This window comes from Musa acuminata, chromosome BXJ3-6 (genome assembly GCF_036884655.1).
Source record: "Musa acuminata AAA Group cultivar baxijiao chromosome BXJ3-6, Cavendish_Baxijiao_AAA, whole genome shotgun sequence".
Classification (NCBI taxonomy): domain Eukaryota; kingdom Viridiplantae; phylum Streptophyta; class Magnoliopsida; order Zingiberales; family Musaceae; genus Musa; species Musa acuminata.
Genome location: NC_088354.1, coordinates 9,060,976 through 9,169,952, shown reverse-complemented (window position 1 = coordinate 9,169,952; position 108,977 = coordinate 9,060,976). Strand labels below are relative to the sequence as shown.

Here is a 108,977-nt window from a genome sequence, read left to right as displayed (position 1 = left end):
AACCTTATGCCGACAGGGAAGGGGCCATGCTGGTTCGCACCCGAAGAAGATGCCTCCTCCATTTTTCTCCGCAAGCTCTGCGTGATGGTTTTTCCCCAGAACTTTAGAAGGGGAATACTTCTTCCCCAGAACTTTAGGGAGAGGGGGACGAAGAGATTTGAGAGGGAGAAGGGGACGAAGAGATTTAGGAGTCTTTCCCAGAATTTTAGGAGAAGCGGCCGAAGAGATTTAAGAGTACCTATCCAAAATCACCTATTTATATTGATTGAAAGATAGAATATATAATTTTTTTTAAATAATAAAAAAATCTATCATAATCTCAATAAATCTTTTTATCCTCATCTTTTTATTTAAATTTAAATTTAAACTTTTATCTTTTATTTTATTTAATCCTAATGCTGTCAATAAATTAGTGTTTTATTCATCTTTAGCAAGGAGTGAGTGAGTGATACATGAAATCAATTACTTATGCTTGTTTGAATCTCATATTTTGATGATGAAATCAATTGATGAGTGTTTATGATTTAATCCGTGCTTTAAGTGACGTAGAATGCTTCGATCAGAATGAGACAATTAAAGCAGGAAGAATCATGTTGGGCTAGGGGAAAACATATCAAAAGATTGGACGTCGAGCCGGAGGATTAATCGACGTATCGACAGAAGGCTTCGGGCCATGGATTTGGGCATTGGGCCAAAAAGAGCGAATATTGCGCCAAGGATATCAGAGTTGCGGAGTCAACTGACCGATTGGACAATAGGCCACAAGAGAGGATGATGCGCCGAATAATCGGACGAAGCGTCGAGGGACCAATGACATACCGGACAACATGATTAATGCTTAGTATTAATTGTCTAGATCAAAGTATGTTTCTATATGTGCAGGATTAACTACAATAGTAAGGCATAAAGCAAAATGAAGTCCCGGAGTCAAGAACGTGATTTCGTTGGGAGTTCGAGAGTTCGTCGGAAGTCCGGACGTTCGTTGGAAGCTCTGCAGGAACCAACCGAGAAGTCTCGGAGCTTGCCAGAGAAGCTCGTTGGAACTCGCCAAGAAGATTGTCGTGAAGTCTAGGAGCTTGCTGGGAGTCCGCTGGAACATTGTCGAGAGATCGCCGGAAGTTCGCTGAAAGATCACTGGAAGCTCGCTGGAAGAAACTAGACTCATGGACTTGTTTAGCTTAGAATATATCTTAGGAATCGTAGTTAGTACGTAATTGAGTTTGGATTTGGGCCAACCCAATTAGGAGCTAGTTAGGCCTATATAAGGACTATGTTGGGCCCAATGAAAGGCCCAAATAGTGACCCGAGAGGTGATATGATCGTGACATATTCTCCAAGACTATGTCAGGCGATGGTACCATCGGTCTGGGTGGTGGTACCGCCCAAACAACCTCCAAGAGGCTGTAGGCAGTGGTACTGCCCAATACAGGCGGTGGTACTACCCGAACCCAGGAAACCCGGGATGAGATATTTTTAGGCTTCAAGTTTGAATCAACTTGATGCCTATAAATACCCCTCCCATCCCTGGTTAAGGTACACAAGTATTGAGAGGAAAAAAGAAAAGAAACTCTATTATAATATTATGTGAAACTCCTCTCAAAAATGTAAGTAATAGAATAGTTTGAGAGAGGAGTGAATAGGGGTGTAAGGGTTATCTCCTAAACCCGGTAAAAGGAAAAGAAACTTTAAGAAGGAGGTTGATATTTGCCTATAAAGGAAGATCGATAGTGGATGCCGGTGGCTTCGACGGAAGAGGAATCGGTGGAGTGGATGTAGGTCACGACGACCGAAGCATTATAAAATCGATGTGTTCTTCTCTGGTTTGCATTTCTATACTTGAGCAATTTATTTTACTGCAAACCTCTTGCTTTAAATCCACTATGCATCTTCCGTACGCTTTCAAGCTATCTTTATGAAAATGCTTTCAAATTAACCTATCTCCGAAACGGTTTTCATCAAAATCAATTTTTATCGTACTAATTCACCCTCCCTCTTAGTGTCGACTCTTTTTCTAACAATATTAACTTGTTTTGAATTCTATCTTTTTGAAGGTTGTACATCGATTAGTTGTTTATGGTGTATAACAAGTAGCTTGAGCAAAGTCTCAGCCTCAAACTAACATTGTTCATTTTCTGTCTCCTCTTCTCTAGTTTTCATAACCAGAAATAGGCACACCACATCTTTACTTGGTCACATTTAACATCAGAATAAGATTGTAGTGGGTCAACTCCCTGTAGATGTTAGATCAACTATTTTAGGTGCTATGATTGTGAAGATTTTTATCGTCTAAAGTTTGAGAATCTAAGTTTCTATAAATTGATATGTCTATAGTGCTTTATTCATTTCAGATATCCATCGAGCCATTGCGTTTGAGTGCAACTTTGAACCATTTAGTATGTTAGGTGTGGGTGCACTTACTTACATGTTGCACATGATTCCAGCTATTGTTGCTAAATGTCTCAAATAACAAATCGAAGTCCCTTCCAGAATCAATTGGAGGCTGTGTTTCCGTCGAAGAATTGCAGGCAAATGGTAATTTTCATTACTTACTGTTCTTGATTTACTCATTTTAATCGAATTTGTATTTTTTTTTCTTTTTTCATTGGATAGATTAATCATGCAGGTTTTTGCTCATGAAACTGAAGATGTAATTTGTCATTTTTGTTATAATTTAGTCTACATATTTTGCTGCTTATTGATTTCTTTGGATTCCGATGCACTTGCCCCAATGTGATGGTTGGGTCTTTTGAAAACTGAAGGAGATTAGTCTGCAATAGAAGTTTAATATTCACCAACTACATCATATTTATTCTAGCATTGTTTATAAAACATTCTAAAATGTGGTTGTATAAACTGTCTTTTTAATGATAAATTTACATTAACTGCTATTTGGCCTTTTTGAAGGAAGAACTTTTGTTGCTGCAAACAACAAAATTCGCAGCCACAAAAGATGTTACATTTATTTATTTGTCAAATGAATATATTGTCTTGATTATTTATCATTTAAAAAAATAGGGTCAATATTCTTGGTTGGATGTATCAAGTACTCATAGTTCTGGACTACAATATACTTTTATCTGATGCACATACTAAAGCTGAGGCATCCCATTGTAATAATTGAGGAATGCTTGCTTGGCAAAATCTTTGAAACATGATCCAAATCATATTTGCTCCATCTTCAACTATCCATACTACGTGGATTTGAGTAGCATGTCTATAATATTCATCTATATCATATTGCCACACAAAGTTTCTTATAATGATACAACTGATCTAATCAACATTAAGAGTTTATGCCGGCAGGCTAGCTTAGCCAGCCTAATTTGGGCGTGTGATACACATGATCAATACATGGGTCAAGGGTTGGCTCAGTCTAATGCAATGCATGCACACTCATGTGCAGTGTATATGACTAGTACATGTGCTGGTCCAACTTAACCTAATATCATATAGTTATTGAATTTAAGTCTAAATATTGATTGAATCAAACTAGATTTAATCAGTTAGGGTGATTCCAGACCAGTTAAATAAGGATTAAAGATCAGTTCAGTTGGGTTCTAGTTAAATTGAGTTTAATTGGACCGATTGAATTAGGATTTAAGTCAATTGAGAACTAATTGATATTATTTGACATTAATAATATTTAAAAGAAATATTTTAAATATATTATTTCATCATGATATAGATATGACCAATATGAGATGATATTATTTCCCTATCGAGGGTAGATAGGGTGATTTCCTTCGAGGATTAGCGGGCCATCATTTGTGGCAATTAGATGGTTCCTTCATCCGTTGTTGGGAGGAATACGTTTCTACTTTGGTGGGTGAGAGATACCACTCCATCTGTTGTTAGGAGTGTGATATGACTTTATTTCTATTCGTTGTTCGTGGAGTGCTCCTTCGAGTATTTGATATATGCCAATAGGATAATTGATTTTTAATCATCTATTCATTTTTAGTTGATTTATAGGAATTCCTACTGAGCGTTACTAAAATTTTTTTTTTTTTTTTTAGAACAACCTCTCACTAGCACTATACTGGATTTTAGTAGAGAGTAGACTTTCCTCTATTGCTAGGTAGAGCCATTGGATATTTCTTTTAACATTACTATGTTCTTTAATAAATACTTTTGACTTATAATTTGATGAATAAATAAATTATAATAAATGCTTACAAGTAATGAATAAAGTGATATTTATTTATTTATCTCTGAATGTAAAGATGTGATCCTGAAAATAAAAATTTAGGATGTGATATCTTTTTATAGCATCGGAGCATGATCTAAGGCCTATAGGTATTTAAGATCTTTGATTGACTTTGACCTATTATAGGAATAATAGAGTCAATTCAAGATAATAGAGATTTTGTCGCTTTAGGTGTTTGTGGTTGTAATGCTATTGGCCTATGCATTCGAAGAGGTATTCAAGCAAACGATAACTTGAAAATTCTATATATCATAAAGTAAACCCAGTCCTCACATATACCTATCACTGATTATGTGCCAACTTCTTTGAAATTACAGAATGTACCTCATGCCCCAACACTTGTCAATACTCCAAATGATATATATGGAGTCCTCAATGTTATTAGAGGATACTATAAACATCAAGAGGAGCAAGATGGAGTTCCACGGATTAGAAATAATATCTTGGATCACTTTAAAAGATTGTGATCCTATGTTTTTTAGGACAAACCAGGTCAAATCTTTGTTGAACATTGGATCAATCAAGTGGAAAATAATTTAAAGCTATCAAATATAGGGAAAATTAAAATTTGCCTTTCGCTTCTTTCATTTTGGAAGGGAATATAAACACTTGGTAGACTTAAAAAAAGAAGGATGTTGGAGGTAATGTGGTGACTTGGGAGCAATTTAATGATGTATTTTATGAATAGTTCTTTCCTAATTCAGTTCATTTTGAGAAGCAACAAGAGTTTTTTAATATTCACTAAGGAAGTAGGTCCGTGATGGAATATGATCATTATTTTACTGAGCTAGCTCGATTTTCTCTATATTATTTTTAATGAAAATCAAAGGACTTGTCACTTTGAGAGGGGACTTCGTCCATTAGTTAGAAAGTCCATTGTGGTATTAATTTTATCAACATTTGCTGAAGTGCTAAATCAAGCTCTGGTGGTAGAGAAATTGGATAATGAACTGTAACAAGTAAAGGATCGAAAGTGACCTTTTAGTGCTGTGCCATCTGTATATAAAGGGTCACATTCTGGACTCTTAAAGAAAGGCAAAGGCATACAATTTAGGCATTAATAGGCAAGAGCTCCCTATATCCAAGTCGTTATAAGATATATTTTTGTGGGAAGCTCGATTATGTTTTCACCTTATGCCCCATGGGATAGCAAATATATTTTTATTATCAACAATCGGGGCATATGTTGAAGGACTACCCAAGGAAGTAATATCAATGTCGAGCTCCATCCCAAACAGATGGACAACAACAACCAAGACCTAAAGAGGGAGGTTAAGCGAGGGTCTATGTATTGACTCATCAAGATACTGAAGCCTCAAAATATATTATTAAAGGTCTTATTATGCTTGCTTTTGTGCTTATAGATTCAGGTTATATATATATTTTTATATTATCTTATTTTGCTATGAAATTATATAAAAGTCCCGAGACAACGAATAACACATTAATGGTAGCAACACTAGTTGGGAAACTCTTTGATAACTAATCAGATATTTAGAAACATTATTAATACTATTAAAATTCATGATTTGCTAGTAGTTCTTATTATATTAGAGTTTTAATATCTCAATGCTATTTTGGATATCGATTGTTTTCAGCGTATCATGCAAGTATCGATTGTTTTCAAAAGACTACTATTTTCTCACCCCTAGATCAATTACCCTTTCAATTCATTGGGATTCAAGAAAAACTCTCTTATATTAGTTAAGCCTTGAGTATTGTCTAACTATTACCGAAAGAATATCAGAAGTACTTAGCCTTCATTTCTGGAGAAGAATCTAAGAAGTCACTATTAAAGAATATCCCCATTTAACAAGATTTTTTAGATGCTTTTCTTAAAGATCTGCTTAGACTGCCACGAGATAGACAAATTAAATTTACAATTGATATCTAACCTAACACTATACCTATTTTAAAACCCCATATAGTATGGCACCAATTAAGTTGGAGGAGCCAAAGTAATAGATCTAGGAGGTTTTATTCGAGCTAGTGTATCATCTTGGGGTGCTCCTATCTTATTTATGAAAAAAAAAGATTGATCCATATGACTATATATTGATTAACTCAAAGATTAATTTGAGATATGATTACTATCAATTGAAGATAAAGGAAGGAAACATATAGAAAACTACTTTCAGAATAAGATATGGTCATTACGAATTCTTAATAATGCTTTTCGGACTCACAAATGCATTGGTTGCTTTCATAGATCTCATGAATAGGGTGTTCCACTCTTATTTTGATAAATTTATAATTGTGTTCATTGATAACTCAACCATAACAAATGGTGCCCTCAAAGTCATCCTTCTTTGATGCTACCCTTAGAGAAATGTGCTCACTAGTTGTCAACATAAATGAGCCCCTGGACAATGCAAGGGGCTATTGAACGAGCAGCCAATCACACTCCATCGGTCGCTCATATATAAAAGCTAGCCCTCAAAGTCTAAGGGGGCAAGCATATATACTATTTTTTACCTACAACTAACTTTATCATTGAAGGGGTCAGGTCGGGAACATCCTTCTAACGTTGATCACATGCAAGGACCTCAATAAGACTTAGGTGCATCTCGGGATGGCTCCAGAACCCGTTTTTGACAAATAAGCAAGGATCATACAAATCGGATCCGCTTCCTGCCCAAATCTCCTCATATGACCCTTCTCCCCTCATGGGCCCCTTGGATGAGCTTGGGTCTTTAGAATCGAACCAAGCTGTGTCGACTCCTTAGTCAACGACATCAATAGTAACAACAAACAAAATAACAACAAATGGTGAATACAACTGAGCATGACCTATCTACCAAAGACTTAATATGAGCATGAGCATGATATAAGTGTGACCTATCTACTAAAGGCTTAATATAAGCGTTACCTATATGCATGTAATTTTGACATATGGCTTGGTTGCTCCTTTGATTTAGATCTTAATTTAGCATTTTTAAATTTCAAATTGTTATCTATTGGATAAGTATTATTCAAACTGTGCTGAGAGCTAACTCTGATGTTTTGAAATATTTTAGTAGCTTTCAAGAGGAGTAATGGATCAATATGTTTCATTGTGATATAAGTGTGTTCTTCCTCGAGGGTGATGTTCATGTGTCAACCCATCCAGTTCGCACTAATACTCTCTTGTTGTAGTGAAGCTGACACCTTTGAGAATCTCCCAGAGTTATGACTTCGTAATGTGGATTTGCTCATGTTCATCAGCATCTCAGATCACATGCTGCTTTCGTGAATTGGCATATGTCTTCTAACATCGAGCCACTAGAAAATCCTGCTATCACTGCAGCCATGATACTAAACTTTTTTATCCGATTAGATCTGTGATCTGCCCGTGAACTCCTAATGCTACCAATCCTCACCCATGGGCCCAAACTCTCGCACCCCAACTTCGATCCTTATCCCCTCTTTCCCCCTATTTAAACACGAGTATATGTTTATCGTCACCATTAAGCACATCAATGCGAAGTATCTCTCTACCGCCACTCTCATTGTCGTTGTCGTACTCAGCCCGCTCTCCGCCGTTGAGTTCGCCATGGAGAAGGACAACCTATGGAAGATGACCAAGAAAGGCATGGTCATGTGCTTGCCATCCGTGACTAGAGTGTCGCCAACTCCACCATCGGACAAGTGCTGCGTGATGCATTCCAGAGTTGATTTGTCATGTCTGTACAAGTACAAGGACTCACTAGTGTTGTCTCAAGTATGTGTCAAACCTAAGCTCACCAAGCAACTCCCCGCCAGATGCAAACTCGACTTGCTTGGCGAATGTAACTGAGCGTGACCTGTCTAACAAAGGCTTAAACGAATTTATAGTGTTGAATGCTAGTAGTATTTTTCTAGTGGTTACTTAATATATGATCGAGTTAATGATATATCTACTTTCATTTTGATGAGTACGAAATATAATCTCTCCAGCTATGATCGCTATAATATTTATGTGCTTCATTTATTTGATGGGATGTATGTAGGATTTGTTTTGTTTAATTATAAATTCAGACTAGTAACTATAAGATATCTCCCTAAGAGGATTTGATCAAATCTTAACTCATCTAATAATTATATTATTACTAGGGTGAAAAACATTAAAAAAATAATAAATAAAAAGTCAATCTGAAGGTCGATGAAAGATTTAGATTTATATAAGAACTCTCCCAAAATTTTCTTACAATCACCAAGTATCCTACTCTATACCTCTTCATCATTTATAATAATAAATATTAATTTATTAAAGATTTTTCTATTTTAATTTCTAATATTAATCCTAATCCTTATACCATCTACTTAGAACTCCCATAACATTTAAATAACTTAAGATTAGTTTATGCACATGAAATGAAATGACAAGAAATTGTGCGACATAAAAGACTTCATAAAAAATATATTTTTATTTTTTAGCATGAATAATAATCATATATTAAGAAAAATTTTGTTACAAGAAGTTATATAAAAAATATTTTCTAATATATGATTACCATTCATGCTAAAGAAATCACAACGTGATCATTTTCTTATATTGTTATGCATGTGATTCCATTAATCAACCTTCATTAATTGTTTTAGTTTATTTACTGTTATGCAACACTTAAGTTTATTATCCTAACTCTTTCCGATCATTAAATATTTTTTTGAATCTCAAATTTATGTTATCACTAAAAATACCTTCAAATTCTTAGGAATAATTTATATTTTAACTTCTTCTAATAATATATGGGACATAATTTAGTAACTAAAAATAGAATACATAAAAATATATCTCATTGTAGGCTCAAATTTAAGTTCAATTAAAGATGGTACTTTGTAGGGAAAGTAATAATGTAAGTATTACAATACTCACTCACTTAGTCAGAGACTACCACCTGGGCGATGATGTGGGTGGAAGAACCCGTGCCTCTATCCTATGACCATTAACAAGAGCACGATCCTTTGACGTTTATTCACCTCGATCTCCGGGAGGACCGCACGAGCCAATCGCATGATGTATTAATCCCTTGTGGTTGTCTCGTGTGATTTTCCCAAAGATTAAGGTGGGTAGGGGCCGAAGGATCGTGCTCTTGTTGATGGTCGTAGAGTAGGAGTGTGAGTTATTTTGTCTATGTCATCGCCAAGGTAGTAATCCTTGGCTAGGTGAGCCATTGTAACGCTTATATCATTAATTTCTCTATTATGTGCTATCATCAAATTGAGCTTGAATTTGAGCCGAGATATATTCTTATGTATTCTATTTTTAGTTGCTAAACTATGTCCCATATACTATAAAAAGAAGATAAAAACATAAATTATTCCCAAGAATTTGAAGGTATTTTTAGTGATAGCATAAAAGTTGGTATTCAAATAAATATTTAATGATTGCATGGAGTGTGGATAATAAACTTAAGTGTTGCATAATACTAAATTAACAAAAATAGTTAATCAAGGTATATTAATGTAATCACATGCAATCATTTTCTTATCTGATTAGATTGGGTATATTATGCATATAGAGAATAATATCCTTTTCTCATCAGTTTTCTTATACTAATGAGATTTTGTTTTAAACCATGAATAAACATCACATCATCAATAAATATTTTATCAGATTTAGTATTCATAGTAAGTATTTTTTTCCCTTCCACTTGCACCTGATTGTCATTTTACACATGTATTGTACATCTAATTAAATTATCAAGTCTTTGAAGCAAACTTTTATCTCATGTCATTTGATTACTGTATCCACTATCTAAAAACCAAATAGATATAAAATATTATTCATCACATGCTATAAAAAGAATATTTTCTTTATCTTTCTCTTCACTATTATTTTTCTCATGATAATTTGTTTGATTTTTATTCCAATAGTCTTTTTTAAGATGGCCAAATTTTTTATAGTAAAAGCAGATAGAAATATTTGAATTTTTATTTTTGTACCAACAATCTTTTTCAATATATCTATTTTTTATAATAAAAATATTTATGGTTTCTTTGTTACCTTTATTAGAGTTCTTTTGATTATCATTTGATCAAATATATCTTTTGCCATTTTGATTTTTTCCTTGAGATCAAATTTCTAAATTTTTCTTTTGGTCATTCTTCTAATTTATCTTCATTTGAACAACATGTTCTAAAGTTTCATTTGAAAATCTATTCACTTTTTGTTTATTAACTAAGAGGAAGTATATTAATTCATCAATAGATAATATACTTGTATCTTTAGCATCTTCTATAGCAGTTGAAATCATATCAAATTTTAAAAATAAACTTTGTAAAACCTTTTCAACTACAGTTTGATCTTTTAGATTTTCACCATAAGATCTCATATGATTCATAATAAAAAGACTTTTGAGAAAACATCAGTGATATATTTAAAATCTTTCATCATAAGAGTTTCAAATTCATGTCAAAAAATTTGAAGCTTTGAAATTTTTACCTTATTTGTACCTCTAAATACACTTTTAAATATTTTTTAGGCATTTATTGATATTAATGCCATCATGATTCAAGGAAATAGAGACTCATCTATCGGTTGTTGTAGTATGTAAAAAGCTCTTGCATCTTTCTGTATATTTTCATTCATATAATCTTTTTGATCTTCGATAATATTAGGCTCCCGTAGATCATACTCAACAAAGTTATCTTCTATAAAATTTTGTAATCCTTGTGAAATAAATATAGTTTCCTCTTAACGGTCCAAAATTAATAATTATACCCTTTGAAAATAAAAAAAAAAATAAATTAATAATTACTCTAATGCATGTCATCTTTTTTTTTTTCTTTTTTGGATAAACAAGTCATTCCTTCTTTTTTAATCATGTACTCATATTGATCTTCTTCAAACTAGGCTTTAACACCACACTATTAGCTTTTCTATAATTCTTTTTTTTTTAAGGAAAGAAAATAACAGAAGAGACTATGAGTACTTTTAATTTTTTAAAACAATGAAAAAAATCTACCATGAGTGCTTCAAGAGTACCTATTTATATTAACTAAAACATAGAGTGCAAGTTTTTTAAAACAATGAAAAAAATCTACCATATTCCAATAAATTTTTTCATCCTAAACTATTTATTTAATCTAAAGTTTTATCTTTTATTTTATCTAATTCTAACTATTTGAAGTAATCTTATCACTACTGACGATGATTCCTAAGCAAGGAAGGAGGATATAACCATTTGAATTCGGATATAGGCATTACTATCCCAACCAAGAGGATATCTACTCCACTATCAAAGCCAAGGAAGAATGATAATATAAGCATCACTGATATGAATTTAATTAGATCATGAATCTAATAGATAATATTTAGATGATAATATTTAAGATGATCTTAAATATAATAGGAAACCATAGTTTGAGTCAAGTTTGATAATCTAAAAATGTGTATACATTTGATTATATTAGATGAATTTAAGGAGTTGACAACTAAGATATTTAATATTTAGGTGATAAGGTTCCAGATACCCATAATCTAATAAGAAATCTAAGTTTGAGTTAATTTAATCCAAGTAAGACTGATTTGATAATCTAACGAGATGTCTACATTTGATTAGATCATATGAATTTAACAAGTTATCAACTAGATACAAATTATATCTACTATACCTAATATTTACGTGATAAGGTTTGAGATACTATAAAATCTAATAAGAAATCCGAGTTTGAGTAACTCAATCTTGATTATTTTTCTCTCAAAGATTAGATAATAGCATATGTAGTATTAAGATCCAATCCATTAGTTTCAAGCGATAACTGAATGTGTCTATCTCATAAGAAATACTATTCAAGATACTTTTAAATCCAATAAGAAATCCATGTTTGAGGCAATTCAATCCAAGTTAGTCTAGTTCTATTACATTAGATGAATCTAATGAGTTATTAATTAGATTCTACTGTGTCAAATATTTAGGTGATAAGATTCAAGATACTCCAAAATCTAATAAGAAATTCGAGTTTGAGTCAATTCAATCCTAATAATTTCTCTTTCAAAGATTAGATAATAGCATATGCATTATTAAAATCCAATCTATTAATGTGTCAACTCAAACAAAAAAACTATTTGAGATACTTTTAAATAGAATAAGACATCCAAGTTTGAGTTAATTCAATCCAAACTAATTGATTTGATTATCTAATAAGATATCTACGAGTTATCAATTAGATGTGAATTATATCCACTATATCTAATATTTAGGTGTTAAGATTTGAGATACTCTAAAATCTAACAAGAAATTCGAGTTTGAGCCAATTTAATCCTAATAATTTTTCTCCCAAAGATTAGATAATAGCATATTTATTATTAAGATCCAATCCACTAATTTCAAGTGACAACTAAATGTGTCATCTCACAAGAAATACTAATTAAGATATTCTCAAATCCAGCAAGAAATTTGAGTCTGAGTCAAATCAAACCAAGTTAAACTGGTTTGATAATCTAACGAGATATCTAAGTTTAATTAGATTAGATGAGTCTAACGAGTTATTAAGTGATTTAGTTTGAGATACTCTAAAACCTAATAAAAAAGTTGAGTTTGAGTCAATTCAATCATGGTAATTCTTTTCCCAAAGATTAGATGATAGAATATACATTATTAAGATCCGATCTATACATTATTAAAATAAATACTATTTAATATACTCTTAAATCTAATAAGAAATCCGAGTTTGAGTCAATCCAATCTAAGTTAGATAAGTTTGATAATCTAGTAAAATAATTATGTTTGATTAGATCAGATAAACCTAACAAGTTATAAACTAGATGCGAATTATACTCACAATATCAAATATTTAGGTAATAAGATTCGAGATACTCTAAAATCTAATAAGAAATCTGAGTTTGAGTCAATTCAATTTTAATAATTTATCTTCCAAAGATTAGATGATAGTATATACGTTACTAAGATCCAATTCATTAGTTTCAAGTGATAACCGTATGTGTCATCTCACAAGAAATATTATTCGATGTACTTTTAAATCAAATAAGAAATTCAAATCTAAGTTAATTCAATCCAAGTTAAATTGATTTAATAATCTAACAAGATGTTTACATTTGATTAGATTAGATGAATCCAATGAGTTATCAACTAGAATTGAATTATATCCAATATATCTAATATTTAGGTGATAAGGTCTGAGATACCTTAAAATCTAATAGGAAATTCGAGTTTGAGTCAATTCAATCGTAGTAATTTATCTCCTAAAAATTAGATGATAGCATATGCATTATTAAGATCAAATCCATTAGTTTCAAGTGAAAACCAAATATATCATCTCACAAGAAATACTATTTGAGATACTCTTAAATTTAACAAGAAATTCGAGTTTAAATCAACTCAATTCAAGTTAGGCTAGTTTGATAATCGAACGATATGTCTACGATTGATTTGATCATATGAATCTAATGAGTTATTAACTAGATGCAAATTATATCTACTATATCAAATATTTATGTGAAGAGGTTCAAGATACTCTAAATTCTAATAAGAAATCTGAATTTGAGTCAATTCAATCTTGATCATTTCTCTTTCAAAGATTAGATGATAGCATATATTAAGATTTAATCCATTAGTTTCAAGTGACAATTGACTATGTAATATGATAAGAAATACTATTTGAGATACTCTTAAATTTAACAAAAAATCTAAGTTTAAGTCAATTCAATCCAAGTTAGACTAGTTTGATAATCTAACAAGATTGCTACGTTTGATTTGATTAGATAAATTTAATAAGTTATCAAGATGCGAATTATACCCACTATATCTAATATTTAGATGATAATGTTAGAGATATTCTAAAATCTAATAAGAAACTCAAGCTTAAGTCAATTCAATCATGATAATTTTTCTTCGAAAGGTTAGATGATGGCATACACATTATTAAGATCCAATCTATTAGTTTCAAGTGATAACCGAATATGTCATCTCTCAAGAAATACTATTCGAGATACTCTTAAATCTAATAAAAAATTCAAGTTTGGATTAATTCAATCCAAGTTAGACTAGTTTGATAATGTAATGAAATATCTATATTTGATTAGATTAGATGAATCTAACGAGTTATTAACTAAATACGAATTATATCCATTATATTTAATATTTAAATGATAAGGTTTGAGATACTCTAATATCTAACAAGAAATATGAGTCTGAGTCGATTCATAATTTCTCTCCCAAAGATTAGATGATAGCATATGTATTATTAAGATTCAATCAATTAGTTTCAAGTGAGTCGAATGAGTCATCTCACAAGAAATATTATTTGACATACTCTTAAATCTAGCAAGAAATTTAAATTTGAGTCAATTCAATCCAGTTTAATAATCCAAGGAGATATCTATATTTAATTAGATTAGATGAATCTAACAAACAATAAATTAGATATGAATTATATCCACAATATCTAATATTTATGTGATAAAGTTTGAAATACTCTAAAACCTAATAAAAAAATTTGAGTTTGAGTTAATTCAATCATGATAATTTCAAGATTAGATGATAGAATATGCATTATTAAGATCCAATCCATTAGTTTCAAGTGAGAATCGAATATCTCATCTCAAATAGTATTTCTTGTGAGACCTCAAATTATTTTTTAGCATGTGATTGATTGATCTACATTGTTTTTAGATATAAAACAAAAACAGTTCTTCACCTACAATACAACGATTCCTCTACAGATATTTTAAAAGAATGCTAACAACTTTGAATATTGCTGAATGAAAAAAGAATTGACAGTATTATCAACAGTATAGTTCCTATTGATTTAGTAGATGAAAAGCACATAATAATATTATAACAGGGAAAAAAAGCATGTGTCTAAGCTGAACCATATTGCTTTGAATTCTTCATCTTTCACATACCATTATGTCTTATTTCACACCTTAAACACGAGATGCAAAGATCATTCTTCGTCACTCCTCCTAAAGACAAACAAAGATGTGAAAGCCCTCAGATGGGCAACAACAAGCAGACAAAAGACCAAACAATCAAATCAATATAACAAAGCTGAAAAGAAATTGGCTGGATTGCCAACAAAAGGGATCCCTCCTGACCGAGTACCAAATGGCAGGAAGGAACCACTGATTCATGCCATCCCCCCTATTTATCTGACTGGCCCAGCTTTGTTGGACCCCAATTATGAGGGCATTGGTGCAGTGTACATCCACGACAAACTTCACCAGGAGAAGCCTGGACATCATAAAAAGCCTCACCTCACAGCCTCCAGCATGAAGAGATAAGGAACGACGATGCATTAAGTATTATATTGTCTGCTAGACTCTTCTGCAGCAATGACTGCACCAACCAAGATGGTGTCCATGCAACAAGAGATAGGAGGACAGCATCAGAACAATGCTTACATTCGCCTCTGACCACCCAAAATAACCCTATCTATGCAGGCCAGTGTTTGGGAGCCCCTCGGAAGTTCCACTGCTGGGGTCCTCGTTGCTGCGGCTGTGTGCATTGGAGGAGTAACGAGTGTGCTTCCTCGAAGAGCCCTTGCATAGCTGGACAGGGTACTTGTGGGCATTGAGCTCCAGCTTCCTGAGTGCGGCCTTCCCCAAGTCCACCCCACAGATGTCCGAGAGCCTCACAAGGTAGAGCAGCACATCAGAGAGCTCCTCCCCCAGGTGTTGCTTCTCCTCCTCTTCCCAGTCAGGCAGACCCCTCGGCACCTCACCTTTCCATTGAAAGATCTCTGACAGCTCCCCGACCTCCCCCACCTGAAGAGAAAGGAAAAGAACAGCAGACAGATCTTATGTAAGCACACAAAAACAGGAGCGAAATTAACCGGATCCGCCACTACCTCTTTTTGGTTAGACAAGAACAGAGAACGACTACCGATGTCTGAGATCTTTTGAGAAGGAACACAGACCACCTTTTACGGGAAACAACCACACCCATCTCTTTCCTTGTTCCTCCCATCGAAAGCACAGGAAGAAGGAAACCATAACAGGTGGTCTTTTCGTGCACCAAAGACGAGGGAGAAATGACATGAAAGGTAAGAGGAGAGTACCAGAGCTAACAGGAGGTTCCTGGGGCTATGGAACTGTTCCCAGTCTCTCTCCCTCGCAAACTCTGCCATCTTCCTCCTCAGACTCTCGAGGGTCACACCCTCCTCCTCCTCCTGCCCTTCCGTGCCCGAGACAGCCCCTTCGGTAGTAGTCGACATGTGTGGCTCTCCTCCGTAGGTATTCTTGGCTGTGGAATGGACCAGGAAACCAGAGGCAGCTTCTGGGCATGCTTATATGATTTGTGTTGCTTCTTTCATTTGCTAGTTCCTCTTAATACATTCAAAAACAAAAAAGAGAGAGACCACAAGAAAATAACTCAGTTACCCTTATAAATTCTTGTCTATCATAAATGAGTGCTTTTAAGGATATTAATGCTGATTAGAGTTCAGATCTAAATGAATAACTATTGAAGGCAATTGACCTCGGAGGGATATATATGTACTTTTATCAACAGCATTTAAATTGATTACTTGTAAGCCAAGAAAGTTCAGCACCCTACCGGAGATGGAATCCTGTGCATTTCACATTGAGAATAATTGGATTCGATAAGAGTAGTCGGCTCGGTAATTCTCGTCCTCTTCCCAACCAGATGGAGCTCTTAGGAGAATATTGATATGCTTTTGTTTTTGAGATTGATATATGTATGTATACATCTTTCGGTGAATGATTTATTCTCTCTTGTTTTATATGTACGCATTAAATAACAAAGTTGTTCCATCCTTACCTATTCGAATAACAAATCTATTGAAACCCACTTTAAGAAAGGAAAAGGTCACTTTAGATTATATTGTTCCTCGTGCTTTGACTGGATGGAGTTGGAAGAGTCAATAATCCAAAAGCAAGAAGACAGAGAGATGGTCAAACTCATGTAGCAACTGTCATGATTCGTGATTTTTTTTGTCTTCCAGGAGAAGAAGAATCCTTCTTTGTTCTCTCTACATGTGCGCAATTTATCAGAGGCTTTTAACTCCTAACAGATCACTGTTGATTTTTGAAAATTTATATGTTGTTTGAAATCGCGTCATTAGTCATTTGATAACAATACAAGACAAAGATCAACCCAGTTGACCAGAAATTGCGGAAAGACGAAATCGAAGCTTAGATTGACGAACTCAATCACATAAATATATGTGAATGAAAGACTGCTATAATATTGGTTTGTGTTACCCATGCCAACGATGATCAAAGGATGCAAGTAGCCAAAGCCAAAATCTTGGCACCAAAACTAGTTTCATATCAACTCATGGTATCTTAATAAATGTTGATTAAATAATCCGATAAACCCAAATGCATAAATTAAAGTGAACTAAACTTCCATCTGGATAGTGATATGAACCCTCACAGAACAACATTTAACCACTGGCTGGCTCACTCGTCCTCCTGGCTGCGCAATCTTGCTAACTTGTTGGTAACAACAATGTCAAGCTGTGCAGCCCGCTCGACGATCAACTTGCGCTTCTTTGTGGAAATGTTGTGTGCAATTTCGGCACAGTAGGTCCTGACAAAGTTAAAAAATAGAATAACACATTGCATCGTGTGCATTTCGGGTGCGATATCAATATGTAAACCAAGGAATAAGAAGGGGTTGTTTAGAAATGCACCTGTTGTGCATCATAAGCAACTCCAAATCGGCAACATTATGGACCACAAATTTCTTGAACCCATTTGGCAGGTAGTGGCGTGTCTTCTTGTCTGAACCGTACCCTATATTTGGCATCAAGGTACATCCTTTGAACTTTCTGCGCACACGGGAGTCGATACCCTTTGGTCTCCGCCAATTTGTCTGTCACCAGATCATTCAATTACGAGAAATCTAATCAGTGAAAATAACAAAAGCTCAAAGGCAAAATTAAAAACTCAAATTTAGACTCAGCTGCCTATCTATAGAAGAACAAGGAAGAGGAAAAACGGTCGTAGCATAAGTAATATCAACAAAGCACAGGCTCTCAAAACATGATCACTGTTAAAAAAATCAGTGAAAAGAAACAGAGAGGAAAACTGGTAAGTCCCATGGCAGGCTGATAACTGGTTGTCATGGTTTGCCTTAAGCGAGAGCATTCAGACTGAAATTTTGAAAGCCAGTCACAACTTAGGGAATGTTACATGTTTCTACAAGCCTGCAAGTGTGGTCTGAGTATTACAGCTATGGTTAGTACACTCGAATCCTATGCCGGCCAAAGTAATGTGGTCATCTACCTTATTGATGGCAAAGCATTTACAAACAAGTGATTGACTTGTGACTTTGCTGAACCTTCAAATTACCCGAGAACTATCATTAGGAATCAGTAGCTCCTTTGAGATTTGGGTTTGAAAAACAGCTCTTATATGTGCAGAATAAGACTATATTAACAGAACCTCCACAAACCCTGAACCTCATGCACTTGTTTATCCTTCCATATTAGGACAACTTTTAAATGAATTCATTTTCTCCATGATTCAATATCACCATGCTATGAATACCAAGCATTTTAAAGAGAAAAAGAAATATACTCTGGTGATTCTAAAGGATTTCATCAAGTATAAGAATCTGGTCAAGTCACACAGGAAGGTCTTTGGAAAGAGAAACCAGAATAGATACTGCTTTTTCAAATTGCAGGATAACAGTATATGATGAGCAACCGAGTGTAAAAGGTAACTCCGATATTAATGGAGAATTTTCATACATATCCCTAAGAAAGTAGAGAACAACAAATATAGGCTGGAAAAGTTTACTATATACCCCTCAAAACCTTGTATTAAAAAATGCATCTCCAAGGTTAACTACTGTCCCTGGTCTATTAGAAACCAGCTGTTAGTGGTTAAAATATATACATGTTTTTATAAAATATAAACACAAATAGTGCCTCTTCTTAATAACACAGCCAGAACGTGGGAATCTTATTGCTGTATTATCCATTAAAAGAACATGATGACCACAATGTTCAAATCAGGTTGAGATGCTAAAGATTCGTATTTTGAAGGTATCTATCGACAGATACTCTCATGCTACCTTTAGTTAGTAAAACCAATTAACCTAAATAAGAGATCAAAAATAAAACAAACAGACATGAGTTTCTAGTGCCTGACCGAACAAAGCATAAGAAAGCAACAAATGAAAAATCCAATAGATAGAAAATGAATCCATTTGATAGAAAAATATGATTTTCACCACAAGCAATTAAATTCCTTGATCAGCAGGGAAAAAAAAATTCAACGTTCAAAATCCTAGATAGTGAAGACTTCATATCCACATCAAGAGCAATTACCCTCGACCTAAAAAAAGAGTAGTCACATTTTACATTTGTGGAACATTTCTGCATTTTATATGAAAAAGACAGGCTGATTAAACTTATCCATGTAGAAGAATGAAGACAACTATCATTTCCCACGAAATAATATTGAAATTTTACATGTTCTTTAACATACCATGATTCCACTAGCATTGTCATGTAGATGTGGTTATGCCTATTCTGTGAAAAAGACACGCTGATTTAACTTACCATCATACAAGAATGAAGACAACTAACATATCCCACAAAATAATATTGAAATTTTACATGTTCTTTAACATACCATGATTCAACTACCATTGTAGATACGTTTACAAGTTCTTCCCCATGCCTAATATCACATAACATCTCTCGTACACAACATAAGGGAAGACACAAAGAAGATTATAAACTAGAATAAAAATTGTAGGGCAAAAGCATCAACCTAATCCAGCAATGAAACTTCAGCTGTCAACTCATTTTAGCAACCAAACAGTCATCAGCATACTAGACATGTACATATATTTAAGGAAGGGTAATAAACATATAAATCGATCTTACCTTCACGCAGATCTTGCGGTCGCTCTGGGGCCTCTTGAACTGCTTGACACGCTTCTTGACGATCCTCTTCGTGAGCAACGGAACCGCCATTTTCTTGTTCGCAAAATTTGAAAAAACTGACGCTTTAGCACTCTTCGACGAAATTGCTACTACATCTAGAGTCAATTTCTCCCCAAAAATTCGATTTTTCTCCCACCCGAAGCACCAAAAGAAGCAGAAAAATTAATACTACATTTAGAGTCAACGATCAGACGGAATTACCTCTAACCGGCTCGAAGACGACCAGATAATTCGATGAGCTAGACGCAGAAAGATCAATCAGATGAAATATGGTATTAATACGACGAAAACGCGCATCATTCTGAGGGCCCAAACCCCATACATGACAGGAATAGAACGATCGAGCCTTACCGCTGCGTTCTGCGCGTCGACCCCGCCGTCCCAGAATTCCGAACCCTAGCCGGGAAGTGGCATTTATAGATGATTAAATGTTAGTACTGTTCATCAGAGCCGTCCATTTACCCCCACGTTCACTGCGCGATCCATCAAACGCCTGCGAGAGGCCGCTGCACCCCTGAAACTTGTCAAGCCGATTCATCCAGATTGCTCTTAACATTGTGTTACACGTAAGTGGACACGTGGTGGGACTCCCTTCGTCCTCTTCATGCTGATGACTAATTAGTCATCAGCTTCGCAGTCATCGACGCATTAATCGAATCATTATTTATTTATTTTATATGTAGCAATACTTCTTAAAATTATATTTTAAATAATTGGACTAATTATACGTAGAATTTATTATATTTTTTTTGGATAATTTACCCAGAGAATCTAACATAATGAGTTTTTGCTGAGGAGCACCAAAGCAATACATTTCATTTACGATAATTGTAAAAAGCCACCTGTGAGTTTTTGCTTCATTAGTTTTTTTAATTTTATTAATATTACTATAAAGCTTATTAAAAACGTTTTAAACATTCACGATAAAATGAAAATATGGTATGAATAATTATTCTATTAATTTTTTATTTTGGATTTTTAGAAATTTCTTAATTCAATTTGGTGAATAAACTACCCAAAAAGCCTATTATGTGAACTTTTCTTGGTAAAATGCCCATTATTATTCTCGATAATTGTAAAAAGCCACCTGTGGGTCCCTTTCACTATTTCTTGGGTACAAAGTGAGTAAGCCCAGAATTCTGTTCTGTAATTATTATTATTTCTATTAATATGATCATCATTTATCCCGCCAAACAGATTCAAGAAGCCCCATCTTTGCCAATATGGCCGCGGAGGAGAATGTTCGCTGCCTGGCCTTCTTGGCGAAGCCCTTCGTTGCTCCCTCGTCCAGCGCCGCGCCGGCGACGCCCTTTACCCCTTCCTCCTCCGCGGACAAGAAATCGGTGCGTTTCTTTTTCTTCCCCTCAATCTTGATCCTTTTAAGATGCAAAAACTTTAGGGTTTCGAGCCTGGATTAACGTCTCATGGCTTCTTGGTGCCCCGAACACGAAGAATGCAGGTTTTTCTGTTCGATTGATGGTTGATTGAAGTGGAAAGTGGGGTCGAGGCGAAAAGGTTGGCCGTCGGAGGGTGGTTTACGACGAGGTGAGTCTTTCCGTGGTTCCTGTTTTGAGCTAGTTTAGTATATTCGTGTCCTGCTGTGGCTTATTGGTAAAGAACGCCCTTATTTTGCTCTCTCTTAGATACTCGCGAACAGCAAGAACCTACTTAAGGTGATCATATCTCCTCAAGCAAGATTCTTCTTGTGACGAATCATTTAGTTCCTTTTTTTGGCATATCATGTTTTTTCTCTTCAAACTAAGTGTATTCTTTGATCGTTATTGATCGCTTAGTATATCACCTAGAAGGCAAGAAATGCTTATTGGAAGCACCGTATCTTGTATGGTATCTCATGTGGTAATTCATAGGATGTGAAATACTTTTCTCAGTAGACATCATCTTATGATCCTTGCTCTGATTCGTCATGTTTGTTTTCTCAGTAGACATCATGTGCTTATTATAAATATACTGCGTCCATATCTTTGCTTCAATATATTATAAATGTATTTCAATTGCAAAAAAAAAAAATTACATTAATTATGAACAATTTTTATTAATTTTGACCATAAAAACCTCTCTACCTAGAATGGTAAAGCCATGCACTAGCAGCAATCTCATGCAATTTTGTGTAAAGTATTTGCCAAATATATAACAAATACTACATTAAGACAATCTATCAAGGAATTGGAGTTTGTTTCTTGTGGAAACTTGGAGCATCTATCATGACAAAACTCAAGTAGCATTTGCACAAGATCTCTAAAGGTTCTCAAGCAATTTCTTGGAACTAACACTTTATTCTAGGTTGTTACACTTTGTTCTGGATTTCTAAAGAATCTCAAAGGATGAATGAGAAATAATGGGTACATATGGGCTCAATGAGCTTAAGGTGGTTGATTTACTACTTGTAGCTGACATGTCCATTTCTGTGACTGATTATATATCAATAATCTGTTTACCTTGTCTTAGTAGAAATGAGTGGAATATTTTTCTTTCTTGATGACATGATCAAAGTGCTAGGCCTCAAATTTATTACATAGTTAAAGGCCCAATAATATGGATAGTTGAAGTCTTCATTTCCGTTCCCTCATGGTTGGTTGAAAATATCTGTTCTGGATCTGTTAAGTTCCTTTTTGTTATACCTTTTGCATCGTTGTTCCATGTTCTTAGTTTTTTTTTTTTTTTTTTTCCTTTGAAGTAGTAGACTATTAGTTAAGTTTTCTAATCATGGTTTTATTTTCTAATCTTGTCATTTTTATCACCTGGTATGAGAAAGTAAATATACTTGCATAGCTGTGTGATTAAGTTCATGCATTTGGTTTCACCATCTACTGCTGCATGTTGCTTTCTTTATTACCTTTTGAAGAATGGACTTCCCTATTTGTTGCTTGTCAGTTTAATGTGTGTACCATTAACTTTGCACTGAGATGATTGGTTGGTCCCGTGGCATGAAAATGGAAATGAAAATTTTATTGCAACTTGATGTTTTTTCAAGGATATACTGCTCTGTTAAATTTTTTATTATTAAAATTGTCATGGTTTTATTACTATATGAAACTTTACTGCAGGCAACATGTAACTAGATTTTTCAGTTTTGCACCTGTTATTAAACGAAATGATGCTTATACTCTTGAGACCGCAGCCAGTATTACTGTTTTAGTTCAGGGCATGATAAACAAAGAACATACACAAGATAATGGTTTTCCTGTTGAGGCGTGAGATCTTTTTTTCTTTTATACTAATAATTCAGTGAGCTCAAGAAAATCCTGCCAGACACTCATATTTAGTCCTGACAGTCCATTGTTTGATTAGTGAATTTCCTATGTTCTTTGGGAAGTGTTGTATTTATGTAATTATAAGTTATGAAAGAAAGCCTTCATCTTGAAGGACTTTGAACTGATTCATAAGACATAATTAATCTACAACTGCATAGAATTTGTAAACTGTTGTCATTGCATAGTTTAGCATTAACAAATTTGTCAACTATATGCCTTCTAGCTCATCGTATTTACAGGTCTGCAATCATTTCTTGATTGGATTTCCATATAACTGGGATCAGTATGCTGATGAATATTTAGTTAACAACGATAGTACTAATCATTTCCAAGATTCTGTTGATGGGAAGTTAGATGCCGAAGGCTGTAATAGTCCATAGTTTTAAGATGTTTCAGGTCTTAATTATGGTGAGAAACTGGGAGATGATGTAGCAGGAAGGCTATACGGTTCGATAAATCAATAATAAATGACAGATGGTTTGCCTATTCCCACAAATTTGGACACCAAAGATGCATTGAAATTTTCTGATGTCATAGGAAAAATGAAGGCTAGAACTTGGTAGGTAGGAAGTGTTGGAATAAGACATGTAGAAAGTGAATTAAAAGGCTTTGATCACTCCAAAATATCTGAACATTGTTCTACAAGTAATGTAGAAGAATCTTCATTAGAGAAGATTAAGAAGTGTAATATTCCTTCTGTTGAGAATCCCACAGCTCAGATGTGTTCTACAGTTGATATTGAACTAACAGGAGAATCAGAAATGGACATGGGCTGTCAAAAGCAACCTTCTGTGAAGGTTATTGAAGAACAAGAAAGAAAGAAGGATAGCATTCAGAAACAAAACCAGGGCTGTACTGAATGCATTGCCCAAAAAGATTTTATGCACTTCTCCACTTGTGCAGAAATGAGGCCATTAGCTGAAGGATAAAGTAACAGTCAAAACTACATCCACTGGAACTGAAGAGCAGTTATCAACTGTTAAGGGTCATAACTATCCATCTGTAAGTGGTATTTGTACACGTAGTGGGCTTACACTTGGCTTTCCTGCTTCTGTTTCTAGGTCAGTGGTCTCATCTAAAATGAAACTCAAAGAGTTTAAAAAAACTATGAAGTTGCAAGCACTTGGCTGGAGACAGCAGAGAACAAACCAAATTGCCTCAACTGCCTGGTGAAAGGTTTCACACATACTTCTGAAGACCGTGCCTCTGTGAAAGGTGGCATTAAGAATGCATCAACTGGCAGTCCGGCTCAGGATCCCACTCTTGTATCTATCTCATTAGGTTCTGACAATTTAAAATGCAGCTTGCAGCCACCACTTTAATCGAGCCGTGCTGCCACCAAGGAACTGGAAAAACAAAATGATGAGCTTGCTGTTGATCACATTGCTACGGAGAATGATAGTTGTTTAAAAGGATCTCCTAGATATATAACAAAAAATGCAGTTCAATCAGATATATAACAAAAAATGCCGCTCATCCAAAAGGGAATTAGGTGCTGACAATTTAAAATGCAGCTTGCAGCCACCAAGGAACTGGAAAAACAAAATGATGGGCTTGCTGTTGATCACATTGCTATGGAGAATGATAGTTGTTTAAAAGGATCTCCTAGATATATAACAAAAAATGCAGTTCAATCAGATATTCCTGTCATGAATCACTCTAGTGAAGATAAATCATTGGAAATGATTGGCAAGACGATAACAGATAAAATGAATGACCAAGATCTTTTCATTTATGCAACTCTTTTCATTGAGTTCATTTTTCTCCTTATTTACCAATTATGATGAGAACATTAGCAACATAAAGAATTTTATCTTTATAATATTAAAGAATTTGTACTTTAGTCATGTCTGTGCTCGTGCATGGTTGCTTAATCTGTCGGCCCTTGCTCAGGTAGAAAAGGACACGAGTGACTTCTTCCTCTTCGGACTCTTTTCCCTTCTTTTTTTTTTAATCGGTGCGAGAGGTGACCCTGTTTTCCTTGCATTAGGTTTATGGTTAGTTATGGTGAAAGTTGACAGATGAGGCAAAGGCATGACAAGGATATACATATATATTTTATGAAAAAATTAAACATAACTTAAGAATTATGTTATATTTAATTATATATATATATAATTAAAGTTGCAACATCCTGTCATTAAAGTTGCACCTTCAAAAGCAGAGTCTATCGAATTATATAATAATAAAACCAAGTTTAAACAGAGCACCCAAAGCATATAATAACAAAAAATAAGTTTAAACATTGAGAATAAGTTTATCAATACTCAGAACCCTACCCAAGGCATCAAAAAAACATAGTTCAAGACAACCTATGTATTGTAGGCGTCGTTTTGACTATACGATCCAATTCTCCCTCTTCAATACGTGGGCTGAGTTCAAAGTTCATACAAGTTCCCGAGCAACAATTTGTGGTATTCGATGTTTGGTGCTTATAACACTTCCCGGGTGGCAGAATTCTTCCACTGCCTGACTGTAGCTGCCCATCAACCATTCCTGAGCAACAATTTCGTAGCCATGAGACATTGTCGAACCAAGTGAAACAAAACATTATTTTTTTGGATTTAGCTAAAGATTAAAAATATAAACAAGGTACAAAGGAAAGTTAAATATTATCATTTCATTGTCGATATACAATCCTTTCTTTACCATCTTGCACAAGCAATCTTTTTATTTTTTTTTAATTCTCTTTTCTCTTCGTCTTTCTCTTTAGTGGGATTGAAGAGATGATAGTGTGCATTTTCTTGCTTTGATCTTGGTAAAGTCTAGCATGTCTAGGATTAGTTTGGCTCCAATTTGATTAGTCTAACTATGATGCAACTTGGTTTGATTGATTTGACCAGCTAGTCCAGTTTTCATGATCTAGACAGTCCATGGTTGAAACAGTCAGATGGTTGGTCTAGGAATCAGGTTTTTCTAGAATAAAATATTATTGTTGGGAATACTATATTAGGAAACAAATGAATACATATACAAAAACAAAGAATGCCAAATTGAATCAACTTCCTGAGAACAGAAAAAGACAGCAGTGATTAAAAGAGATTGAGAAGATCGACCGCTCAACTCTTCAAAGACAATCTCCAACACTCTTTAATTAAAAAAAAATCTCCAATAGAATTGAATTATCTATTTAAATTCTTTCTGCAGTTACATAAGGAAATACCATAAAGCTGAAGTGGCACTTCAAAAAGAGTCCTACCGGTAGTCTTAATCTTTGCTTCTTTTTTCAGCCAAGAAAAAACTAAGAACACAAACATTCTGTGGTTATACGAAAAACTACGGGAGAAAAAAAAAAAAAAAAAACAATGCAGAAGTCTATATATGATCTGGCCTACCTACTTCTCTATAGTCCTGATGACCTCAAGGAAATAGATTAAACTAACACAAAACAGAACAGAATGCTCATGACCATAAACAGGAATCTCATGCACTGTCCACAGAGATTGGAAAGCTCGAATAATACAAACAGAAACCAAAGAGCTGCCAGTATAACTATGAGAAAGCAATTTTTAGACGCCCATACATACCATGGAAGAAAAATACAATTGATCACAATTGCATAAGTGCAGATATAAATTAATGGCATAAACTAAGGCAAATTAGAAACAACTCGAATGCATATTTACTTGCTTCATATTCTTTTGTAGGATAGATAACATGATCAACAGGTGTGGTAAATATTATTCAAATGCTTCATGTTAACGAATTACTCACTGCTTGTAATACGCTGTTCCCAGAAGACCATTAACATAAATCTCAAATTTCTATGATTTAACATTTTCAGCAAGCTGCAGTGGCAATAAAAAAATGATGATTAGTGACATTGTTTCAAAGGGCAATATAGCAAGCATGTTTATGGCATAAAAAAAGTAAAAAAGAAAAAGAGACAAGTTTCACACATACAATTGAGCAAGCTACTTTTTCTGAGTGTAACTTAAACATTTGAAATTTGTTGTCCAACAAAAGATGGTTTTCAAGAAAACTCCCTCTAACCAAGAACTGATTTCCGACACTAGCATGTGAAGTAATATATTTTGCAACCAATATTAAAAGCACAAAAGAACTTCACAGACTAGAATAGATTCTATGCATCTCATTTCCAATAATCAATTCTTGACTAAGCATTCAAGAGGTTAGACCACTGAACCAATTTATCTCCCATGCTAAACAAGTCCTACTATTAACCTACAGAATCTATAAGCTTAGAAAAATCCAGACCAGTTTCCATCTAGACTTCTGCTAGATGTCCAGTTATCAGTGAATTGAGTGGAATATCTAAACCTAATCGAAATTAAGACATCAATCTTTCAAACTAAATCAACTAACCAATATCTCAAATATAATGTACAGAAAGAAGAAGATCCTATGATAATCAAGCCCCCATGCAATCGATAAAGAGAATGATAAAAGAATGTTCTAATTTAACCAACCTAGAGGAGATAAGCTATCGTGCTCACATCATTCTACCTAATAAGCCCTTTCTAGAATTATGACCATTACATTGTTCTAAATTTAGACCAGACACTCTACAGAACAACATGAATTCTTCAAAAGTCTTTTCCCTTGCTTCCACTTCCAGTATTACCTTTTTACTAATGGGCAAAGTAGATATGCGATGCCAACGTTGGGAAAGAACATATGAGTAAATTGGACAAGGGGATAACTCTATGGCTTCGTGTTCTTAGTTCTTGCTCAAACCCTAGCCGTATTCTTTTTGACTGAACGCTTCATCAAAGGAAAGATTAAAGAAACAATTGGCCTTTCGCAAGGTAATAATCGCTTCGCATGTCAACTGTCTTCTATTTCATCAGATTAACAGCACGACTCATAAACGAATGAATGAGCGAAAGAAAGAAAGGAAGAAGGAAAGAACGAACTAACGAATTAAAAGAACGATGCTCAGCTTAAAAGGGGTCATCATCGGACTTACCATTGAATCTTTAGGTCAATGAGATGGGAAAGAAGTGCAAAGGTAACCTGTCTCGAGATAGATGGAGCCGGATTAGGCGAGCTCCTCGCAGACGAGGTCACCACCGGCCATGTAGTGGACGCCGAGGAGTTGGGAGATGTGGATGTCGTAGGCGCCTTCCCAACGCCGGGGAACCCTAGCTACACCACACGGATCCGACGCTGGGGTCCAGGCCAGGCCGGCCGGGAACAGGGCGATCTGCTAGGGCGGAAAGCCCCCTTCTCACCGCTGCAGCGTCCAGATCTGCGGAGGCGATGGAGGATCGCCACGGGAGAGCGACCGCGAAAGGGCGGGCGAAACTCCAAATCATGAACCAAGAAGAGGCGGTTACCGTTTCGCCGAGGCGTAGCGAGATCAAAAACAGAAACGTCTCCTCAAGCACGGGAGTTGAAGAGAAGCGATATGTGTGGCCGACACGTGATTACTTTATGGGCCGAACGTCTCCAAAGAAGCCCAAAAGCTCGGCCCATAAGACCCAATTTAGGGATTCCACGAGGGTTGAAATGCCAAACATGTTAGGGGGAATAAATAAATAAACAAATTGGATATTACACAGAAGGAAAAAAAAACTAATAATGCAATTCTTCTGTTGTCAAACAAAATTGGATGAACATTGACCCTTCAGATGACCCGTGGACAAGTGACAACCATGATTTCTTTTGGTGTCACCTCAAAAAGAAGCTGTAAAGTCTAGTTATAATCATTCTTGGCTGCTCCTATATACATATATAATAAAGAGCAAGATAAGATTTCTTAGTCAAGACCATCAAATGTGATCCATGGTGGCTCTTTACAGATCTTGCGGCGATAAACAAATCCAGACATTGTCATGTGGGACCATATTACTTGCAGGCCACAAAAAGGGTCTCCCATCTCAGACATGATCCTACTCCTCAATGACACAGCAACCAGCAGGTGTTTGTGGCGCAGAAAGATGCGAAGTTTCTGCATCAAATTAACAACAGGATATTGTATTCATGTGATATTAATATTCCAAAGGGTTTGGGTGTCGACAGGGAGGAGTTTATGTGGGAAGGATGTGGAGTTCTTATCCAGTTCCTCTCCCTTACCCGAGAGAGGGGGACAGCCTGAGAGCACATGAGGATAAAACCGAATCTATGTGGGAGCAACAGCGAAACCTGAAAGCTTATCCCAACCCCACACCGTCCATTATATCCTCCTCATGCCCCACTGCAGAAGCCCTGTGTCTTGCCTTTCTTTCCCATCTCTTCCGTTCAAGCTGAGTCGAGGCTTCAGTGGATGCATGGAGGCGTCTCTCTTGTCAGACAATAAGCGTGGGATCATGGATGAGGAGGAAGAGCTCGAATCCATGTCTTCCTTCTACAGCGAAGAGGATGACTCGGATCGGGAATCGATGGAGGATGCAACGTCCTCGAGTTCATCTTTGTCCTCGTGTCCACCGTCGTCATCGTCGTCGTCGTCGTTGGATGATCAGCTCGAAGAGGGGTCTCTCTTTGAGATGTCTTCCCTCATCTCGGTGCTTCCCATCAAGTAAGTTCCACCACCACCCCTCCGATCCTGTAAAGTTGTTAGCATGGAGCCATCAATACATGCATCAGATCGGATTGGCCTCATGAAACCCTTTAGTCATTGCTTCTTCATCCATAGTTTATGGCACATGGCCGGTTAAGGATGAACACTTGCGGTATCATCGTCTCAAAGTGTCATTGTTTCTCTTGGAAAACAGGAGAGGGTTATCGAAGCATTTCAATGGGAAGTCACAGTCCTTCACTTCTCTGGATAACGTGCGGTGCTTAGAAGATATCGTGAAGCCTGAGAGGCCATGCAATAGAAGACTCAGTTCCTGCAAGAGCTACGGAGGAGGGTTGGATAGCCACAAAGCATTGTCTCCAAAGGCTTCCTCCAGGATCATCACAAAGAAGGCTTCTTATTCTTCTTCTTCTTCCCTGCTAAGCGCAAGGAGGCACAGTTTGTCGAGCAACAGGCCTCCTGTTTGCCCACCACACAGACCAAGCAGCCTATCAGGCCAAATTAAATTTTTGTGCACTTGACAGCCTATCAGCTTCTTTTTCTCAGTTATTCTCATGTTGTTGACTGATTGGTTGTACACATGTTCAATGTAATGTTGTTTGTTGATTTCATGGGATCTTGTTGGTGGCATTTCTTGAGTTTTGCAGCATAAATCATCTCTCTCCATTTCTCATATTAAAGTTATTGATCATGAAGCATCCAGAAATTCATCTTAAATGCATAAAGATAAAGAAAAAATTGGAAGATCATTTGATGAATTCATCCTCATAACGCTACTTACCTTTTGAATCGAGAGATCGATAAAATATATTTTGTGCTGCACATGTAGACAAATAAATCTAATGATATATAGGAGGAAAATTCGAGCATGACAATAGCAAATCAATCGTCGAGAATACTTGAGTTAGACGGAGCAAGTAAATATATTAATAACGATTTATGGTAATGAGTCTTAAGTTGGTACCAAAAGTATAAATTCATTAAAAATGTAGGAGCGAAGGGAGAGGTTTTGGTATACCGTAGGATTGGACACAATTGAAAGCCAACCGAATTCATTAGGCGACCTGTTTAATGATGTATCATATCCCTTTCAATATCGATGGACGGACTCTACGCGAATCTTTCTCCGATACAAAGACGAGCATAGTGTGGAGGTATCAATTTCTGGCATATCCTTTCACATTTTACCCGCCTGCTGTGCGTTTGCCAACAAACACATATTGCATGGTATAGAATGTATCGTCTTCGATGTGCAATTCATCCGTTGGATCACGTGATTCGCAACAAGATTAGCATTGAACAGCAATATCATCAATCGATTGCCTTTGATCATTACAAAGAGAATTCAGTCACCTGTTCAGATCCACACAGATGGCAAAGCGGAAAGAAAACAGAAATCCTACCACATCAGAAAGTACAAGGAAAACTCCAAAATTAAAATGGAACCCTACTATCACAGGGTTGGCATACGGTTGCTCATCTCTAGCAAAAAAATTAGTGTGCGGTAAACAAAACAAAGCAAAACCACTACTAACTCAAACATCTTGTAACAGTTGCTGAAACAACAGAGAAGAAGATACTCATATATGTATATATTTCAACCAATCTAAAGACCAGATAACTGATCAGCTAGAAACTAGAAGCCCAATGAAAGTGCCCCTGTTCAATTTCTGGCAGGTGCACGGCCGGCGGCTGATCAACCAGTACGGCTTCCTCGACTACTGCTTGATCTGATATGATCAACCCTCTGGTATCCAACATCGCCTCCGCGACTTGAAAATCCTCCCCTACCACCACCTCTGCTTCCAAAGTCCCCTCTACCGTATCCCATCCCACCACCATAGTTGCTGCGTCCTCTACCGTCATTGCGGAACCCACCCCCTCTACCGGGCGCAAACCTTCCTCTGTTACCAACTGGCAGAAATCAAAGTTTGAAATAATTAGAATATAACACAGGCAGAGATGTTTATCCAATTTGAGAAGTTAGGTATGCCCATGCGCCATCAATGATTTGTCTTGCAATTCTATAAAATGCAATATGAAAGCAACATACCCTGGTGCAAATGTTTCTTGATTTGAGCTTACACTGCAATAATGGGCTTTCTATACTAAGGTAGTTCAGTTCATTTGTGCAGGAAAAATTGCTTATAGTGCCAATGGTGATAACAAATTCAAACTGATGAAACCAACTTGTGTTGAAATTACTGGCAAAAGAAGTATATATAACTAAATTTAAAATGTAGAAGAAAATGAAAAATTAACCATCCATGCAAACGTCTAGAATTAAAAATCTATCAGGCACTTGCCTCGTGAGCCTGGAGCACGCTTTTCCTCAACATAAGCTGAGCGACCACCTATCATTATGGGCGAGGCCTGCAATTTGAAATGAAATCAACATAAAATTGTTTCACCAATCACGGATCAGACAAAAAATATATGGTTCGAAACTAAATGCATATAGATAGGGATGAAAATTAAAACTGTTTCAATTTAAGTTGTCAAAAAGAATATATATATATACACACACACACACACACACACACTGTATTATCTTCATTCCATATTATTTGCTATTTAACCATATATTGAGGCTTTGAAAAGATTTTTGCATAACAAATTACAAATCTTAAAAAATGTTAACTACGTCCTGCAATAACCAAATATAGCTAAGCACTTCCCAAAATTAGAAGGTCATATAACCAAATGATAAATGTTGGATGAAAGCACCAACAAGCACCACAATATTCAACAAGTGGAGCCACCGGTGAGATAAAGCAAGTCATGTGATGTGATTGCAAAAAACTCAAAAGCAAGGTTCGCAATATCATACCATACCGGTATTTCGACCTGGGCTCGGTACCGGTACGGTACGGTATATCGAGCGGTATACCCAGGTGTACCGAGCGGTACACCCAGGTGTGCCGAGTACAATGCACTCGGACCCGTAACAGACGGTCCGCGTACCGACAACCTATCGGACCGGTACATACCGCCCGTACCGGGCGATACAGTTCGGTACGACAGACCCTGCTCAAAAGACAAGTATGAGAAAGTTGCAAGCAAATGCCTAAAAACACCACAAAAATCAGATAGTGTAGTGAATGAAAACCAAAGCAAGAAAGATAAGAGTAAAAATTGGAAACTGCCCAAAACTAAATTACCAGAGGGCCAGAAACTAAGTGCAACTCTGAGCCTCTAATGAAATGTACCATGAAGATTTACATGCGGATTCATTATAAATCATATGAATAACCAAATGCCAGCAAGGAAGTTTAAGAACCATGAGTAATAATCAATTACACAAGCAAACCAAATTTAACAAATACAGACCACACCTTCAAATTTAATAAAAATAACAAGATTGGAAAAGAAGTTGTCCAGGTGCCAATGGCACTAGCTTCTCTTACTCAACTAACTCAACCACTCATATCTAGAGCTGCAACAGGACCTCAATAACCTGATTACCTGCTTGAATCCAATCTGATTCTTCAGGTGAGAACATGATGCATGAAGCCATGAAATGAGCATATGTTCTAAAGTCACAACTAGTAATGCATCATATTAAGTTAAGGGTGAAAATCCATATACGGAACCCAAAACACCATAAGTAAATATTGATGTATACTAATATTTTGTATAAAATTAAACTAATATGATTCTTAATGCTTGATTGGCGTGTGATATAAGCTACACATGAACCTAACATGACTTGAATGGTGCGTATTGTTTGACTGTTGTGATGTACAACCTAAATGAATATTGAGCACAATCCAAACACCACATTTACTTCAATATTCAACCCAATATTTGATTGTTATTGTACATGCATTCAGTCATCGATCTAGCACCCTTTTAACATATTCAGTGTGGATCAATTCAGTTTTTAATGGACTTGAATTTGGATCTTACATGGATCCAACTGAATCAACATCTTACTAATAGTATAAGCAGCATACAGTGAATAAATCAAATCGAAGTTAATGATGCCATATATAGATTTACCTCTATGGCACTTTGAACAGCACTAGTCACCTCAAACTCCACAAACCCAAAGCAGAAACCTTGTAGCTGCAGATAATTAAAACATAATCTTCTTATAATACCGAAAATATTAAAAAAAATTGATGGGAGAATTGAAATTTAAATTTCAAGGAGAGGAAGTATATACAAACCTTATGGCTTCTAACTTGTATGCCACCAGGCTTAATGGGACCAAACTTTTTAAACACCTCCTCAAGTTGAGCAGGTGTTGCATCCATTGGCAAACTTTTCACATATACGGAATAACCATCAGCTGAAAGAAGAATATAGAGGATGAAATTCACAAAACAGAGTTATGCTGTAGTTAATATACAGAAAGATTAGCTTGAAACAAGACTATCATTACTTTCAGCCTCTTGGACATTGCTACTTTCAGCAGCAGCAGAACTGGATGCAGACATATCAGATGCTGGAGCTGCTGGAGGAGCAGGGATTGCCTGTGGTTCTGCTTTAATTGATGTTGGCATAGAAGAAGCACGTGTTGGAACTGACACAGAAGCACTATCTTTCATGACTTTCACCTGCATCCATGATCCAACAAGCTATTCTTACAACTAGTTTTCGTAATAGTGTTCCGCAAATTAAACATAAATCATTATCTTTTTGAAAATTCATTGATCTGGAACAAAAGAAAACTAGATATATTCACAATAAATTCTGAAAAGTCAGAACGGTGGACTAAAAGCATACATGTCTTGGAATTCCCACCCATTATTTAATATTCTGAGATGATAACAAAATTCACCTTGCAGATGTTTCAGAAGAACAAGCTTTATAAAAAGAACTATATTAGAAGCTTCCAGCATCCAGGTCCCATAATGGAGAGCTACAACATATGGTTTAAATAATCAAACTTCAGCTTATAGTGCTAATGATACTTGGTATTGCATCGTGTGCTCTATGGGAGCAGAAGGAGAAATGAACGTCACACCACTGATATTGTTGTAGAATCACCTATATAATTATGTCCATAGATAATATTAAGTTTCACATCTTTATAAAGTGATCATTTAACCTAAAAGGCATCTAGTTTGTTCTATTGTCTTGGATATGTGGGACTAAAACTTTAGAAAAGATAGATTGCTAATTAGCCTTTCGATGAAATTGACCAATATGTTGCTCACAATAATAGAAGTTGCAATGTAGAATAATCAAATAGATAGATCCTATTACTAACCAGTGGGAATATACTAGAACTTTAAGTAGTATTATTAAAAGAATACTGGCAAACAAAGAACCACTATGCCTTATTCCTCACGGACCAGCGTCTTAACATTTGGTCGGTGGTCATCCAAACATTAGATGCATAACTTTAGACTAACTTGAACATACATTATGATGAGAACAAGAGTTCATAGGAGGAAAAAATAGCAAAATGTTCAACTTAGGCACTTACAATTGAGGCATATGATTTCTTTGGCATCTCTTCTTGGGCGGTGACAGCATTTGATTCAGAATTGCTTGGGACTTCATTAATCACCTCACCTGTAGGTTCTTCCTCTTCCACAACCTCCCCATTGTCTGAAGGATTATAGACTTCCTCCTCGTTCACCTCCTCTTCTTCTACTGGCAAGACGTCTGTTTGGTCCGGAGCATGCTGCTCTTCCTCTGGAGGTAAATCTGCAGGTCAAAAGAAGTAAGCCTAGAAATTTCCATAGACGCCAATAAAACTTGAAGACAATCAAGCCTTGGGATCTTTAGAAGACAAACCACTTTCAGGCGCATGAGGTGCACCAGAGTCATTTGCCAAGCCCTGGTGTCCCTGTTGGTGATCGACCTCCTCCACAAACCTAAATATGTCATTCAATACATAGAAACCCTTGTCCTGGCGAGCAAGAAAGAAGGACTGGGTGAAGTCCCTCTTAACATTATCCTCTCCCGTAAGGTGCCCCGTCACAAGCACGATCACCCCACCGCCGAGAGATTCTTGGGCATCTACCGATGTCATCTCCGCTCTAACAGAGCCCATGGACAATATCTTCGCATTGATCGCCTACATCCCATGTAAGAAGTTCCTCATAAAAAGATGAAATCTTTCGGCTTCAAGATTCCATCTTTCTTGAAGACATGTAAAACCCAAACAAAGATGTAAGGTTTTGCGTACTCACGTCGGTGGAGGTGACCGAACTCATGGCGCCATGGGCATCCGGCCGGCCGAGCTTGCTGCTATCCTGGTAAAACCGGTAAACATGCTCCGGCGATTGCTGGAGGACATGGTAGTACTGCTGAACAAACGCGTTCCCCACCTGAACCACCAACCTCCGAGCTAAAGACAACAACAAGACGGAACAACGTAGCGAAAAAGAGGCGAATCCATTACCACTTGAGCGGAAAACGAAGATCTTTCGGCGCTCGACGGCTGGGCGGCCATTTCCGCGACGGGTAGCTCAAGCAAGGAAAGGTTAAAACCCTAGCAACGGATCCGAAGGCTGCCGGGGCCGAACAGGCTCGCGTTTCGAGATTGATATGCGGCGGTTGAAGAGGAGGGTAAGAAGGAAATGCCGGTGGGTTCTCTCCTGCGGGTTCCTTTTCTAGGGTCCGGAGCTTCCGATCTGGAATGGAAGAAAACACATAAGAAAGAGGGCAATTCTATTGTTTTATTTATTTGATCCAATTTTCTCCAATTGGGTTCGATTCTTACACTTACTCTTTTAAGGCGAACATTGGCACGTGAGAACTGATGTTGGCCCTTTCTGGCACGTGTTAGCCGTGGGTCACCGGCGTCGGCCCCGCGTGCGAATGGACCATTCACGTGCGTTCGGTGGGACTAAATCAAATCAAGACCGTACAATTAATTCATGTGCGGGAAACATCCCGATTTGATTGCTTGTGGAATGGTCATAAGATGAACGAAGTCAGCATGCGGTTCTCAAGTCAAAAGTATGAACTGCTATTAGTGCCATGAAAGATTGCAGATATTCTACGGTCAAAGACAACTATTCTGAACCCTTAGCTACAGAATTAATGCAAGTTTTTTTCTATGAACTCCTCGTTCTATAGTTACAATCTCAAAACAGAACCAATTTCCATCCTCGTACAAGCCACAATCTCCGTCAACAGAACAGAGATTGTGTTATTAACTGCATTTGCAATGTGTTACTTGTCAACACAATGAAGCATCATCAAAAGAAAAGCACAAGAGTATCAAGTTGAAGCCCATAGTGTCCCAATTTTAACACCATGTTCACTAAAGAACATCTAAATACATAAACACAACCAGCACAAGATATACATGAAAAGTATCGTGGATGAGGTATGAAAAATTTCCTGCTAAATAGAAAGATATGGCATTCTTTCCCGTGATACATAACAAAGTTCACGTAGAGATGCATTATAAATCCAAGGTTTCAATTAGCAATTCATACCCATACACAGACCTGAACATACTGACTGATATTTTCCCATACTAATCAAAGACCAATACTGGATCATATAGGTTGATGGTGACAGTGTTTATAATTATATTTTGTTACCGATACTGGAACGTATAAGTTGATATATTTTCCAGTATTAATGGTGTGCCATATTTGTTCTGCAATCCATCAAGAGTGACATGGGACCAAGATTTGAGATCCTGTGTGAGCCAAATGCTCTAGAAAATTAGACTAAAAGATCAAAAATAGAGCATTATAGGCATGAGGAGAAAGAATAATTTAAGGAGGCAACTTAATCATGACAAACATAGAGGAATTTCATATGCTAGCATAATATTTGAACTTTCTCATTCATTTGCAGATTGAAACCTTACGAACAATAAAGATTAACAATCGTGTGGCCATACTTGTTTGGTTTTCCAACAGAAGCCCTGGGCCTCTGGCTGTATAAATTCTCATTATGCTGCAAAATTGCACTGGCGAACAAACTCCATATCGTAGTCCACGTACTTTGTCCACAGATGTCGGAACTGGTTCATGGCAATATCAAGCCAAGGTTTCATATTTCCATTAAAATGCACAACAGCAGCATTATTGATTTCCTCCATGCTTATACTTGGATTATATCCAAGTCCAAGCACATGCCAGGACTTGTCCAAGGGTTTTGTTGTGGAGTAAAATGTGATCAAGCCTGGCGGAAGAGTCCCTAATTTCCACAATGTTCGGTTCTCATTCTGCAACAACAGCGGGTGCTTCCATATCAGACATTAGAAGAAAAAGAATAGCATGAAAAGTGATGAAACAAGCTGCTGAAAAGGAATTCCCCAACATCACCCTTCCTAGTACATCTAAACTATATATTAAAAAAAAATGCTTATCCAAAATATAATTTTTCATTCAGTAGGCAGAACATGTTTCAGGATATTACAACTTCTATACACAATAGACTATCTAAGAAATTGCTTCTTTATTCCCCACCGAAATTTGCTTGTTATTGTGGTGCTAATAAAAAATTTATAGACTGAATTTAGTAAAGATAAGCCATGGTTGAAAAGTTGTTGTAACTGTTGTAGTATACAGTGTATGTTTAGCTTTGGTTTTTGCGGCATGCAACTTATCAAGAACAAAGTTCCCCTAAAAAACATCAGGTTTACAAATGTTAATCTGCCAACGAGATTTGATGAAAAACCTAGTGAATAATTAATCAAGCATATTTCCTCTCACGCTGATCTCAAATACAGATTCAACCCTGTAAAGATGAGTTTCTTTCTAGCTGACTGAAAAAAGTTTATATGCAATTTATCTTCTACTTACTTTGTACTCCATTGTTTGGACAAGAAATACATGCTAGATTTTACTTTCAATTCCCAAAAGAATTTTGTTTTTTGTAAAGGAGACAATTAAAAAAGATAGTAACTTACCAGATTCTGCCAGTAATGGTACTGTTCAGTGCACTTCTCTTTCCTCCATGCATCAAGATCAAAGAAATTCATCCCATAAGCCCACCCACATGCCTTAGGGTTGAACTTCTCCTTGATCAGTGGGTGTGAAAAGTTCATATACTGTGCATAACGGTGAAATGACCCGAAGCATGTCTCAACTGCTCCATTCACTTTCCCATCCATATCAATCTTCCACAGTCCTGTGAGATCCCTTTGCACCACAACATCATCATCCAAGAAGAGAATTCTGTGGAGCTTCGGGTGCATCTCAGGTAAGTAAAATCTTAAATGGTTTAGCATGGACAGGTACTTGGGGTTCCTAAACTTCATGTTAGTGGTGTCCTTGGTGGCATTCTCCAGCTTGTTCTCGAAGTAGAACCTCTGAAGGTTTGCAGACTCAAGCTGCCGTAGCACTGGCACATAAGAAGAGTTGAGGAATTTATAGTCCTCCACGGCCTTGACCTCAATGTGGGCACCGGAGTAATCTTTCATGCGAAACATAACCTGCATTGCCCCAAGGTTCATTCGATCTGTAACAACGTGGAAGACATGCTTCCAGGGCTCACGGGCGTTGCGGACGGCAGAGTTCACCACGACGGACGCTGCAAGGACATTGTCTGAGAAAATAGCATAATGGTATAGCTTAGGATCTTCGAGCTCTGGTGGAGGGGTCGGTGGATCCACGTAGCGATCCGATTGGGCGATCCTCTCCTCCATGAGGCGCATGGCGAGGCAATGGAGGCTCCTAGGGATGGACTTGGCGGCGATAAGGGACGAGAAGGCGCCTGCCTTCTTGGCCTTGGAGAGCTGCTCGTTGACGGCGAAGATTGTATCCTTGAGCTTCTGGATCTTGAGCTGGTTGTCGAAGGAGTCCTTGGCATCGGAAATGAGGAGACGAGCAGCGCGGATGCGGTCCTTGACGCCGCGCTCGAAGCCACGGACGGCGGTCTCGTCGATGGGGCCGGCACGGTGGAGTAGCGTGCGGTGAGCGCCGACGAGGAGGGAGAGGTTGCGGGCGAGCTCAGCGAAGAGGCGAGTCTGCTTCGAGCTCTCGAGCTTGAGCCGACGCGCGAACGAGGCGTAGGCGGCGGCGACGGCGGCGTGGTCGCCGACCTGCTTCCGAATCAGGTCCGCGCGCGCCCGGAGGGGGTCGGATCGGACGGCGAGGACCGACCGCCGCGCGTAATGGAGGCCCGAAGAGTACAAATCGGAGGGCAAGGACGAGGACGAACCAACCTCCTCCTTCCTGGTCATCACCGGCGCGGAGGTAGTGGAGGGGACGAGGATAAAGAGGGCGGCGACGGAAACGGCGAGGCAGAGGAGGAAGAAGCGGCGGATCATGGCATTGCGGCCAGGATTTCGAAGGCGGATCGCCATCTTGGTTAGGATTTCGAGATAGAATCGATAAGAAGACGAAGATAAGTATGCGACGGAGGAGACCGCGGAACGAACCCTATTTATTGTTATGCTTCATTGATCACTACAAACTCTGTAGAGTAGTGCGCGGTGTTAGTGCCAAAGGAACTGACGAATATACTGTTCCCCCAGAATGGTTTAGGTTAACATGACCCGGCTATAGTAGAACCAGGAAAGGAACAGGCGGGGGAGCGGCCACTTTGGCTGACAGCGGAAGAGAGGAATTCATGTGTCCCGCGGAGGAGTGCAACGGCAGCTGGGTGCGATGACGGTGGGTTGTGCTTCGCGGCCTAACACCTGTCGGTGGGTCGGGTCGAACCAGACCGGACCGGCCGAGTTTTCTTTTTTAATATTATTTCATGTTACTTAATCATACACTAAGGTTTATGTTTATCATACTGATTGATGTTATTATTTTTATTATATTATAATGACTTAAATTTCATTTCCATTTGTCTAATATTATTTTAGTTGTCTATTATTTTTTGACATATTAAATTTTTATTACATATAATTTTGAATTATTTTTAAATATTTTAAACATACGATCATAATTCCTGAATCAACAATTTGAGTTTCAATTCAAACCGGTCATTTTTAATCAGATCAAAATGTTATCACAGCCATCGACACGAGATTCGGAGGAACAAGTATAACTGATGTTGTCTATTAAGCTTGAGATCAACTTGAGAAACAAAGAAGAGATGAGACATGATAGTCACATGGTTTGGTTTTGAGTTGCACTTGTGAGAATCAATATAGATGAAACCAAACCAAACAAATCAGGAAGGCAATGGAACTAATGAGACAAACTCGGATGTAATCTTTCCCTTCAACTGGATATTAATAACAAAGTGGTCTGGGTACTTCCGGAGCAGCTTCAGGAGGCCAAACCATGGTCTGCCTTTTGCTTCAGTTTGTGGCCAGTCTTCGGCTGTGAGGTATTTTCTTACCCTGCTGTGATGCCATACATTGGCATACTCTTCAACTAGCTGGATCAAAGGCAAAAAAATGATTATTAGAAATCGCCCACAGGTTTCAGATCTTAGTAAGAGGTTTGAAGATGGTAAAGGACAAGCATTTCATCAACAACAAGTTACTGATACCACGTGCAATGTTACTTGATCTTTCAGAGAAACAAGATGCATGATGACAGGGAAAAAAAGAAAAGTCAACAAACACTCCTTGCATTTTTTTATGAACTCGAGAATGCAGGAAAATATCGGCACCGAAAGCAAACAGAAGAGAGAAAAATAAAGGTAAACATAAGGGGAAATTTATGCTCTTCGATCTAACTTATTTTAACAGTGGTCGATTGTCAATGCAACTAGGATGGATGTGCTCTCTCAATTTGTTCTTATCATAAAATACTACTTAATTCTCATAACCTTAATCTGCAACCTGTGTTGTATGAAATAAGGGTGTACCCAATGCACGAGGCTCCATCAATACTATCTTTAAATATTTAAGGAGGCTCACACCCTTCGCAAAGGGACAATATTACTATGTTGTATGAAATGGGTCACCATTTATCACATATCCATATACAAGCCAAGTACTAGTGCTATTCAATCACAAATGTATAGATGGAGGGGTGCAAAATCCCATTTGGTCTAAATCAAAGTCATAATAGAACAATAACAACTACTAAGTTGATGGAGATGACGATTAAATCTTAATTTATTAGAAAGATGATTTTAGTGGAAATCCTCACAACTCTTTTTTAAAGCCATTGACCCCAACCTTATGTTTCTCATACTTCTGTTCCATAGCTCTAACTTTTCTTCTTTCCCAGGTGACTTGTATTAGCCCTTGCACTGGATATGGGATGAGTTCCTAATTGTATGTACCACAACACTATGAGGATCACTTAAGTGACACCTACACCAAAATGAAGCAAGTTGATGGCTCTTCTGGAATTAAAGCATCTTTCGTATGCCAGCTCTATCAATCCAAACCACGTGGAGTATTCCATGTCAGCATGGCATGGAGCAATCGCCTCACACATATTAACAATATGTCAAATGCTGACATACCGTTGCTAGGCATGGGCCTCATGCCCATTCTACTTTTTACGCTGTGCCGCACTGAACCACTTTACCAGCAAGACCATGCTACCAAAACTGAATTCTTGATCTTTACTGTAGAAATGAATATGGTCACAAAAGGATGCACATCCATAATGCAATGCCCCAAAACAAAAAGAATCAATGATCTAAAGACATTTTCAAAAAATGTGAAAGAACAGCAGAAAATAACCTTAACAGAAGTATATATGGCCACCAAAGGTGTCGTTCAAGAATACAAGATAAGGGGAAAAATGTAACCCTTACTTCATCAGCTAATGCGGCAGTCAATTATTCGACAACAGAAAGGAATTCGCATGTTGCTGAAACAAAATATATCCATTTTAATGCTTTATTTTTTTATTTGAAATAAGCTTGCTCATTGCCTACGTCCATGTAATGTTTTCGAGCAACATGGTCTAATGCATTAATTTAGGCAAATAAAACTATAAGATATGAGCCTATCCTTGTCTGTACTTCTAACAAATTATACTCTCATACAAATTATATTATCATACTGTCCTGATAACTCATACTGAGTAACATGAAAAGAGCAAAACATTAGACAGAAAATTATAGTAACCAACCTCCGCATGAAGTTTCTCCATAGGCATCCATTCTCCTGGCGCACAAAGATCAGCGAGCAATGTAGCTACAGATGAGATGACATCCTTTTCTTCCAATGCCAAGAGTTGTTGATTATCTGCTTCCCTGTCAACCCTTGACCTTCTCTCAGCCTTTGTCCCTGAAGAGTGGAATATAATGGAGCTTTTATTTTCTGGTAATCTACACATAACATCAGTATAGATAACAGTCAAAGTATATAACTCGACACACGGTTTTTGATGATTTACAGATACACTGTACCATGTGACAAGTATAATCAAGGGAGTTTCTGCCATGCTGAGGGTTGCCAACTCATCATTTTGTATATTGCTAGCATGAGCAAATCCTGCCATGATTACCGACATGGAATGTGCCAAGGAACATTAAATCCTTGTCCTGAGATCGAACATTATTTAGGAAAACAGGCGTACATGTATACAATTTTGTATGTTTTAATTTTCAGACTCTCACTACACGTGCAGACTAATCCTAGTATATGAGTTAAAAGAGAAGGACAACAATGTCCTGTGATTTCTGCAACTTGATTGGGACTTTGATTCACTTGATGAAGACTCATATATCCTATGCAGTGAAGTAAAGAGTAAAATTATGCCATCCAAAGAAATCTTGTATAGAAGCAGTCAGACAAATCCCTTAAATATGTAAAAGGCAGTGTCAACTTTGGCATCCTAAAACAGAATTTAGTAATCACCAATAGTGGTATTGCAAAGTTTGGTACACTAGTCAAAATGATCATACGAGGCATGTTCAGTCTTAGGTTGGTAACCAACTCCCAAGTGCAGCAAAATGAATCCTACAAATGTCAGTATCGACTATTGACCACTATGTCAAAGTACACTTCAGCAGCCATCACAACAAAGGAGAATGTTTAGCACAAGCAACTACTGCAAGATCTACATCAAAGTACAATATCATTCAGTTCCACTCTTGTAAGAGGACAGGTCGGTTGAATGTTCGATAAGTAATCCACTATTCCATCAAATAATATGTGGAAGTAATATATTGTTTTATATACAATTGAAGTCGATCAAAATTAAAAAAACAAATGTTTCACACACTCAAAAAAGAACTTACCTCAGGATTCTGATCTAACTAATCCTGCGTTTCATCACAAGTTGGAAATGGTTCAACTATTGAAACAGAGCGTATTAAAGGGAAGTGAGAACGAGTCATATGATTCAAATCTGTCAATTGCATATCAGGTAGAAAGAACTGAGTGCTATTGGTAAAAGTAAAGGATGTGGCATTTTTATAGCGAACCAAACAACATCCGAAAGAGATGGTCTGTCAGGTTGATGTAAAAATTTGGTGCAAGAATGAACCTCTTCCTTTTATCATTTTCTTCCTTGCACTAACAAGATATTCTGAACTCTTTGTGCTGTGTATCGATTTAACATTTGGCATAAGAATTGTGTCTCTCAAATTTAAGGATAAAGCTGCACACATCAATTATCCGAAAACCTCACATTAGTGGGAGCCTTGGGCACCAGGCTAACTATTTCTTTTCTTACTTATGCCTGTACGTATGAATTGTGTCACAGCATCTGCAACACTATTTATCTTCTTCATAAAAAGAAAAGATCTGTAAAGATTAATATTTAAATACATATACCTAACAAATCCTGAATTGACAATGCAAAATTGCAAGACATGTAGCAAATGTTAAATTTCTAGCCAAAGCAATAACCCTAACACCTCCCACGTAGAGAATTACAATGAAAAATCAATTTTTTTCACAATTTTTTTCCTTGGGATTAAATTCGAACCAAATTCTTATTCAACTGATCGCTACAAATGTAAGAGAAGTGAACAACATAAACTAGACGATCGATGCAAAAGAGGAGATTTTGTTGGTCAAAGAAAAGGAAGAGGAATTCTGATACCAACCTGGACGCTGTGATGGTCCGGCCTTCCCTGCCCTACCAAGCTTTTCCTCCCATTCATTTCCCAAATCCCTCCTTATCCTCTTGCCACCGTTACGAGCTACTACGGCTCCTCTAACCTCATCCTCATCCTCCTCCTCCTCCCCATCATCATCATCATCGTCGTCCTCCTCCTCCTCATCATGAACGAGGATGCCACGATTAAAAGGGCCAACACGCCCGGGGTACGCTGCGAGAGAGACCCCAGACGGCTGCCGGGGAACAGGGGCGCCGCCGCCGAAGAAGGATCGGGAGGGCAGGAGGAAGTAGAACTGCTTGTCCCCGATCTGGAGGAGGTCCTGGGAATCGAGCTTGATGGGCGGCGTGCCGGGGACGTGGAGGACGCCCTCGACGAGGCAGCCGTTCTTACCGAGGACCTCGAGGGCGAAGCGTCTCCGAGGGAAGTCGTAGAAGATGCGGGCGTGGTGGCGGGAGATGTTCATCCCGCCGCCCAGAGTGGCGAGGTCCACGTCCACCGCCGACGTCTTGCTGTTGCGGCCCAGGATGATGGAGTAGGTCTGCATGTAGTACTCGAAGTCCTCGCCTTGGAGCTTCGCGAAGCCCACCTCCGCGTCGACCCCCGGGATAGCGGATCCTCCTCCTCCTCCTCCTCCATCCTCCGCGCCGCGGGCGCTCCGGCCTTTTGCCATGGCTTTTGGTCAGCCTTCCGTTCGCAACCGCGAGAGAGAGAGAGCGCGCGCGAGAGAGAAAAAAGAGCGCTCCTCAATTCACGAGAGAAAGAAAAGAGCAGAGAGAGAGAGAGAGAAAAGACGTGTCTCAAGGAGCTCTCTTTTTAGGCCACCATTTAATTGGGCTTCCCGACCTGTGTCCACAACGCAAAGGCCCAATCCATTGAATCCCGTGTGCAGCCTACACACCGTCTTCTTTCCTATCCACCTCTTTAATTCGTTTTTTTATGAAAATACTTTTAATTCGTAATTAAAATTTTATTTTTAAAAATTTAATATATATATATATATATTATATCAAATGATGTTCATAATGTACTCTAATTTGAGGCCTATCACTCACACAATAATATCTCATCCCTTTAGCTTAATTTTATTTTTTTGTTTCACTTTATTTATCTAAAATCAGTTATTTTACAAATAAATAAGTGCATTTTATTCCACAATATAGTTATCATCAAAACCTAGAGATTGTAATTGTATAAATAAATTCTAAATCATAAGATTCCTTTTCTGCTCCCATCTCCTAAAATACTTGTAAAACCCAACATTGTCATATCGTGTCTTCTTTATTCGATTCAATTTAGTAGTTTAATATGGACTCAAATATCAAATCTATTAAGCATAGTGACTTTTCAACGGATACCTCTTGCACTTCAACTTGACTTCGGCTCTCCACTTCTTCTTCTTCTTCTTCTTCTGGATGCTCTTATTTCTTATCCTTCTTTTCTTCCCTTCTGAGTGTGGAAACTTTGAATCAGATCACCAGCTTGAGAACCAAGGGAAAGAACCGTGACAAGAAAGAAAGAGAGGGAATTGTCATGGCCTGCACTCCAAAGATGCTTTACTAACAGTCCTCTTCACAAAAGACGGTCAGCTTTCCACTTTAATGCATGCGCTCCCGAGCTGCTCTGAGCACGCAGCCACCCACCCAGTGGTAACTCACAGGTTTTGAGGCCTACACACTGCGTTTAGTGGAAGCTTTCCCCTTCTCAGTGAATCTAAGCTCATCAAAGTGTTTATCTTTTCTAAAGTTCCACTTGCAGATCTCAACTCTAGCTGTATCCAACTACACTCACAGACAATGACCATCCTCAACCTTCTGCTTCCAACGCCTCCTCCATCAATCCAAAACTTGGCAAGATGTACCAGAGTTTACTCTCCTGCCTCCTCTTCTACTTGCTAATGATCTCCAGTTTCCTTCGTTTAGAATGCCTGCAACATTGTGATACTGGCCCTCATCAGGTTAGAGCTGGCTACTGGTTCTCCCAAGACGACCATTACTCCCCTGTTTCAAGCATTAATGCATCCCTCTACACTCACCTCTACTACTACTCTCTCTCCCTTGATGATGCCTCCGCAGTTGCAGTCCCGCGGCCTGACCAACTCCCGATCCTTAACACTTTCTCGAGCACCATCAAAGTGAGCAATCCATCTCTCAAGACCCTCCTATCCATTGCCACTGATGATCGCAAGAATAGTGCTTCGAATGCAGCTTTTTCTGCCATGGCAGCTGATCCAGATCTTCGAGCATCGTTCATCAGTTCTGCCTTAGCATTAGCCAGGGAGAACGAGTTTGATGGGTTAGACCTGGCATGGCAGTTCCCGAGCTTACCATCAGATATGACCAACCTCGGAATCCTGCTTGCAGAATGGCGAGCTCGTATCAGCAAGGAGGCTCAGAATTCATCATCGGTTCTTCTGACAGTCACAGTGTACTTCTCAAACCACTTGTTTGAACAATCAACTGACGACCTTGACTATCCAGTAGATGTAATCTCGGAAAACGTTGATTGGGTTAATGCACTCTGCTTTGGTTACCACAAGAACAGCAATGCCACTACCAACAATGCTGCACTCTTTGACAAGGCCTCCCACTTCTCTACAAGTTATGGCATCACCTCATGGCTGGATGCAGGAATCCCTCCGTGCAAACTGGTAATGGGAATTCCTGCATATGGAAGATCTTGGTTTCTCAAGAACAAAGTGAAAAATGAACCAGGTGCTCCGGTAGTGGCCACAGGACCTCGGCAAAAGATGAGCAACCAGACTGGCATGATGGCCTACTCAGAGATTGAAGAGCTCCTGAAAGATCCTAGTTCTGAATTCATATATGACAACCAGACTGTGATTTCCTATTTCCACTCTGGAGGTCTGTGGGTGAGCTTCGACAGTCCAGAAGTTGTAGAGTGCAAGATAAAATTTGCTCGGCACAACAGGTTGCTGGGCTACTTCCTCTGGCCTATCAGTTTCGATGACCTGCATCACACAATATCCAGACAAGGTGAGTGTTTGGGTTAGACTGAGTGCTATAGAACTTCCTTTCTAGTCTCTAGTTCAGTTCTGTCAAAACTTACCCGATACCGGATGCAGCTTCTGATGTGTGGCTCAGAAACTATAAATCCTCCTACAAAGATGATGATGGCTTGGAACAGGCAGAATCTCCTTTGGAGGCACCACAAGAAGATGCACCAACTCCATCAGCAGCTCCTTCTGGATCACAACACAGGCTTCCAATGATCAACAATTATCATCTTGGTCTGTATCTTTCACTGTGTTTTCTTTTCACTTAGCAACATTTTAAGGTGGCATGAAACTGTAAAGAGAAGGCTTTCAACATTCTTTACAATAGAATCCTTCAACTATATGATGAAAATGCCTGGAAATTTGTCCCTACAGTTTTATCACATGAAAAATGGATTTGGCTTCAGCATCACATCTGTGCTGATCTTAAATAAATACTATACAAAATACTGCAAGCTGGCATCACCAATGAAGTCGAAAACTGAATGCCTGCATAAGTGGATGTGCCAAATATGTACCCAGAGTCAAAATTGTGATCGTTAAGTAAGGTAGCCGGATAAATTCCTTGTAATAATCCTTGGGCAACTTTTGACGCCCATCCAAGATTGCTGCAAAAGGAATTACACTTGTTCTGCTCTTTAAAACTTCGAAAGCTTCACCATATCGTACTGCCAGCCGCCTATCACCATTCCAAACACCGTATATGTGATGAGCTATCAGGCCAACGGAGGTCGCCACTGCTACAGTGTTTCCAATCCACAGTGTATGGGCCAAGCACCATATTACCTGTCCAACCATCTTGAAGAATAGAACAGGACCAAGATTAACATCATAAAGTAGGAGAAGCGCACAAGTTTAACATCCTAATGTCAGCAGTGATGTCTGATAAGCCTCCTGCACTTGAGATTTTATACAGGAATAGATAGAGGAAATTATACCTGTGGGTGTCTGGTGATTCTCATAATTCCTGTTTCCCAGAGGTGCATTTTTGGCTTATCAACAGCTGCAACTTCTAAAAGATTAAAGGTGGAGGGGTAGAGAAAAAAGAAGGATACGAAGGATGAGAACCACACGAGCTCATGGAGTCCAAAGACATTCTGAAGTTGCCACAATTGAGTGCCATCATATCGATGATTAATGAAATAAACCTAAAAGAAAATAGCACTAAGGTCATTAAAAAAGACCAGAAGAATATAAATAAAATCATGAACAGATCCAGAGTATGGAATGTGACATGCAGCACTTATGAGCAATGGAATTCTTATGACTGCCAAAACCAAATGAGAATGTTAAAGGACTCACAACAGCACTGACTGCCAAAGGAAGTGAAACCCCAGCAAACAGAACTCGGTAAACCCTCTCTCCTATGAGCTTTTCACCATCATCACGCAGACTTGCCAAACCACTATGGACAATGGCGAAAATGAAGATAAGCATCAATAGTACAACCTGTTTAAGTGAAGAAAATTTGGATCAGCATAAGAAACTTCTACATTAAGCTGACCTAGACAAAGAAAAGGTGATAAGAACTCTCTACCACTAAGGATGATAACACTATAGCCTTTGTTAGAGAGTGTGACGAGTCATAAATAATCAGGTAATTGATGAAGGATTCACAATTTGCGGAATAAGAATCTTTCATTGACAACTTGTTATCTTTCTATCGAGTCCCAAAAGTACAAATGACATTCAAAAAGATAAGTGACTTCCATCTTTCACCTAATTGAGAGATTTCAGTAGTTCAATTCATTTCAAACACAAGAAATTTATCATACCAGGTTGACTCAAATAGAAAAGATCTTAGTATCCAAGCAAACTCATAGTGACAATCGGTCCTGTTTAATAACTGGATGTCTATTAGCTTCACATATGCTAAAACGACCTGCTTTTGAAGCTTAATTTTGCATCAAGCCCTCAAGCAACGCTGCCTAGAAACATGGACGATGTAGTTCAATTCATTTCAAACACAAGAAATTTATCATACCAGGTTGACTCAAATAGAAAAGATCTTAGTATCCAAGCAAACTCATAGTGACAATCGGTCCTGTTTAATAACTGGATGTCTATTAGCTTCACATATGCTAAAATGACCTGCTTTTGAAGCTTAATTTTGCATCAAGCCCTCAAGCAACGCTGCCTAGAAACATGGACGATGTAGTTTATGCATCTTTTGCTTTCATGAATGTATGCTTTAACCTTTATCGATAAGCACTTGGTCATCCTGGTTAAACTCGACAAGGAAAAATGCAACTCTCGGATTTCAAAGTCACACTAGCTGTGAATATTTTGATAAATAAACTTCAGCTATCTAGTTGAGACTTCGGTGCCAAGTGCCAAGCCTGATCTTCCATGGAGCACCATCTTACGTGTTCCAAGACATCTAATGTTAGATATCCTACATAATTATATTGGTATGTATCATTCATTTTCCACGACACATGCAAATGAGGGCAAAAGAGAAACAGAGAATGAATCCAAAAGAAAAGGTGCTAACTGCTCGACTAAACATGCAATTCAACCAGCAAATAAGCTTCACTCCGGCATAGAAATCGAATTAGAAGAAGCATAACCGAAGAAAACCACCGATCCTTCGTGTCCAAACTCACCTCCGGGCGCTCAGAAAGTCGAGAAACCGCATCGATATACACCGTGCCGAACCCCGTGGACGGACTAATCCACAGTACATCGAGCGCGACGAGAACGGCACCGAGTATGGCCGTGAAATAGGCCCAAGATGAGAGCTTTTGCTGCCCAGGATCGAACGCCGCCGAGTCCTCGCCGAAGGGAGCTTCCTGAGGGATCGGACCCTCGGGTTCTGCACCTCCGATCGACGTCCCTCTGTCGTGAGTTCTACCGAAGAACCGAAGGCAATTCGACGAACTGGGGCGCCAAAGGGTGGGGCTTCGAAAGGGTTTTGGGAAGGCGAGGGACGGCGGGTAGCGAAGCGAGGGGGTTGCGACGCTGCGGCGGGGAGAGGGGAGGAGGAGATGCGTTGAGGTGGAGAGGAGGAGTCGAGACGCCATTTCCAAGAAGCAAAGATGAGAAGGGAGAGATGCTGAGGAGCGGAGCGGAGTGGGGCGAGTGAGGGAAGGAGACGAGCGAGAGGCCTTATAAAAACGAGAGTTTTGGTTGATGGCATCTTTGAAACGGAACGCCTCAGTGGGGAGGTCTTTGGACGGTGGTGGCGAACAATAATGGACGCACTTCCAACCTCTCACTTCATGACATTCGTCTAAAATATTTCTCTCTTACAAATAATAAATGGTAATCGGCTGAGTAATTCTGAATCTTCAAACTGTAAATAAGAGAAATTGTACAATGAGATTTCAACACGACCTATATAATTAAGTAAATAATTTATAGGATGAGATTTGGAATCTTTATTTTATTTTCTTATAAGATTATGAATCAATATAATATAAGATATACAGAGGATTAATATATACAATATTATTCTTATAAATGTTGATTCATCATTATGCATTAGTTAATTATTTAATTTTTTTTATATTTTGTGAAGGTGAAACTATCCATGCAATGTACAACCCTATAGTGTAGTCATAATCATTGTATATATATAGGATTTGGGAAGAATCAATGGCTTTGTTTAAAAACGTATTTATATTTTTAACGTATAGATCTTGAATGAATATGTAGTTATCAAATACTTTGAGTGTTTTATAAATAATGGATAAAAAAGTATATTTTAATTATGCACTGACGTAAGTGTTGTTGTGTAAAATTATATTTCAAAGGTCTTGAATATTTTATAACAAATTTACCCTTTAATTATTTTAAATATTTATTCAAAAATAAATACATATTTTTATTTAAATTAATAAAAAATGAATATATGAATGTAATCTTATAAAAAATATATTTTAAAAATAAATAAAATAAAATATTATCTTTATAGAAAATATAAATCATATTGATTTCTCACTAACTCATATTAACAATCTTGTAATCTTAGATAAAATCATATGATACTTTTAAAATTAAAAAAAATATATATTAACATCCTGCAAATGTTGAAATATAAATATTATCTTAAAATAGATCGAGTATTTCCAATGCAACATTCAGACCAAAAATGATTTGAAAAATTATTAAATATCGATTCATATTTAAAATGTGTATAACTAGTTTTACTTCCAAGAATGCATCCAACATCCTCAATTGACAAAATTTTCGATGTGTTACTAAGAAATCATAATTTCTCTTCACCTAAAATCTTATGAATCTATTGGTAGTAGAAATAAATTCGTAAATCAAACAGCTAACCTTCCTGTTCTGTCTCTTTATGTGTGGTAGAATTTGACATCAAGAGACATTTATTACCTTAACAAGTTCTTAATATGTTGTAAATAAATAAATCTCTGGTAGAGACATTTATAATTATTGAAACCTTGATTAATCAATTTTGATCAAGTCTAGAATGCAATTAACATGCTAATTTATACTTGTAGACAACAGTAGTCCAGAGAATAATAGAAGAGATAGAGGTAGCGCCAGTCGCAGGCATGGATCAAAATGAGCCACATATTAGAAAAAGAAATGGACTCTTTTCAAACCCATTAAGAACCCAAGACAGTGGACAATGACTTGCAACCTCCACCATCAGAGAAGCAAAAAGGCAGCATCAGAAGCATTTTGCTTTGGAAATTCCAGAGGAAAAAAAAAATTTTGGTTTCTTAGAAATCTGAATACAACAGATATTGATTTTGGAAAGGGAATAGAGTCAACAAATCAACAAATGTAGCTGGTTTTAAGTCATCCTCTGATTTTGGGATAATCCTAGTGATGTTTCAGAGTCAAGACTATGTCAGATTAAACCATGCATGGGTACTGCAGATATGGAAGTCACTGCTGATGGAAAGAGGGGTTGAGACATGAATAATATTGGTCACAAGCTTAGATCATAGTGTGGGTTATCAGTTGCCTCAAACAGTACTAGCAGACATGGCTGTAAAGAAGAAACATGCCAGGCACATGGAGGGAGGGAATACCCTCCATGAATTGGTCAACCAGATTCCCCCTCCTCAAAAAAGCCTTCCATGACATGAACAGTTGCAGATTGCAAATAAAGATTGTGGGGTCATCAACCCTACCCTCCTCATGAGATCCCACATGCAGAGGGCAGTACACATTCACCTGTTTGATCTAGAAAACACCTAAGTTACAACAGTGGTCTTGGGGAGGGGGAAACAAATTGATGACCACAACCCTTTGTCTCCTCCAGGATGGAAAGATGGAAGACCAAACACCTTGTGAAGCCTCCACTGGTGGAGACATGAAAACAGTGCACTCTCTTCAATGATCCCAGATCAACATAACCATGAGGTGTGTTTATTCTGTTCCAAACTATTCACCTATAAAATACAAGACTTCAGACAGCATAAAGAAACTTATTCTCCAAGAAAAAATCATAAAGAAGCTCAAGCACAAGACACACCCTTAACATTCTTCTTAACCTCATCATACTCTGCACTCAGATTCGTGACAAGCATTATATAGTCAAACAACTTAAATCACCCTGCAGGTGGCCCTCAATGATACATAAAGGGCAAATTTGCACATACATACCTCAAAAGTCAGTAAAACATGTAATTATTTCTCCAAATTTAAGCTTAGCATAGAGCGTAGATGTTCAAATTCTAATTGACATTAATAACCTTCGAAACTCTATTATGATGGTTTTATTTTAATCAAACTAGCAAATAACCCTGATCAGCAGTGTTTAAAATGACCCTTTTTTTTAAGGATTTGATGTCCTACTAAAATTAATAGGGGTAAGTATATTATTTCCAAACTTTTCAACGATATATAAGTTAAAAACATACATAAGTGAAAGAAAAAAAAAACCCTAAATAAAAGGACCACATTACCAACCCTACTACATAATTATAGGCTTAAATGCACTGACCAACTCCCACCCACCTCTAAGATTTTTGGATGACAAGCAGTGAACAGCCAGCATCATTAACTCAGAGCTGCTCATCTTGAGACACCCACCAACAGCAACCTCACCACTCAATTCTAGCAGTCTCCGAGACCATGAGAACGCACTTGTTGCATTCCTCAGTCTCAGAGACTAAACTAGTACAATTTAGCAAACAAGAACTAGAAATTAGAAGTACCACTCAGTATAAACACTTTTAATCATCCCCTATGCAGATCCAACACATGTAAACCAATACCAAGGCAAGCGAAAGGAACATTCTTCCTTTCCAATTGGCACTCCCAACACACACAGTGATATGATCAAGCAAGTAGAGATCATAACCTAGGAGGGGGAGAAGAGTGTCTCAGAGGTGGCACCCAAAGCAGTTGCATGTCTTGGGGGTGAAGGAGCAGAAACCGAAGGGCCTGTTGGGGATGTTGCAGTTGATGGCGTAGCAGCATGGAGAAGGAAGGCAGATGCCCCGCGGGCCTCCGCAGCAGGTGCAGAGAGCGCATATCTGGAAGCTGCTGAGTCGGCGCCGCTTGGCCTCGTCGATCAGCACCGATTTGAGCCCCGGCGCCACCGCCGACGCCGGCTTCATCGACGCCGTCGGCCCGCCCGCAGCCTGGCTCAGAACGCAAGCAAAGCAAAGCCTACACGGTTAGCGCATGACTCCACAACATAACGACGAATGCACGCGACAGTGCAGAAAGGAACTCACATCTGCGGAGAATGTGAGGTGGGATGTGGAGGCAACAAAGAAGAGGAGAAAGAGGAAGAGGAGGAGAGATTGAGGTGCAGAGGCACAAGCCATGTCTCTTCGTGAGAAGAGGCCGGTCTTCTTCTTTTGGTCTTGGAAGGGTATGGGAGGAGGGAATTTGGTGGGGTTGGGGAGTATTTATTACCCACTGTGGGGGGTTGGCATGGTAGAGGAGGAGGAAGAAGAGATTAGGGAGTGAAGAGAAGGGAAGGGGGGGGGGGGGAGGGAGAGAGAGACCGAGAAGGGCGCAGAAGAGAGGATGGGGTTTGAGGATTTAGCCCTTCGGTCTCCCTTGCAACTGTTGTTGGTAGGGAATTGGATGGGGTTAAATCCCATGCCTTCCCCACAAGGCAGCAGTGGCAGGGGCACTCTCCACGGATGATGGTATAATGCCGATTGACTGATGAGAATCCTGGTCCATTGGACAACTAGAGCAAGGATGTACACAACATGCAGTAAAATTTGGTAGGATATTAATTAAGGCCCAAACGGTTAGGAACATGCAATGCAATCTTGTAATTTATTATCAAGATAAAAGGGGACTTAACGAGAATTTTAACTTCAACAAGAAACTATCTGTTCTTGCCACACTGAAATTTATTAGGATCTGCCTACGGTGGCAATTGAGAAATCATTTTCAACTTTAATCCATGGATGGTTCTCTCATATTAATTCGTAGGAGAAGGTTGTTCCATCAACCCTTGTATTGTTTTGGAGCATAAGAGAGGGCACCATTCAATTCCTTCAAAAGGGCAGGTCTCTATCCTATTCAATCTACAGCTAAAAATCTATTCTAATCAATTGACAGCTAAAATTATTACCATTATATACAACACTTATCAAAGCCTCCTCGTACAAATCCCAACATTACGATTGCTGTGTGCAAATGTAAACATCCCCACAGATTTAATTCAAATGTTGCAGAGAGACACTGTCCTCAAGTTAACCTTTCTATAATCCACCTCACTGAGTAATAAACTTAGACCCTAGTCACCACATTGCGTTAAAGTTCATGTCCATCATAGATTGCATGTTAATAATCTAAATTTTTACTTATCTCAGTCACCACCAGAAAAAAAAAACACTTGCAATACATTACGCAAGCTCGCGCTCATCCGCCATATCATCCACCTAGTATCCCTGCCTAAGCTTTTCATCGTACCTGTTCTTCTCGTCCTGCAAATAAGTAGTTGAAAGTGAGCATCTAAGTATCACTGAACTTTATTCCAATAAAGCACATTATTCTTGGACAATGATACATCAGCAACCAGAATCAAATTCTTTCAGAATTTACATCCTAGAGAAAATTTACTAATCAATTTAACAAACTAAGAAGGTATTTGTCGAGGCATTCCTAGAATACACTATTGTTGGTGATATATCGTTTCATGAAACATAAGAGGCTAAATGGCAATCAAGTGTCAAGCAGTGGAAAACCAAATGGCATGGGAGCAAATATTGACATGCAAACTAAAAGGTGACAGACTTCACATAGGACATTGTTGAACAAAATCGGTCAATTCTCCAACGACCAGATGGAACATGATCTGAGTTTTATCATAGGTCTTGAGGAACCATTTTTCCTAGAAGAAGACCTTAATATGACAGCTCATGAAATACAATAGCATCAGGCACACTTATACAGACTTTTTGAGCCAAGTCTAACCCAAATGGAAGTCTAATCCAGCATTATATTAATTCCATGACCTGATTTTGTCAGTAAGATTTTTCCTTCTCATTCACAATCAAGTTGGATTAAATTCAGATGAAATTAAGTAAAACCTGGGTTTTCAGCCAACAGTTTGCACCAATTGCTAGCTACCATAAGAACAATACAGGCAAGCCAATACATTGATCACAGTAGATCTGCATCACTGTTTAGCACTATCATGGACAAATATATTCGATATGTTCAAGATCACGCTCCATAATGTATGTCAGTCATATTGTTGCAAGTGTCGCATAGATAAGAGAAAGGATCTAAATCTGTAATTAAAGGCTCTGGAAAAAGTAGATCATGTATAAATGCATTAAGGCAACTTCAGTTACACTAAAGAAAAAGACAAAGAAACAATTTCAACAGGGTAATTTTGATAAAGAATATTATTGCTCATAGAAAAAAAATTGTTAAAACTGCCTACTAAATATCACTTAGAATCAAAGGAGCTTATATACATTGATAATGAATTCCTAGAGATGCAGTTCAGGAAAGAGAATACTTCAAAAAACACATGGTATTGTGCTTATCATGACAACAGATTGAGAATGTGAACCAGCTCAAGCCAACCTACTTGCATTGTGCAGCCTAACTCTGAACAAACCATGCCAAAGATCCACTTGTCTAATCAAATATCTCAAGCATGAGCAACAATGAATATATTGGCTGTAAGAATGTGTTGCTGCATCTATAGTCATTTGGTGCTGGTGGTTAGAAATCCACTGGCAGTGAGAAAGCTAGCCGACTGATAGCCTTATCACTAGCAACCAAATGAGAGTGTTCCTAGTCTAAAAGCCACCTAGAATTTTTCTTTACCACCAACATGCCAGTGTTGTTAAAACAGCCTCCTAGAGTCTGCATAGATATTGTTAACAGCACATACAATGCCAACTGACTAACACAGTGTGCCAGATAAATCATGGTTACAACAAGATGTCATTCAGTTAGTAAATAGGATAGTCGAAAGAAGAAAGAAATAGAGAAACAGTATACTGAGAAAAACTGAAAAACAACTATAAAAGATTACATGGCTGGTCATATAATTCATCCCAAAAATTCAAAAAAATAGCAAAAAGGAAATCACTGGAAAAGAGTGAAAATAGAAAATTAGAATAGGACTTGATTCTAATCATAATCCAAACTCAAATACAAATTTAACTTGACCTAAAATTAAGATTTAACAACATCAAATTGCTTCTTTCGGGACCCATTGTGTCCACTAATTCACCATATTATTTAGCATTTAGCTGCCTATCTTCAATATTTGTAAGAGTGAACCCAAAAGTTTTTGTCACCAATATTTCAATTAATAACTCTAATTGAGCTTTAAATTTCAGTGATACAAGTTTGACATGCAGTAGGATACAAGAATTTCTATAACGAATGACCCTTTACTGGAAATTTCCTCAATGTAAAGGACTTCGATACTGGATTCCTTGAATCTTTTGTTTTTCGTGACATAAAAACTTGCCTTGTTACCTTCAAAATTATTTTCATCCAAATGTCCAGTTCAGAGCCAAAAAAATGCATTCAGCAAAGTTACTCTGGCTGAAAAGAAAATAACATAACATTGGCTCATATAATTGCTTGCTTTTTATTCTGCCAACCCACCTGTCCATCTGCTTTGGGCACAATGACTTATGGATGTTCTTTCCCACCACCAAATCAAGCTTTCACGACACATTATCTGTTGTATTGTTTCTTATAACAGCAGATGACAAGGTATCTTGAACCAAACATGAAGAGTACTAGATAGGGATCACTTATACCAAATAATGCATCACCAAATGGTGCCCCATTTGGAAGATCAGATCTGACCAACCAAGAGGCTGTTCAGACAGATGTCTGACTAAAACGACAGTAGATTGGCTGTAGCAGTAGGTAGTGTAATCAAAAGAAGAATAATGAAAGGGTTTTTCAAACCTATAAGACATAATTCAGCAGAATAACATACTGTTCTCTGTAAAAGTAACTAGGAAAAAAAAGCAAAAAGTGGATGTATGGAGAGGAACTCAAATGAGCACAAACTAGAGGAACTACCACAAAATTAAGAAAAAATTCATGAATTTTTTTTCAAACCAGACTAATTACACAGCTGTGGTTTGGAACTCTCATACAAGGAATTCCTTGTTAGTTGGACTCTCATCCAAACCATACACATGGCATCTAACCATTAATGCTAATGAAGAGTTACACATGCCATCCATGTCAACCGATGCCATGCAGCATATACAGTGTCAGAACGTCACTAGAAATTCAAGATGGGGCATCCAACAAGTGTTATGCTGGCATAGTACCCATGGCAATTGACATGCCCCTGATGCCGACCAACAAGTATTATGCTAGCATGTAATTAACAATAATGTGTGTTAGGAACCTAAAAACCTCGATACTAATAAATATGATTTAATAAGAATATTCAGTGCAAATAACAAAAAGAATTGAATCATGGACAACGATTTAATGGTAATCAATGAAACATGACTGACTTGACTTAATCTTCAACAGGGTCCAGCTGCAAAACTGGATCTTTTCCTATAGATTGTGCTAGAAATATATTGTGAAAAGCACATTAAACTATATGCATTGGATATGACATTACAAAAATGAACCCAAAAACAAAAACAAATACAAAGAAAGGGTTACAGATTATAAGCCTTGAAATAGAATTTCTCAAAATGTCACGTATCCTTGGGTTCCTCTGCAGAAAATTAAACCACTGAACACCAGCATGCTTTTAGATGTTAAACAACGAGTAGTGAGCAGCAAACCTCGAAACCCTTCTTCAGATAGTCAAGCTCCTTGTCGAGGTCATCGATCGCCTGGTTATATGCCTGAGTCGGTGAAGACTGGCTTGTCGTTTGGATCTGGTGAGGTGCACACAGACATGTCAAACGCAATGCTCCAATCTGTTCTATTGGTTGATAAAAGATGAAGCATACCCTAACTATGATCTTGTACTGCAAGGGGTGTGGAAGCTTGTAGCCCGCAAAGAGCACACTGGGGTCTCTGTGCAGCTGCCTGCGGCCACAACAAAAACAAAACTAAATCCGCTATAAATTACATATGTTTTAGAGAAAGAAAGGAACGCGACAGAGGTAGATGGTGTGCACATTCGGAGGATGTTTCCGATCGTGTGGTCTTCGCGCTCGACGGTGAAGGAGGCCGCATTGACGATCTTGGTGTCCCTCTCATATGAAACCCTAATTTTTCATCCGCATAAGAGAAAGATCACGTTATCAAGAAACCCAAAAAACTTGAGGGAAATTCTTGAACAAAACAAGTTCGTCGAGGGTTTAATCTGCCGTCGAAAATATTCTTTCAACAAGAAAACGAAGATCGCCGACGCGAAAGGATTCGGGTAAAAGTAAAGGAAAAACAGATGGGGTTGGTTGCTCACTTCTTGGTGCCCTCAGGCACAACAAAGCGCTCGTAACGATCCGGAGCGTTCATTTCTCCGGCTCTCGTCCTCCTTGTCCTTGTACTAATCCCTCGCCCGACCGGTAGAACCGCCTTTTATAGCCATTTCTTGAACCGGGTTCGGTTCGTGTGTCTCCGCCGACCAAACCAAGACCGGGCATTCTTAAACCAGTGTAATTACAAAAATGATCCCAAGCTAATTTGTACCGACACCGACGCATTTCGACTTAAAAATTGAAGGAGAACTTCATCAAATATTTTCTCAATTTTGATGATCCTTCTTCTATGAAAGTTTATATGCATATTCCGTACAATGTTTTGACAATTCGCAAGAACCTTTGGTGTGTTTCTATAGCTCCTAATGTCGAAGGATTGAACCTTCGGTGGGAGATTTAGGTTCGGCAATAACATGTGGTAGACGTAAGTGACGTGGTTGAATCAGATTCGAACCTAATTGATGTGATTGGGAGTGAGATACTCGTGGAGTGGATCGGAGCGAGGTAGAGCCGGGCCCAGCTCACGTCATCAGGGCCCGTTCGCGAGACTTCGGAGTATCTGTTCTGTCGAAGGCAGGGCTGGATCAGCCGTTAAAATTGGCATGGGTGATGTAGTATACTATCAAATATCTGATATGCTGGGTCCAGATGCATGGAACAAAAGGTATTCACGTCACCCGTGATAGTTCGCACGGGTGTATCAGCCCAAGCCCGTAGCAACGCTGCCAAGAAACGTGGAAGCAAGGAGCGGTCATGCCCTCGTCCTTGCGATCATTTTTTGCACAACCGGAGGCCATTAGAAATCCCCGAGAGAGAGAGAGAGAAAGAGAGAGAGGGGGGCGGGGCTGGACATGGAGTTTGCGACCGCACTCGTCACCTCTTCCAGCTTCTTTACTAAGCCAGACGCTTGCCTCCTTTCGATCGCCGCGCGAACGCTCCGCTGCTACTCCTCGGCAAAACCTTCCGGTTTCCAGGCATCCCCGAGACCAATCCGCCACCGATTACAGAGCCGGACGAGTCATCGGCCTTCCGGTTTCCTCGGTGAGATAAACCGCCTCTCTTTGCGTTTAGATGGGGGAAGAACTGTTACAACAGAGCGTCCACTCTAAAGGTAGATCTTGATGAAATTTATTGACAGTCTTCGGTTTCGTTCCCTCGAATTGGAGCTTTCGATGCCAGTTTCACTTTTTGAGTTCGCCAGCGATTGTTCTTCCGTTGTCTACTCTTCCGACCTCATCGAGCGCTTGTCAGCCCACCTACCTTTCCATCCTTTTCAGGTGCTCGATGTAGGATCCACTCCAGTTTTCACTCACCAAATCCTCCATCTCGGTCGTCGCTTCATTTGCGATTTTTATCTTCTCTACTTCAATCTTTGGTTGCTCGAATTGTAGGAAAGGAAATTGAGAGGCGTATCGTTCATTCCTTTCTCTACTTCTCCAAATCATCGTATTTCGTATAAAGACAGCTGAGAAGAATAGGAAAAATGATTCATTCGCCCTCTGTTCGAACATGTGGCGGCAGATTGTTGGACCAACTAGCATGCCCCCCCGCATGCGAGGCCCATTCATTCCCAAGAATGTGTGAGCCCCACCCTTTTAACCACTGCCGTGTCAGGGAGAGAGAGAACCCAGGGTGAACTCGGTTCATTGAAAGTTGGGGCAAGGAAGCCACCGAGGCTCCACACATTTGTGCCGTCCACCTCGTTTATTTTGTCTACCACATTTCCATTTGGTAACCGTACCTCCCGCACCCGCATGATTCACCTTCCAAAAGTTCGGCTCTTCCGGCCTGGTCACTGTCACGTGAAGCGCGTGCATGCGACACACCAATGGCTGATTTCAACCTGCCCAAGCCATTAATTTGCACCCACAGAAGTCGTAGGCGAGCATAGATGGATCTCATTCAATTTAGTGAACCAACTCGGTTCGAGTCACCCTTTAAATGGGCGTCATCGGGTTCGATTTGGATTCGATCGACTCACGGATTGGATCCAAATTTTCAGTCTTCATGTCTGATATTTGAGTTGGATATCATATTCATATGTAATCGTGTATCATGTGCTTAGGGGGCACGACGAGCCACGGGGAGACAGATTCCTGCACGCTGCCTCGTGCGGCGGTGTGCTCGGACAGAGAGAAAGCAAGCGCACGAACCCCGACGCACGTGTCGGCCCATCTTACGCGACTACATGCCGCCCTCTCGGTGGCGTCGCCAGCCATTCGGATCGCATCCGCCTCCTCTGCTTCTCGCTTTCTCCTCTCCCCTCGTCCGAGATCTGCTCCCGCCTCCATGACGATGGCCGCTGTCGCCGACGAAACCACCATGGATGCCGTCCAAAGGCGCCTTATGTTCGAGGACGAGTGAGCTTCTCTCCCCATATCCCACTTTTTGCTTCGTTTCCTCTTCGATCCATGCGCTGATACCGATTTGTGGCTTGCTTTTGTTCCTTTTGTGCCATCTATTCGTGCATGTATGGCTATGGGTTACACTCTGTTTTTCGTTGCACGTTCGGAATCGATACATGGATTCCGTCTTTATTGGAAATATGAACTACATATCTGTGATGGAAGTATGTTACCATTCTCCAAATGGCAGGTAATTGTGGTTCTGCGGAAACGAGAGAGAGAGAGAGAGAGAGAATATATTGATCCACTTTATGTGTTCATATTGGTTGCTTAGATAAAATGTTAGCATTAAAGATGCACTAGTCCAGCTAGTCCAGCCAGATGTGTTTTATGAGCGAATCTAAATCTATTGATTATTGAACATTTATTTCCTTCCTTTGCCTATTGACTTTTTGTTGCATTTACTCACCGAAACTACTCATGTATTTATAGACACTGTTAAATTCCTTTTCGGATATTTTCCACATTAATCTGGTGTAGTGACGCCTGGAGCTTTACTTTATATTTTTCTGTAATATGCATAAAATAAATTAGAAGTGCTGGTAGAACGTTGTTCTCAGTTTGTAATGGAGTTCTAGATCGCTTTTGTCTTTTTCCCCTTCATGATTACAGCTATTGAGCTAATTGACAATATCAACGTTTGTGGTATCTTCAGATAGTTGTTGTCCTTGTCCAATCAATTAGAGACGTTGTTTGGACAGCTTTTCTTTTGTCGTAAGTGTTATAGTATGTATATTGATTTCTTTGTCAATTATAAAGTTGGTTGTTCCATGTGATGCAGATGTATCTTGGTGGATGAGCATGACAATGTCATTGGACATGAATCTAAATACAACTGTGAGTGGTGCATCTAATTTCACCAAGTAGATCAATTTGTGCTACTTTTGACTGTCTACCAATTGTCAAATGAAACACATTCTTTGTTTGTTTGATGATGCCTCAACCAATGTTTGGGTCAAGGAGCTGCCTTCTTTGGGTTCTTTTTCTATGCTATGCTTCTGTCAAGATATTGTTTGTTTGTATCCAAGAAACTTTAAGTTTAACGTAACCAATTGGCTGTACTACTTTGGGCTTTTTTTTCTTTTTGCATTTGAATTTCCTGATTTTATACATGTAGAACAACTTTGACCAACCACAACAATCATTGCACACAAAATTTGGACTGGCTAGTAGGCATGGTATGTACTTTGTGTGCTTAACATGGGTCGATTCTGCAAGGTCTTAACCATGTATCATGTTCATTAGAGAGATGCATATTAGATATTCATGTGACGTGCATGCCCACACATGCAAGAATGGCTGTGCAATGCATATGTATCCTTGTTCTGCATTCTCATTCACTTATTTAAGGGTTTAATAATAATTTATGTGATTTCACTTATGTATTTAAGAGTTATCTTCTTCTCAATGCATATAAACCCAATAGATTTTCAATTTGAGTCCACCAAGACTAGCATAATATTAAGAGAAATACAAACAAGTCTATAGGCTAAAGCAAAAAATGAATGCAAGAGTTTAACTAAAGATGGTTAAAATTTTCATTATGTAAAGCCTAAAGTTAGAGCTACTTAAGGTGATCTATAGCCCAGTGATCTAAATAAAGAAGTAGCCAATACAGTAGGTTTTTAGTTGTCACAAGTAACAAAAGTATTTCAAAACATAAAATGCGAATCAGGTACGTTTGTCCTGATGTATTCTGATGTTCATGGCTTTCATGAATGTTTTTTGCAGCTTAATTGTTCATTGTTATAGTTTAAAAAATTATGTAATTAGATCAGCAATATATTGCTTTTCATTTGCAATGTTCATGTTATGTTTCCTTTTTGCATACCCTAAAATTTTCTGTTTGTCACTTTGCAGTGGTTTCCTTAACAATCAGTCATTTATGTGGATGTTCTGAAGAATTGTTTTTGTACTGTGATTTTTCTTTTATCTTCAGGCCATCTGATGGAAAAGATTGAATCAGAGAACCTGCTTCATAGAGCTTTTAGTGTTTTTCTTTTCAACTCAAAGTATGAGTTGCTACTTCAGGTACTTGTGATGAGTTAATTGTGTTTCTTATGAAAATGATTTAATTGTTTGATGAATTCATGCATCTATCAGAACTGGAAATCAGTTTAATTACCTGTAACATTTCCCTGGGATACTGATGCATTGATTACCTGATGTGCTGATTATAGAGACTAATCTAGTGAATTGGAAGAAAGATACATGTGTGCTCTTAAAGGCATAGTTGAAGGTACCAAGTTATCAGGAACTTATTTTAAAAGTTAAAAAGAATTGCATGAAATCAACAATCCCACGTGTACATGGTCACAGTGAACAATATGCACACATAGGATAGCCACACATGTAAAGTTAGCATTTTTGGTTTCAGAGCCTACAACTTTTCATTTTGAGGTAAAACATATACAAACTTAAAAGAGTCAAACTTTACCATTTTTCATATCTTTAGAATTAGAGGGGATCAAGTATGGTTTCTTGGCCGATGGATAGAATTTATAAAATTAGCTCAATAGTAATTGGTTTTGAATGAGTGCATTTCATAAACCAAAATTTAATAGGAAGGGCAGCCTGGTGCACGACTCCTGCCTATGCAAGGCCTGAGAGGGTGAGAGGATATTGGTGTGAATACCTATATTTATTCTTAGAAAAACAGTTAACACTGTACATCACAAAATGTACTCCTTTTGTAGGACCACATGCATCAGAGCTTCTCAATAATTTCACAAATTATTCTGTTCTTTAGTGGCATCATTGATCATTAAGACAAATCAACAATCATTCGACTGTTCTTTAAGACCACTGATCAGAGTCATCTTAGTTCCTGTTAAAACTAGGTTCTAGAATGAAGGTTTGTAGTTAATTTTTGATAGCATTACCTTTCTTAACTTGGAGTCTAAATTGTTTTGTTGTTGAGACTTCTTTTTCATATTTTGTTCTTGGAGTCTAGAAGTAGTACTTTTGTTGGTACTTTTTCCTTTTTCCAATTTGGTTTTTGGAGTGCAAAACAGTGGTGGAAGTAAACAAATGATCTGGAGGATTGCCAAATCTTCAGAAAACAAGGATTTGATTTATCAGTATCTGACATCATGGCCTTTACACTATAACATCGTTACTTTGCCCCTAGCATATATCAAAAATGTAATGGGTATTAACATACCATCAACAGATCATGCTTTTCATGATATGACATTACTGAAACTCAATAAAATTTCTGAACTCAAATTTACAATTGGCCTGAAGCTTTTACAAGATTGGTTCTGAACCTGAATAACATTCTTGTGCAATAAAAGCCTTTTTCTATTTTACATACAGAGTTAATTTTCATTGCATTTGAGAGCTACATGCCTTGCTATATCTACATGATTTTCTTGAATATCGAACATAATTCTAATTCAATAAGTTTGATGTCCTATGCAGATCAGCTTAGTTCCGTGGCTTTTGAACATGTCATATAGTTTCTGATATATTTTTATCTTTTGCAGCAAAGGTCTGCAACAAAGGTGACATTTCCGCTAGTGTGGACAAATACCTGCTGCAGTCATCCTCTTTATCGTGAATCTGAACTTATTTCAGAGAACTACTTAGGTAGTTTTTCATGGTTTTTTACTCTAGTTTTCACTTGTTAAAAAACTGGTATCTTAACCTTGTTATTTGTCAGGGGCTAGAAATGCTGCACAAAGGAAGTTATCGGATGAACTAGGAATTCCTGCAGAAGACTTACCTGTCGATCAGTTTATTCCTCTTGGGCGCATGCTCTACAAGGCACCATCTGATGGAAAATGGGGGGAACACGAGCGTATGCCCGTACTCTAGTCCTTCCTTTGACAACTTAGAGTTGGATTTGTTCTCCATCTTAACATGCTGAATGTTTTTTCTGCACTTAGTTGATTATCTGCTGTTTATCATCCGTGACGTGAAACTTCTTCCAAACCCTGATGAGGTTGCTGGCGTCAAGTATGTGAATCGAGACCAGCTGAAAGACCTAGTGAAGAAAGCAGATGCAGGTGAGGATGATGTCAAGCTCTCTCCTTGGTTCAGATTGGTTGTCAACAACTTTCTGATGAAGTGGTGGGATCATGTTGAGAAAGGCACTCTTCTGGAGGCAGCTGACATGAAAACCATTCATAAACTGGTTTAGGAGTTTAGCAGGTGCTTTCTAATACCTAAACTTTATCATCAAGTTTCTGCACTTTTGTTTGGACGATGCCAAAATCCCACGAAACCGAGTAAATTGTAATAAAGGAGTTTGTTAGCCGTGCTGAATTTGCCTCCTAAGGGTTGATCTAATTAAGAGGTTCGTTTATAACATTTAGCCAATAGCATTATCAGATTGTGTGTCTGTGTTATATAGTGCTTGCACCAAGATTCTACTGCATGTGTCTCTTTGGATGGTATTTGCCTTATGATGATCTTAATTATTTATTTATGTCTTAACGGTAATGAAGTTGTTGGCAGTTCAACATGTTTCTTAATCCTTGGAATTTGTTCTGCATTCATATCATAGTCATTGTGTGATTACTAACATGTTAAGCAGTATTATCACCATTTGCGCCTGGTCTCAACTCTTATAATTGATTCTTCTTCTTTACGGGCTCATAGAAATCCTAGTGAAATTTTACTTATAATTTTTGATACACAGATGCATATATATGTTTTACGAACCCAAATACCGAAAAATGAACTTTTCTCTAATTTCTCTTCTATGTTGCATTCAAATTAGGCACTGAAAACTCAGAAAATAATAGGAAAATGATTTTTGTTTACCAAAAATCACTCGTTGAGTTTTTTTTTTTCTGGTTGAATGGAAAAATTGCATTAAAGCTTAAGAAGGAATTCTGTTGCCTTAGTACGTGACAGAACTTGGTCACCTTCAGTCCTCTACACAAGTTAGCAACACTATTGACAATGGCTTTGAGGAACCAAAGGGGCGTTTGTGGTGCCGTTTACATAGTTAACGATGTTTGTTGAGTCGGTGCAGATTTGCAGTATCCCTCTCGCGCTCGGCAAGAATTAAGGGCTTCCAGGATTGCTGCCCCTTCTGCTACGATGGCATTGTGAGCTTTAACAGTCGCACAGCATGCTGCAGCCACCTTTCCATTGACGTCCTTCATGATAATGCCGATTCCTGCAGAGTTAAGAGAAGAGCTGTGAGAGCCATCGCACTCAAACAATATAGTCCCGAGTGGACTGACTGAGATTTGTCCAGCATCTTTCCTTCCTCAAGCCATGAGCTCAACTCCCAAGTATCAAAGAACTGCAAGAGACTTTGGCATAGCCCAAGAGCAAAATTTGGGCTATGCGGCTGGTGAGGAAGATGTGCTCAGGGGAGTCAACGTCCAACTTGCAGAAAGGGCAAAGCTCCTTTTGGGAGTGAAGGGGATACTGGACGGTGGATCAGAAGTAGGAAGCCTATTCTAATATAGCTTCCAAAGAAAAATTTTGGCTTTTGGCTCCACAGGGTTTTCAGGGTCGTCCTCGATGAAATGGTAAGCATCACTGGGAGTGACTAAACCAAGCGGGCTCGGTTGGCTAAACCCACCTATCATCATCAAGGGGCAAAGGTTAAATAAATTTGTGTGATCAATCCACGGATCTCGAAAGATATTGATTGACTCACCGTTCCTTTTTGATTTCCTAAATCTCACTTTGATGTCAGATATGAGAGTAAGAATGTGAAGAAAGGTGCAAGACATTTAGGATTTGGGACAAGGGTAGCAAGGTTGAACCGGCTCAAATTTAACTCTCATTATTACCTCTCACCTGCCACTTGCCCCTTCGAACAATGTTGAGGGTTTATCATTAATGATAGTGGGATTTCAAACTTACCATTTAGGTTATGATAAACTACACCTAAAATATTAATATAGTGGGATTGCAAACTTACCATTTAGGTTATTGGATGTTTGGAGAATTACCTATTTGGACTTATATTGGACAGCCAACCCCTTTTCTTCCAAGTGGTTGTAACGATCAACCACAACGTCCTTTTTCCTAAATATAATATGTAAAGGGGCAAAAAAGAAACAAATCACTTTGATTGATCGAGGATGCATATATTTTCGAAAACATACCTATAAGTTTACTTTTTTCGACACTCGTCCTTTACCCGAACATAAGCAGTCCTTTTATCGAATATATAGTTTGAAGAGGGGTTAAAATGGAACATTGCCATTTGTTAAAGATAAATCGCTCCGAGCGTAAACCGTTCTCACCAAAAGAAAGGGCAAAGAGAAGGGGAGCCTCTATGAGCACTGGCGGCGGAGGAGAGAAGGTCGGCGGCGGAGGGAGCGGGTCGGCGAAGACGCCGTCGGACTTCCTGAAGTCAATCCGAGGCCGTCCGGTCGTCGTCAAGCTCAACTCGGGGGTCGATTACCGTGGTCCGTCCTCTCTGATCTTGTACTCGAGGCTTCGATTCGTTGATTTGTTCTTTTGCTTGCTTGTTGGGCTTACATCTCTACCCAATCGTATCATATTTTAGTTCTACTTCTGTGGATTCGGTATAACCTTTGTTCTAGACAATCTCGGGTTATACCTTTGTAGTCTTGGCCCGAGAACTCGTCATAGTTCGTGTGGCTTCTCGTCGTTGAAGTGAAATGAATGGAAAACCACATAGAACAGGAGAAGTAAACGAGAGTGATGGGCTGTTCGATGGCGATCAGCATTTGTAAGAATTACCTGTGATAGTCTATGAAATAGATCTGTCCTCATCCTAAGAACGACCTTTGTGGTCTTGATCTGAGAACGCGTCAGGGTTTGTGTGGCTTCTCTTCCTTGGGGAAGCGAACTGAATGGAAAGCGACATACGATAGAAGAAGTAGAGTGATGATAGACACTGGCGATCAGCATCTGTAAGAATCACCCGTGATAGTCTAAGAAATAGATCTGTTCTCAACGCAACCCGCAACCTATGGATTGCCATAATTGTTTATATTAGTCCAACTTTTAGGTTGAACTTCAATATGGGGACTTAGTTTCTCCTATTTGTAGTGCCTTTTTTTCCTTGATTTTGGGTCAGTATATGGAAGGATTGCGCACTTATTTATCCTGATGATATAGCACATTTTGTGATCTTTGATTTATACTTTTGATTAGGAGTGGTCGTGGTTGATTACTTATTTGAACGAGTTTCTTGAGGATATTTGGATGCTGGAGATTCTGTGCCTCTACACAGGTTCTATTAGAAGGTCTTGCACTTTAGAAAGTTTGGCCATGTCCTCTTAGGTTTTATCGTCTCTGTTGTTCAAGGTATGAGATGGATTTTTTCTTGGTTTTCCAATAAGCAGATTGTAAGCCAGAAGAAAATGTTTTGAAATATATCTGGCCATGCTTGAGTTTTATTTATTTTTTTGGAAGAGTTGTTACCTATCAAATATACTTCTATAGTTGATCTGTCCTGGAATCGCTTTCCTTGCATGTTCCTGTCTCAGTTCATTGATTACCATTATTCATCATGATAGATATCTGAGCCTGCAAAACCTCGAGTCTAGCTTTCAGCTTTAATTATTCATTCACTCAGTATATATACTAGTGCCTACTCAATAATAGAAACTACAAAGAAATGAGAAGATTGTAATCTCTGATCATTGATCCTTTGCAATTCTATGATCGTGAAGTTCAAAAAGTCTTTGATGAAACCAAGATTTTACTGGTGGATTGAAATAATACAGATTCTACTTGGAAACACTGTTATTGTAGTGAAAAGAGGATTATACAACGTCATCATTTTGCATTTGTAACCTAGGTAAATAGTTGCATTTCATAGAGGTTTTGGAACCTTGGATTTTATTGGGTAGTCTTCATCTGAATCGTGAACATCTGAGTGTTCAAGGTTATTGCCTCAAGACTTTTTAAAGTTCCCCTTAAAATCAGACTTCCGTTTATATCTTCTCACCTACAAATTGAGGAGTTCTTAACATGATGTTAAGAGGTCAAGGTGAGGCAAGGCTTGAGCGCTTTCATGGATCTTGGACAAGGCGAGGCTTGTTCAAGATTTGGATCACCTCTGTGAGTGGCTCAGTTCACGCACTTGACATCCCAGTTCTACCACCACCCACATCTCTTTACGTCAGATACATCTGCATGTCATTCTGCTTTCTATCTTGTTCTAGAGTTTTCCACTGACCTCTTCTCTCCCACTTTCCTGTGTCCTGCCCTCTCTCACCTCTTATTTTCCCTCCTCTTCTTTGCTTTCTATGTGGTTGCATCCATCGCATTCTTCTCTCTCCTCTCTTCACCACTTTTTTCCGTCAGCAATCATTATCGTAGCTGTTTTCTCCTCCCTTTCTCCGCTCTGTGCTACCCTTCATTGCTGCCTTCCCTCTTCCTTCCTCTTCTCTTCCCTCTCCACCCTTCTTTCCATGGTTTCATAATTAATTAATTTAATATGACAATTCAAACTATAACTTAAGTGAAATAGCAATTAAGGGTTTGCTAGAGGAAATTTCATAAAAAAAATTAAAAACGATCTGAGATGAAAGTGTGATGATTGGAAAGTTAAAAATGCAATGTAATACAAAGTGTTGTTTGCATGGTTTGTTGATGTTGATGATGATGTGGTGGACCTTGGTGTTCATATAGATCTTAATAAGTTGAACTTAGTTAATTTTTGGGTTTTGATCATTCAGGTATATATTGGTTTCATCTTTGTTAATTTAGGAGTTAACAAGTAAATCAACAATCACAAGTTGTTTTAGCAGTATAGCATTACGCAAAATAAAGCATGTGATACAATCCAAGTTTATTTCATTTTCCAATTAGTTTGTGTTGGTTGTTTGCCAAAGTTTTACTTTTGTGGAGCTCTATCCCATGGTCGTATATGATGCATTTTCCAATCTTTATGAATTTCATTATTTTGTGGAAGGAGAGACCATTGTTTTTAAAAAGCGCTCGGGTGAGGCGATGCGAGGCGAGGCGAGGCATTTTGATGAAGCACCACTCGGGCGCTCGCTTGGGCCTAGGCGTTGGATGCCTAGGCTAGGTAAGCGCCCGAGTGAAGTTCGATCGGGTTTCGAGCCTAGTTTGATTGAATAAGCAAGTTGGTTCAATCGAACCAACTAATATATCCATAGCTTTGTCCATCGTCGCCTTCGTCCGTCATTGTCACCCTCTCCTTTCCCCACCTTCCTTTGTAGTCGTCGGTTACAATTCTTATCAGTTCCTTCTTTAGAACTATTTAGCATTTGTTAGAACTATTAGTATCATATTAATCCACTCGTTAGAGTTGATTAGCACGAGTTAGAGACATGTTTAACATAGGTCTCCATCGGAAACCATATCATCATTTTTATTTTTATGATCAGATTTATCAATCGTAATATATATTTTTAAAACATTTAATATTCCAGAGTGTCTCGAGAGCGTTTTGGGATCTTGGTGCCTAACGCTTTTAAAAACACTGAGAGAGTGACAATGTTCGAAAGTCTTATACTAGGTTCTCATAAGAACTCACTATATCAATGAGTTTGATATAAAGCATGAAACAGAAACAATCATATAAAAAACTTGATCGTTTAGTTGGTTATGATTAAACCATGATAAGTTTTTCTTCTTTGCAAGGCATGACATTTCAAAGTTGCATGTGGTTGGTTCATGGGTTCTCATATACTCCCGAAGCACCTGGTTTTGTAGGTATTCTAGCGTGTCTGGATGGATATATGAATATTGCAATGGAGCAAACAGAGGAGTATGTCAATGGTCAGCTGAAAAACAAGTATGGGGATGCTTTCATCAGAGGAAATAATGGTAAACGCCAATGATTTTCTGACACATTAGACCTTTTTCCTCCTTTTTCTCTGCCCCGTGCTTATTATGACTTGGACATATTTTCGTGCTCTTGATTGCAGTTCTATACATCAGCACTTCAAAAAGGACTATTGCTGATGGTGGTTGACAGTTACTTTGCAGTCTCACTTTTGTCTGTGTTGTTTTTTTTATCAGACCACGTGACTCGATCTATGTTTCTCTTGTTTAAATGGCCGAGAAAATTCAAAAAATTGTAGTTCTATGATCCCACTGAACGGATATGGTTTAGCACGATAGATTGCTATTTTTCATGGATGTTTGGAAGCACCAACTAATTTGAGGGCCGCAGTTTATTTCCTGCACCATGTCATGATATCTTTTTGAACGTGATGGTCAAAGGCTGCCCGGTATATTTTGGTATTCAGTTCAAGTGCTGCTTGTAGTCTCTTTCCTGCAGTTTTCCTCTAGCGTTCCGAAAGCAATAAACAAATAGAGAAGGTATCATCATCATATACTCGGACTATGGAGAGAGAGAGAGAGAGTACCACACACATAGCTGAGTTTCCTTGAAACAACATTTCTTGCTGGTCACGGAATCTCCTAGCCCTGTTACATCTAGAAAAGGATTGGTGAGGCAGATGGTCATTCCAAGCTTACCACCGTTGGAATTATATACAAAATAGTGGAGAATTTAGCTATTGATCTGGGAGCGACAACTTTTTTTTCTTTCTCTCACTCATAACTTTGTTCCTTTCTCACCGTCACATGCTAATGTTGTACACAAGAATTCCTCGATATAAATTGAATTAGCTAAACCTACACCAAGGATGAAACACGATGATGCTATTGGCATTTCAGGGTGGGTCTTACCTTGCAAACTTCAGTGTCGAAGCCGCAGTCCATAAGGGTCAGCAGCCATGCTCGCTGTTGCTCTGAAAGCCGATCTGTTGGACCTTTTACTTCCACCAGCTTTGCTTCACCCTCACCCTTGTCTCCGTGGAAACGCCACAACAACAAATCCGGCATGCCACTGGACCAGCTCCGGTAATCTGTTGCTAGATGCCGACACAGAGAAGCCAAAGGGCTGCCTCCAATGCATGCGACAGCAACTCGTAGATCAGAAAGTGAATGCCGCTCCCAGTTGACACCCCGGCAAGCGATTCCTACATGAGACTCCCATGAGGAGATCAGAATCTCCTCAGCCATGCCACCGTTTATCTTCTGCAGCTGAGATTCTATAAGACTCTCCCTCGTCACATAAAAGTCATCTGTATCGAAGTCTAACGGAGCAATCTGTAGACACCAAGAGATACATACCATCAGTCAGTGGTGAAGCAAGTTGGGCTGGTTTCAACTTTGCATATAAATGTGCAACAAGGATTTAATTGGACAAGTCGTCAAGATGATTCAATAGTCAGCACAGATAATAAGGGAAAGTTCTAAATGGCTAATACATTATCACATGATAAAACTAGTCTACAAGAAAGCTCATGTGCTATCCACAGGGATGACAGTGATTCTCAAATTCATAGAATGCAATTATATGTAATAACTAGAGATATTAAAGGTGGTAGTGGGTTCCATGTCAAAAAAACTAAACAAACTGATGCTGCATGCAGATTGAAGTATTCTAATAGCAACGAACATGTATCAAACAAATGTGGCTCTAGTGATTAACGATGTCAGAAGAGCTACTCAAAGTGTTGCATGCGAAGCCTCTAGATTATCAGATAAAGAACCTGAAATCTTGACATAAAAACATCAGGCACGTTGAAGAATATAACATCCCACATAAGAAGGCCAAAGATAGTCATCCAAATGCCACTTTCAGAGTGGACACCACTCCATCCACCCCCTTCCTCCGCATAGAATTGCAGAGCTAGCTGCTCGACTCCACACAGCTCACCATCATAGCCATAGTACAAGTTCTTTGTTGCTGTCTCACTGGTCAAAGGTCTCCCTCTGATACAAACCTAAGAACAAAGCAAGCAATTACAGCTAAAATGAATCCTAGTGTGTATGCTAAGCTAGCTTTTGGAAAGTTTTTTTATAAATTTTTACTAGTCTGATGCTCATATCACTCACCTCTTTGATCTTTCGCTTAACAGAATCTGCATAATCAGGTATCCTCCATCGGCGTGGTGGCTTGCCCAAACGGAGAACCCGTCTTTGCAATGTGATTCTAGAACCAGCACGAACCCAGGGATCCAATATACCTTCTTCAGCTACAGAAAGACTCTCATTGAGACGATTCATATGCTCCAAATCAACAGAAAGCCTCAACATCCAGTATCCTCTCCTGCTGTCATGAATGATTCTCCTAAGGAGTCCCTTAAGAAGCCTTATTGCATCTTCATACCTGGAAAATTCAACATGTATATCAATCACTAAATCTTGCCAAATTCTTCCGATATAATAACCAGTCAAAAACACTGGAAAAACCCAATCACACATTTGGTTAGTTTTGTAGAAAAAAGTCAAAAACATTCCGTAACTGCTTCTCAAGTTAACTTCTTCCTCAGTAACATAGATTCTTTCCATGCTTAGTAGAATGATCATGAGGTACTTTCATGTACACCTGAGGCTTAAATGACATGATTAAATGGTGTTCCAAGATTATGTGGGACGACAGCTCAAAGAATTGCAGTTCTTATTACCCAACAGAGGAGAGAAAAATATGAGATGCTTCACAGACCTGATGTGAGATTTAGCAACATCAATAATATTATAAACAAAACAGAAGCGACTATACACAATCATGATTTTAGGATTTTCTGCCTTCAGGAGCACAACTCAGAGATCCTCGAATGTGCCTAAACTCAGATCCACAGCTAAAAAAGAAGTAAAACTAGATACTATTCTATTTTCATTAAAAGATTGATATATGTTATTTTGGATTGAACTTTGGGTCTTGGAGATTTTTCACATGGTGCCAGCTGAACATCAGAAGGTCCAAATACAGCATATTCAAGGGAAATGCAGATGCTGTAGAGTTCAATAAGCTAATAGGAATCTCAAAAGCAACATTGCAAGGGTGAAATAAAAATTCAGCTCACAGGAAGGTTCTTACCTGTGGACTACAATAACCAGACTTGTTAATTGCAGTAAAAAAAATCATTTATAGGCAAACATAAGATGACAATAGCAAAGGCCAAAAACTTCACTTGCACAAGAGATCATCTCATTACTTCATTAAAAGATTGGTGAAGAAAAGAATATGAATACAACACCAAGCAAAAATAGGAACACTATAAAATAGCCATTGACATAAGAAAACTAGGGATGATGCTGGAAATGATTTAGTCACAATATGAGAGATAAAATCAACAAAAAATTAAGCCAGGATAGCTTCAAACTTCATTTCTGTTTCCATTTCCAAAAGAATGTTCTAAATTAATGAGCAAGACTTGTTTGATCCAGGTAAGGCACTTGCTTACTACAGAATCAGGATGAGATTAAGGTTCGAATTATATTTCTGCATTATTCCATACAATGGAAAGTTGACAATAGGAAACCATCAGTAGCTATTTATAGTGATATGAAACTTGGATCTAGCTCTCCTATGTTATGCTTGGCACTCGGCATCAAGGACATGTTAGCATTGTGAAATGCCAGACTACTGAACTTGATTAAGACAATTTATAAGCTTGGCACCTTCTGGCTTTTCTACAAAAGAATCACTATTTAGAGGATTTGGAGAAATTCTACTTTATCAACACCATAAGAACTAGTGAATATGCCAGCTAACTATAGTTTGATGCCAAATGCGTCAGGCTCCTGTTAATCCAAGGTTTGAGGGTTACCTGTGCAGCCTTGCGCTTTCTGACAGAGATTGTTTTCGTGATTTCACCTTAATGCAGAACCTTAAGAAAACCTTCGTTTAATAAAATAAAATAGCAGATTGAACTGAATAGGAGCAAAGACATCGACGATCAGTTATTGTGAGAAGATTTCATAAGTCCTTTTTAAGGAAAGGTCATCAATGTCCAAGGGTCGTTGAGGTAACAGAAAATTCTGATTGGCTTGTCGTCTGATCATTGATTGGAAAAACATGACATCCAAAAAGAGTGAGATCAGCACTCAACATTGCACTCCACCAAAAATGTACCACTCAACATTCCATATTATTGTGAAGTTTAAAGAAATGCATAGTAGTTAGAGAATAACGGTACCTATGTTCACGCTCAAAAAAAGAAACTCCGAGTGAGAGCACTTTTGAATAAACAAATGATGCTGAAAAAGTAGAAAAGAATTGTGGTGGAGTGCCAGAGGTAGAGGACTGAGATTTTCCCCTGAAACTTGTACACATTCGAATATCAGATATATCAATGCATCTTATCACCATTTCCATATTACTTTCTTCTAGAGATTCATCCATTATCTGTGCCACTTCAATGGCCTGTTGGGATGTTTGGACAGAGTAAGTACACTAGCCGGTTGTGAGTATGTATATCAAAGGTTAAATATGGCACCTCTTCATATTCAAGAAGGTCAGTTCGATCTTGAAAAATTCGGTGAGAAATGTTGCAGACATAATCTGGGAACTTGATTATTCCAAGGTCAATTAAAAGAAATGCTGAAAGATCCTGCTCACCATTAAGGAAAAAGAGCCTCTGTACAAAAAAGATAAGAAAACTATAAATTTTATAAATAACTGACATCAAACTAACGGTTTCTGGTAATATCCAAAGCTTGAGAATCTTATTATGAGAAAAGGTGAGGTAAGTAACCTGAATACGCCAGAATAGAATATCAGAAGAGGAAGAAATTCTTATGCAGGTTCCCACTTGTCCAAGAACCATCTTTGGTAGCAGTGGACTGTTGTAAATCAATAGTTAAACTACAACCAACAATATTGAGAAACTTTAAAAAGGCACAAAAATGAAATTACTGTACCATGCTCCATTTGCATAAGCAGAAAAGAGGATATTTATAAGCTCATGTCGGCGAGCGCAGTTGATTCTCTTCTGAATATTCAACCGAAAAAAGAAATCCAATCAACAAGATGAAAGAAAATTAGTAATGAATACATTAAAAAAGAAGTCCAAAACGCATTTGTCACCTCATAAAGAAACTAAATGCAAATATAAGCTTTAAAATAAGAGGGTTTATATGTTGGTCCAAGACCAGCTTCGCTAAACCGATCAGACTGCTATGTTATCAATATACCACCTGGTATTACTGGAAAAAAGATAATTATTTTTCTTTTACCGATTCTGGCCTATACTGTTTGAAACCAATCCTTGGTCGGACTGATAAATAATGGTCCATAATACAACTAAAATTTGATTCCCTAAATCAATCAACATTTTCTGCTTAGCATATCCATCTTATTAACATTAGAACACTACTAAGTCCTTCAAGGAATCCTTCAGAACATTTTAAACAAATTTCCCCTTATTTTAAACAAATTTAAGTTCTGCAATTATAATATCTCAAATTTGGCCTCCAAGTGCAGTTATCAATCCATCTTCTCATCGAGTCTAGCTTGCTTATAGCAAGCTAAGCCTTAACTGCTCAATAGTCCAAACATTGTCTAACTGAACACACATTAATCATGCTTTTACCTGGTACTTTCAATTAAGTTCCTTTAGCACAAAATCTTTTAACCACTTGTGATTTGCTGGTGCTAAGCCTGATTGTGTTCATATCAGAACATGTATTTTAAGATCCAGTACAAGGATCGTTACGTTTTTCATGTGCTCAATATTTGATCTTTATATGGTAGGTATAAGTAAGGTTCATCATACCGAGGCATACCACTCAGTATGGGTGGTACATATCGATTTGTTGGTACACTCCATCACACCATATATTAGTACATCGGTATGGTTTGGTACATACCGTACCGACAGTCGATCGATACATCAGTATGAACCGATAAGGTGAACCATGTAAGCATACAAGCATGTGAGGTCTTGCTACGACCATATGGGATTGGAAAAAAAGATGTCATTATATGGAATATATGCGGTCAACATAGTCTGAGTTCCAAAATGCGGTCTACATAGCCACATATAGCAATTATATGACTACCTCCTATAAGGCTCATGCAACATAAATATGTATATTGTGTTGTCAATGCATATATGGGCATAAATATATGTATCCATGTATCTTAAAATATTTACAAACACATACACAAAAACCACCATACATACAACGAATAGAAATTAGGTATAAATAAATAAATGCCTAAGAATTAGGATCTCACACATTAGATGGATGGACATGAAAATACAGTTTCTAGAACTGCAATTATACTCATTTGGAATATATATTTCAAAAAGATCCTTTTATGTAACTTAATTATACTGGTATAGAATTTTGTGGCTGCTGATTTTTCAAGATCACATCACATAGTAAAAATAGAAGCCTTCAAAGAGAAAATGGTCTTCTAATTATCATTCAATTATAATTAGATTGAGCATTGTGCCTCAGTTGTGCAATAATTTCCAAGTGTTCTAGTTATATAAGTCGGACTGATTTGTTTAGCACCAAATCAATAATATATTTTATTTCATGAAAGGCCCCTAAAAATGTTAAAATCAACGATATATGTAGTTTAAGCTTCATGCTTCTGAGATGTATTTAAATATTCTATGTAAACATAATATATAACTGTGTGAACAACACAAGCAGGACTCAAATATCTTACTTAAAGGAAGTAATAAACAAATTCATCCTGCCATGAACTAAGATGACTTTCAAAATAAAGTGAGAGAAAAAAGAAAATTAATGTAGACCAGCATATATATTGGACCCGTATCTGTCCACATATGAGCTCTTAATATGTAGTCACCAGAAGTCCATGTATCAATGTAGGAGCACAAACTACAGTCAACATCCATAATTAGGACAAACCATCCAAACATGCTCCAGATAAGACACAACATCTAAAATATAAATAAAAGTGCAAAAAGAAAGATGACCTTGGCCAAGAGCTGCTTATCACATTTAACCAAGAGCTGCTTAACGCTGTATCTCAAGTGCATAAAGCATGCATACTCTATGTGAGCTTGATAACCAAAATCACCCAATCAAGAGCAGGTCTTAAATTACTTAAGTACAAAAGGGGTCGAAAAAACAAGTTGGATGGACCATACACATATAAGGCATATTACTTGAATTCATGAGTTACAGATATTAGTATTAGGATGAGCATGTAACATACTAATAAAAGCTACAACTGAAGCAACTACATAGAAGAACAACTGGGGCTAGACGAAAAGAGACGAGTATCTGAAAGAATGATAGTACAAACCTTGGGAAGTTCCAAATTTATGACCTTTCGCATTTCAGAAACATTAAGCAAATCGATAACCTCTTTCATATCATATATGAATGGATCCTCACTAGACTGAAATGAGTAGATGTAGCCTGCCACTTTATACAGTAAATATTGTCGTTAGATACTGAGGGAATTTTTTTTTATTATAAACATTGACTAGAAAGGGCACAAATCTACACTGCAGCTCCTCAACTGCTTTTTGTGGATCTTGTATCTCAGGGTAGGAAATGTTGCTCACCCGAAACCATGGACCTGAGCAAACTCGAAATTGTTAGTAAATTGCATAAAGTTGTAACATACAGAATTAGATCCTATTCTATAAATTCTGCTGGGAAAGTGTCCATTATTGTTACCATCTACTTCTTAAAACCCAACGCAAGTACAAAGAGGAATAGCATATGAAAGGTCCATGATCATGCCTCCACAAATGTAGTTCTCTGAGGGGAAAAAGCCAAGATTCCATCGTGGATAACAAATTACAAAACACTAACACTGTGTAGCCAATAGAACCAATAGAAAAAGCTCTAAAATTTGGAAAGTTAAGTTTTTTCAAGCGTGACAGTTGAATCATAGACAGCATAGAGAATCAAGATGTACATGTAAAATGCCAGCTAAAACAACCTCAAGGAAATACAGAATGCTAGCTAATGATTACAAGCATATCAAAGCTATATGTCAGTTGGTGTTTGCTGAATCTGGATATAATATAGCTCAAGTCCAGAACATGTGAAACCTGAGCATACCAAGTCATGCCTTGACCAAACCATTAAAATCCAACTTAGCTGAAACAATGCCAAAATCCCAGTACCATTTTTTCTATTTTTTTGCATTTTCTCCCTAGCAACAGGGATATTGTCTGCTACATATATTGATCAAAGGGAGCAGCAAACTAATCATATATTCTCACCACACAGAATCATTTCTGCTCTGGCACCTCCCATTCCAATTTCTCTAAAGAATTTATGAGCTAAAAAGCCCAAGAACTTCCCAACCAAGCAACAAAATTATAACACATTCTACCGATTCAAGAGAGGCATAAGCAATTAAATACAGATACAGTATCAGAGAAGGAAAATATTAAGGCTCGTGACACAATAACTACAATATCGCACAATCACATGCATATCCCTTGTAACACTGCTTGGTACCAGATTTATCCCTTCAGACTTGAAACTCAATGTTGTCGCTCAAAAAGAGTAAAATCAACATCAACGTCACTTGCCAGAGATAATTATGGAAATTTCAATCCTAGGGCGATGTCACAGGAAACAGTATTGTTTCTCACTTTTCAAGGGATATATGCCGAGTTTTAACTTTTCAAGGGTTAAATCCATTATTTCCAACTTTTGCAGGGAGTTACAGATGTAAATCCACCATACAACATAAATAAAAAAGGATGCCAACTATGCTCCATTTTTTTGTTGCATAGCAAGTCAATTAGATATCTTGGATGGCTCAAGACATGCAGTCAATGGCTAGTAAAAGTTTAAAATCCAGGTCATAAGAACCTTTTCGAGTGTATAGACGTATAAAAAGCCTTTGACCCTCATCAGATAGTGAGTTAAAAGATCCTGCATCAAGAAAAGCAGATAACACCTGGTTCTTACTGCAAATAAAATAAAGTATTGATTGAACATACAGAAATAAAAAACACACAAAGGTACCTGTGAACATTTTTTCTTCGACAGTAAACAGGTGAGAATGATGGCTCATAACCTCTTCAATCATCAAAGAAAAATTCTTTTGGTACTTTGTCATTTTAGGTGATTGCAACTTGATATTTTCAGTAGCAAGGAGAAAATTTTCCCATAGGGATTCAGAAAAATCAAGATGGGCAGATTTCTTTTCATCACAGGCTACAGATTTTTGACAAACCAGCTGAATAGGGACATCATCATGGCGAAGTTCAGGAAGAGAATCAACGAACCCCTAGAAAAAGTTACAATTAGCTATGCATTAAGATCATCTTAAGTAGAAATTAGCGAGAAAATGTGCATGTAAGCATAAAATTTGTTTCTTTAATTTAACAAATTATATCTTACTGGACACTGATGCCAATATATCTATCAGGTATCAGCTTTTACAGAGCTTTACAATGCATCAATTATATATCAGAGAAGTTATTGATAAATGGAAAGGTAACATTAGCAAAGTAGATTGACAACCAGAAAGATACATGCAACAAACTTCAACACTTTAGTGCTGAGGCACAATGAATGATATCATTGGATGGTCCTAGCAAATGTCAAAACCCAAACACTGACAAAGAAAATATATGTTCAAGTAATTGTCAAATTGTTCAGATCTGAAATGCAAATGTCAGATGACCATTGTACATAAACATGTACCTCCATCTTTAACGCAAAAATCAAACTCAGTTCCAAATTGTAAAAAACGTTCTAGGGTCAGTTTATCATCAGTAATGCATACATATTTACAGGCCTTGAAAAGCATACACGAAAAGCTGGTATTGGGAAAATATAATCTAGACTCCAGCACTAAGCCCATGACTAAAAATAATCCTGGCAGATTCATTTGTTTTAGCCAGGCCACTAGCTACCTATGGAAGATACTGGTTATCAATCTATGTGCTATGGACTGATTGATGCATTTGCTTGTGAAGTATAATCAAAACACTACTCATTGTATAAGCTTACCTCACATTCTATGTAACGACAATCAATTAGAGGAGACAGATGCTTTGACAATTCCCGAGGCAAATATCCAAGCATCTCCACACGACCAGAATCCGCATAAAGCACCTATCAAAAGAAATCAATCCATGGTTGGAAGAAGAAACTTGCTGAAAATCAAGTCCAGCTAATAGAGACCTTGATAGCATTCCTGTCCTTAACATTTTCAGGTTCTCTCGCCACAGAAACTCTTGCACCTTGTTGCAACTCAATACTCTCATGAAATCTTCGGCCAACAATGTAAGTCTCAAATGTGATCACAGAGTCATCACCTTTAGTTCCACATGCGTCCAACTTATCCATGTTCATCTGAGGAAACATATAGGTGCCACATGGTACCATTATCTCATGACTAATAGTATTATCAAGTACAGTGGTCTCAGGAGGAACAATCTCTGTAAAAGTTTCTATATTTCTTGGAGAATGATCCAAGGACAATCCCCGTGTGTTTCCATTTCTACTTCCGTGTGAATCTCCAGGTAATAAAAGAGCATTACTAGAATCATTTTTACTACTAAACACAGCATTTACAGTATCTTCTGTCTCACGTTTTACACCATCCTGACTTGATTCCATTTTACTTCTTTTGAAGAACTGAAATTGAAGAAGAGTGCATTGGGTAAATTTCCTCTTTGTGCCTGCTATTAGACATGTATCTGCAAGCCAGAAGTTAGATCAATAAGAATCTAAAGGATATTCAACTAGCAACAACTCACAAGCTCAAGATGAATAGAATAATCAGTTATGATATAGCACATAACATCAGATACAATGACAAATATAATCTTGAAATATGTTGTTTTAGCATATATAAAGGTTTTTTTATCTTGAAATAAGTGTCCTCTAAATTAATAACAACCTTGGACACAATTAGGCATAAAAGTGAACAAACACAGGAGTAATAAGCCTCAAAGCCCTGGAAACCAATAGTATTCATTGATGCAACAAGGCAAAGAAATCGTCAAAGCCAAGAGTAATAAGCCACGTAATAAATAGCATCATCGACTATACGATCATTTTTTGTCATCAATTTCTGGTTTCTTTGAAGGAACAAATTTAACTATATATCACTAAATTAACTGAGTTGACCTGTAATAGTCAATCGGTAAGCAATTATGGTTGCTCCATTTATGAAGTGATGTTCCCCTTCAGTGGCAAACAAGATTGTAAGTTCTTTTAAATGATTCCATGTCCTAATTTTATCATAAATATAAAAAAGCTCCAACTATAATAAGCACTTCCTTCACCTTTTGACAACATATTTAGGCTTAACCAGCAACAATAACAAAACCGCACCGTAAGTCCCAACCATATTTAGGCTTCACCACTTTCTTCCAAAGGCATATATTTTAGTGAAAGTTTAGTACCTATAATTTATGAAATTGGAGCAACTAAATACTAACATCAAGATTCAAGACTGGTATAATCTTCTAGGTCCAAACGTCACTAGTATTTAGAGCTTTTAACCGATATACAGTGGACAGGTCTAAGCATGCAGATTCCAACACTTTGTGATTTAATAAACCACATAAAAGGCTGCAATCAAATACCACGACGGATTTGCTTGCAGAACAAGATTTGCTTTATTTTTCAGCTGAATAGCGAGGTTTCGTGAAGACAAACGGGTTGAACCTCACCATTAAGGGAGCACGCTACCAAACACGAAGAAGTCAACCTACCGATATGGGAGTTCACATTGTGATTAGTCCCGCGAATCGATCTATCACAAACGGGACAAGAAACCCAATCCATGTCATAAACTCCGTGCCCTTCCATGGTCGTTGCCGGTTCCTCCGCGGACGAGGAGGAGGGCTGCGTGTCGGCATCGCTGGCGACATCCCCCCTCGAATCGCTAGTGGGATTCTGAAAGAACAGACAACCAGATCCCACTTTCAAACGCTAACACGACAGACGAAAGCAGCAAGAAATGAGGACAGATAAGACGGGAGGGAGGGCCTGACCGGCGGAGAGAGGAGCCGCGCAAGGTGAGGGGAGCGGGGCCGGCGCCGCTTGCCGATGAGTCGCTTGAGAGACTCCCATCCGTGGAGGTGCATGGCAAATCGACCGATGGGACGCCCTAAACCCTCGCTTCTGCGGACCGCGATGGAAATCGGAGATGTGGTCGGATATGAGCGGTTCATTATATATAGAAGAAATGGGGTATCGTTCTCCCGCCTTCCCTGCGCGCGACGCCTTTTTAATCGGCTATTAATTTAGTACATCGCGGGAGTCGCATAAAAGCAGAAACCGAAACAAAGTCATCCGCTGTTCTCAATTTTCAGCTTTATTTACTTATTTATTTATTCCACTCCGTTGGTTATCCATCCTGCCTCTGGTCGCGACTGATTCTTTTTTGTTGTGAGAACACTACTGATACAATAAAAGATCTTGGTAACATAATTTAAGTAGCTATTATTATCAATTACAGCGATGACAATCGATTTGGGTTGGACAACTCTAAGCCAATGGATAAAGATCTTGGTAACATAAGACAATCGATTTGGGTTGGACAACTCTAAGACAATCGATTCTGGTCGCGACTGATTCTTTTTTGTAGTGAGAACACTACTGATACAATAAAAGATCTTGGTAACATAATTTAAGTAGCTATTATTATCAATTACAGCGATGACAATCGATTTGGGTTGGACAACTCTAAGACAATCGATTCTGGTCGCGACTGATTTTTTTTGTAGTGAGAACACTACTGATACAATAAAAGATCTTGGTAACATAATTTAAGTAGCTATTATTATCAATTACAGCGATGACAATCGATTTGGGTTGGACAACTCTAAGCCAATGGATAAACTTGAGTGGCTGATGACGGGGATGCGAGGAGATCCAACGGCACGAGTGAGCCATCTCATTCTCTATGGAACAGAGTTTAAAAAGTAAAAATAAACTACAGTATGATGCGGCGCTTTTGCGACCCAGACAACACAATAAACAGGAGTATGGGACTCTTTCCTATCCAACTTATTAAGGTCAGGTATCTGCGCCGACATCCTATTGTCATCTACATTAGTGAAGGGAATCATCTGTTAACGGGCATAAGAAGATGAGAAAGAGGGAAACAAGAAGCGTAAAAGCTTTGATTTAAATACCTGAATGGAATGTTGCACAGACCCCATTTTGAATAACAGGGGGGGGGCTATTTATCATAATACAAACTAGCACTACACCAAGAAGGAAGGTAGTACAGAGACAAAAAAAAGTAGTGAACGCTTATCATGTTGTGATTTCAGGGGCGGCCGTGGTTGGAGTTGGTATCAGAGCCAATATTTGGTTTTTGATGATACCCATGCATGTCTCAATCTCCCTGTAAATTGGTAGATTATGTGGAGAATATGGATGCAAACTTGTGACAGCAGAATCAAGAATCTGGGCAATCTCGGCAGGTGGGTACTGTCTCTCCGTACACGTCTGCACAAGCAATCCACAACATGACTCAGAACAGATAAATGGAAAATTGAAAGGACACATTATGATCAAAAGACGTAACTGTATATATGTACAAATAATTCACGCATACATGCATAAGTTTGAAAGAATAGAGAAACCAAAATTGCTAGTACTCCAGCATATTGTCATGTCAAGCTGCCCAAAAAATTGTTGTGACAAAAACCTAAAACGACACTTTAACTCAAATAAGGAAACAAACACTGATCTTAATGACCATGTTTGGTGGTAAAAAGGCACCAACACATCTTCTTTTGTACATGTAAGAAATACAGAAACAAAAACTAGATCATTGCAGAGTTGGAAGATTAAAAAACCCATCAAGAAGTAATTGACAGGATGTCCCTTCCAGAGACAAATGTCTCCAAGTTATGCAGAGTTGGAAGAAATAATTATCTTAACAAGATCAGACGAGTGAGAATATTGTTTGCATTTCCTCATTGTGTCAGTTTCTATACTGTCTTCTAAAGCATAGCTGATAAACTGACAATGAGAAAAAAAAATTTTAACAAGTCAGATGCAAATCACTAGAATATCTAGGACTCAGGCTTCAATTAAAATATTTGGAGTTGGCAGTTCCAAGTTATCAACCGTAACTTTTGAACGTGGTTGGGTGTAGGAGGGAGGAATATCCTCTTGATAAAATATCAACGTATAAAGTAACCTAACAGTTTGTTTAACAATGTTATCGAACTCGTGCCTGAACCTCTGAGACCTTCAAAAGTAAAGAAAAAACCCAGCCACTTAAATGGCCAATTATTCTCAGTAGAAAGGATAAATAATAAGTACACACCAACAAAGATTACCTGTATCATGAGAAGTGTCGAGACACATGATGAAATTAACTCCGAAGGAAGTTGAAGATCAGCATCAGATGAATTGTTGGTTTTTGGACTAAGTGCATGAACTGTTGTGATGTCAAATGTGCTAGCTGGATGATCGTGATTTGTTGTGTTGCTATGTCCTGGATTAGGAGGCCCATGTACTCCCAATATACCAGAACCAGTGTTGCGATTATTAGTCAAATCTAAAGCCTGTCCAATTTTGGTAAATGCATCTTCTCCTTCCTTTAGTGTGCACATTGCCTGAGAAGCATACCAAGACAATAAGAATTATTAGTCTCAGTTAATAGACTGAATATAACAAAAGAAATTTTAAAGACGCCGATCAACTAAAACTCAAGGGAAAAAAGCTAATATCAAGAGGAGTCCGATGAAAACATAAGTAGATTAAGATCAAGTATGCATCTGATCCAGAAAGTTTGATTCTTCAATTTAGCACACAATACCTAACAAAAACCAAGAATCTTCATATCTTTTGAAAAGAACAGACTCATTACAGCACCAAATGTACCTGCAGAGCAGCATCAACCATTGTCCTTGCTTTTTGTGTAGAAGTTTCAACAATTTCCCTTACATGAGATCCCATATCCTGATTGGGAAATGCAGATGGGTTGAATGGCTCTGGAGATCCAACAGATCCTGCATTTTCCACTGGCCTGGTCCATGGGGGTGTTGAATTACCATGGTATGTGTTACGCTGTCTTAAAGAAAGCAAGGCGGAAGCAACCTAAAATCCAGATAACAAGGTCAGATTCGTGCTTGAGAAATATCATTAAAGTCAAATGTGGATTTAAATCCTCCAAAGATGTTTACCTGATCATTAGCATCTCGTAGTTGAACAAGTACCATGGCATATTGCTTTCTGAAATGATCCAGATCCTTTATGGTATCACCATCCTTCTGCTTTTCTGAGACTTCTTCATTCATATTTCTCAATTCGATCAACAGAGCTTCCTGCAAATGCATCTCCATTAACTTCAAGGATTTCTACAAGATAGACTTAGCAATTGTTGTAAATAAGTGATGAAGTCGAGAGGTATGAGACAGTGCAAGCTTCCAGACAACACTAGGATGACAAATTAAACTACAGAATCAGACTGAAAGCTTTCAATTTAATGCAATTGGTGTCAAATTTGGTTTTAGGTGATTATTTGCCATTTTGAGACTTCAAGAAGATAAAGGGAGTAAATTAGAGAATCTCTTGAGGGAACCAATGCAATCTTCTATTTTTAGCATCCATAAAGGCCTTCACCCAGCAATCTCTCATATATAAAGTTACAGCTAGCTAAGGGTTTACAGGTTATACAAAGGAATCTAAAAAATTGTATTAGTTTTAGTAATGTACAGTGATTTAAAAAGCGCTAGGCGCCAAAAGATGCTAAGGTCCAAAAACACCCAAGGCGCTAAGCGCTCGCCCAGGCGCTCGCCCGAGCGAAGCGAGACGCTAAAATATAAAAATATATAATATAATTAATAAATATAATTATTTAAAATTTTAAATAAAAATAATATATTATTAATCTATTAATAATATTAAAAATTAATAATTTCAAATAAACCTAATAATATTAATAATATACAGTATACTGTTAATAGTATACCATTGTATACTGTTAACAGTATACAGAAGGAGAAGAAAGAAGAGTGTAAGGGGGTGCTGACTGTTGACTGAGAAAATAGGAAGCGGCAGCGAGAGTGTAAGGAGGCAGCGGCAGCGAGAGCGGGAATGTAAGGAGGCAACGGCAACGGGAGCGGGAGCGGCGAGCGGCAGCGGGAGCAGGAGTAGGATTAGGAGCGCGAGCGGCGAGCAACAGGAGTGGCGTGCAACGACAACGGCGAGCAACGAACGCGGGAGCGGCAACGAGCAGGGTTAGGGTTGGGCAGCGACAGCTGATATCGGTTTTAGTTGGTTCGATTGAACCAACTAACCATCGGAGACCGAACCAGACCTAAAATCTTGGTTCGGTCGCCTGGTTTAACCCAAGCGCTTGCCCAAAGCGCCCAGCGCCTAGGCTCGGGCGAGCGCCCAGGCGGCGCCTCTTAGAAGCGCGCCGCCTGGAAGTTTAGCGAGGCGCTCGGGCCTCGCCTCGCCCGAGCGCCTAGGCGAGCGCCCGAGCACCTTTTTAAATCACTGGTAATGTAGAGATGTAACCTTGTTCCAACTTCCAACCAAACAGAAGCATATAGAAACAAAGCAGAATAGAGTTTAAAAAGATGGTTGTTTATACAATTAATTAAACTAAAAAAATTAAATGACTTTATCATATAGCACTGAGTCCTACCATCGCACTTGGTGTTCCTTAGTGACCCTTCAAAAGGAACAAACAGTTAACAGAAAACAGATACTCTGAGTAAGTGTGCATAGCTGTTTGCAACTAGGATGACTAAAGATTGGTAACAACAGCTTGATGAAAAAACAAAGGTGAGATTGCTTGAGGGGCAGAAGAAGCGCAAGTGTCTTGAAGATAGACAAGTAAAGACACTAAGTGCTTTATAGTTTATAATACCATAATCATCACAACTGTCCCCAAATTTTTGTATCAGTTATACTAATATAAATGCTACATTGGCATTAAAAGAGATATTGCAGCAAATCAAAATAAACTTTAGCACTAGGATGCTATCCTTCAGATCAAGAAGAAATTTCTGCAAGCTTAGGAGTAAATGAGAGAAGTTGTTTGTTCCTTGTGTCAACCAGGGGTCCAAATGGACAGATGTATAGTCCAACAGTTGGTTTAAATATCAACCAGCATGCACATACGGTAACCGCAATTATAAGAAGCATCTGTAGCTTTAGAATGATAACCTACATGAGGTGAACAAAAAAAATGCATTACAGCTCTCACAGCAGAAGATTTGGAGATCACTATTGAGGTGGATCAACAAGGTGAGTTTTCATTGAATAGATTCTCACTGAAGACAGATGCACGAAAGTGGCTTGAACAACCTTATATTCCTATCACTTTACCATTGCATGCTCTCATGGCATAAGATTTGGAAATCAGCTGCAAGGATGGCAGATGAAAGTGGGCAACCAGACACTGCTGCCACTGATTAATAGGATTTAGCATGTTCTATCAAGTGTCTCCCTTCTTCAAGAGGAGGACACAATCCATTAACAGTAATAATAAGAAAGGAGAAAAGAGAGAAGAAAAGAACAAGGATGATCTGTTGTGTCTAGGGGCTCACAAAACCTTTATTCATATCTTCTAAGCAGTGTGGGTATAAACTGAATCTTAACTGCTCATAAGAAAAATATATATATTTCGGATCCCAACAAAATCTCCATAAAACACCTACAAAAATATGAGTCTAATTAGAAAAATAATTAACTTAATTTATATTATATACCAAGGATTATAATTTCGATCCGTACCAGTGTACCGAGCCTTGCTCGGTATGGTACATATCGAAGTGTACCGATGGTACGCTAGGGCATATCGACGGTACACCCAAAATCATAAAAAAAAACCTTCAAAAATATCTAAAAATAATAATAATAATAAAAGTTAGATTAGGGTTTTTAAATTAGAAATAAATATAAATTTAGTATAATTTTATCAAAAACAATGTAAATTACGAAGGAATAATATCATATATCTTTTTCGATTATATTAAATTGACCCAATATAGATTAAATTTTAATTAAATCATCATTAAAATCACTAATTACAACATAAAAAACTTAGTTAACCTATTATACTATTACAAACATATGATCCAATTCTTAATATGCTGAAATACAAAGATTTGACCTATTAAGTGTCTAATTCAAAAAAATCAATATTAAACACACTAATCACAATATTAGAGACCTCAATTTCTCTCTAGTTAACACTATTCTAATTTCTACTATCAAACAACATATTAGACATTAAGTCATACATAGCATAGAATAGATTTAATCATCTCATAAATTAACAAAAATCTAGAAAGAGAATATACACCTCTTTATTAGAATGTTCTTCCTCTCAATCCTCCCAAATTAGTCTCCTAAATTTGATTCAATCCACAAATTGTAACTTTGTTGAGTTTATGAGAGTAAAATATAAGAATAAGAGAGAGATCAGTGAAAATGCGTTTGAAAGAACTTAAGAAATTGAGAGAGTGAAATGAGTTGAAAGAAGAGGGAGGAAAGGATTTAAAACCCTTTTTCTAAGCCTTAAACGGTCAAATTGACCGTTTAAGATAGGGCAATCTCAGCCCTTGATTGGTAACGATCCGACCGTTACTGACCGATACAGGCCGATAACGATCGGATTTCAACCATTACAGTCCGGTACAAGCCCCATATCACCCAATACGGGGTCAAGTGACCAGTACCGCTCGATAGAGGGCGGTCCATGTATCGGTATCTTGTCAAACCAATACGTACCTCCCATACCGAGCGGTACGCATCGGTATAGCAAACCCTATTATATAGTACCGATTTGCTTCTAAATAGGACTCGAGACCTTCAAAAAATATCTCTGAGAATAAGAACAAAGATATACGTATATGCCTAATCTAAGAATATCTAGGCCTCCCTCTAGGTAAGAGGGCTAGTTAGGACTCCATCGGATCCTGATGCAAAACTTAACTAAGATTTGACTTGGGTTCAATCTGGTTTGATGATCTTCTCATTTGATTTGGAAACTGGGATCCACAGGTGGAATCAAGTACTGTGGCGCCTACTAAAGATCAGGATTGCACACTTCAAAGTCATGTTACCTAAGTAAAACCAACTCATAGTGGAGGTTTTCACTATTGGGAATTGGAACAAAAAAGTGTGAATTTGTAGAATCATTACCTTTTTATCAAGTGCACGAGATAACTCAGCAAGAGCCCTAATATCAGCTTCTCTTTCCTGAATTTGTGATAGTGTACAAGGTTGATTATACATTGCCTGTTGTGCAGCAACAGCAACTTGATTTACGGTAGCTTTAGCTTGTACGATGGCATCAATCGTGTCCCCCTGCCAGAAGCACACTTTGGTTAATGAATATCTAATATTCCATCCTCCTCAAGAGTCAAGAATACAAAGTATAATAAAAGTAGAACCTTAGCCTGCTTCATTAGTGTATTCATTTGATAACTGGTAGCAGAAGTATGAGTACGCCCATCTGCAATGTCAAAACTTCCAGTTCTCCAATCCTTAGGAGGATCTTCTAATTTCATATCTTTGAAGGTGTTGCAGTGTCTGTTAATAACAATATTCTGTGGTCTAAGAGTTTCAGGAATATTGTCAAATGGATTAAGTGGCATGCAGTCAATATCCTGAAAAAAAGTAAAAGATAGCATGTCATTTAAGAGTTCAGTAATAAGAAATGGTATTAGGAAACTAGCACTCAGTTCTTGTTTCCATCTAGTACTTGTTAAGAGAGCATCTCACTACAAGAAAAAGCACATTGGAATGGCAAGACTAAAATCATTATAACGCTAGAATTTTACCTAAGCGATAAAATCAGAAAAGTTATTCTGGTTAGTAATCAGAAAAGAGTGAAAGAGAAAGCAATATTGAATCTGCATACAAGAAACAATTAGATATTCAAGTATTTATTTTTATGGTACAATTTCTGTTAACCCGGTACCCCACACTGACACTGCCTAAATGAACTAAGCAATCCTCAAGGAAAAAAAGCATTCTTAGTGAAACACAATTCTAAAGAATTTTTATTATAAATATACACAATAAGACTTGGTTAGTGGAAAAAGGATACAAGTTAGTAAAGAAAGCTAGACAGTATTACCAAAATGAAGATATGGGAGAGTATCAAGTGCAGGGACAAATCTTGACCTGTAGTACTGATGAAAAACACTGGTCAAGAAGGTGACCAAATGAAATAAAAACAAGGCCAAGAAGCAGATGATGCAGACTCCCATAGAGGTAATGTTTAGATAGAAGTTCATGAGAATGTGGATAATGATGACCAACAATAAATGAACCACAGGCAATAGACACCAGAGAATCACGGAGTTGCCATTTATTGCTAGGTGCTGAGCCATAATCAGCAACCCAATACACAATAGATAAGCCACAAGCATATTATCTCAAATTGTTAATGCACCAAGGTAGTAAATATGACTTCCAGATTCAAGAAGTTTGAATTGCAGAAATGCAAACCTATAGTGGCAGTAGGTATTGAGGATGCATTTAAGGTACAGGTCATCATAATCCGAGTAAAAAAGCCAACACAAACACATCCATAAAGTAGATAAAAAGTAATGAAAAAGGAAAGCTCAATGAATTTTGTTCAAGATGCTGGTTGTCACTTTCAAATTGACATTCACAATTTGTGAGATTTAATTACAATGAATCATTTTCACAATTAGAAAATACCAGTCATTAACAGAATACTTCGGACAATAATGCTTTTCAGAAGTACCAGGTGTACTATCCTCAATGAGTTCATGCAACTGATATTCAACCTTTTATCACTATGGTTTTGGCTTCGTCAAACCACACTATTCAACAATAATAATATAGATAGTGGGGTTAATTTGAGAAGTTATTTGCGAGTAACCAAAAGGTTGTCACAAATAGTTTCACATGGTTTAAAAAAGAATTGGGCAACAAATAAAAAAAAACATAGAAGATTCAGAAACACTTCAAATCAAAACTAGATAATAGGTAATTTAACAGGAAATCTTAAAAACTAAAAGGATTACCATTACAAACTTAACCCCTAGCTCAGGCCGATCAAACTGAACTCTGCACCTACTACGTTCAACTGTCAGAACACTTCCATCATGAAGTTCTCTTGTTTTAGGGTGACAAGCAATCACACGTTGTCCCACTGATAAAGGGCGAGCTAGATCTGTTGGGAGGCCTTCTTTAAGACCAGCTTGAAGCTCAGCATAATGTGTCCTAACTGATTCTCTGTACTGCTCCAGCTTCTCCCTTTCTTCCTTTAAAAATTGTTTAGATAATCGACGTGGTTTTCCAAGAGAACTGAAATAACAAGAGCATAGTTTAACTAAAGTAAAAATCAGAACTTGTAACACCCCAATTAGTCTCACATCGAAAGTAAGAAAGATTAAGATAGACTTATAAGGGACTAATGGTTGTACTACTATCAACTTCAACTTAAGCATTTTGGCCAATAGTTTGAGCCAAAAGAAATTGATAGGTCAGTTATCCCATCAGGATGGATCGTGACAGAACTAATAGTTTAGACTTTAAGTTAATCTATACCTTCGTATGACACCCCACTCCACACGAGTTAGTCTAGGTATGTGGCCCAACCTCACATGATTCAAGTACTCCACAAACTCGCTTTTGGCAAACCATGGATGGTCAATTGCACTGTAAAACCACTCAAACATACACCATCTACGCAACAGTTTAGATGATAGGCAGTGAGAAAGATTTTCCTGCAATGAATGAAATAAGACATTACTAAAATATCATTAAAAATACAACTTTGACCAGAACATAAAATATAAATACCTTAGGCTCAACAATCCTGTTGACTGCATAGGAGTATTTATGAGGACAATTATCTCCCATATCATTGGATTTAAAATCCTTCCAGGCTGGTGCTTTTTGCAGGCCTATCTTTCGACGACTTCTATGTTTTGTAAGCAAATTAACTTGGTTTTCAATTGCCAAACGAGTTGTTTTGCTTAAATCAGTAACTGTTCTTCCAGAATCAGCGACAGAAGAAGAGTTCTCTGGGGGTTTAACAAACTTCCCTTGCCTTAGCAATGGACTAACTTGACTAACACGTCTAACCTTAGCAACTGATCTTTTCCCTTCTTCAGCAGAAACCTGTAAAAAAAGTGAGCAAGAATTTGAACACTTATACAGTTTTAAGGGAAGGAGATATGTACAATGTAAAAGGTAAACATGGGCAGGGCCAAAAGACTGCACCTTAGACAGACAATATTACTCGATAGCAGAAACAGTAACTTATGATGTTAAGCCATGAGGCAGAACACATAAAACAAAGAATAACATCCAAGATTAAGGAGAACAATCACCACTAATTTTAAATAAAGAATTTGTGAGCTAATTTCAAGTCACCATAGAGAATCTTTAAATCAAGTTCAAACAACATCTTTGAATCAGCAAATATGCCAATTAAAATTTTGATCCTAGGAAGATTTGTAGCTTCAGCCATCATAGTGCGAAACCAACCTAGTTTACTGGTGGGTAGTTTGTGCAAATTATGTTGCCAAACCAGAGAATTGTACAGTTAACATAGTTATACTAAGTTTTGCCATCTTAAATTTCATATGCAAAATCTGATTGTCAATTTATGACTATCCTTTTCAAAGAAATAACAATGACATTATCAGTGAAAATGGGACTACATAACATTGCAACTTATAAACCAATCAAAACAAGTAAAAAGTTTATGCCTGACAAACCGTTCACTAAAACCACATAATCCATTTTACAAAGACAAAATTAACACATCAACAACAATATCATAAAACAAGGAAAACTCAAATAAAAAGTGCATCCATGGGATTAGATATAATGGTCCCCAAAAGGAGTGCCGTTGGACAAGGTACTAAAAGGGAGCATGAATAGCATGGATCATAAACCAACCTGAGGTCCAAACCTATTGTTACAGATTCCAGAATTGGTTCAAACTCATGTTTCCACAAGAACCTAATAAATTTTGTTTTCACCAAATTATTTAAAGAATTAAAAAGGAAAGTAACTTTGTAAAAGAAAACGCATTGAAAAAAATTCGCAGACGTCCCTCGAGACTATTGCAGTCCTTACTCTATTTGAGTTATTAGGTAAGTATTTCATGACTCACGAATCATATGATTCAGGAAAGCATATGGTTTTCTGGAACCTAGTGGATATTATATCAGATACCATCTCTATGGAATAATTTGCTCACAGATTACTGAACAACAGATAAATTTTAGTTGGATCCTATTGCAGAAACTAAGATACTAAAGCATTCTGAACCTTCAGCAAAATGACATTCAAAAGCAAAATCAAATTATATAAGCAATGGTGGAAAGCTAAAGTACCTCCATTTTCTGCAGCTCACTTTTTTGAGATTCACTGCTGAACTCAGATTTTGGTATCTGCCAATGGTAAATAACAGGTCAAATAATCAAGGAACCTTATAACACAAAGATAATTATAAGTATGATTAACTGCAAAAATCAGACAAAGCAAAAACACTGAAATGGCTGCATCTCTTACTTTCCCAGAGAAAGTTTTCCCTTTTCTCTTCTCTGTCATATTGATACATGCGCAAGCTTGCTGATTCATCTCAGCAATAACTTTTGAGTCACGTTGCAATCCCTTGACAACTTTTGAACTTCTCCTGGAAAGTGTATCGGAACCAACACCTGCAGAATGCCTTCTCTCCTTTTTCCCTGAAACTTTAGACTTATCTCTTTTGTAATTTAAAGGCAATGATTCAGGTATATCAGGCTTCTCATCAGTATCAATATTTGTCTGTTCTTTAACCTGGGCTGACGATTCTGGACACATTACAAATAAGAAACAGAGGAACTCCAAGTGTAAGATGCTTATAATAGTAATTCTAAATAAGAATGAAATGTGAAGCAAAGAGAACAGGAAATAGACAACAAAAATAAGTATAATATGCACATGTAAGTATCCGTGCAGATGCTTGCACAATAGACTAACATAATAAAGATGAGAAGTAAAAACATTTCCTACACATGTCAAGCAGGATAGGCAAAGTTGATCACCAATCATCAAAAAAGAAAAATCATATCTGATCTAGTACCTCAGAGTTTGCATGACTTCATACTTAAGAAATTATTAGCAAAATTTCTGAGCAAGAACGAAGATGCTTGTGCCATGAACATGAGAATGAACACAGGCAAAAGCCTGCCATGTTACATGACTTTCTGAATTCAACAATTGGTAGCAAACTTCTAAGTAAGAACCAAGATCCATTGACCATTCCCATGCCAGTGAACACAAGCACAAATGTCTACCACGTTATGCGATTCACATAATATAGTGGTGCATTATAATTCCATAGCTGCAGTCTGACATGTGTTAGTCCACATTTAGTATAGCGGCACATAGTATTCCGCCACTGCATTCAGTACATTAATCCTTGCTTCCAGCATTAACCTAGTCTTAGGCACATATAACTGTGAGATCCCGAATGCAAAGTAGGCCAAATAATTAAAAAAAAACAGCTCATAAATGGTTAAAATGATGAATATTTGGGCCAAGGCAGAAAAAGATAGAGCAGGGTGTATTGTCTACTGGGTTTAGAGTTTAGACTCTATTTATCGTCAAAGCCACAAAGAATAATTTTAAATCTTTTGAAGGATAAAGGGATGAGTGATGGGTCATTTGTTTTCCTCTTTGATGATCCATATTTTACCACTTCCTTTGTATTGAGCAGGATGAGGAGCACATGAGGTTCTAAAGTTGAAATGATTTATGCAGCACTTGTAGATGTTGATCCTGGATTGAGTTTTATATTATGATTATGCATCATATAGTAGTTAAACATAATAAATAGTTCATGTGGAAAATAAAAGGCACTATAGTTGTTATTAAAACTACAAAGGTACCCTGTGAAAATAATTCTACAAAGTATGGCATTAAAACTAAATTGTCATTGCATATATAACTAGAAGCATAATGTTTTCAGTACGCCATCAAGTGATTTCATCTTAAAATTTTTAAGATCAGTCATCCACTACGTAATATTTGCTCCTGGGCATGTCCACTAAGCATAATGTCTTACAGGTAAAGTCTATAGTTATGGCAAATCTCTGAAACATGTCTTACAGGTACAGACTCTCAATTGGTATAAAGTACAAAAAAACATCAAGTGATATACAAACTATATTTTGACCTCTGTACTACGGCATTGAACATGAAAACGGGCTCAATTAAAAGGCAAATTCCAATAGTCGCATGGAGATACCATGCTTGAGTATAGCCTGGGATTAGAAGTCTAACTCTCTAGCTCAAACCAATTTAAGAACTAATCTTTGTTGAAGAGAAGCAAGTACCATCCTTGGTCACATCTACCAATCGAACAAGAAGAGAAGAAATTATAATTGTAGGGAACTTTCAACAGTAACACCTTTGTGTATGTAAACTCCAGTACAACTCCACACTGTTGTCAAGAACATGTAGGAAACAGACAATAACATGTAAAAGTTCTTTTTGAAGTAAAGTTATGGAGACAATTATTTTTACATGATTCAAAAGTAATAGATCATAGTGTAAACATGAACATAAGAATTATAATGCTTGATTTCTCCGACAATCATATCTAGAGAAAATGAACAAAAAAAGAATACAGGTAAAAAAACTAACCGGACTCAACAGCAGATGAAGGCAGCAAGATATTAACAGACAAATCTGCTAGTGTCTGCAAAGCATCCAGGGCAGAATTCTCATCTATAAAGTAAAACCAATATGGTGAACAACCATGTCCAAATAACATATCATCCGATATAAATATAATATAAATAACAATGAAAATGAAAATTCAGTATTTTTTTAAAATTTATTAGTGCCACAAAGACAGAAAAGAAGCTTCATAACCACTGTCTGATGGCTTTGTATTAAAAGACAGATGATAAGTAAAAGAAATGACTTTATATTAAAAGCCTTGGCAAGGATACTACAAGATACAAATTCCTGAATCCTTTACTGCACCAGAAGTAGGTTTTGACTTCTCTCATTTTATTATAACGACAAAAAAGGTTGAAAACTTTTAAACCCATAATAATAAAATAATAAATGCAGTCATATGCATGTCAACATTGTATTGACAATTGAGAAGGATCACTCAAAAGATCATATGGCTAACATAAAGGCTTCATAATCACTATCAGAGGGCTGAAACAAAACCAACTTGTTGTCAAATGTTTTGCAACAACTTTTCAAGATGAACCATCTTGAAAATATATATGTGTGTGTGTATACATGCATCAGATAATCACTAGATGCAGAACACAAGTAATTTGGTGCAGCATGTAGAAGTACAAAAGTAATATTTCTTACTGCTAGGTACCATAAAGAAATATTAAATCATCAGGTAGATATTAATTGCAAATCCTAGTTAATCAAGCTAACAAAACAATTAATGTGAACATGATCATAGCCATAAATCCATCAAGGAAAATGTAAAAGCTGAGACCATTGACAATCATGAAAAATTAGAAGGGTAAAGCAAAGACAATCTGCAGCAAACCTCCAAAAAATAGTTGCCGGCTTCTTTTCCTTGAACCATTGGATCCACGAGCAGCTTTATTGTCTCTAACCTCCAAGTCATTTTCATCTTTAATTTTTCGGACACTTGATCCTTCTTCAGTACCACTACATGCTTCTCTATCATCATCAATTTGGAAGTTTTCAGTATCAAAAGTTTTTGGTCTCTTTCCTTGGCGCTTCTTCATTCTTTTTGGAGCTTCAACTGCTCCAGCACCTTCTTTAACATCTCTAGCAAATACTCCATTCTCAGCTTCCCTACTTCCTAGACTAGCTTCATGGCAATCATCATCCATTTGAATGATTAACTTTGATCTGTCTGTCTCCTGTTCGACGCTCTAGATGTGACAGGAAGAGTGTTTCAATAAAGATGGCAAAACCAAAGCAACAAGATTAAAAGAATCACAGAATTACCTTTTGTTCACTGCTTCTAACAGGAGAAGACCTCACGTGATCAACTCCGCTTCCAGGTGTTCGAGATATCTGCGGTGAGCCACCTCTTTGCAGAACCTCTGCTAAAGCCAATGCTGCTACGTGAGCACCTTCATCATCAACAGCATTAACCTCTGACTTTGAAGACTGTTTATTTAAACATGTTGCTTTTTCCTTGTCATATTTGCTATACATATTTGAAACAGGGATGCGAGGAGTCCTTTTCCCAACAGCACGAGGTTGATTCCCCGAAAATAAATCTGGTAAAGTTTCAGAATCAATTTTATTCATATGAAGAAAAAGCAATTTTATTCAATATGAAGAAAAAAATCACCCACAGGCTCACAGTCACACAAGAAAACAAGAACAGACACCCTTGGCTACTTGTCAATAAACAGATGCAGCAGCACAACCATCCAAGATAGATCTACATGTTCCATGAGCCCCCTTCCCATTAGAACAGATGATAAATGCTGATTTTGATCTTGCCATTGACATGTAATTCTGATAAAGCAGACTAGGAAGTATATGGTTCATATAGCTGGCAGAAGAAGCACCTAGAAAAGCAAACCAATGATCCTACAAAAAAAATTTCTCCTCCAATGAGGCTCTCTTACGGAGCCCATAGGCGCTCACATGGCCTCATACTGGAATCTACATATAAGGTTTAATAGAGAGCCACATCAGAAGATATTTTTTGAAGGGAAGCAAAAACAATATTTGCCACCAAAAGACATTCTATTTTCATATTACTTTGTCCTTTCCTTCATCAACCCTTCTCTCTATCCACCCCATCGATTATGTCATTTTGTTTAGCAGATGAAAAAGCTAGATATGTAGGGATGGAGTTGGATAGGAAACCCATCAACCCCTCTCTCCATCCTTCTCTATGTCCATCTCATCAATTATGTCATCCTATTTAGAAGCTGAAAAAGCTAGATGTGTATGGATGGAGTTGGATATGAAACCATTGACAGGACTCCAGTGCCCCTATCTTCTTTTTATTCTTTTACAACTTTTGATAGTTGTCTTCTTTTTTTACTTTATTTCCATCCATGCTCCTTTCTATCTCCCTTTTTTTCTCTCAAAATCTCTCCATTCCCTCCTCCTCCCCTCCACCCTGCTTTATCATCAGGTTTCCTCCTCCACTTTTCCTCCTTCCTACTCCTCCCTTCTACTCTCCCTCCTACTTTTGGTACATGCCAACCAACATTGTCAGATCATATGTTGGTATACTGGCATATATCAGACCCATACCGGTTTGACCAGGAGCCAATCCGACCCTCAGACCGAAACTTGAAACCTCGAGCAAACTAAATATTTATCAAGCTCTTTGTCTTCTTGCTGCTCATCAAAGTGTCATTTTGCCTCCACTTCTCCCATTCTATCTAATTTTGCCCATGCCAAAGTCGTCGACCGAGTAGAGGAGAGCTCACCGGTAGACGTCAGGAATTACAGGTCTCACAAAGATGTGGAATTTAGTTCTAAAGATTTGTTCCTTCAAGGGCTGAGTTTTGTTAGAATATTGGGATGCATTGTTCTTGTTTTCTCATGATAGGTTGGTCAAAGAACCAATCTTGGAGGTTTTTGTTGAATATTCATATTTATGCAGTGTTGATACATTGGAACTTTGGATAAGAACAAAACATGTCTCTTTTCAGATTATATTAGATGAAAGTTCTTCTGGTGGTTGTGATATATCTTGATGAGAGACATGATTGACCAAAGATGAAGCTGCAAACCAGAGTCATGCAGTTATTCAAACAGGTCCTTTTAAGTTTTAAGATATGAGGTGCCAAAAAACAAGGGCAAAACAACAGTGACCATTGAGTCTGACTGAATGCGCAGACTGTTTGACACATGATCAAAACCATCAGGGGGATTCACATCCTATTTCAGATTTGTTTTTTTCTTTTGAAAGAAAAATGGAAATGGGCATAAGGTAGGGTATTTTTTTTATATACTTTTGGATATCTCAGAACAACTTAGTGGTGATCTGATGGACAATTTTACAGGGTAGAATATATTTTAGTTAGTAAACAGTATACACCAACTTGAACTAAGATTAACACAAGATTACCAAAAATCAATAATCTTGATGGAAAAAAGTGCACATAGCAGCTTTTGACAAATACGATAAAAAAGAAAAAGAAGGTCGAAATGCTTTTCAAAAATGATCTTATCAGAATGGCGAAAAAAATATCTTGATGATCACATATGCTCACAGACACCCACTAGTGTTCATGCATTCATATGCACACACAAACAAAGGAAAGAGGGTAATCACTCCATCCATCAAACGAAGGGAAGAAAATAGGGAAGGCAGCAAGAACAATAATCTGGGACCATGATGAAACAAAGAAGAGGTTGGTTAAACAATTATGGTTAAAAAGGTAAAAATCCTTACAAAATCATTTTATAATGATAAAAGAAACTCAAAAGATTCATCTAGCATAACAAACCCTATCTACTAAGTTATCCTAATAACGGTTGCTTAGAGAATTCAGAGAATCAAAATGTGGAGGATCAGAGTACAGCACAGGAGGCAACAAAACAAAGCAATTGAATAATGAGAAGAATTATCTTGTAATAATATTTTTATAAAACTAGACACCCCTGGTGGTGGAGAATTCTTGGTCTAACATATGGTCACTTTATCAATACTTTCTTTGAACAAAATGCACATTAAAACTCCATTTCAATTAAATTGCAGGCACTCCATTGCTAGAGCAAATACAATTGCCAAATGACATAGAAAATAGTGCTGAAAGCACGTACCTCCAGAACGCTTCTTCTTCAACAAAGATAGGCATCCATATCTTGATGAAACTGACTGATATTGTGACTGATCAGGAGAGCACCCATCAGAACCCTTGGGCATAAGTCGAAATTTCCCCCGACCACGCTTTTGAGGTTTTTGATATGTTTTTGCCACATCGTTACTTTCTCGATCACTATCACTTCCTTCCTGCTAGTTGATGGTTCCTAGCTTTAGACTTATAGACTATAGACTTCCAACCAACTAAATGCACAATCAGAAGTAAAAGCAAAAATTAAGAACTCAAAAGACATGACAAGAGATGCTTTTCATTTGGATGTTAGCATGGTTAACTAATTTATAATACAAGTGTACAACAACAACAAAGTCATAAAATCTCAACTATTTGGGTTGAATACATGCAGAGATATGTAAAGAGGCATATGCTTAGTTAAGCTGAAAGTATTTACATATTTGTTAAGTTAATAATCATTTCATCTCTTCTAACTAACACATTTGTTGATCTTCTAAGCACATGACTATATCATCTTAAACAATTATACTTCGTTTATCTAATCAATAGCTAATTGTTCATGAATGAAAAAATTCTATCTATATTTTCTAGTAACTCCACATCTATCTCAACATTTTCATCTCAGCAACACAAACAAACTTTCCATACGATGTTTCTTAACTGCCCATCAATCAAATCCATAACCTTCATGTTGATCTTCCGGGTATAAAACCAAATTTATTTTTAGAGATGTTTATTTCAAATCTTATCCTTCATTCAATTACTCTTTCCTAAAACTTTTATTTAAGAAATAAATGATATTTAAGAAGTTGATTAACTAATTTGTAGTAGTAAATAATATTTAAGAAGTTGAGAAAATTATAAAAGAATCCAAACAAGAAAAATGTTACTATGTAGCTAAATGCACAACTACAAGATGTAGCAACCACAATATTAGACTGTCCATTAGTTAGGCACCAAGACAAAAAAATTAAACTGGAGAAACAAAGATTGAACGATGGAGCAAAAATATGAGACACTAACTAGAAATATTGTAGCTTCCATGTGATACTTTTTTTTCCTAATAACCAAACCAATAGTTGTATCCAAAAAAATAGAAGGGAACAACAATCAACATGCATGTAATACATGTTTATAAGATAATCCTTCAAAAGTAATCACTTGTACTGAGATGAGCAATTCAAAAGTTCAATTTTCATTCAAGTTATTGTATGGAAGCATTACAATGTCTAGAAGCTCCAAGAATTCACAATGTCTTCACTGGTTTATAACAAAAAAGTCAACAAAAATTAGAAATAGTATCAGGTTTCGACTAATCTCATACAAAACCTCGGTGACAGTGACAGAACTCTTCATGTTTAATTCACATGCTGAAGAAATTTTGAATCTTGTTATGAACTGCAGTAACGGTATGAACCCTAAAAGATCTAAACTTCATGATAATACTAGTAGGAACAGTAATATCTGGATTAAAGCAGAGACAGAACTCTAGGACAGAATATAACTACAACAAGCGCCAATTGCCAACAAAAATGTCTGAAGTTGTTCTGTAGAATTTCGTTGCTTCAGCTTTCTGTAAGATTGCACTTTTTCGTGGAAAAAAATAATTAGTTACCAAAGAAGAATCAAGTTTTCGATTAAAGGGTCAACTTCAACAGTTACTCCTTTCATGATCAGTGTAGTTAAGACATGCATATGAACTCATGCCAGTTTTTCAGTAGAGTTGATCGCTTTCCAGAGGCTTTGTCCAAAAAGACCATTCTTCTTAATCACTAGTACAATTTGACATCATATGATTATTTTGAACTTATTTCTTTTGTTGTGGGGGCATAAAAACCTAGAACAACTTTCATTTATGAATTTTTTTTCCTGGATCAAATAAGTCCTTGATTAAATAATAAGAATCATCAGCATCACTGGTACCAGAAAACTGGAGACAAAACTCAATCTCCAATCTCACCAGAATGTTGTAGTGATCGGTCATCATTGCAATTAACCCAGCTACAGTAGCTGTTCCTTCAGGAAGAGATAAATATGCCTGAAAAATCATAACAATTTTTTGTTAGTCACAAAAAATTATTATGAAGTTTACTCTATGCTCTATGCCTAACCATAAACAAAAATTACTATGAGGTTCATTATTTTGCTTTTTGCATATCCATAAACGATTCATAAAACGTCAAAGATCTAAATCAAGGAAATACATACAAGGTGTTAGGGAGCCTGGCCCTGTATATCTACTGCATTGCATCAATCAGCGCAATGCAGGTTGTGGGTGACTGGTACATGGACTGAGCAATTTAGCCTGTATATCTAAAAGCCCACCTCGGATAAAACTAACAAGTCCAATACAAATCACAGAAAAATTGCCACCGGTACATCTCTCTGAAAAAAAGCTTTATAACCCATAACTGATGTGCTTATGGTGATAACTATACTATGGAATACTCGGTTTATTTTGAGTGTTCCATAGTGAAAATGCTCCATGATTGTTAGATATGGAACTTCTTTTCTTGTACTAGGTAATCAAGGATATGATTTGTTATGAATCTTCCAATATTTAATACCATGATTCCTCCAATCATGTATATCAACCTATTTGATGATTAGAGGACAATGTATACAACCGCATCGATCTGCAACTACATATATGTCAATGAATTACTCTATCTAGAGATATCAGAGAGTGCAGACTCACATGTCTCTAATGAACAGATTAAACAGTTGAAGAACTTTGTGAGCTCAAGAAATACAATGTAAAACAACAAGCATGTGAAGTTGAGAAGGTTGACAAAGGAATGTAATGGATGCGGGAATCAGATAAAGGACCAGCATAGCAACATATCAGAGAAAACATGATACCTCATCTACAGAATTATTTTTCATGTCTGGTTCAACATAATAAACTTATAATTATCACTAAAACTGTATACATCAAGTTGCTTGGATAGGCAACTTAAAAGCAAATTGGATTTTTAAGAAACTCAAATACATGATGACTCTCCAACAATATGACATAGAGAATCGGTAAAAAGACTCACTTTATTCATGTTGTAAAGAGCTTCCACCGTTTCTGATGATCTATTACGCAAGGTACCAGCAACCTACAAATTCAGGAAGATTTAAAATATTTACAAAGTTGCATATTGATTTCCAAACTTATTATCTTAATAAGACCAAGTCACATCTTACATATCACATATATATTACGTTTTTCAAGTGCAAGACATTGCACTTCTCTTTCCCTTTTGTTTAGGAGAGGACAAAAAAGCAATCATACCTTTCTCCAATCTTTCCCATATTTGCGGTAAGCTTCATAGAATCGCTCAATTTCTTCTTTGCTCCACTGAGAACCTAGCATGTCAGACAATTTCCTCTTCTGCATAGTTAGGACACCAGATGTTTTAAACCAAGAACCAGAATATAGCTAGAAAAGTATAACACATCCTTAGAGTTTCCTATAATTCTACACCTAAGAAATGAAAAACACCAATATGCTTGAGTCCAAGTGAATAATATTCAAATGTGACCGAACAAGTTCATTTTCCTCAAATGTTAACTAGCCTTCGGTATTACATATAGGATCCCTGTTTTTGCACAGTTTTGTGATCACTAAAGTTCACAACCTAGAGAGAGAAATGATGGCATGTTTATAGATGCTCAAAAATCTGATTTCTCCACTAGTAGAGCTTTCTGAATTTAAATTTCTTTCTTGCATGGGTAGGTGATGGGAACTTCAATTTCGCCTCAGGTATAATCAAAGAACAAGAGCCACAGGTTTAACTGTGGAATGGATTGTTTTAACAACTTCATCTGGCACATGAACTCAATTGACTTATCCCTCACAACTGGACTGGAAGTAATATGAGAGAATAACGAAGAAAGTTGTCCAAACTGAACCGCTTCTTTATTGTTTGGGAATCTTTACAAGCATATGAAATAATGAATATGACTTTGAGGACCATAAATTGATTGGAAACTCGATGCACTATTATTCAATGCGATAGAAAGTGATGAACTAAAGTATAAGTTGATAAAATAAGAACTTACTCGTGCTCGACTTTTCTTTGGAGGTGTCTCATCCTTCTCAGACCAGTCTTCAAAAACTTTAGCAAATCGCTTGTTCACATTTCTCAGTTTTCTGGTTGAAGCCATAAAAATTTCTTTCTATATTGCCTGTGTCTGATCAATGCATGGAAAAACATCAGTGGATGCTCATCGAGAAGGTTCATTTTTATCACCCCAAATAAACAGGCAGTGCATTACATAAAACATCATTTACAACCTAAAGAAAAGACAAAGGCTGACCATTTGATAAAGCTACACATTCTAAATCGAAACAAAGTTTTAGATGAATAGAGAGATAGAAAACATTGACAATAGATAGAGGAGCGAAACAAGAGTAGCATGGAGGTCATCCACCATCGTGTTCCGATTCGTTCCGATTCAAATAATCCGACAATTCAGATCACAGATTTAAGAGCACATGGATCTCATGTAAGAGCCAGTCCCTCGATATATAGTTTGTGGGAAAATTTACTTCGGACATATAATGTTAACTAAAATGAGAGTCAAAAGTTCGTTCCTAATATCTCCACAGAAGATAAGGTGATGAATGTACTGCGGCGATAAGGTGATGAATGATGCATAGAAGAGACCCGCCTTTGAAGCTAAGATCCTAATATCTCCACAGGTATGCCAACCAACCTATCAAGAAGCAACAAACAAACTATCTGGGCAAGACAGGTCCGGAAACATGAACATCCACAAATGAGCATATGAAATGACCGACGATGACACTAGAACAGTTCAAGATCATCAAAAATAGATCTCAGACGAATCTTTCCTAAAGTATATAGAGAGAAAGCATATTTTGATGATCGGCGAGGTACGGTGTCCTGAACGAAACATGCATTATCAAAGAGCTTGATCTCAAACAAGACTTTGCCGAACTGATCTGTCTTGAACTGAGATCACCCAAAGATTCTATAGCCAAAACGTCCGGAAGAACCAGAAAGAAAAGGATACAAACCCTTCTACAAACGAAAGAAAAAAGAATTGGTTCAGTGGCAGCGAGCCGAACATCCAAAAAGGTTAGGGAAAAGGAAGAAGGGGTCGCTTCGGCACCAATTAAGACTTGTGAGGCACGATCTGAAGGGAGAACTTGCGAAGGACGAAATCAAAAGGAGAAACTTGGCTTGTCCTTCTATTCGGAGGACGAGAACCACAAGATCGAGCGACCAAATTTGATAAAATCCTGGGCGTACCTGGAAAGAAAGAGGAAGCGGAGAATCTCGACGCGCTGGAGAGTGATGCGAGCGTCGACCTCCTCCTCCGGCGGTCGAAGACGAGCGAGACTCCTTTTGCTTTTCTTTGTTTCTGTTTGATGGAATCGGCGGGTGTGAGAGAGAGAGAGAGAGAGAGAGAGGTAAAGAAAGAGGGACGAGGAATCGGCAGTATGATGAGCTTTAAGATCCGCGCTCGGAGATATGCGCATTGGAAAGATCTGCTTCTGCTGCTGCCGATGCCTGCCACTTCGCAGGCGATTCGAAACAAAATAAACTTTGGCACGAGTGGAACTCATACCCGTTATTCATACCTATACTATGATTAGAGAAAAGGGTGTGGTCCAGCACAGGTTTAAGTTTCCTTTCAATAGCGCAATGGATAAAAGAGGGTGTACGATCGTAACGGGTAGGGATATGTAAAAAGGGCACGCGATTTTGAATGGCCAGCCCACGATGGCCGCGGTAAAGGTTTGCGCTCGATTTGGCTGAGAGGGCCGAAAGAACACGAGATGGGTATTCTTGAAATTTTAATGCCTTAATTACACTACAGTTTCATATGAGCCACTCGATTTTGGTTAATAGCAGAGCAAACTGGTGATATCAAGTTGCGTAGTGGCACTCCAATTAAGATAGCGGAAACGTGGAACGAAAAATACAATTAAATTGAAGATGAGAAGTAAAGGGAAGAGATTGATACGAGGAAGCAATTGGGTAAGAACAAGTTCGATGATAAGGAAAAAATAAAAACAGCAAAACAATATTTTCCTTTTCATCTTCTTTGTATCTTAACCGAAATTTTGAATTATAATATTAGTTAGACCCATATAAATCCAATACAAAGTGAAAGAGATAGCAGAAGTAAATAAGTAAATGAACGAGGATAAATACAAAGAAAGATATGAAAATATATCTATTATTCATGATTTTTTTTATATTGACAATCCGTTATCATTGATAATTTTAAAAAATAATTAAAATTATTTTTTTATTTTTATTACTTATAATTATAATATTACTAAATTTTATATATATTTTTCCTTCCTTTTAAGTCTTTATTAGTCATCGTCGATACTGTCTCATCATCCCCTCGATGTCATCATTTAAAAGGAAAAAAAAAAGGAAAATGAATAGTAGAGAAGGAGGAGGAGGAGGAGGAGAAAGAGTAAAATAAGAAGATAGGAGAGAGAAGAGATGATGATTAATAAGAAGAAGGTATTTACATATATTTACAAAGATGTAACTTAAGAATATTTTAAAAATTAAAAATAGTGTTGTAAATAGTAAAATGATAGCTGTAAATAGTAAAAAAAAAAGGGGGGGGGGGGGGGGGGAGAGTGGGAAAAGCGGAGTTCAAAATAAAAATATATATCTTAGATATTAACAATCAAATAAATAATCAAGATAACTCTGATTTCATAAAATAAAATAAAATTCTTTATCATATGAGAATAATTATAACTGATTTTGAGTTAACCTCAACTCGAGTACAAATCTCATTATATGTTTTCTTATGTAAATTCAGATAATTTATTTTGTCCTTTCTTGACTCTAAAAAAGAAACACATTATTATCTCCTCATATCTTACTCTCACACTAAAATCGATAAATACTTTTTATAATTTATTTCTTGAATAAACATATTTTTTCTATATAATGATTCCTTATCGTTATGATAAATTCAAAAATACACTGCACTCATATATTTAAAAACACATACTCGAATGCTCTATTAATTTGATATATCGACCATACCAATTCTCGATATGATATTGACACTAAATAGTTTGACTTTTTATGTCTTAAGTAATACTCGAATAGTCTTGTATAACTACTAATACAATTTAATTATCACTTGCTCCCACTCTATCAATTACCAAAGCATATTATGAAAAAGCATAATATTTTACACAAAATATTATATTCAATTATATGTTCTCTAAACCATTTGCATTCCTTAATTTTTTTTAGACACTAACTTAAGCATTCGTCGACTCGAATGACCATTTGTCGAGCGCTCTTTCGATATAATTTTTGTAATACATCACAAAATCTGATCATCTCTTGACATCGGTGACATGATCTTTAAGAACACTTTCAAATGAAAAGTATTAATAATTTTGAATTAGGAATGGACCTACCTCCCATCTTTAGGTCACCATATGCACTTTATACACCATCTATAACATCAACAACTTCCTGAAAGGGAGACAAATTGTTCCCTTATCTTTTTCTTCTTCCATCGTAATTATTTATTTATGATATTAGTATTTTTTTGGAATGTTTAATAAATTTGGAAAGGGAGACAAATTTGTAATACATTTGT

The 108,977-nt window shown here is 37.5% G+C and overlaps 13 protein-coding genes and 2 long non-coding RNA genes across 20 annotated transcripts; 4 read left to right on the top strand and 11 right to left on the bottom strand.

Moving 5' to 3' along the window:
* Nucleotides 1–15,402: 15,402 nt before the first annotated feature.
* Nucleotides 15,403–16,475, bottom strand: LOC135639930 (uncharacterized). The gene is made up of 2 exons (XM_065153954.1): nt 16,190–16,475; nt 15,403–15,896 (listed from the first exon to the last, which is right to left on the bottom strand). The coding sequence occupies exons 1-2, from the start codon at nt 16,343–16,345 to the stop codon at nt 15,561–15,563; spliced, it is 492 nt and encodes a 163-aa protein (XP_065010026.1). The 5' UTR covers nt 16,346–16,475; the 3' UTR covers nt 15,403–15,560.
* Nucleotides 16,476–17,400: 925 nt separating this feature from the next.
* On the bottom strand, nt 17,401–20,522 carry LOC135640000 (large ribosomal subunit protein eL32z-like). 2 transcript variants are annotated; one of them, XM_065154071.1, is made up of 5 exons: nt 20,408–20,522; nt 20,258–20,295; nt 19,997–20,089; nt 17,789–17,970; nt 17,401–17,685 (listed from the first exon to the last, which is right to left on the bottom strand). In XM_065154071.1, exons 3-5 carry the CDS (start codon nt 20,084–20,086, stop codon nt 17,556–17,558), a joined length of 402 nt encoding a protein of 133 aa, XP_065010143.1. In that variant the 5' UTR covers nt 20,087–20,089; nt 20,258–20,295; nt 20,408–20,522; the 3' UTR covers nt 17,401–17,555. The 2 variants fall into 2 exon arrangements, with proteins under 2 accessions (XP_065010143.1, XP_065010144.1); XM_065154072.1 differs by lacking the exon at nt 20,258–20,295 and having other exon boundaries at nt 20,408–20,467.
* A 3,774-nt stretch (nt 20,523–24,296) lies between these two features.
* Nucleotides 24,297–28,776, bottom strand: LOC135639816 (uncharacterized). 3 transcript variants are annotated; one of them, XR_010497043.1, is made up of 3 exons: nt 27,043–28,678; nt 25,608–25,824; nt 24,297–24,674 (listed from the first exon to the last, which is right to left on the bottom strand). It is a non-coding gene; the product is annotated as an uncharacterized LOC135639816 (long non-coding RNA). The 3 variants fall into 3 exon arrangements; XR_010497044.1 differs by having other exon boundaries at nt 25,641–25,824; XR_010497042.1 differs by lacking the exon at nt 24,297–24,674 and having other exon boundaries at nt 25,482–25,824; nt 27,043–28,776.
* A 724-nt stretch (nt 28,777–29,500) lies between these two features.
* Nucleotides 29,501–30,420, top strand: LOC135641755 (uncharacterized). Its single transcript, XR_010497785.1, has 2 exons — nt 29,501–29,809; nt 30,006–30,420. It is a non-coding gene; the product is annotated as an uncharacterized LOC135641755 (long non-coding RNA).
* An 823-nt stretch (nt 30,421–31,243) lies between these two features.
* LOC135586459 (nuclear transport factor 2-like) lies at nt 31,244–36,621 on the bottom strand. Its single transcript, XM_065156588.1, has 10 exons — nt 36,498–36,621; nt 36,171–36,402; nt 35,959–36,096; nt 35,561–35,843; nt 35,247–35,470; nt 34,197–34,371; nt 33,982–34,103; nt 33,812–33,877; nt 32,116–32,182; nt 31,244–31,723 (listed from the first exon to the last, which is right to left on the bottom strand). The coding sequence occupies exons 2-10, from the start codon at nt 36,219–36,221 to the stop codon at nt 31,506–31,508; spliced, it is 1,344 nt and encodes a 447-aa protein (XP_065012660.1). The 5' UTR covers nt 36,222–36,402; nt 36,498–36,621; the 3' UTR covers nt 31,244–31,505.
* An 865-nt stretch (nt 36,622–37,486) lies between these two features.
* On the bottom strand, nt 37,487–40,157 carry LOC103987603 (galacturonosyltransferase 8). The gene is made up of 2 exons (XM_009405949.3): nt 38,646–40,157; nt 37,487–37,958 (listed from the first exon to the last, which is right to left on the bottom strand). Exons 1-2 carry the CDS (start codon nt 40,041–40,043, stop codon nt 37,683–37,685), a joined length of 1,674 nt encoding a protein of 557 aa, XP_009404224.1. The 5' UTR covers nt 40,044–40,157; the 3' UTR covers nt 37,487–37,682.
* Nucleotides 40,158–40,719: 562 nt separating this feature from the next.
* LOC135641705 (FHA domain-containing protein FHA2-like) lies at nt 40,720–46,171 on the bottom strand. The gene is made up of 4 exons (XM_065157346.1): nt 46,033–46,171; nt 44,663–45,361; nt 42,736–42,893; nt 40,720–41,074 (listed from the first exon to the last, which is right to left on the bottom strand). The coding sequence occupies exons 2-4, from the start codon at nt 45,345–45,347 to the stop codon at nt 40,865–40,867; spliced, it is 1,053 nt and encodes a 350-aa protein (XP_065013418.1). The 5' UTR covers nt 45,348–45,361; nt 46,033–46,171; the 3' UTR covers nt 40,720–40,864.
* A 27-nt stretch (nt 46,172–46,198) lies between these two features.
* Nucleotides 46,199–48,042, top strand: LOC103987600 (class V chitinase CHIT5b-like). Its single transcript, XM_009405945.3, has 2 exons — nt 46,199–47,670; nt 47,760–48,042. The coding sequence occupies exons 1-2, from the start codon at nt 46,530–46,532 to the stop codon at nt 47,957–47,959; spliced, it is 1,341 nt and encodes a 446-aa protein (XP_009404220.2). The 5' UTR covers nt 46,199–46,529; the 3' UTR covers nt 47,960–48,042.
* LOC103987601 (15-cis-zeta-carotene isomerase, chloroplastic) lies at nt 47,986–50,831 on the bottom strand. The gene is made up of 4 exons (XM_009405947.3): nt 50,297–50,831; nt 48,993–49,139; nt 48,629–48,838; nt 47,986–48,488 (listed from the first exon to the last, which is right to left on the bottom strand). Exons 1-4 carry the CDS (start codon nt 50,711–50,713, stop codon nt 48,153–48,155), a joined length of 1,110 nt encoding a protein of 369 aa, XP_009404222.2. The 5' UTR covers nt 50,714–50,831; the 3' UTR covers nt 47,986–48,152.
* Nucleotides 50,832–53,998: 3,167 nt separating this feature from the next.
* Nucleotides 53,999–54,448, bottom strand: LOC135583187 (uncharacterized). Its single transcript, XM_065155579.1, has 2 exons — nt 54,356–54,448; nt 53,999–54,259 (listed from the first exon to the last, which is right to left on the bottom strand). The coding sequence occupies exons 1-2, from the start codon at nt 54,446–54,448 to the stop codon at nt 53,999–54,001; spliced, it is 354 nt and encodes a 117-aa protein (XP_065011651.1).
* Nucleotides 54,449–55,275: 827 nt separating this feature from the next.
* LOC135640808 (DNA-directed RNA polymerases II, IV and V subunit 11-like) lies at nt 55,276–59,631 on the bottom strand. Its single transcript, XM_065155562.1, has 5 exons — nt 59,512–59,631; nt 59,225–59,314; nt 59,054–59,132; nt 58,883–58,978; nt 55,276–55,570 (listed from the first exon to the last, which is right to left on the bottom strand). Exons 1-5 carry the CDS (start codon nt 59,562–59,564, stop codon nt 55,526–55,528), a joined length of 363 nt encoding a protein of 120 aa, XP_065011634.1. The 5' UTR covers nt 59,565–59,631; the 3' UTR covers nt 55,276–55,525.
* A 671-nt stretch (nt 59,632–60,302) lies between these two features.
* Nucleotides 60,303–66,246, top strand: LOC135640807 (isopentenyl-diphosphate Delta-isomerase I-like). The gene is made up of 7 exons (XM_065155561.1): nt 60,303–60,568; nt 61,593–61,887; nt 62,714–62,769; nt 63,872–63,963; nt 65,421–65,523; nt 65,597–65,734; nt 65,823–66,246. Exons 1-7 carry the CDS (start codon nt 60,379–60,381, stop codon nt 66,074–66,076), a joined length of 1,128 nt encoding a protein of 375 aa, XP_065011633.1. The 5' UTR covers nt 60,303–60,378; the 3' UTR covers nt 66,077–66,246.
* A 1,900-nt stretch (nt 66,247–68,146) lies between these two features.
* LOC135641038 (uncharacterized) lies at nt 68,147–71,990 on the top strand. The gene is made up of 3 exons (XM_065156026.1): nt 68,147–68,315; nt 71,566–71,679; nt 71,781–71,990. Exons 1-3 carry the CDS (start codon nt 68,183–68,185, stop codon nt 71,825–71,827), a joined length of 294 nt encoding a protein of 97 aa, XP_065012098.1. The 5' UTR covers nt 68,147–68,182; the 3' UTR covers nt 71,828–71,990.
* Nucleotides 71,991–72,293: 303 nt separating this feature from the next.
* On the bottom strand, nt 72,294–83,887 carry LOC103987595 (fanconi-associated nuclease 1 homolog). 2 transcript variants are annotated; one of them, XM_009405936.3, is made up of 15 exons: nt 83,625–83,886; nt 83,343–83,526; nt 81,802–82,319; nt 81,628–81,732; nt 80,635–80,899; nt 80,479–80,541; nt 79,148–79,222; nt 78,944–79,065; nt 76,576–76,646; nt 76,410–76,497; nt 76,152–76,292; nt 75,852–76,078; nt 73,765–74,038; nt 73,419–73,652; nt 72,294–72,972 (listed from the first exon to the last, which is right to left on the bottom strand). In XM_009405936.3, the coding sequence occupies exons 1-15, from the start codon at nt 83,802–83,804 to the stop codon at nt 72,523–72,525; spliced, it is 2,997 nt and encodes a 998-aa protein (XP_009404211.3). In that variant the 5' UTR covers nt 83,805–83,886; the 3' UTR covers nt 72,294–72,522. The 2 variants fall into 2 exon arrangements, with proteins under 2 accessions (XP_009404211.3, XP_018683530.2); XM_018827985.2 differs by having other exon boundaries at nt 80,479–80,899; nt 83,625–83,887.
* Nucleotides 83,888–84,736: 849 nt separating this feature from the next.
* On the bottom strand, nt 84,737–106,780 carry LOC103987594 (protein ALWAYS EARLY 2). 2 transcript variants are annotated; one of them, XM_009405934.3, is made up of 20 exons: nt 106,634–106,780; nt 105,417–105,548; nt 104,647–104,745; nt 104,408–104,470; nt 103,327–103,404; nt 101,353–101,545; nt 98,557–98,834; nt 98,126–98,480; nt 97,243–97,326; nt 95,122–95,405; nt 94,944–95,000; nt 93,397–93,717; nt 93,142–93,320; nt 92,616–92,898; nt 91,008–91,223; nt 90,757–90,921; nt 86,781–86,921; nt 86,479–86,694; nt 85,932–86,210; nt 84,737–85,089 (listed from the first exon to the last, which is right to left on the bottom strand). In XM_009405934.3, exons 2-20 carry the CDS (start codon nt 105,519–105,521, stop codon nt 84,895–84,897), a joined length of 3,591 nt encoding a protein of 1,196 aa, XP_009404209.1. In that variant the 5' UTR covers nt 105,522–105,548; nt 106,634–106,780; the 3' UTR covers nt 84,737–84,894. The 2 variants fall into 2 exon arrangements, with proteins under 2 accessions (XP_009404209.1, XP_009404210.1); XM_009405935.3 differs by having other exon boundaries at nt 101,353–101,542.
* Between the last annotated feature and the right edge of the window lie 2,197 nt (nt 106,781–108,977).

What these genes read in the sequence shown, in the direction of transcription:
- LOC135639930 (XM_065153954.1), bottom strand. Translation starts at nt 16,345, where the DNA reads ATGTCGACTACTACCGAAGGGGCTGTCTCGGGCACGGAAGGGCAGGAG. An exon ending in GGAACCTCCTGTTAGCTCTG is followed by an intron (nt 15,897 to 16,189) that starts GTACTCTCCTCT and finishes CTTTCTCTTCAG; the next exon opens with GTGGGGGAGGTCGGGGAGCT.
- LOC135640000 (XM_065154071.1), bottom strand. Translation starts at nt 20,086, where the DNA reads ATGGCGGTTCCGTTGCTCACGAAGAGGATCGTCAAGAAGCGTGTCAAG. An exon ending in ACCGCAAGATCTGCGTGAAG is followed by an intron (nt 17,971 to 19,996) that starts GTAAGATCGATT and finishes ATCTGGTGACAG; the next exon opens with ACAAATTGGCGGAGACCAAA. An exon ending in TTGCTTATGATGCACAACAG is followed by an intron (nt 17,686 to 17,788) that starts GTGCATTTCTAA and finishes TAACTTTGTCAG; the next exon opens with GACCTACTGTGCCGAAATTG.
- LOC135586459 (XM_065156588.1), bottom strand. Translation starts at nt 36,221, where the DNA reads ATGGCCGCCCAGCCGTCGAGCGCCGAAAGATCTTCGTTTTCCGCTCAA. An exon ending in TACAAGTTAGAAGCCATAAG is followed by an intron (nt 33,878 to 33,981) that starts GTTTGTATATAC and finishes AATTATCTGCAG; the next exon opens with CTACAAGGTTTCTGCTTTGG. An exon ending in GCGTGCTCCAGGCTCACGAG is followed by an intron (nt 31,724 to 32,115) that starts GCAAGTGCCTGA and finishes GATTTCTGCCAG; the next exon opens with TTGGTAACAGAGGAAGGTTT.
- LOC103987603 (XM_009405949.3), bottom strand. Translation starts at nt 40,043, where the DNA reads ATGGCGATCCGCCTTCGAAATCCTGGCCGCAATGCCATGATCCGCCGC. An exon ending in ACCATTACTGGCAGAATCTG is followed by an intron (nt 37,959 to 38,645) that starts GTAAGTTACTAT and finishes CTGTTGTTGCAG; the next exon opens with AATGAGAACCGAACATTGTG.
- LOC135641705 (XM_065157346.1), bottom strand. Translation starts at nt 45,347, where the DNA reads ATGGCAAAAGGCCGGAGCGCCCGCGGCGCGGAGGATGGAGGAGGAGGA. An exon ending in CGGACCATCACAGCGTCCAG is followed by an intron (nt 42,894 to 44,662) that starts GTTGGTATCAGA and finishes TCCACTCTTCAG; the next exon opens with GGACAAAGGCTGAGAGAAGG. An exon ending in TGGAGAAACTTCATGCGGAG is followed by an intron (nt 41,075 to 42,735) that starts GTTGGTTACTAT and finishes CCTTTGATCCAG; the next exon opens with CTAGTTGAAGAGTATGCCAA.
- LOC103987600 (XM_009405945.3), top strand. Translation starts at nt 46,530, where the DNA reads ATGTACCAGAGTTTACTCTCCTGCCTCCTCTTCTACTTGCTAATGATC. An exon ending in TCACACAATATCCAGACAAG is followed by an intron (nt 47,671 to 47,759) that starts GTGAGTGTTTGG and finishes TACCGGATGCAG; the next exon opens with CTTCTGATGTGTGGCTCAGA.
- LOC103987601 (XM_009405947.3), bottom strand. Translation starts at nt 50,713, where the DNA reads ATGGCGTCTCGACTCCTCCTCTCCACCTCAACGCATCTCCTCCTCCCC. An exon ending in CTTTGGCAGTCAGTGCTGTT is followed by an intron (nt 48,839 to 48,992) that starts GTGAGTCCTTTA and finishes ATTTTCTTTTAG; the next exon opens with GTTTATTTCATTAATCATCG. An exon ending in GAATCACCAGACACCCACAG is followed by an intron (nt 48,489 to 48,628) that starts GTATAATTTCCT and finishes CTATTCTTCAAG; the next exon opens with ATGGTTGGACAGGTAATATG.
- LOC135583187 (XM_065155579.1), bottom strand. Translation starts at nt 54,448, where the DNA reads ATGGCTTGTGCCTCTGCACCTCAATCTCTCCTCCTCTTCCTCTTTCTC. An exon ending in ACCTCACATTCTCCGCAGAT is followed by an intron (nt 54,260 to 54,355) that starts GTGAGTTCCTTT and finishes GTTCTGAGCCAG; the next exon opens with GCTGCGGGCGGGCCGACGGC.
- LOC135640808 (XM_065155562.1), bottom strand. Translation starts at nt 59,564, where the DNA reads ATGAACGCTCCGGATCGTTACGAGCGCTTTGTTGTGCCTGAGGGCACC. An exon ending in AGTACAAGATCATAGTTAGG is followed by an intron (nt 58,979 to 59,053) that starts GTATGCTTCATC and finishes GCACCTCACCAG; the next exon opens with ATCCAAACGACAAGCCAGTC. An exon ending in ATCTGAAGAAGGGTTTCGAG is followed by an intron (nt 55,571 to 58,882) that starts GTTTGCTGCTCA and finishes ACTTATTTGCAG; the next exon opens with GACGAGAAGAACAGGTACGA.
- LOC135640807 (XM_065155561.1), top strand. Translation starts at nt 60,379, where the DNA reads ATGGAGTTTGCGACCGCACTCGTCACCTCTTCCAGCTTCTTTACTAAG. An exon ending in TCGGCCTTCCGGTTTCCTCG is followed by an intron (nt 60,569 to 61,592) that starts GTGAGATAAACC and finishes TCATGTGCTTAG; the next exon opens with GGGGCACGACGAGCCACGGG. An exon ending in AAAATGGGGGGAACACGAGC is followed by an intron (nt 65,735 to 65,822) that starts GTATGCCCGTAC and finishes TTCTGCACTTAG; the next exon opens with TTGATTATCTGCTGTTTATC.
- LOC135641038 (XM_065156026.1), top strand. Translation starts at nt 68,183, where the DNA reads ATGAGCACTGGCGGCGGAGGAGAGAAGGTCGGCGGCGGAGGGAGCGGG. An exon ending in CTCGGGGGTCGATTACCGTG is followed by an intron (nt 68,316 to 71,565) that starts GTCCGTCCTCTC and finishes CTGGTTTTGTAG; the next exon opens with GTATTCTAGCGTGTCTGGAT. An exon ending in TTTCATCAGAGGAAATAATG is followed by an intron (nt 71,680 to 71,780) that starts GTAAACGCCAAT and finishes TCTTGATTGCAG; the next exon opens with TTCTATACATCAGCACTTCA.
- LOC103987595 (XM_018827985.2), bottom strand. Translation starts at nt 83,804, where the DNA reads ATGAACCGCTCATATCCGACCACATCTCCGATTTCCATCGCGGTCCGC. An exon ending in AGGACAGGAATGCTATCAAG is followed by an intron (nt 81,733 to 81,801) that starts GTCTCTATTAGC and finishes TTCTTTTGATAG; the next exon opens with GTGCTTTATGCGGATTCTGG. An exon ending in TTAAGCGAAAGATCAAAGAG is followed by an intron (nt 73,653 to 73,764) that starts GTGAGTGATATG and finishes CTTTGTTCTTAG; the next exon opens with GTTTGTATCAGAGGGAGACC.
- LOC103987594 (XM_009405934.3), bottom strand. Translation starts at nt 105,521, where the DNA reads ATGGCTTCAACCAGAAAACTGAGAAATGTGAACAAGCGATTTGCTAAA. An exon ending in GGAAAACTTTCTCTGGGAAA is followed by an intron (nt 95,001 to 95,121) that starts GTAAGAGATGCA and finishes TACCATTGGCAG; the next exon opens with ATACCAAAATCTGAGTTCAG. An exon ending in TAGGGGTTAAGTTTGTAATG is followed by an intron (nt 91,224 to 92,615) that starts GTAATCCTTTTA and finishes ACTTTTTTTCAG; the next exon opens with GATATTGACTGCATGCCACT.